The sequence below is a fragment of the Tachypleus tridentatus genome, chromosome 13, assembly GCF_004210375.1.
Source record: "Tachypleus tridentatus isolate NWPU-2018 chromosome 13, ASM421037v1, whole genome shotgun sequence".
Lineage (NCBI taxonomy): Eukaryota > Metazoa > Arthropoda > Merostomata > Xiphosura > Limulidae > Tachypleus > Tachypleus tridentatus.
The window spans coordinates 119,683,931-119,828,109 of record NC_134837.1 but is presented as its reverse complement, the minus strand read 5'-3'; the positions used below and the strand labels follow the sequence as shown (position 1 = coordinate 119,828,109).

Here is a 144,179-nt window from a genome sequence, read left to right as displayed (position 1 = left end):
TATGTGAATGAAAATGTGCAAATTTGCCTGTTTTTACACAGAAAATAGGTTAATTTTCAAATTTCATTATCCAGGTCACAAAAGCAAAGTTTGAGGGGAATAATGGCCATTTTCTGTACTTTTACAACATAAGCAATTAATAAATAACACACACTATCCACGAACAAAATTTATGTCACACAGTGATATCGCGTTTAAGTTAGTTTTAAACTATTATAAGATCTGGTATAGTAGTTTCACAAGGTATGACCGGTTAGTATTAGATTGTCCAGAAATAAATGTCGGAATTCTCACGATGACATTTAGAAGCTGAATATTGAGTAACGTATCGTTAGTTGGTTGATTGATCTAATCTTACGTTTGTCACTTACAACGTGCCTTAGTTGTCTGCTGTTTCAACTCTACTCAGAGTAAGTTTCGAAACTCCCAAGATAGTATGGACAAGAAGGACTTTCGTCTGATTTTCCTCTACCACTTCAAACTTGGCCGAAAAGCTACCGATAATACATGGAACATCAACCAGGCATTCGGCCATGTGTCTGTTACTGAACATATAGTTCAGTGTTGTTTCTAAGGGTTTCGACATGGAGCGGAAAGTCTTGAAGACCACGAAGGTTGAGACAGATCCTCACACAACAGTATATGAGCTAACAGAATAGCTAGACACAAGCAAATCAAACATTGTCAACTACCTGAGTGCGATTGAAAAGGCAAAAAAGTTGGAAAAGTGGGTTCCGCATGAGCTAACTGAAGATCAACAAAATCAGCATTATGAGACCTGTCAAGGGTGACGCCCCTGAAATCGAACGAATTTGGAATCGAGGTTCTGCCTCATCCACCTTATTCCCCGAACATTTTCCATACAGATTTTTATTTTTTCAACAATAAACGCTTTCAAAACCAGACAGCTGTGGAAGAAGCTTTCGGGGAGCTCATTGACCATAGAAACTCTGATTTCTACAGTAGGGGCATAAACAGCATCGTTACACGTTTGCAGAAGTGTATTGACGCAAATAGTGCTTACTTTGATTAAAGCACGTTTTACAACAATGGTTTATACAGGCTGTTTGGAAAGTCACTGTGCAGTTTTGTAATTAGCATTCATTCAGTCTATTTCAAGCCAGCAACTGATAGTGGTGTTTAGAAACAAAATAAGAAGAATTGAAGCCTGTATTGATGCCAACGGAGGTCACTTTCAACATTGTTTATAATTGTCATTCATATTTATCTCCTGTATTCTATATTGAAACATGTCTGTAAATAAATAGATAAGTGCACAATGACTTTCCGAACACCCTGTACTTTTCCAAACTTTGCAGTTCAAAAACGACATTTATTTCTGGACAACTTAATAACTAGCTTTGCCAGGAATAGTAAAACAGTGTAAAAATGCGTCACATAAAGTATAAATAAACTCTTTCATTTCCATTCTTTGTTGCTTAGCTTAAAGCTATACAAAATGCTGTCTGTTCTGTGTCAAACACAGGTATCGAAATCGACTTTTAACGTTATAATTCTTCACATTTGTACAGATCATTGTGGATGGTTCGTTGTTATAAAAACATCGAAAAAAACATTGTACATTCAAATGAAAATACAAATGTTTGTGAAAAATAATTGTCATTTACATTTACAGGAAAAATTGGACTATAAACTATGAAATAAAAAATAATGTTTATTTCAAACCCGTGATTATGTGTCTACAAAAAACATCAACAGGTACGAAATCAGGATAGAAGAAAAACGAGAATTATTTTATTTTTTGTACTGTCAGCGAACTCGGTAAATTATATATATAAAATAGGCAAATGTGTGTCACGTTATGTATCTCCTTTTCAGTTTATATATATTTCATATTCGTGTTACATATATAAATATATATATATATATACATTATTTTATTGTACCTTGTCAAATAAATTGATTTGATTTGGATATATCCTCTTTGGCAATTCTTATAAAAATTATAACTAATAAAAAGCGTTCACTTCGGTAGGAATCTTTCCTCGCGCTCACTAGAATGACAAGGAATGATGGCATCCAGCGTAAAAGATGCAGCTCAGCAAAGCTGAACGCTTTAATATGATGGATGTACCCATTGCATGGAAAAAGAAAAAGGTTTTGCCAACAATGCTTAGTAGTGTCTCATTTATTTGAAAACAAACGTAATGCAATTTTATTTATTGAAATATCACAATGAATGACAAAATGCGGTTGTAAACGTTCCACTAGATAATTACATTGAATGTACGTTGTGATCTGAGGAATTGGGTTGACTGCATACATTGTATTTATTGATCACTATTTTCAGGAAATTTGCTATTGAATCGTTTCAGTAAGCATCTGCTGGCACATTTATAGTTTACTGCAAAACCTTGGTTGCATGGTTTTGCCAACGCAAAAAGCCAAGTGTAGCTCATTAGTTAGTGTACCGGAATGAGCAGTTGATGATCCATGGTTCGCGTCCCTATGACATAAAATAACACTTTGAGGATGTTGTTGCGTTGTATGAATGACGATTAAATCTTCCTGTTAGATTACAGTTGCTCAAGAGTTGGCAGTGATTACTGTCGGTCAGCTACCTTCTCTCTAGTACGATTGTTCAACTTGAGGAACTGCTAACGTATATGGTCCCTAAATAAACAATCGTCGTCCCATGTGTGCATCAATATTTTAAATTGTTTCCTTAAACATGAGCTAATTAAATATCACACATATTATTTTGTTGATTTATTTTCTTGATAGTTATAAGAGACTACCAAACTCCAGGATTCGAATCCAAGATAACCCATTGTGTAGCTTTGTGATACAAACAAATCCTTTGGTTTTAAATCACCGTATATTAATATCTGGACGTGATATTTGGGTGAATTTCTTTTCATACTTATGCGTGTGGTTTGTTTTTCATTGTACGAGTTAGTGTGTATGAGAACGTTGGTTAAAACAGTTATTATTTTAAGGTTTTGACCAGTTAAAGCAGATAGACCACTTAACTAAACTCACTGACATCTTTATTTTCGACTCCTAAACACTGATGAATAATCAGCATTCACATCGGTATCTCTCTAGGCTTATAATGTTATAAGTTAAATTTCTGTATCCACGATGAGCAGAGCACAGATACCCTATAACGGTAAACAAAAAAAATAAACCGTGAAGGATTAAGATACTGGAATTTTTTCCGAAAGAAACCAGGTAGATTCAGCGGGTAATTGATTCGAACCATAAATCACCTGTATTTAAAGATGTGGGTTACCTTGAAAATTATAACCGAAGGTTATATATATTCTGTCTCTCCTTGACTGTTAGTTGAGTCAGTTCCAGGTCAAAGTATTTCTCTCGTACAGAGCACGAACAGTCTACTGTTATGAAAGCGTTATTAGCACGTTAAGTGTTCAAACCTGTTTACTGTGACATTAAACCCTACAGGAAAGTCAAACCAAAATCTATTCAATTCCAAACTGAATTCGACTAAGACACGTTTCAAACTGACCAAGAGGTCATACAGTAATGTGGTAAACCCACACTTGTTCTTATGTGGTAAACCCGTACATACTCTCATGTGGTGATAACTTGTTTGTTTTTTGGAATTTCGCACAAAGCTACTCGAGGGCTATCTGTGCTAGCCGTCCCTAATTTAGCAGTGTAAGACTAGAGGGAAGGCAGCTAGTCATCACCACCCACCGCCAACTCTTGGGCTACTCTTTTACCAACGAAAAGTGGGATTGACCGTCACATTATAACGCCCCCACGGCTGGGAGGGCGAGCATGTTTTGGCGCGACTCGGGCGCGAACCCGCGACCCTCAGATTACGAAGTGCACGCCTTAATGCGCTAGGCCATGCCAGGCCCAAAATAAACTCTTACCAAGGAAATAAAGTTATATTTTAATTACATACATATCGCATCTGTAAAGAACCTCTGAAAGAACTTCGTTCAAATTTGACCAGAATTTTTGAAAATCAGGAACGAATAGTTGAGTAATTAGTTAAAAGTCACCCCGAACTTATAGCCTAACGATGAGGGGTTAGTTAGAAATTCCCTTGAACCGTAGACCTAACGGTTGAGTGGTTATGTAACTCAGGACGGCTGGTATGGGTGATAACACTTTTACTGATAAAGCAGGCAACAACATATCGACCTTCCTAGGTCATCTTCAAGTTCACAAGGAGAGATTTTGCAACTGACCAATACCGGACACTTGTCTTTGGAACGAGAATGTAAATGGGTACGGGATTGTAGGGGGGCGTTGTAGTTAGATGTTAGGTTACTATTATTAACATTAATTGGTATACGTATAAAGGTGTTCCTTTATATTGAATTAATTTAGTTTTAGTTGTTGTATAAGTAAGTTCTTTGATTTTGCGTCAGTTTGTATTTGTTTCCTCAATTAGTATCTGGGTGGTTTCTATGGTTATGTTATGTTTATTTGATTTGCAGTGTTCAAAAGCGTGAGGTGTTTTGTTTTTTTTGTGCTTTTAATCTAGTTTCCATTTTTATGCTTGTTTCTCCAATATAGAATTCGTGGAAGTTGTTGCATTGTACTTTATAAATAATATTCGTGTTGTGTTTGTTAGTGTAGTTTTTATATACTATAGACTTTAGTTTTGTTTGTTTTGAATTTCGCACAAAGCTACTCGAGGGCTATCTGTGCTAGCCGTCCTTAATTTAGTAGTGTAAGACGAGAGGGAAGGCAGCTATTCATCACCACCCACCGTCAACTCTTGGGCTACTCTTTTACCAACGAATAGTGGGATTGACCGTTATATTATAATGCCCCCACGACTGAAAGGACGAGCATGCTTGGTGTAACGGGGATTCAAACCCGCGACCCTCGAATTACCAGTCGAGCGCCTTAACCACCTGGCCATGCCGGGCCCTTTAGTTTTTTATCTGCTTTTTAAAAATAATTTTGATGTTTACTGGAATGTTGTGTTTTAAGTTATTTTCGAAATGTTGGCTATTTTTTCGCTTATATCGGGGATATATGATATACAGCAGTGTAAGGTTTTGTAGTATCTTGGAATTTGTTGTCGTTTGTTTGTTGTTGATTGTACTGTTGCTCTAGGTGTGTGCGTAGCATCTTTTCAAGTTGAGTGATTAGTTAGAAGTCCCCTGAAACTGAAGGTCTAACAGTTGAGTGGGTACTTAAAAGTCCCCTAGAACTCAAGGCCTAACAGTTGAGTGTAACGGTTACTTGAAAGGCCTAACTTTACTTGTATCTCTTACAGATTCGCCAACCACAAAACAACACACTAAAATTTTCTAATATATCATGTGGTAAACGATATACAAATAGTAAATATTCACAGAAGATTTCTGTATGGTCACAGTTATAACTAAAGTGAAGACATGTGACTCAAAACGATTTATGCTATACAGGTTTGTTCATTATTTGTGTTACAAACGAACTTTTATGAAACGTGATTTTAAAATTGTATTCCGCTATTTTACAAAGGACTTGCGTATATTATAATTATTACTTGTTATATCTATACGAGAAGAAATCTAAATTAATTTATTTTTGCCTATTATTATTACTACCTTAGGCAAAAAATATCGTATATATATATATATATTGGTGTGAGGTATAAAAATTCAGCATATTCTGCAGCTTAAAGCAATTAAAAGTTTCTTTGTTGGTAAGCACAAAACTACATAATGGGTTATTGACTCTGTGCTCGCTACAAGCAACGAGCTTAATGCTGAGACACTGGAAGGTAGAAAGAAAAAGATAAGAAAAGAAGAAACGCTACCTACCATCCATTTTGTATACGTGTTTATAGTGGACAGTTTCAGACGTTACGTGATGGGGTTTGTTAAGTTTTGAATTTCGCGCAAAGATACTCGAGGGCTATCTGTGGTAGTCGTCCCTAATTTTGCAGTGTAAGACTAGAGGGAAGGCAGCTAGTCATCACCACTCACCGCCAACTCTTGGGCTACTCTTTTACCAATGAATAGTGGGATTGAGCGTCACATTATAATGCCCACACGACTAAAAGGACGAGCATGTTTGGTGTGACGTCAGTGTGTTGTTCATCTTTCTCATCTCACGATAGAGTTCCAGAAAGATACTTGGTTGTATAAGAGTAAACGTGTGGCACTTTAACTTGTCGAAACAAGCCTTACCAGGAGAAGTAGGTGAAATCTAGGGTTCCATCCATTTGTCGAATTTCACGTAAAGCCCCTCGATGGTTATCTACACTATCCATTCATAGTGATATACTAAAATGAAGTCAACTAAAGCAAACACCACCAGTTCTTGGACTACTTTTTTATCGATTGAAAGTTTTAGTGACGTCATACTGTCCCCGTGGTCGAGACTCAAACTCCCACCTTACGAATCGATAGCGTTAAACACTAGCCGAATGTAATTCATTTGATTGCTATTTAAACAAGGTCGCAGCTAGTTGTATTAGTGTATAGTGTTAATTTTTATATGCATAAACTTTTTGTGAAGTTTCACCATTCAGATTTGGGTATAGATTTAAAAGATAGTAGGAAAAACTGTAACTGTGTTATTGAAAGCTTGTTAGTAAAGAAGTTTGGTACAAAGAGTTTTAGTGATAAACAAAGCATCATCAGAAATGGTAGGCCGATGACAATTTTAAGCCTGACTAGAAGAACAAAGCAGTGCGTTCGAAAATTCATTATAAACCAGTATGACAGGACGTCTTGGTTGACTGCTTGTCCTAACTTGTAGAAGCTTTTCTGCTGGCCGTGCTGGCAGTGAATTTGGGACATGAAACTCAAGTGGATTTGATAATTTAACTAATATGAATAAGGTAATTAAAAGACATAAAAATCCCTCCAATCATATATTTTCAACTCTAGGTCTAGCTGGATTTGAAAAATTATGGATTAAATTCCAGCTAAACAGTAAACATAAAATAAGTGTTCAAATGCAAAAAAGGTGAAGAGGAATAGAGTTGTTTTAAAAAGAATAATTAACGTAGTATAAAGAAAAATGGAATTAACGTATTAACAAAACAAGTAACCAAACATGTCTTGTTTTTATCTTTAATTGGAAGTACATAATCTTAAATATGATTAACTGACTACAAGTAATTAATTTTATCTTTATTAGTCGTCCCGTACATATTTTATAATCCACCTTTTACACTTTTGCTTCCCTATCAGGACAAATCACCGCACGTCCCTGATCACTATGGTCTTCCCTATAGTTTTTCAATATGGTCTTCCCTCTAGTCAATCACTACAATCGTTCCTCTACTGTATCACTGTAGTCTTCTCTCTCGTCAATCACCATTATCTTCCTTCTAGTCAATCACTATAGTCGTTCTTCTAGTCTATCACTGTAGTCTTCCCATTAGTCAACCACCACAGTCGTCCCTCTAGTCTATCACTATAGTCTTCCTCTAGCCTAAGTAGCTTTCCGGGAAATTCAAGGAACACACCAACACATATAAAATAAGAATTAGCCAAAAATACGAACCTAATAACACAAACCATGTGAAAGACAGAATACGGAACATGGCTATACGGAAAGTCATGAAGTATATAAATGTGTTTCTAAATATATATACGATTAGTCTTCCTCTAGCCTAAGTAGCTTTCCGGGAAATTCAAGGAACACACCAACACATATAAAATAAGAATTAGCCAAAAATACGAACCTAATAACACAAACCATGTGAAAGACAGAATACGGAACATGGCTATACGGAAAGTCATGAAGTATATAAATGTGTTTCTAAAAATATATACGATTTACAGACGAATTAGGCTTAAGAATTTTTACGTACTTTTGTTTGTTGTTAAGCACAAGGCTACACAATGGGATATCTGTGTTATACCCAAGACCGGTTTCGAAACCCAACTTTACCATAATAAGTTTTTAGAGTTACCACTGAGCCACTGGAGGCTTTGAAAGATTCAGCGTCTCCCTGTTAAACACACCTAGTGATTAACTATTAAACTAAAGAATTATATATCTATATCTCTTGCATAAATTAATGTACTACATATCATAATTTAAAAACGTTATATATCTGTATATAAATTGCTATTAGTGAAGATATTATATGAATAATAAATATTTTCTAGGATATTAAAGAAAATTATATTTGTGTCTCCTTAAAACGCTCTACCCTCCTTTAAGGGCCCGGCATGGCCAAGCGTCTTAAGGCGTTCGACTCGTAATCCGAGGATCGGGGGTTCGAATCCCGGTCGCACCAAACATGCTTGTCCTTTCAGCCATGGGGGCGTTATAACGACACGGTCAATCCCACTATTCGTTGGTAAAAGAGTAGCCCAAGAGTTGGCGGTGGGTGGTGATGACTAGCTGCCTTTCCTCTAGTCTTACACTGCTAAATTAGGGACGGCTAGCACAGATAGCCCTCGAGTAGCATTGTGCGAAATTCAAAAACAAACAAACAATAACCTGAAGATGACCTAGGAAGATCGAAACGTTGTTATCTGCTTTATTAGTAAAAATGTTAATACCCATACCAGCCGTCGTGAGATACATTTTTACTTCAAGTAGATTTCTCGTTATCACGAATTACTTCACCACGGCGAATATACGAGAAGTGTAAGTCTGTAGTGTTTCTTTGTGTACTATGTTGTCTGTGTAAACTCCATTATGCTTGAATTTACCTACATTACGCCATTGTTAACCGTACACGCTCGTGCAATCCTAACGAAACTGTGAAACATAAATCATAAAATCATCCATAGAAGAAAATACTTTTATTTCATCCAACAGTGCAGAAAGGAAAAACTAATCCCTAATTTTGTGAACATAAAACTATCGAAGAATTTTAATCAGTGTACAAACATTATCCATAATTTACAGAATAAACCCAACTAAAAGCCGTGTTAAACACGAAATACAAAGAACTAAATAACTTGCAAAAAAAAAAAAGAGAATAAATCTAGACCATTAACTGGCCTGCTGCATCCAACCAGACATTTATGGACTCATACAAGTCAACATCAATCATATGAACAGTAAGGACAACAAGGAAAAGAAGATCCGCCACAATAAAAAACTAGATAAATTAAGGTGCCAACAACAAAAAAGACGCCACAACGACGGACTACCAACAAACCTTGTAATTAGCAGATCCGGCCGACAATGAAGCAATGAAGATATACATCTACTCAACAAAGGACTCAACTTCACAGTAACACCTAGAAATATTACATCCGTCGAAATGAAAGCCTGCCTGGAAGACCTAGCTAGAAGACTGGTGATCCATTTTACACAAATTGAAAACACCAACCAAACAACGGAAAACAGCCACCAGAAAGAAGACAACTTCGGCAACAATTCCACCGACAACCGACAACCTATCTTTCCAGGTAGAACTGAAAACAGGTATTTCCCGAAACACCTCAAAACGGTATCTTAGACAACTTTTTCAAAGAACTTTCACGCAAAACCATCAACATAGTTTCACAGAAAAGAAAACTAAAAACAATTTCACATGAAAATATATTAATTCTATAAACAACCTAAAACAAGACAACAACATCAAAATTCTGAAAGCAGATAAAGGTAATGCTACAGTTATAATGAATACAAATGAATACATTAAAAAAATGAACATCTTATTAGATACAAACAAATTGAAACTAATACATACAAGCTCAACAAAAACACATGAAAAGAAATTAAAGAAGGTACTACTGCAAATGAAAAAAAACAACAACACAATCTCAGAAAACCTTTATTCTTACCTACGAAAGAACGACTCACGCACACCACAACTATACAGCACCCTCAAACCTCACAAACTCGATTGTCCACTACGACCCATAATGTCGACCAATAAATCATTTAACTACAATCTCGGTAAATGCATAACTTGGGCATTTTCTAAATATGTAACATCAGCCGGCTCCTTTTTCAAAGATTCTTTTAACTTTAAATCTATTCTTAATTAACTAAATCATAAAGTCTTAATGGCCAGTTTTGATGTAATTTCCTTCACATAACTCACAACTACTGAAGCTTGCAAGACAGCTTTAGAACTTTATAACCAAGACCCAACCCATTAATACACATTCCCAGCAACCAATTTGCAATTCTTATAGAATTCACTACCATCAAAACTAATTTCATGCTCAATAACCAAACCTACCTACAAATAAATGGCCTAAGTATGGGGAATCCCTTGTCACCAGATCTAGCCAACATTTTTATGATACAGATTGAATCTCAAGCAATCAATACAGCCTTAACCCCACCACTATACTGGTACAGATATGTTGACGATACAATCGCTGAATTCACATCTACAGAAATTGATTTTTTTAAGTCACACTAATTCTATACAGCCCAATATTAAGTTCACCTGTGAACAGGAAAAACTGACGAAATAGCATTTCTCAACCTCAAGATCACAATAACCGATACATAATTCAAAACAGAAATCCACAGAAAAATCACCCATAGTGGTCTACTGGTAACACCATAACGGTTACATGACTCACTCCTACAGAGGTCTTACTAATAACATAATAGAGTAACTGTGGTCTACTGGTAACACCATAACGGTTAAATAACTCATCCCTACAGAGGTCTTACTAACAACAAAATAAAGTAACTGTGGTCTACTGGTAACACCATAACGGTTACATGACTCATCCCTACAGAGGTCTTACTAATAATAGAATAGAGTAACTTTGGTCTACTGGTAACACCATAACGGTTACATTACTCATTCCTACAGAGGTCTTACTAACAACAGAGTAACTGTGGTCTACTGGTAACACCATAACGGTTACATGACTCATTCCTACAGAAGTCTTACTAACAACAGAGTAACTGTGGTCTACTGGTAACACCATGATGGTTACATGACTCATTCCTACAGAGGTCTTAATAACAACAGAATAGAGTAACTGTGGTCTACTGGTAACACTATAACGGTTGCATGACTCATTCCTACAGAAGTCTTACTAACAACAGAGTAACTGTGGTCTACTGGTAACACCATGATGGTTAACTGTTGGAGTATCTTAGATAGTCTGTTTTCTTTACCTTTTTTGGACTCGTATAAAACAGTTGTTGTTCCTTGACCCCGTGTGAAATAAGGTTTTGAAGAATAATTGCTGATCAAATAGTTTCGAAGCGATGGTTAATGGGAACTAATATTAATCATTTGATGTGTTCTGTAAGTTAAAACATGAAGTTAACAGTAACTGTTGTAGGTCTGTTTTTAACAACATTTGATTACAAATTTTTTTATCATATGATTAAACTCACTTGTTCTGGGGTGGCCTTGTAGTTACTGTGAGCTAACTGAATAAAACAATCTATTACTGCATATTGCTATTATTTTGTCTTTCTCTGTTCGGGAAGCTTCACGTGTAATAGTTTGAACTTGCCAGTGAGTCAACTCTTCTCTTCTGGGTCACACTATGTAACGCAACTTTTCTTCCTGGACAGTATGTGTTATTTCTTAATTGCTTATGTTGTAAAAGTACAGAAAATGGCCATTATTCTCTTCAAACTTTGCTTTTGTGACCTGGATAATGAAATTTGGAAATTAACCTATTTTCTGTGTAAAAACGGACAAATTTGCACATTTTTATTTACATAAGGTCTGAATAATGAATCAAGATTTACATGTATTTATACAAAAATGAACAAAAATGTTTAGAAGTGAGTAGTTTTTTCGAGGTTTGCGAATGTAATGTAAATCACTTTCACGTATCAGCCCCCAAATACAGTCACCCATCATATTTTCGTTATACGTTCCTTGGTAGCAGCGTTCAAAGTCCAGTATATCTTGGTGGAAGCGATCGCCTTGCTCCTCTGAGTATGTTACCCGGGTTCTCCTTGAATTTATCAAGATGAGCGTCAAGGATATAGACTTTCAGGGGCATCCTGCAGCCCATTTTGCCGTAGTTCTTCATCAGAGCCTCAACCAGTTCACATAATTTTCGACTTTGTGATTGCCCAAGAATCCCCGAACCACTGCGACAAAGCTGCCCCGAGCTTTATTTTCCTTCCTACTGAGCTTCTTGGGGAATTCTGCGCACTCTGGGATCTTCTTTATTTGTGGTCCAACGAAGACACCAGCTTTGACCTTTGCCTCAGACAGCTTAGGGATGAAGTCTCGAAGGTACTTGAAAGCTGCAGACTCCTTATCAAGAGATCCGGATACATGATAGCAGACGCATTCTTGCCAGCCCGACGTTTGGAAGGGTCCACCATTTAGAAGTAACAATTGTTTGAGTGGTCAGTGGGTTCACGCCAAATTCTTGGAATAGCGAACTTCATGGCTCTCTTTTTTTCCCCCTCTGTACCATCCTGCAATAGAGCAAAATAAAATTGTTATGAAGAATAAATTTATTTCATCCACAACTAATGTGTAGGAGGTTCATGCAAAATATTTTATATGTGATATTTTCTTCTATACTATTGGAGGCCCGGCATGGCCAAGTGTGTTAAGGCTTACGACTTGTAATCCGAAGGTCGCGGGTTCGAATCCCGGTCGCACCAAACATGCTCGCACTTTCAGCCGTGGGGGCATTATAATAGTGGGATTGACCGTCACTACTCGTTGGTTAAAGAGTAGCCCAAGAGTTGGCGGTGGGTGGTGATTACTAGCTGCCTTCCCTCTATCCTAGGCACTGTGCCTAATAAATAATCCGGCCATGCTCTTTACAAAAAATCACCTTGACCATCGCACGATTTATACTAACTTTTGAGTACATACAGATCTAGTCTTACACTGCTAAATTAGTGACGGCTAGCGCGGTTAATCCTCGAGTAGCTTTGCACGAAATACGAAACAAACAAACAAACTATACTATTGGGAATTTAAAAAAAATAAAATATATTTAAATTAGAAAAGGTCTAAAATTTGTATAATATAAGATCTTACTATTCAAGCAAGCAAAAATTGTCCGTCTTACCTTCTAGAGTTCTTTTGCAGTGCTCGCATGTAAAATGAGGTGCCCAGAGTTTGTCTTGATGTCCGACAGGCATGCTGAAATATGTCTCGTAGGCTTCACACATTTTAGCAGATGCTGTCTCAGAGTACTTTTTCGCTCTTGTCTTGATAAATTGACCACGCACATAGCAGAATGCATTTAGAAAATGCTTGCAGCTTCTTGATGCTATCTCTGATAAAATCAGATAGGTCTATGTGTTCACTTAGGCAGCTAGAACTAAACTGAAGTGGTGAATGGTGAGCCCCCTGTATATATATTACTATGGAAAGTTCTAGAAAGTTCTAAAAGGTTCTTGAAAATTCTCGTAAGTTCTACAACCTTCTAGAAATTCTCTATCAGCTACTCAGCTACTGAATCTACCTGGAATGTTCTGGAAAATGGGTAAACTTGAAAAGTTCACTACCCAGATCACAAAAGCAAATTTTGAAGAGAAAAATGGTCTTTTCCATTTACTTTAGGCATAAGCAATTGGGAAATAACACTTTCTACTCAGAAACAGGAAAAAGTACAAGTTTTCTTACATAGTGTTATGCATGGCATAATAGTGAAATCTCGTATGAATCAGTTGTAAGGCCCGACATGGCCGAGCGCGTTAAGGCATGCGCTCGTAATCTGAGGGTCGCGGGTTCGCGTCCGCATCGCGCTAAACATGCCCGCCCTCCCAGCCGTGGGGGGCGTTATAATGTGACGGTCAATCCCACTATTCGTTGGTAAAAGAGTAGCCCAAGAGTTGGCGGTGGGTGGTGATGACAAGCTGCCTTCCCTCTAGTCTTACACTACTAAATTAGGGACGGCTAGCACAGATATCCCTCGAGTAGCTTTGTGTAAACTTCCAAAACAAACAAACAAAAATAAATCAGTTGTAAGTTCATATTATCATATTTAGCTGATATTTTAAATATTGACTTTTCTCAACACGTATTGGGGAAGCACTGCTTCCCTTGCTTCCATGGACCGCATGCTTTTGATCATGATAGACTAGAGGGAAGACTACAGTGACAGAGGAAAGATTACAATAACTGACTAGAGAGAAGAATACGGCGATAGAGGAAATACTACAGTGATTGACTAGAGAAAAGAATACAGTGGTACACTAGAGGGAAGAAAGTTAGTCAACATTGCACAGCGCCAGCTCATAGGCCACTCTTTATTAGCTAATAGAATAATAACACTCCTACAAATAGAAGGACTAGTGTGTTCTGTGAAGGAGTTTCGACCCAGACCCCCAGATTACACATCCAGTAGAAAACCTATACAACAATCACGTCTAACAGTAGTTCGTTTAACAAGTATAAATCGATTAAAATGAAACTTATTTGTACATTTTCTGTGATTAAATACGTTTTTTTGTTATTATTATTAATAAAATCAAATGAACGTATTCTGCAGATAATCAACACATCAGTACGGTGTTGTATTTTATCTGTCTAGGAGCTATTTCCACAGATATTTACCTTTAAAAAGTACATCATCTGTATCACGAAACACATCATCTGTTCTCTTCCTGACAAAACGTATAAAATTTGATATATATGTTTTGTGTTTATGTTATTGGGTTAACTTATTTTATTGAGATTCGAGCACATTTTAATTGTTGTGATAAACAGTTTTAACTCTCTTTATATATATTTACATATATGTACACCAATATTAATGTTCTTCAGAAGAAAATATGATTTTTCTTTTTCTTATGCACAATATGGGCATACTCGTATTACGACCAACAGTAAACAACACTTGTGAAACTAGCTCATGAAAGGACGGACGAAACATGTTGTACCTAACCCCCCCTTCCTTCCGGCTTATCTCTGAGTTAAAACGAACAGTGTGGAATATTTATATATTTATATGTGGTTGGCCACATCTTCAACATGGCAGGTGCAAGGCTTTGTAAGCTGAATTACAGGAATTATAATTTTCATATTTTATCGTAGAACCTATTATAGCTATACTGAAACGCTTTCTGTAACATCGGTTTCGATATCCCAATGCGGGTATGGCACAATAGCCCATTGTGTAGGTTTGTGCTTAATAATAAACAAACAAACAATGCTTAATGCTTTCTGGGCGACATTCTGTCAGAAATGAAACTCCACGATTTTGACATAAGAAAGAACAATTAACCTTCACTTCTCACAGACATACACAAGATAAAAAGTTAATTCTTGTCATCTTCTCCGAGTGATGGCGCAAGTTTCCCTCATGCATTCTATTCACATCCTGTCTTGGTAGGCTGAATCTCAAGCCAACCTCTTTTTTTCCCAAGGTGATCATAGTTTTGTTGTTACTTGAGTTTCAAAGGTGACTGAGTTATCGTGATACATAGATATATAGTTAACAAATGTTCTTTGCTGGATTTCATCACCTATACGACCTCCACAACAGCTAGCTTCAAGAAACAAGCTTAAATAGACGAGTTTTATACGTAGAATATTTGTAACTGCTTAGTTAAGATCGCTTTTCCTGCTCCAAAGTTGAAATGTTTCCTATTAAAATTACATAATATTAAAATTATTGGATTCCGCTGCCCATTCATAAAGTACGTTATTTGTTAGAAGCTGTTTTCGAAGTTTCATGTAAAAGAGACATGCTTAAACGAAGCTACATTAGGTTGAGGTGTTGCTGTAAACGCCAGTAGACAGACAAGGAAAATAGGATCTAATCAAAGATGTAGAAAAAAAAAGAATCGAATATTTATAATACCACTTAGAAACAGATAAAGAGGCCGTTTTCCTTATCTACTTTTACGTTGAATTTATACCGAGTTGTTTATCTTATCACACGAGATCTCACTATGTCAAAAAAACCTATAGGTTCAATATATCTGGACCAATATGATAAAAACCTTTCGAAAGCACTCGGGTTATAGGGTTTTTATGATTTGGTACCTGAGATATTTGTCTGTGTTTGTTCCATTGCAATGACATAGTAAAATACTTCATAATTTTTATACAAGTTAGGCTATTAAAAGAAATTGTTGAGAGACTGTGTCACTACACAGATATGATACTGAAACAGGTTGGGAATCAGTGCGTGACCACGTGCTGATACTTGACACACGTGGATATTTAATTCTCCTTCATATTAAATCTGAAATGTTTTGTGTCGAGAAGCAAAGTTTTAAGAAAACTGTTATTAGTAGGGAGTGTGCGACGTTGTTCAAATACCAATCAAATGAATTCCATTCGGCTAGTGTTTAAAGCTGTCGATTCGTAAGGTGGGAGTTTGAGTCTCAACCACGGGGGCAATATGACGTCACTAAAACTTTCAATCGATAAAAAAGTAGTCCAAGAATTGGCGATGTTTACTTTAGTTGATGTCATTCTAGTATATCACTATGAATAGATAGTGTAGATAACCATCGATGGGCTTTACGTGAAATTCGACAAATGGATGGAACCCTAGATTTCACCTGCTACTCCTGGTAAGGCTTGTTTCGACAAGTTAAAGTGCCACACATTTACTCTTATAATGCCAAATATTTTTCTCCAGCTCTATCGTGAGTTAAAAAATTTGAACAACAGTTTATCTTTGTGGTAAATTATTATTTTACATACCTGACCCAGAATAGAACCCGGATCCTCTCAGAAGAGTTGACTTACTGGCAAGTTCAAACTATTATACATGAAGCTTCCTGGGTAGGGAAAGACAAAATAATAGCAATATGCAGTAACAGATTGTTTTATTAAGTTAGTCCACAGTAACTACAAGGCCACTCCAGAACAAGTGAGTTTAATCATATGATAAAAAAATTGTAATCAAATGTTGTTAAAAACAAACCTACAACAGTTACTGTTAACTTCATGTTTTAACTTATAGAACACATCAAATGATTAATATTAGTTCCCATTAACCATCGCTTCAAAACTATTTGATCAGCAATTATTCTTCAAAACCTTATTTCACACGGGGTCAAGGAACAACAACTGTTTTATACGAGTCCAAAAAAGGTAAAGAAAACAGACTATCTAAGATACTCCAACAGTTAACCATCATGGTGTTACCAGTACACCACAGTTACTCCGTTGTTAGTAAGACTTCTGTAGGAATGAGTCATGTAACCGTTATAGTGTTACCAGTAGACCACAGTTACTCTATTCTGTTGTTATTAAGACCTCTGTAGGGATGAGTCATGTAACCGTACTGGTGTTACCAGTAGACCAGAGTTACTCTGTTGTTAGTAAGACCTCTGTAGGAATGAGTCATGTAACCGTTATGGTGTTACCAGTAGACCACAGTTACTCTATTTTGTTGTTAGTAAGACCTCTATGGTGACAAGTCAGAGATACACACACATATTTATTATACGTACATATATACAGTATATTAACCACAGACCAGAACTGAATCCATCTCTTTTTTGGAAAATACTATTTGAGTGAGAACCTTGAAGATCCTTGTCAAGATATCTGATTTTGTATTTGTAAAAGCGTTGAACGAAATAATGTAACCTCACAAAAGCTGAGCCTTGAAGACCCCTTCCCTGTCATATGTAAGGATGATGACATTTGCCTCGAATGTGTATACAGCCCATAATACCCCGTCATCTAATAATTTGCAAACATATATCTGGAGTAGGACGTAGAGATATCAGAATCGGAACGCGTTCCTCACCAATAAACACTTGTACCCCAGGACTTAAAAACTGGTTAAACAGGACTTAAATGTCTTCCTGTCTACTCACCTGTGAATGTTTGTTTACTTCAGAAAATTCCCAACTACTGACTTCGTTATCAGTTTTTGTTCCCTAAATATACCATATACACTTGTAAGTGGGACGTATTGTATCGTTCCAGAGTGAATCAAATCAAAATAAAGTGTCCTACAAATTGGTGTACTACTACCGACAGTCCGTGGATGGTAGGGTACTGTATTTCGAATGTGCAAGCTCTGTCTCTGTTGTACTGATCTAATTCATATGGAAAATAAACGGACACACACTAATTGCACATGCAAATGTAGCTGGTTTTATGTGCTGTATCTATAACAAAATGATTATTTGTACATATCTTGACAAGTGATGCGATTAGTGAGAATGTTTTCGCAAATGATAAAATGAAACAGACATTTTTAGTTATATCTACGATGATGTTCAAGTAAGTATTGCGAAATAAATGTTGCTACTAATATATGTTTACGTGCGTGCTACACAGAAGAATAAACTTCTATTTATGTGAAACTTCACCTTGAAATCATGCCTACGATGCCACTGAAAGCCACGTGAGAAGTGCATATTAACGTCTTAGTTATTATTTCTCAACTTGTTAACATAGATTTTCGAAATCAGCACCATGTTGCCAACGTTTACTCTATAATGTATTTAACAGTAGTAATAAGATATTTTTATCAGATATAAAATATTTTTAAACAAATCCCTATATAGTACAAGACAAACGTGTAGGTGACAACTGAGGTTACTGTTTATTTGGCCAGGAACCAATTTTCCCTTTAATGTTTTTCACATCTATTGTTTGTATTATATATTTTTCTAGTTGCACCAATCAAACACCTGGTGTCATGCCATAATTGTATGCCATCGTTTAATTTTATATCACATCTTACTACTTGAGAGTGCAGAGGTGTCGAAACAAATGACCCCAATCGGTTTGTAATAAGCGGAATTAAACTCGTGTTAAATCGCTTTAATGTTTTTGAGATGCGCGGGTTGCGATTTTCTGGGTTTGTTTTATTCCGAGGTCACTTATTTGGGCTTTTCTTTATATTAAAAACTGTCTTCAACACCCAGTAAAATGTTTGAAGAAGTGGGTTTGTTGACTGACTGGGACAATTAATAGCGTATACGTATTCAAGTATCGTTATAATTTTAAAATCCTCTTATCTTCACAGCTGTTCAATTAACCTCCCTAAAACTATGAAATTTCTGGCCGTCCACTTGACATATTATGTTTTAATTAAACCACACAAATCAACATTTTGAGAGGAAGTCAAAAAAGCCATTTTAAATATGTCATTTATTCTTTTCGCAAGACCTGACAATACTGATCGGAATAGATGGACTGGCAAAAGTAGACCTGAATTGAGTTTTTGGTCCAAAATAATGCCATTTAAACTGATACAAATTTTCAAATACGTCTGTTTGCTGTAGATAAAGACGTCGAAAGACAAAGTTTAAGGTGAAAAGCCCCAAGTAGGCCCCAATTACTGTTGCGTGTGTGAAAACTTTCCAGAGTAACATGTCTAGAAATCAAGTTTAACTCACTTCCAACTTTCTCCTTAGCATACATTTTACTTTTAGACCTGAGTTATTGTGCCGATAGTCATGATGACGGATTTGTTAGTCTTATAATTAGGCTTAGTTAAAGAGAACGAAATGAAGTTTCTTTTTGTTGTAAGCGTCTCTCAGCCTATGGAAGTTCTTAATAGATTATCTTCTAAAACGACTTGTGGCGTTTTACTTATCATTGCTTACCAGGGCTACCGAGAGCCATTATGGGCCTAGTAATAACTTCCCTAGCATATCTGTACTTTTGGTGGGTCTGGTGATGGCCTATTGACACTAATTTCGTAATAAAAGATAAAAACTAAACTCCGGGTGATTTCAATAAATAAACCTACCTAGAATAAGGAATGTTTTTCTTTTTTCCTGACCCGCTTTATAATATAAAATTTACTTCGTAACAATAACTGTAGTAATTGTAACCATGACAGTTGTTCCAAAACGCTGGTATTTCTTTTCTATTCCTCACTACCAACAGATTTGATTTGAATTTCGTGCGAAGCGTATGTGTTTTCTTATAGCAAAGTTACATCGGGCTATCTGCTGAGTCCACTGAAAGGAACCGAACCCTCGTGCGAAGCTACTAGAGAGCTATCTGAACTAGCCGTCCCTAGCTTAGAAGGCAAAAATTCGACACTACCCACCGCCATTTCTCTGGTTACTCCTTAACAAAGAAAAGCTGAATTGACCATCATATTATAAGAATGCCTTAGTAGATTTTTCATCAATACAAATCTTAAGGTTGAGATAGGAAATGTTTCTGGTTAACATCAACAACAAGCAATTAATGAGTTAAGCAGTATTTATGTATCAAGTTCTTATTTTTCCTTGTGACTTAATGCCAGCTGAAAGAGTAAGTTTTCCAATGTGGTAGGGGAGTTTCACAGTTTCGTAAGATAACTGTCCATTATTTAGATGCTGTAACCAAGGGCATCAGTAGGTAGGGGTACTCAAAGAAAGGATTTCTAATTACATTACAACTAAAAAGCCTAAAGTAATCTCCTAGCATCTAAGCCTACTAGAGTTATTCGAGTGTCATTTATTATAAAGACACGTTTCCTCTTATTTCGCAGGCTTTAAGCACACATACAAAAAATTATTTAGCCTAACTCGTGGCAGTATTTTATGAACGTGCATTATGTCTATGGCAACGTAAACAGATTTTTAATTTGCAAAAATTGTTTTAGTTTTCTAATCTCTAAGTTGCACACAGAGCTCGTGCACTGCAGTCTATGGGTGGATTAGTGGGTGGTATCAAGATCCTTAACGTAAAAGAAGAAAAACAAAACCCACCAGTTTGTTGGCATCTGTTCTTTTGGTTTTTAACTAAATAAAGTGAAATAATTTCACTTTGAAACAATAAAAATTTTCTGAAAAACATATTGCACTCCGTGTAATACACGTCCGAGATTAATATATTACCATTACAGTGTAGAACCAGGCGTGCACTAATGGTTAATGTGATTGGTTGCAGATCGAAAGCCTAAGGTTCAAGTTGTGATATACTCCTGAACAGGCTTTGCAGTTTCGGCTGTGGGTGTGTTATAATTGTGCCAGTTAATCTCACTACTAGGTGATTGCCCACCATGTGGAAAACAGCTCAAAATTAGGAATGGCCAGTGGTTTAGCCAGAATTGTAAATTGGGTAGAGGGGGACAATAATTTAAAAACTGAAATAAAATTGTCATTAAAACAAATCAGATGTAATTCATTCTGTAGAAGTTTTATTTTTTAAATAAACTGATGCAAAAAGAATTTATTTTATATAAAAACATAAAAATAGTATTTATAATACTGCTTCGCTTTTTCAAGGGGTCATGCTCCCCCCGGCTATGCCTCTGTTAATCAGGTTTACTTCACGCTTTTCAACCTACCTCCTCAATTTCACCTTTCTTCCATTACTCCATAAGAAGATAAAATATTCAACATATTTACGATAGTAACGGGAAACGATTTAAATAGCATCCAAAACACTTGTGGTAAATGATTGAAAATACGGTGGTTTTAATACCTTCGGGCGTCAAGATTATATTGGTCAGTTATCTACGGAAAATTCAAATTCTGAAAGATTTAGTGTGACCTAGTGGTAAGCTTGTCTGAGTTCGCGGTTTGCACACAGTGACCACAACGAAACGTGGGAGTTCTATAAGAGGGACAGTGAAGACTCACTGTTTTGATTAGGTAATAATAGACCAGAAGTTGACGGAGGGTGCTGCTAAGTGGATTCCTTTCATCAGACTATAGAACGACTATGCGTAGGTAACTCCAGTGCTGTTTTGTGTGAAAACTCTGTACACAACATAAAATTATATAACAAAGAAAACAAAGTAGATATTACTTCATGATGTTCTATCTTCTGTAGTTTGAATTCACATATTGAGTAGAGATTACTTTATGATATTTTATCTTCTGTAGTGTGGATTCAGATATTGATAGAGATTACTTCGTGGTGTTCTATCTTCTGTAGTTTGGATTCACATACTTAGTAGAGATTACTTCATGATGTTCTACTTCTTACCGTCAGACAAACTAATGTCAGTCCTCCCACCTTTCCCAGCGTCTCAGAGGTAAGTCTGCAGACTTGGAAGCTAAAATCGGTTTTCGATATCCGTGGTGATAACACAAAGATAGTACACCAGTACACCCTGTGGCTTTCTGCTTAATTACAATCAAAGAAATGCTAATATTTATTAAAAGACTTGCTGCCCTGGGAACAAAAATAATAATGGATCTCTTGTAGAAAGTGATAAACAAATATACATTTTAATGAAAGAGTAATATTTTTAAATAGACCACAATTAACTAAACTTATTTTCATTATAATCTCTCTGTTTCGGCTGTAAGTGCCTTATAAAACGAGCATGCGACTTTTTATTGGCTAAAGTGCTATGGATAAAGAGCATTATATATTATCAAAACAACGTTATCGGGAATCTAGCGCATGTTTGTGTGTCACATTTGGTACTCTTATTTTAGCTAAAAATGTTTGTTATTTATAGCGGTTTATTCTACATTGTATAACATTGACTTAAGAATGATGTAATAGTGCTGTTTCTCAACACTCTATTCAGCCTCTAATGATTTGGATGAATTATAAAATCCGTATATTATGTCACACATTGAAGGTTGTTTTTATGGAACTCAACTGTTTGATCTTGAATATTTTCTTTCTTTTTGCATCACATAAGGAAAATATCTACAAAATAACATAGCTTTAAATGTTAGTTTAAAAAGATCCAAAACATTTCCTTTTATTGTAAGAATATACCTGGAACCTGAAGTGTTTAAGAAATAAATTTAAAATAAAAAAAGAAAAAGGAAACCTTACTTTCCGTTTTGTAGACGTCTCACAGCCACAACTGGCTGGCCAGATGGTCAGTTACCACAATATTTTCTAAATTTTAACTTTTTTTTTTCTTTTCTACAACTGTTACATAAAAGTTAACCTTAGTCAAATTATACGTTGGTTTGTTCTGAATGTTAGTCGATTGGAGCTCGATGTGCGGGTCCGGCATGACCAGGTGCTTGGAGCGCTCGCCTCGTAATATGAAGGTCGCGGTTTCGAATCCCCGTCAAATCGAATATTTTCGTCCTTTCAGCCGTGGGGGCGTTATAATGTGATAGTCAATCCCACTATTCGTTGGTAAAAGAGTAGCCCAAGAGTTGGCGGTGGGTGGTGATGACTAGCCTCCTTCCCTCTAGTCTTACACTACTAAATTAGGGACGGCTAGAGCAGGCAGTCTTCGTGTAGTTTTGTGCGAAATTCATTAACAAACAAACAAGCGAGATGATAGATGTAGTGTTATTCATGCCTAATTCTTTACCCTCTTACTACATCTGAGTTGTCCACTACACTAATACACCCAAAAGTGTTTTGTTTTAAAATAAATAAAACTAATAGTAACAAACATTTTTGTATCTTGAATTTCAAGTTCGTATCTCTATGTTGAGTTGTAGCCTACAGAATGTATAATGGTTCTCGCGATTCCTTGCATGCGCACGCATTACAGTACAAATCGCAACGTTAAATGTCCCTTATGTGACGTCATTTTAGAGTCTAATGACTGAAAGAACATTACTGTGAAGAGGTGCGACTGATTAAAACAGGTGGCTCCTCAAGCGGCTTTTATCCGTTTTGTGAAATAAATAAACCTTATCTTATGCTCCCTTATATTTAATGCTTCTAGACATTAATACCTTAAATAAATATATAATGGTTTGTACACCGTTTAATTACAGAGTAGGAAAATAGGACGGAGCGCACAGTACAGTAAAGCTACTGCGCCTATAGGCAAAAATAATATGTAATAGTTGTAGTTGTTTGTATGTAGATTCACTGGTACAAAAATATACATACATACTTCTGTGATACTTTTAGTTGTACCGTTGTCTGTACGTAGATTAACCGATATAAAGATATATGGACAGGTCGTACATAAGTGATACGTTTAGTCGTACAGCTGTTTGTATGTAGATTAACGGGTATAAAGATATATGGACAAATCGTACATGTATTTGTTTCTTTTGAATTTCGCGCAAAGCTCCACGAGGGCTATCTGCACTAGCCGTACCTAATTTAACAGTATAAGACTAGAGAGAAGGCAGATAGTCATCGCCAACTCTTGGGTTACTCTTTTACTAATAAATAGTGGGATTGACCGTCACATTATAACGCTTCCACGACTAAAAAGGCAAGCATGTGTAGGTAAACTGGGATTCGAACCCGCGACCCTCGAATTACGAGTCGAGTGCCTTAACCACCTGGCCATCCCAGGCTTCGCTCTTGTGATACTTTTAGTTGTACAGTTGTTTGTATGTTGATTAACTGGTATAAAGATATATGGACAGATCGTACATGTGTAATACCTTTTGTTGTAGAGTTATACCATTCATTAGTAATATAATACGAGGAACTAATATTTTGCAATGTGTGAATTTTTAAAATATAAACAATTTTATAAACTAATTAATTACATGTGAATGTCAGTTTCTGTGTAAATCTAAAAAGCTAATCCTGCAACTCTCCCCCACCAAAAAAAAACAACAACAAAACAACAACAGCCCTTAACCCTCATTTTGTGTTTCAAATATAAACATCACGAGAGTACTGCTGATTCTGATTGATCGGTTACATGTCCATGAATGTACATCCTCTCACTGAATCCTAAGATCCATGTGAGGATATATTTTTGACTGTCAAAACTACTTATTACTATTTGGACACCTTAGTTGCTAGCAGGTAGTCAGTGAGTCTTAGGTAGATAGATTTAACTGGTGTTCCGATGTCTTCTCCAGCCTCTAAAAATTCTCAGATTGTTAATATACTCTTTAGAAAAAAAAAATTTTTGTCTGTAACCTGTGGATACGTGTTGTTTATTTATTTTCTCTGCTATTATACATCTATATAACATGAAGAATTGATTACTGGCTAATAACATCTTATTGTCACCTGCCCAGTGTGTTGGTTCTCATAGTGAGTGCAAAGCATATTCACACCAGTAGTATATTTGAAGGATACATATAAGCTTTCACCTTTCTTCCTAAAGTGAAAGAACTGTAAATAGAGTTGAAAAAAATCAAATTTAACATGGGTTATCATGTTAGTTTTGTGTTTTGTGCAAGAAAAAAAACACAAGAATATAAAAAGACCTCATATTTTTGGTCCACATTTATCTTGAACCTTAAACAGTTTAAGAAATTATGTAAGTCTGTATGTAAAAACAAACAATTTAAAATATTGTCTTATAGTCTGACAGGAAACAATTAGTATTGATGATTATAGTATTATCTTAGAACCATTGGTAAGTTTTAGTTATTAAATGTACTGCCTATCACGTATACATGCTACACCATAGGGACATCTGGTCAGCATTCATATTAGCTCAAGAACAGTCACCATGGTGCTGCTATCAGCCTGCAACCAAACTTATGCAACAATACTTTACTCTTTATCATACAGCCATTATTGACAGATAAATCTAACAACACTCATTATGAAACAGCCATTATTGACACATAAATCAAACAATACACTTTACGATACAGCCATTATTGACAGATAAATCCAACAATACTCTTTACGATACAGCCATTATTGACAGATAAATCTGACAACACTCTCTTTGATACAGTCATTATTGACAGATAAATCCAACAATACTCTTTATAAGACAGCCATTATTGACAGATAAATATAACAACACTCTTTATGATACAGTCATTATTGACAGATAAATTTAAAAACACTCTTTATGATACAGCCATTATTGACAGATAAATCTAAGAGTAGTCTTTATGATGTAGCCATTATTGACAGATAAATCTAACAATACTCTTTACGATACAGCCATTATTGACAGATAAATATAACAACACTCTTTATGATACAGCCATTATTGACTGATAAATCTAACACTACTCTTTATGATACAGTCATTATTGACAGATAAATTTAAAAACACTCTTTATGATACAGCCATTATTGACAGATAAATCCAAAATACTCTTTATGATACAGCCATTATTGACAGATAAATCTAACAGTAATCTTTATGATATCGCCATTATTGACAGATAAACGTAACAACACTCTTTATGGTGCAGCTATTATTGAAAGATAAATTTAACAATAATTTTGCTCTTTCTGATACATCCATTATTGTTAGATAAATCTAACAGTACTCAACTATTTCAGATACTTCCGTTATTTCAAATACAGCTAAATACACTGCTGGCCAAAATCTTAAGGCCAATGAACATAAAGAAAAAATATGCATTTTGCGTTGTTAGACTCAACCACTTATTTGAGTAGAGCTTCGAAATATGAAAATAAGAAAAGGGAAAATAAAAATAATAAAACATTTTTAGCATTGAATAGGGCAAATGTGAACACTATGAAATTAGCCTAAATACTAGCTGGTCAAAAGTTTAAGACCATACTGAAACGAAACTTTAATCGGTAAACACGTAATAAAATTTAGTCATTTGTGTTCAAGCATTAGCGTTGTCAACATCTCCCACTGTCATCTCCTGTGTTACATTGGGTAAAAACATGGCAAAGGCAAAAGTTGACAGAGTTTGAACGTGGCAGAATTGTCGAGCTGCAAAAGCACGGTCTCTCTCAACGTGCCAGCGCTGGTGAGATTGGGCGTAGTAAAACTGCTGTTGCAAATTTCTTAAAAGACCCTGAGGGATACGGAACGAGAATTTCAAGTAATAGGCCCAAGAAAATTTTGCCGGCATTGAGCAGGAGGATTCGACGGGTTGTCCGGCAAGACACCAGCTGATCATTGAACCAGATTAAAGCCCTTATGGATGCAGAATTCAGCTCAAGAACAATAAGACGGCACCTACGAGAGAAAGGCTTTAAAAACCGTAAACGTCTTCAAAGGCTACGAAACAGTTAGGTTAAACTTTGCTGAGAAGCACCAAACATGGGGCTTAGAAAAATTGAAGGAGGTTTTGTTTTCTGATGAGAAAAATTTAACCTGGATGGTCCAGATGGTCTCCAAGGGAAAATAAAATTAAAAAAACTTTTTTCGCATTTAATAGGGAAAATGTGAACATTATGAAATTAGCCTAAATACTAGCTGGTCAAAAACTTGGCATGTTGGAGAGAGTATTCTTACTGACTGAAGGCTCTCGCTTGTGTGGAAATGACAATCTTTCAGCAGGACAACGCTGCAATCCACAGTACCCGCAGGACAAAGGACTTTTTCATGGCTAATAACGTGATTCTTTTCGACCATCCAGCGTGTTCATCTGAACTGAACCCCATTGAAAATGTTTGGGGGTGGATGGCAAGGGAAGTCTATAGAAATAGACGTCAATTCGAAACAGTGCACACCAAAGGGTTTGTTTGTTTGTTTTTGAACTTCGCACAAAGCTACTCGAGAGCTATTTGTGCTAGCCGTCCCTAATTTAGCAGTGTAAGACAAGAGGGAAGGCAGCTAGTCATCACCACCCACCGCCAACTCTTGGGCTACTCTTTTATCAACGAATAGTGGGATTGACCATCACATTATAACGCCCCCACGGCTGAATGGGCGAGCATGTTTGGCGCGACGGGGATGCGAACCCGCGACCCTCAGATTACGAGACGCACGCCTTAACACGCTTGGCCATGCCGGGGCACGCCAAAGCGAATGTTTGAAGTTATTCGCAATGACGGCTGTGCAACTCACTACTGAAACATCTTGTTGGACATTTCCTAGCCTGTTTAGGACTTCTTTTTGGTATGGTCTTAAACTTGTGACTAGTTAGTATTTAGGCTAATTTTATAGTGTTCACATTTTCCCTATTAAATGCTAATAAGTTTTTATTTTTATTTTCCCTTTTCTTATTTTCATCTTTCGAAGCTCTACTCAAATAGATGGTTGAGTCTAACAAAGCAAAATGCATATTTTTTTGTTTATGTTCATTGGCCTTAAGATTTTGGTCAGCAGTGTATATTTCTATTTTAATAAAAAAACACTTTGCACAGATGACTTTTGCTTTATGACATTTCATTTCTGAGTAAATGGTTATAATACTCCTTGTGTTTAAAATAATTTATAATGGAGGTAATAGAATTTCTCTTCATGCCTCAAACACATAAACATATGAGCATTGTCAAAATGTTAACATAAAATATACTCAACAACAACAACATGTATTTTATAAATTAGAAATTATAATGATGGATATCTAAGTCCTATACATTAACAAGGTTTGTTATCATAAATCGTAATGTTGAGAAACCAGTGACTCTTAAGAACACTAACCAGATTAACTGGCTACCATCCAACAGTTGTACACTTGGTTTTGTTAGTAAAGAATGTACATGAATAAACATCGTAATTTCTGGAGTTTTCTCAACTTATGCAAATGAAGCATTTTTTATGGCTGTATAACCTGTTATCAAATCATACAACACACGAACTGTAACACATTTTAGCCCAGTGATAAAAAAACTGTAAAATAAACTCTTACTACCAGACTGAAATAAAAACACCAGAAACAAAAATTAATAAACAAAAAGAGATTGAGTTGTTCACTATCATATAAAACTGCCTGTGGCCAACTTTGTATCAGTAACATTTTGTCATGTGTCTTGTATCTACCCTGAGACAGTTTCAGTGACACCACAGTCTAACAAATCGCCATGGTTATGTTTTTACGTCTTAGTTTTAGTCTATCAACTAGTGTATCTTGTATCTACTCTGAGACAGTTTCAGTGACACCACAGTCTAACGAATCACCATGTTTATGTTTTTATGTCTTAGTTTTAGTCTATTTTAGTTATCTGTATATATATTTACAGCATAATCAACCTTAAGATCTTTGTTTTTTTTTGTATTATAAAACTCGGGTTTTTCGTTCTGTTTGCTGAATCTTTCATACAAATTGTACTTTTTTGACATTCTTGGACAATAGTCGTAACTGAGCCTTCTAGTTCTACATTTATGATAACTGAGATGTGACAGGTTAAGTTCTGCTAGCAGATGAGTATTTGGCACATGAAACTAAACAACGTGCAATAATAAAACTTTTGTAACAGATGCAATAAAAGTTGGCTCATTTTTATGGTATTAACAGTCAGGACTGTGAGACCAGTATGCAAGCAGTGGGATAATTTATTGAATTTTGACTTCTAATTTGTCTTAATTTATATCATATATGTATGTTTGGTTGGTAATACAAAGTTTTATGTTTTAATGGTGACTGTTAGTGGCTTAGACTAATTAACAAAGATGTTATAATACAACTAATATAATAAATTAAAAATCGAACGAAAATATCTATAGGCCTGCAAATCGTTGACTTTCAGTATTATGCTATATCATTTACTTATAAAAAATACTTATTTAATTTAAAAACTAGTAAGTGTTAGTTGGAATAATAAAACCCAAAAGTACTAACCATTGTCTGAATTGACACTTCTCTGGTGACGTATACATGACTGAAACAGTTGTAAACAAACTTCTTGAAGGACGTCAAAATTTAAATTACAGAACGGTAATTAATGATTACCGATTAAGTCAGCACTTTAGGATTGTAGACCTATTAAATATGAAATAAAATTCACCAGTTGTTTGTTTGACTAGAAGTCTAGAAATGGCCTTTCCACACACTACATCAGTGTCCCAACTAAGTTAGTAACGAATCAAAATCAATGTTTACTAATTTACATACAGTAATGTGCAACTTAATATACTTTCATGAATTTATGGAACTTTATTGCAAACATATGTATTTGAAAAACTTAAATCATAATATTAATAATAATCCCAATCAGAGTTATATGCCGATAATAATATTATTACCATTACTATTAATAACAGTATTAAATACCGCTGTGGGTCTAACGCTAGTAACAAGCTTACACATCTTCAGTTAGTCCCCCTAATCTGAATCGATATGTTATTTTTACTTAGACTCAGAGTCTAAGAGGTAATATTACTTTCCGATATTAAACTGAATATTCAACTTTATAGACCATTACTGGCATTAAACGTTAAACTAATTAAAAAAAAAAGTCCAGATGAAATAGCCTTACCAATCTTGGGAATAAGGAAGAGAACAATAGATGTATCGAAGATGATTTATTAAAGAATATAATAGAACTTTAAATAATGGGTATATCTCATTATAGATTAAATCGATCAAAGATTGTAAATGTGAAACTCACTTCCTCAGTTACATATCAATATCAAATTTTTCTTTTACACATCGTCTGTTACAATAGTAGTTTGAGCGTATCTTTACTAAGGGAACTGATATCGGCCATACTGGTAGAGTTAAGTAAAGCTGATAGATTTTTTATGTATTCATGAAAAACGAACCTACTTATTTTATTTAATTTCTTGACAGAAAGTGTAAACACGAGGAAAAGAATACCACAAAACAATGGAAAATAATTTATATCTCAATTTTGTCAATCCAGCATCAGAATTAGAACTTACAGAAATTATTGGGAAATTTGGCAATGTGTACAATTTCTTATCTCAGTTTTTGTGATGGGAATGCCTGTTTCTGGTAAAGTGTGATTATCGTTTTAATATAATTTCTTAGTTCTTTTTTAAACATTTTCAATACTGTAAACTTTAAAAAAATAACAAAAAGCTTATACTCTTGACAGGTTTTTTCTCGATGCATCAAACGTCTACCAACAAAACTCCAAAACTAACAAGAACTACAACACAGATTGGTTTCTTACATCAGTGTAAATGTCATCAACTGATACCCTCTGATACAACTCAGCTGATACGTTTTCTGGATTGCTTTATTAACAAATGCAATTATTTTTGTAACAAAAACATATTTTAAATACCATTTTTGTGATGCCATTGGTGCTCTGTACACTAAGAAATCTAAACACGTAAGACAAATTATCAACTCATGTCAAGATGTTTTGGAGGAATGTCTTTGTCTGTAAGAAATTTCGATGACTACTGAATCGGATGGAAGGAATGGAGGTTTGGTTTGTTTTGAATTTCGCGCAAAGCTACTCGAGGGCTCTAGACTAGAAGGAGGGCAGCTAGTCATCGCAACCTACCGCAAGCTATTGGGCTACTCTGTTACCAACGAATAGTGGGATTGACCGTCACATTACAACGCCCTCACGGCTGAAATGGCTAGAATGTTTAATGTGACGGGGATTCGAACCCGCGACCCTCAGATTATGATTCGAACACCTTAATCCACCTGGCCATGCCGGGCCCTTCATTTCCTTAAACCCATATCGGCTTGAGCATGCCTTACTATGATACTGAGAAATTTGCTGACAGGAATTTAAATAGCTTTGAGAAGAATCATGTAAAATTAAAGTTTTCAATAAACGCATTGTTATATATTGAAAACTTACAAAAATGACTGGAATTTAAAGGTTTTATTTAAAGTACATTTTGAGGATATGTATAATCATAAATCGCTTAAAAAGAGACTATACAAAATATGAAACAAGTGACAAAGACATTTTGATGAACTTTAAAAGTAAAACAACTGTATCTATGGGACTCCTAGACAATCTCATGCAACACCCCTGAGCTGTATGGATTAACCAAAGTTCGTAAATCTGACACATCTGTAAGACCCACAATCTCCATATGTAGCTCTCTGTTAATGTCTGTATTTTGACTGTTTGTAAAGCTACCTTATCACCTCCTTAACAAACTCTCTTTATGCCTAAATAGCACCAATAACTGTGTACCGTTCTATCCGCATAGAAGAAACTATAGGCTTACTTATAAATTTTATTATATTGACTACCATATCTGTTATCAATAATATCCTCTATATAAGTCATCAAAACTTCTCTCAACAACAGTTACTTTGAATTCACTTCAGTTCTCTATAAACAAATGAAAGGTATTGTTGGGGCAGAAATATTACTGTCGTTTTGGCCTCTATTTTTATCCATTTATATGAATCATCTGTTTTTTCAATAGACTTTTGAATCTAATTTTGAACCAGATATATGGTACAGATACAATAAAGATGTTTTCTGCATATAGAATTATATACCTTTTATGTCATGATTACAATTGAAAACAGCAAATTTATTACCACCGTATATTCCAAAACATGTGTTAAAGTTATATCATACACTACAACTCACACCATGTACGAAATGGGATGTCATTATTTGATAACCTAATAAAATTGAAAACGTCTGCAGTAACATGAATAGCACAATATAAGCCAGGATCAAACTTGAAAAGTTTCATTTGTTCAATGGCTGTCCTTATAGTTACATCAGTAAGACATTGCGAAATTTTGACTCACAAGATTTGAACAAATAACAACAAGAACGAAGAAGAAAACACCACATCAAACCCTTGTTTCATGGTTTGTGTCATTTGTGGATGAACCTTTAATAGCTTGTCTTCAACATCTGGTGAGAAACTGAAAGATATACTTACTATTTCAACCTTCAGTAATAATAACACTATGTAACACAAATTTTGTTTCTGGATTGTATGTGTTATTTCTTAATAGCTTACGTTGTAAAAGTACAGAAAATGGCCATTATTCTCTTCAAACTTTGCTTTTGTGACGTGGAAAATAAAATTTGGAAATTAACCTATTTTCTATGTAAAAACGGGCAAGTTTGTACATTTTCATTTACATAAGGTCTGAATAAAACAATATGAGTCAAGATTTAGATGTATTTATACTAAAGTTATCCAAAAATGTTTAGGAGTGAGTAGTTTTTCGAGATTTGCGACTGTAATGTTTGTTTGTTTTTGAATTTCGCGAAAGGCTACTCGAGGGCTATTTGCGCTAGCCGTCTCTAATTTAGCAGTGTAAGACAAGAGGAAAGGCAGCTGGTCATTACCACCCACCGCCAACTCTTGAGCTACTCTTTTACCAACGAATAGTGGGATTGACCGTCACATTGTAACGTTCTCACGGCTGAAAGGGCGAGCATATTTGGTGTGACCGGGATTCGAACCCGCAACCTTCAGATTACGAGTCGAACGCCTTAACCCACCTGGCCATGCCGGGCCTCCATTGTACTGTATTACCGTATTGTGTTACTATAGTTTAAGTTCGGTTTTGTAACATGTAAGGATTAAAAACTCTTTAAAGTTGGTTATAAACTAAAACATCAGATATGATAAAAAACACGTTTATCTGAAATCTTTCGTCATCTCTATTGAAAATGATTTTAGCTCAATTCTACAATTGATTATTCATTTTTTGTTGCTTAAAGAATGAGTTGAGTTGAGCGGCCTATAGATGGCAACACTTTACTAAAAGTATCACAGCTGTTAATGGCTTTTGAAACGGACGCAGCCTTTCTTACACTACCAGTATGTGTAACGTTGAAATGTGTTACGTGGTAATATTTATATAAGATGATGGGTGTTTTATGTTACATAAATATATGCACATCACGACAAAAAATAAACAATCATTAATGATGTTTGAATCAACACTAAAGGGACATATGAATATAAATCAATGGTTCGATATGAGAATTAAAGCATTTTAAAGGACTTTTTGATTAAGCTGTAATTACTGACCTCTGACGCCATTACTTGGAACTAGTGTAAATAACATTTTAATAATGCTAGTAAGAGAATATTTTCAGTTTTAACACTGAAATATTTACCAGATAGTAAATCTGTATTTAACAGATAATTGTAGTGAGTGATGAGATGATAATAGTTTGAAAGTAAACAAAGTTTGACATCGTGTCTTTGTTAATAGTAATGAAAGATATCTGTGAATGGATTGAATCCAAATATTTATGAATGTGTGAAATTGTCTGTAGAATGTGAGATCAATAAACAGGAGTTTTGGATCATACTGGTGTACCCAGTGATTTACATTCTCATGATGTAATAAACAGGAGTTTTGGATCATACTGGTGTACCCAGTGATTTACATTCTTATGATGTAATAAACAGGAGTTTGGGATCATACTGGTGTATCCAGTGAGCGATTTACATTCTTATGATGTAATAAACAGGAGTTTTGGATCATACTGGTGTATCCAGTGAGTGGTTTACATTCTTATGATGTAATAAACAGGAGTTTTGGATCATACTGGTGTACCCAGTGATTTACATTCTTATGATGAAATAAACAGGAGTTTTGGATCATACTGGTGTATCCAGTGAGCGATTTACATTCTTATGATGTAATAAACAGGAGTTTTGGATCATACTGGTGTATCCAGTGAGTGGTTTACATTCTTATGATGTAATAAACAGGAGTTTTGGATCATACTGGTGTACCCAGTGATTTACATTCTTACGATGTAATAAACAGGAGTTTTGGATCATACTGGTGTACCCAGTGATTTACATTCTTACGATGTAATAAACAGGAGTTTTGGATCATACTGGTGTACCCAGTGATTTACATTCTTACGATGTAATAAACAGGAGTTTTGGATCATACTGGTGTACCCAGTGATTTACATTCTTACGATGTAATAAACAGGAATTTTAGATCATACTGGTCTACCCAGTGATTTACATTCTTATGATGTAATAAACAGGAGTTTTTCATTATACTGGTGTACCCAGTGATTTACATTCTTATGATGTAATAAACAGGAATTTTAGATCATACTGGTCTACCCAGTGATTTACATTCTTATGATGTAATAAACAGGAGTTTTTCATTATACTGGTGTACCCAGTGATTTATATTCTTATGATGTAATAAACAGGAGTTTTTCATTATTCTGGTGTACCCAGTGATTTACATTATTATGATGTAATAAACAAGAGTTTTGGATCATACTAGTGTAGTTCGTGATTTACATTATTATGATGAAATCTTTTCAGCTATGAAGATTGAAATATTTTATACAGTTGAAGTTTGCCATTTTTTTTCTGAAAAACGAGGTGTAGTTTCATTAATGTTTAAACAATGACTGTATGACTAGAGGAAAAAAGTAGTTCCTGTGTAATTGTGCTTTGAAAATGTCCCTGACTTGTACTAAAGTTGAATCTGTGATAAAAGATTTTTACAACCAGTAGTGGATGTAATGGCAACAGGTTACAAGCAGCAGTATTAGTTGGTGTCATTTGAAAGCCAGAAAAGGATAGTATTGTTGTAGGTTTCTCAAATCTGATGCCTAGTAGAGCTGTATGTACATAGATGTAAGGAGTTGTCCAAAGATAACGTACATATGAATACACATAAATCTGTAAACCTTCATCATTTGACCAGAGAAATAGTTGTGACTTTGTTATTACAGTAGTCAACTATTGTAATATGTTATTTGAATTTTTGACAAATCATAGCTCATATATCAACACATCATCAAAGTTAAATTTTTTGTTATATATGATCAAATTCTTGACCATTTTGGCTAGCTTGTACCAGAAAGGAATCGCCAGACATTTCTCACCTATTAATTATGTTGCTTGACCATCTACATTATTACATGCAAAATTACATGTTGTTTGTACATAGAATCTGAAAGGTAATTAAATTAACCTTAGAATACAACATTAGCATAATTAAAGGGATGGACGAACATCATAATCTTAACTTATTTCATCCTGAGAGAAGAAGAGTAAGAGATGATCTTATTGAAGTTGACAAGATTATGTGAGGGTGTAACTGATAAGATGAATGTATTTGATTTCTTTGTGACATATACTAACGAAAGAGCAGTAGTTTAAGATTTGGGAAAGATGAACCAAGCTCCAGTTTCTTTCTTTTAATCTTACACACTGCTAAATTAGGATGGGCCAGCGCAAATAGTCCTCGTGTAGCTTTGCTCGAAATTCAAACCAAACCAAACCAATACGTTAACATAATGGTGTGCCCACCGAAGGTGTCTGTTTTTAGCATTAAAAGCCTTTGAATTATTGTTGAGACATTGAGGTGAGATAGGAACGTTAATATAAATTAAAATTACGTTTTTGAGTGTAGTGTGTGTTTTTTACATAAATAACTGTTAACAAACGAGAGTACTACAGTTTTAATTTTCTTTGTAAATTCTTAGTCAGTCTTAGTGAATATACACACATACAATTGTTTTCACACGTAGTTGCCTTCACGGATTTTAAAATTAGACGGTTTGATATGGATACATCAATAACAGTTGCACAGTAATTTTTCACATACTGCATACCGGCTAAACAAGAATGCGTCAAATGCATCGGCTAATTGCTCGGTATTCCATTTGGACAGCCAACGTTGTAGGGCTCAAATGTTCAGTAAACCCTACAGAAGTAGCAGTACTTGTAGTGCGACAGAAGCTTATCGAAGTCAAACGCTTCCGCTTTGTAATGTACAACTCATTGCAAAGTATCGAAAGCCAGTTTCGTAGCTTTGTACTTTATTGCAAACACAAAAAAAATTATAGTTGAAATAAATACTCAAATTAAAAAGGGTTAAATCTATATTACTTTTATAACCCAGCAAATAGTCCGATGTGGCTTTGCTATAAGAAAACACACACATACACACTTTTACAACCACAATATTGTCTCAGGCTATATTTATATTAATTAAATTAAACAATAATTAAATGTAGTTATTTAAGCGTTTAATTTATAGCAACTTTTAATCATTTATAATTATTGAGATCAAAGGATTTTGTTTGAAATTTGAATTATGTCGAAATGATTCGTGGAATCCATGATTGCCCATTTTTTACTCTAAACGTCATAGCAGGATTTCCATTTGCTGAAAGTGGGCGTGTGCACGACTATATCTTCCGCTTCACAAGCTGTAATTACGTCAGATCCGGAAAGTGAGAAATAAATGCACTGAACACAATTCATACCACCTTTCGTATATTCATCACGTAAGTGTATTTTAAATTATTTTAATCCAATTATTAAGTATTAATACATAGTTTAAGTATGCATATATAGTTACATATTGCATAACGTTTATAATTAAATAATAGATAATGTGTGTATTAATAGAAGTAACTGTTTAAGAAGCTATGTAAATTGTGATTACAATGTATAACTTAAGATTTCTGTACAACTGGAAATTGTAGAAAAACTACATGATTAATTAACTAACAGTAACAAGCTTTAAAATGCTACTACTGCCACTTTGTACCAGTACCACTAGGTAAGCAATAACTTTTTTTTTTTTAAACTAATAAGTAATTGTTTTGTAGGCCTACTATTTTTGGTACACAATTATACCAGTAAGGTTACGAATATTTTTGCAGTCAAGTTACACGGGTAAAAAGCAAAATTTTCAATTGATGAAAACTTCGTTAAGCTGGTACGGTAGTTATTGAAATTTTTTGAAGAAGTTATAAAGTCGCTGATAACAAGGATCATCTGCTTCTCTGTGTACGCTTACAATCCCGTAAACAGTCTAAATCTTTTTTTTTTTTTTGTAAGATTTCCCATTAATTTGATCACCCCTTTCTGGTGGTTTTCACTTCCTACATTCACAAATTTGATATTCTTAAGTTCAGTGGGATGTTATTCATATCTTGCACATAAAGTCACTCCTTTCCTCCGTTTTTACTTTTGTTATGCTCTTTTTTTACTAAAGAACCTGTAACCTGCTGTTTCACAAAGGTCATCAGAATTGTCAACCCTTTCCCAAGTTTATTAGTTCTCAATCATAATATTGCAGTCTTGTTTAGCTAGTGCTATGTTTAAGGTTATCTCTCTCATTTCTTATAGTTTAGCATCACATGGGTAATAACTTAGCTTCTTTAATCTCTGTTGTCCACACTTAGTATAGCTTTTAAGTTCTTCTTTAACCTGTAAACTCTATCCATTCCATGTCTTCCTTACATGTCAGTTTCATATCAAACATTCTCCTTGGACCTGCCACACGTACACCACAGTTAACCATTATATCCAGTGAATGTATAACCAATGTTGTAAGTATGAGTAACCTCCTGAAAATATTACTGTTGCCTTCTAAATAAATGTTAACTATCTTTATCTTCACAAGAATTAATCAGTGGCTGAACCAGTAAATTTTAAAATATTATGATTCCACAGTAATATGGAATGATTTAGGAACACTTAGTTTTTGGTGAACAAATTATAGGTTAAAATGTGCATGTGTGTGGGGAACTTTGGTAACAGTTGTGTTGTTGTTGAAGAAATGGGGGTTTCAGAGTAATATTTTATAAGTTTCATATCTCTCCTAGTGTTTGGGTGGTTACAAGAAAGCTAATGGGTTGTAGGAGTTGTGTGATGATCACTTAATTTAACAAGATTTTGATTTATTTGAAAAAGACTTGGAAATTTTCTAAAATATGGTGTTTATTTCTTGTATTCTAGCTGTTAGTGATTCCTGAAACTCGTGATTCGAAGTTAGACATCAAAACTGATATATCTTTGAAATTTGAGTGAATGGAAAGAATGTCATTTAGGTGTATAGAGTGAAGAGAACTGGATGGTTAGAACAAACTATTTAATTTTGTTTTATTATCTTTTTGAAGGCCTAAATCATGACCTCATGAAATGTAACTTATTGTTCAACAATTTTAGGAACTTAGTTTGAGTTGAATGGTACAACTGATCCTATAATTTAGCTAACAAATAGTGATTGATTGTTTATTGATTAATGAAAAGTGTGAAATTTCTAATAATTGAGGTGAAGGAAATGGCAATTTTTAACCCAATGTGAAAATTTGGTAAAGTAAGGAATAGTGAAATAAACATAACAGTTACAAGTGTATTAACATACACTTTTCTGTTTATCTTAAACAGCTTTGATGTACATTCTCACACAATCACACAATAGTAATACAGAAACAAAGAATATATTCTGAACTGTATTCCTACACAGTTTCTTTCTTTAAACTAAGAAATTGTGCAAATTTGTTATTTATCTTTCTTGCCGAAATTTGGGGCTGAAAGAACATTTTGTAATGATTTATCTCTTGGTTTATTTTGAAATGTTTTAAGTCAAACATTTACCTTTTGACTTATCCCCATCATGGAGAAACAGGTTTTTGCTAGTAGGAAGTAGTTTGTATGAGGTCTCTGACATCAGGAATACCTGTAATTACCTGTTATGTAGCTTCAGGCCACGTGACCTTCACTTCTGAGGCTAGTGACTTCTATACCATAGAGGGCTGGCTCTTTTTTGTTTCATTGTGATGTGTTTTAGAAGAGAGAAAGTGAGCAAGTAAGTTTTGGTTGGTGTTTCTTTACTAGAAATTTTGTTTACATAAATACCTAACTATTAAAATATAATTAAATATTAATATAATTAACTTGTTTTTAAAGGGAACATGCCTTTGCCAAGCTTGGAAATACACAAAAAATGAGGAACTTTTGGCCATTCATGGGTTTTCCTGTAAACCCACTCTTTTTTTTTTTTTTATTTCAGGAGCTTAAAACTACTTTGAATGTGTAGCATGTGGTTTATTTGTTGTTATATTTGTTTATTTGTTGAATGGTAGTAAGCCTAATTATTTGGTCTATTCTTATAAGAATCTGGAAGTGAAACTACGTCATTCATACTATATCTACCATATCCAGTGCCAGAGAGGCTTTTCTCACAATATCAGGGATCAGTTGGCTGGTTGGAATATGAGATGTACTAGTAGTTGATGTATTATTTATACTATTCTTATTTGAACAAGAACCATTTTGATATGAACTAGATTAAATTAGTGACCAGTAATATTTATAAACTGTGTTTATCTCATTAAATGTTGAAATTAGGTTTCTGATTTTTATTAACACCAAATGGTTTGTTTTAGTTTTGAAATAATTTTGCTTATTTTTTGTATAAACAAAAAAAACACAAACATAAACTGGTAACCCAGTTAGCCAATATTTTGTCTGTTTTGTTATTGACAGTTTCATTTTAAGATGATAATGAATGTGAGCTGTTCTTGGAACAGTATTGCATGTTATTCTTGGATACATTTATTTAGTAACCACTTTAAGGTTTGACATGTATTGTGGAGTCTATGTGAACTTTCCCTTGTCTAAACATAAGGGGATTTGGCAACAGTGGTTTACAGGACTTTGTGTTTAGAACATGTTTGTTCAGCTTGTGTGCACAAATGGTTAAATGGTTGGTCTCTTAGCTATGAATTGGAGAGAAACCTATGGTTAATTGAAATCTGGTCAAGGGTGTGAGAATGAATTTGTGTAAATTGAGTTAACTTTCACATGTTTGGTGTATTTGTTATTCACATTATCTAGCCACTCTTGTTAAGAAAGAGTCTTTTTATTTCAGGGCGGCTTACTAATAAAATGGAAGATGACCTTCTTAGGTGATCTTCAGGTCAAAACACCGTTCTCTGTTTTATTAGTAAGTGTTCACACCCGTACCAGCTGTCCTGAGACCCATTTGTATTTGAAGTGGGTTTCTTATCATCATGAAAGACAGTCTCTGGTATTTTTCTACTCTGAAATAACTGATGTGACTAGAAAGCTCATTTGAATAAACTTAAATTCTCTGGTGACACCAACCATGAGAAAAACTAAATACCAAAGAAAGATATTAGTGCAGGTCAAAAGCAGCTTTTCAGTTGTACACTTTTTTAAACATTTGTCAATAAGTATAAATATGCAAAATTTTTGAAGAAAATCTCGACTTTCATAAACTATTAGAGAAAGTAACACTTCGCATAATGAAATCACATGAGACTTGGATCTTTAGGATGGTAAGTGGTGTTCTAGAGTTAAATGATTAGACAGATTATGTGCAAGACCTTTGATTTTTAATGATATAAAGTTATTAGTGTAACTATTAAAGGATTGAATAAATTTTGCAATAGGATGTTTGTTGTGTTTTGTATATTTTTACTGTTTGCAAATGACTTAAGGACAACACAGGACCTGTTTGTCCATTTAAACCATCCATCCCATCATCTAAACTTTAAAATAAAGCACTGAAAATCAGTAATTATCATTGAAATGCTTATTAAGCCTTATCTTAAACTCCTTTAACTGTGCTTACTACATCTGAAGCTAACCCAATATTAAACACCTCTTAACTCATTTATTCAAAAGAAAACCATTTTGGTGAATTCTTTCTTTTCATATCTTTGTAGCCTTTCTGTCAGTCTACTGTCTTTAAGATAAGAAGCCCAAGACTGAACTGGTAGATGGCACATTAATTTGATGTATAGTTTGGTTAGCATATGTGATGTGAAGTTAATGATAGTTTTTTCTTTCTCAATTTCTTTTATAGGTAAATAGCTTATAATGCCAAGTTTCAAACAAAGAGAACACCATACGTGGCCAGATGATGTTGGAATAATTGATATTGAGGTGTATTTCCCGTCTTTGTACGTTGACCAAGCAGAATTAGAAGAGCATGATGGAGTCTCTTCTGGAAAATATACTATTGGGCTTGGTCAATCACAGATGGGCTTTTGCTCAGACAGAGAGGACATTAACTCTCTTTGTTTGACCGTAGTCCAGCGACTCATGGATCGTACAAAAGTTGGTTATGAGCACATTGGTCGCCTTGAGGTTGGCACAGAAACAATTATTGACAAATCCAAAAGTGTGAAATCTGTACTGATGCAACTGTTTGAAGATTTTGGAAACACAGACGTTGAAGGAATTGACACCACAAATGCCTGTTATGGAGGAACAGCTGCTCTTTTTAACTCTTTGTCCTGGGTGGAATCTAGTGCATGGGATGGTGAGTTGGGCTCTTTACCTCCACATCAAATGTATTTTAAGATACTAGAAAACAATGTAAAACATAAGACAGTTTTTAAGGATAAAAACAATTTTGTCACACAAAACACTTAACCTTAAATGTTTCTGGAGGCCATGTTTTTGTTTGTTTCATTTGCTATTGATAAAGAAAACAATTATCTGAAAACTGTTTTCTGTAGGTGAAAAAATTCAGTTGAGTTTGTTGTTTGAACACTGAATGTGTAAGACTGTTTGTTATCCTGTACACTTCTATAAATTTAAAAACTATAATGTATTTTGAAAATTAAAATAAAAACCTTTTTTTTTTTTTTAATGCATAGAATGTCTCTTGGTTACATTATTCTACCTCATTTTCTTCTGATGGTTTTAGAATTTTTTGTTTTTCAAACTCATCTTTAAGCAGCAGTGTATGGTCTTTCAGTATCCCACATGACAAAAATGGATAATGCTCATATAACTGAACAGAGGTACTATCTGTATGCCCTGTTTGTGTTGGTTGTGAGCTTATGTTTTGTGACTTGGATAGTTTCTGATTTTATCAATTTTTGGTACAACTTTTTAAATTGCCTGTTTCATAAGTTTTGGCCTGGTATTCATAAAAGCCCCATTTTTGTTTTTACTGTTAAATATGCAGTTGTATTAGTAACAAGACAAGGCTTAGTTTCCATCCACAACTAATACTTCTCCTCTGTGGTGTATTTGTAGAGTTTTTTTTGTTTTGTTATTTTTGTGCAATGCAGAAATCAGTGTAGTCCCATTTCTGTTTTAAGGCTTTCTGAAGTCCATCGTGTAATCCCACTTTTCATGATGACTAGAAACCCACTTGAAGTATAAATATATCTCAAGATGGCTGGTATGGGTATTAAAACTTTTTTAAATTAAATATAGAACAACATTTTTATATTCGTAGGTCATCTTCAGGTTAAGTCTGCAACTGTCCCACTTCTATTGTCAAGCCCATCTATCTATCATGTTCAAACAATCGAAAGCTACAAGAGTGAACTGCAGTTGCTTTTCGTGAGTTAACTCTTGTGTCTGTAACAAATTTTATAAATTTCATTTGCTGAACTGTAATATGTAATTGAATGTTTTGTCTTCATCAGTCTGTGCAAGGATGATACTTCATGATACATTGTTACCGATACCTTGACCTGATACCATGTAGAATTACTGTAGGTATGTAGATGTAACCTTCAACCACTTGTAAGATCCTTGAAAAACTTGCATAGCATGATCTGTACCATTTTTGATTTATTGTACCATTGGCTAGACTTTGCTAAACAACTTTAAGTAGATGTACTCTTTGTCTAGGTACTACTTGTACAGCTTTACAGGTGATGTTCTGTTTCATTTCATGTTTTGGAAGAAGCTTGTCAATATGGTTCTCATGTTAGTTTTTTTTTTTTTAAAGACCTTTATCTGTATAAATTCACTTATTTGCAGTTATAAAGAAGGTTCTTATTGTAGCTGTAATAGGTTGATACATATTTGTGTAATTTCTGGCAATATCCATCATGACAAGAAACTCAAAGTAAAAATTCATCTCAGGATGGCTGGTATGGATATTAAAACACTTGCTAATAAAGCATTTCTGTCAATATGTTCAGTGTTTTAACACCACCTCTGGTGTGTGAATGATAACCATTTATTGGGTAGCCAATTTTTTTTCAGTTAAATTACATCTTCCCTTTCTTATTTAACATTACAGATATATTTTTAAAAATTAAAATGCTAAAGTTCTGTGCCTTATGCTTTTATAATCATGGAATAGGAAAACTTTGCATCCAAAAGTTGTATGATGTAACCATCCCTAAAGGAGTCTGTTTTATGCTCCATCTGCACTTACAAATTGTTATACTTTACTTGAATTGCAACAAAATGGTTGGGGCTCTTAACCTGTACAGTCATAAGAATGATGGCAAGGACCAAGGTAACTGAATATGTAGATTGTCCAGAACAACTTACTGCATCTTAGATTGTTGAGGTATTTTGTCTGAGAGTTCACTGTTTTTTAGAAAAACTTATTACATTCTATGTCAATTCTTTATTTAGTGTATTTATGAGTGTTTATGAATTAAGTATGACCATTAGAAGTGTTTGACGAATGAGTTAACCTTCTTTATTTTCAGGCCGTTACGCTCTTGTCGTGGCTGCTGATATTGCTGTTTATGCAAGTGGTAATGCTCGTCCAACGGGAGGCGCTGGAGCTATTGCAATGCTGGTGGGACCAGGTGCTACTCTAATTGTTGAACGAGGTACAAGTCTGAAGTAACGAGTGTGATCCTTTAAATCTTTTATGCAGCTGTTAAATATGTACCAGAACATATATAATACAACTTACCACATATTAAATTCATTACTACTAGGACTTGCTACTTTGTTTTACCATCTTGTCTTTGTTATAACCAGAAAAAAAATGGTAGTCACTTCATGGCTCTGTTCTTCTAGATTCACTACTTGTTTAGAAAAACATGTACATCCAGTAGAATGTCTACATTTACTTAGATAGTGGATGCATGAGAAGTTCCCCTACGATTATCTATATTGTTAGAGGTATAAAATATATGTACAATTAAATGCCCATTCTCATGAAGATACATGCTTGTAGTGTATGCTTTACTCATGATAATGTTGGTTTTTAGCTAGACATTGTGTATTTTGTCTTGTAAGATTGGCCAATTCATACTTACAACCACTTTATCTTAATATTTTAAGCTGCATTATGTTTTTAAGCAATTATGTGTATTTCCTGGTAACTTGATGTAGTATGTAACCTACAACATATTTTCCTGAATTTTTAAACTAATTTTACTGTGCAATTTGCATTTCTAAAACTTGTGAAGTTAATTTCCTATGATTTTAACTTTTCATGACATGACCAGATTTATTTCTTTATTTTTTAGGATTGCGAGCTACACACATGGCACATGTATATGACTTTTACAAGCCAGATTTACTCTCAGAATATCCTAGAGTTGATGGGAAGTTGTCCATCCAATGTTACTTTCAAGCTCTGGACCAATGTTATCAATTATTTTGCAGAAAGGCTATTCTTAAGAAAGGTAACAAAACAAAACTGTTTCTTATTAACACAATACGTACCTCTGGGGTACAAATCTGTTATCAGTCCCACAGGGCTGTTTATACTGGAATTAAAAATAACCAGCTAAAGTGTTTTGCATTAATTCTATCATAATGTGATGGAACTAAACCCTGGGGTCTTCCTAAACCTACTCAATTATACCATATTCTGTAAGAAAGATGTCTGATAGAGGCAAACTCATTGATTAACCAAATAAAATGGGGGGGGAAGAGGCAAGCAGCTGAAGGAAGGGGTTTCATTATGGATTCTGTACTTGTTTAAAGGTCAACATAAGTATTCATGTTAATGTAAGTTATTTCATGAACATAAGTATATCTGACACTGGATAGCTGCTATGAACATATAGTGGAGAATGTGGACCTTATTTTTATATTTTTAATGCAAAAATTGATGAAATAAGAAAAACAAATGTCTTATGTTAAGTAAAGTTGTTATTAATGTCAAATGCATTCCTTGTTTGTAATTCTTTACAATATCTACTGGTCATATTCTGCAGTTTCTAAAATTTTCATCAGCAACCATGCTGTTATAGCAAACAAACATTGTGTGGGATTTCTCTATTTGTACTTCACCTTTATGAAACTGACCAGAGATAACAACTTGGTTGCACTACACTTGGCAATTAGTGATTGAATCACAGTGTTTTCCGTAAATGATTCACATTATTTATTCTATTTTCCACTTAAATCCCACAAAATGAATGCCATGTGAAATGTTTACTTTTGCTAGTTTTATGAACATTGTTAATCTCGGCATGTATACAATTTTTTTTTTCCCCTCTTCCAGGTAGTAACTTAGATTTGTTTTCTTTTATGTCCTTGAATGAAACCAAAATGTTTCATTTGTTTTTCTAGTTCTCTATTTTCTTAATGTAGAAAGTAGTGCTACTAGAATTATTTGAATATAGGAAAAATGGGGACTATTTATAGGTTTATTTCTTTTGGACAGTAAAGAATTAAATTTATTTAATTAAAAAAAGAGGCAATTTTCTTATCTGTTTTTTTTGTTTTTGTATTTTCTTCATGTGATTTTGTTTTAGTAGTAAGTGAAGTTTTAATACAATGACCCCTCCTCATCTTAGAAATAAACATACTTGGATTCCTACATTTACATAACTAATGAAAGCTCACTATTGTCACATTTCATGTCTATCAAAATTCTTATTGTCTACTATTTTCAGGAGTCCAAAAAGAGTTCACACTTGATGACCTTGACATTGTTCTCTTCCATGCTCCTTATTGCAAACTGGTTCAAAAGTCCCTTGCAAGACTTGTTCTTAATGATTGTTTAAGACGAGTTGATGTTGAAAAGTACAAATCTATGGAAGCATTCAGGTATTTTTGGGTACATCAGTAAAATATAGTTTCAAATATTCAATCCCTTTAAGTCTTTAATATTTGTCAATGTTTAGGTTTCAAGGTTATTTAGTACTATTCAATTTTATGACAAGATTGTGTTTGTTTCTTATCCAGTCACCTGAAGCTAGAAGAGACATATTTTGATAAAGATGTGGAAAAGGCATTTGTAGAATTTAGTAAACCATTGTTTGAAAAAAAGACTAAACCAGGGCTCCAGCTTGCAAATCGTGTAGGGAACATGTACACACCATGCCTTTACGGATGCCTTGTTTCATACATAGCAAGGTTTGTCTCGTAACACATGTTATGTTTTTTAGTAAATTTATGTTTGGATGAAATAAGGACATTTTAATTTTTGCTGTAAAGAAAAACAAATTAGCTATATTTTAACCCTTACTCTAAATAAATAAATAAATAAATAAATAAATAACTGTAATTTTAGACAGTTTTTTACAACTAACATTTTCTGTATATATCTTAAAATATTTTACCAAATAATTATACATGATACTAGTAAACCTTTTTATTTACTGATATCATTATAAGGTTAATAAAGATAATTCATTCAGCTAACCAGTTCCTACAGGATATATTTTTTTCATTTTTCATGTATGTACCTAAAATAAATATCCTGTAGGAATATTATGACTGGTAAAACAGTATTTTTAATAATACTAGAAAAATTTGTTTTTTTATATATTTGAATATTTTTATAAAAACACTTTTTCATTGTTTTTAAATTCTAATTTTTTACTTAGTTACCCATTTATTACAGTTGTTATTTTAACAATAAGCATTAAAAAAGCCAAAGAAGAAAATATTTTAAATTTTACAAATGAAATTGCTAGGGAGTTGATTTTTAACATGTAACGTGGATGGTGATGTAGTTCAGGCATTGGAGAAATTCTGTACACTTACTAATAATGTGTGTTGAAGGTTTAATTGTGAAGTTGTTTTTTATTCATGTAATAGTAAAACTAAATTCTTTTGCTCGTTAACTCTGACATGTTTTGTACAACCTTTTTGTAATTTTATTATAAAAAAAAATCTAGAATTCGTTTTTAAAATACTAGCTTGTAATTAAACCTGTTTAGCTTCATTAACTATCTTTCTACAAAACTATTTTTTAAAGCAACCTGAGAATATTTGTTACTATTTGCTCAGCTCCTTGCCTGCCGATGTTCTTGGAAAACGAATTGGAATGTTCTCGTACGGGTCAGGATTAGCTTCTAGCATGTTTTCCCTCCAGGTAACCACAGATGCTGACATGGTAGACAACTTGCACATGTCTTTAAAAGAACAACTGTCCCATCTGGAACTAAGGAAGAGAGTGAGTCCTGCTGAATTCACTTCTATTTTAAAGATTAGAGAAGACACTCATCATCAAGGTATGTACAATAGTTTGTATTTGACATTCTATAACTTGTGCTTTGTATGGTAGATGGAGTTGTGTGTAATGTTGACTAGCTGTCCTCTGTTCTATTGCATAAATTATAGATGGCTAGTACAGATAGCCCCTGTGTAGTTTTGCCCAAAATTGGATAAATAAACAATTCTTTTTAACTGAAATTTAGTGTTACTCTTAAAATAACTTAATTTTGTATTAGATGTATTTCAGAATTTAATTGTTCTGATTTACTGTTATTATAATTGAATTTCATTAAGTCTATAGCACAATGGATCTTCACCAGGTTTGGCCTGAAGGTTTTGTTGTGTCCATGTGGAGATGCATGAAAATTTGCAGTTTCACATTTTGTTTTGTAGTTTTTAGTTGTTGTTTTTTTTAACTATGTTGTAAATGAAGCAAGTTTTTATGTTGTAAGAACTTTTTTATTAATTATGAATTTACATAACATTCATCCATGACTCCAGCTAGTTTATTATAAAGTAACTTTGTCTAGGTTGTTTGCACTTAAATATAATTATTCTGACTTGTTATGTATGTGTATTTGCTACAGCCTATTATCACTAGATGCATGTATGTTTGTGAGTATTTGTTGTAGCTTATGACTTTTTCATTTTGTCTTAGCTCCATATACTCCTACTGGTAAAGTGGAAGACCTGTTTCCAAATACTTGGTTTCTAGTACATGTTGATAGCATGCATCGTCGACAGTACGAACATAGACGGCCAGTCTCAGTTTCTGATCAAATCAGACAACAAAAACGTTCAGTTCCAAAGGTAGAAACCCAACAAGAAACAAAACTTTTACCATTAGAGTTCTGAACTAATTACATATTTTAATTTTACAGACACAGATTTCACAATTTTGTTAGGATTTAGTTTAAATTATTTTTTATAAGGTTATTTCCTTAAATAAATCCTTTTTCAGTGCACTCTCCAAAACAATATTGGAAAATCCCTGTCACCCTACATGTAGATTTGAGTGAAACTTTGATGGTTAAACCTCAAGCTCTTATATTCATTACTTTCAACAAGTCAGTTATCCTCATATCAGGCTTAATTTGAATGATTAATAATTGGAAATAGAACTTCAATCAGTTCATTATTTTTGTAACTCCAACTGAACAACTTTGAATTTATCAAAAATAATGAAGACAAAATTCAATTACTTTGACACTTGAAATAATGAAAAACTGTAATAACTGAAAATATTATTTTTGTAGCTGATTTATTTTTATGCCATTAATTAATTATGATACTAATGAATGCTTCAGGTTCAGCAGATTAAGCTGACCTTTTGATCCCAAATTGACTGTTAGGCTTTTACTTCCTGTATTGAGAGGGTTAATTACTTGTGATATTATTATAGAGATATACTTTTTTTAATATAATAACAAAACTTTCTAAAGCTTACTCACTCAGAACTGTCTATTGGATGTTATTGGACATTTAATTAATTAGAATGTCAAGTTTGTGCGATTTTAAGCATGGGACACTTGTTTTCTGTAATCTGTTTACACTGCAGGGTGTGGACAAAAAAAGTGGCTCTCTAGAAAATGTTTGTTAATAAAGATATCAAATCTTTTTATTACATAACTGTAAAATGTGTCAAAATTGTTTCTGGAACTCTCTGTATGAAATCTATCCAAATATGATTTCAAATCATAATTTTAACTCACTCTGGCTTTCATAAATATCTGAACTCTTTTCATAATTTTAGTTTGTTATATTCTGTAATGCATGCATTAACACCATGTGATTAGGGGGCTTGATTCATAATCTGAGGGTTACAGGTTCCAACCTCTGTCACTCCAGACATGAAGACCCTTTCAACAGTGAGAGCATTATAATGTGATGGTTAATCCCACTATTTATTGGTAAAAGAGTAGTCCAAGAGTTCTTGGTGGGTGGTGATGACTAGCTGCCTTCCCTCTAGTCTTTTACTGTTAAATTAGGGATGGCGAGCACAGATAGCCCTTGTGTATTTGTATGACATTCAGAATAAACAGCTAAAAAAAAATCATTTAACTATATAAATCACAAATCAAACCACAGTAGAAATGGAATTATTTCAACATCTATCCAACTTGTATAATTTTACTTGTTTGTTTAATTTTTATTGCAGCAACAATCATTTTCTGTTAATATTTGACTTTTTCTTATTTATTTTATAAGAATAATAGTCAGTCAGTGTTGTTGACTACCTGCCTTTCATCTAGTCTGTCAGCTCAAAGCTGGGTATAACTGTTCACAATTTTCCCTATATAACACATTCTTTAACAAATTCCCAAACTAACAAAACGTTTCAAGAGTCTTAAAGCATTTACATTTAATATCTTTTAACTAAATAGTTGAGTAATAAAACTTCAACTAAATTACAAACTTGTTTCTTCAGATGTTAGTTATTAAAGTACTGCTAAGTTTTGTTATAAAACATAAACCTATAAGCACTCTACCAACTGAGCTAACTGATTAATCCACCAATAAATTCCTCTTAAGGCAGTCTATAGAAACAAGCACCTACAAGGTCAGTTTGAAAGTATTTGTTTGGTGTGTAAATTTTTGTTTCAATCAGAGATCAGAATCATTTGTACAGTGATTTTTTTGTGACTTCCTTTCACAGCATGCTACAGTAAAAGGAATTATTTTGTGAACTAAATGAAAGCACAGTTTCAGGAATCCTTCCATAAGGGTTAGGTTTAAACTGCTGATTTCTTCTAATGCTTTTACTTAAGCAGTTTTATGATGGATGTTAAGAGTGGTTAGTATTAAGAAATGTGTATTTAATTTCTACACATTTGTAAACTAAGTTTCCACTTTTCCTAATTATTTCATTCTAAACTCAGTTATTTTTTTTGGTGTGGATTGTATACAACACAAAATCATGGGTAATTTACAGTGAATACAATGCACCTTCATTTAAGTTCAGAAAATGAAACTTAAAACCTAAAAACAAGTGTTGATTATTTTGAATATTCTTTGAAACCTCTTATTTTATGTTGATAAAGATTGTATTTTCTTATTTTTATTGGAGAACTGTGTGAAACAGAGTTGATCTTGTTTTTAATTTTCTATTGTAGTTTATGAAATTTTATTTTCAATACTAATAACATTATTGATACATTTGTTTCAGGAAAGTCTTATTGAACCAGCAGGGTGTAACTTTCTTGGGTGTGGAGAAAATGGATCTAGCCACTCTGTCAAGGGAAAAACTACCCCACCAAAACCTGTTGTTGTAACTGCCAACCTCAGTCCTCACTGATAACAGATGTTAAGAGGTTATAATACCTATCTTCTATTGTATCAGTGGATTTGTATTAGAAATCAGATTTTCTCTAGTGGTTTATGATCCCTTGAGAAATTTCTGAGACAGAATTACCAACTAGTTGAGACTACTGGATGAGCAGACTCCACCAATCATGTTTGAATACTTTCTTCTTATTATTATTTATACATAACTGTTTTTGTTATAGATATCAACTTAATAGGTTATTATTTTCTTTGAACATACAAATGGAAAAGTTGTAATATATCTTAATGCTTTGTTTTCAATATTGCATTTTAATTTCTTGTTCTTCTCTCCTTAAAATATATCAAAGGATTTGAATGTTAAGTATTACCTAGTTTAACCAAAGTGTATCAGTTTATGTTCAGGAAAAAACATCCTGTCTTTGGTATTGTTATGTGATGTTTGTCACTTACTTTACAACAAAGATCCATATATCAAAAGTTTGTTTACCTTTGCCTTAACTGTACATTTGTAATGCATCCTTGGAACTAGGCACAGAAAAGACCTGAATTACATTTGCTCAAATTTCAAAGAATTATGGGATCTTGGTTCATATTGCTTATGTCATAATAAAATTAGCACTTGCATTTAAGTGAGTAGTAATGCCACCTGTGCTTTCATGTTGAAAATGAAGTGCTTTAGTCAATACTCAATTGTCATTTTTCCTTATGGCTGATTAGCTTGTATGAAGAAAAGTGATGGTTTATAAAAACTTGTATTTTGTGTTAAACTTGTAAATACACGTACAGTATTTAGAAGGTATAGCATTTGTGTTGTTAATGAGTTAGTGAAACTGACAAGTTTGTTTTTTGTATTAACTTATTTTTAGTATCACTTGCATAGATTCAGTTTTGTGAAACTTGTAATGCATTGTGGTAAATCACCACATTTGAGTAGCGAGTTAGTTTTACCCTTTAAGAATAGTGTTTTTACAGAACGTGTTTAGATAATTTTGATTTATGTTTTAATGAAAAATCAATTTATAATCATTCAAGTTCTTCTATTTCCATGTATCCACATTTATCTTTGTACTTATTTCTAAGTTATTAAAATATATTTAGATAAAAAGAAATCTGTATATTTCATTTCTTGTCCAAAGATACTTTTCATTTCAACTCTACTCAAAGTTAGATGTATGTTCAGTTCATGCTTTCAAAATCTTGTGACTAAACAATCGTACATTGTTTATCATCCAATGAGTTGGGTAACTTAGAGTATTTTGCACTCTTAAATCAAGCAAATTTTAGAAATGTTTGATATGAACTTGTATTTTAGGATGCTGTTCTGTTTCATTTTAATACGTTTTATAGCCTTTTCTAGCTGGACTGTGGTAAGGGTGTTCAACTTAGTGTGTGTTTGGGTTGAGAGATGATAAAAACGGTATTGAACAAGCTTGCCTCTTCAGCTACAGAGGAGTTATAAGGTGGTCAATTCTAATTTTTTGGTGAAAGTGCCCAAAAGTTGGTGTTGTGTAATGTTGACTAACTGCTTTTTCTCTGGCCAGTCATATTGAAATCAGTGATGGGCAATGGAAAGATAGCCTTCAAATAGCTTTGTGCATATGTTCAACAAACAATAATCAAGGGCATTAGAATATAGAAGTACAGATGAAAATTAATTCAAATTTAAAAGTAAGTAGATGTTCCACTCAAACGTGAAAAATATGCCACATGCATGGGTCTAGGTCAAACTACAAGTATACCACTGTATTATAGAGTATTTGTTATAAATTAGTTATTGTACTCTGAATGCTTAACTTAGTGAGAGTTTGTGGTAAAAGAATAAATACCAGACTGTACTAGAATGGTAAACAAAGCCTGTAAATGTGCACTTGGAATGTTCTAAACGCTATGGAACATGCAAGCTGTACAATGAATGGAAGCCATTTTATTCTTGAACGTTGCACTGCCATAGGAGTAGCTGGGTTTAGAAAGTCGTTGGTTTACAGACATTTTGAATACAAAACTTTCAGTAACATAAATGATTTTCTTGTATAGAATAAACTTGTACATTTTATTGAAAGCTCTTTTCATCAGCACAAAATAAATTCTAAATGTATATTTCTCAAAATTAAATTTGAACCATTGGACTGTACACATTTGATTTACTGAACCATAATAGGCTCATTGTGAAATGTATATAGACACGATGTTTTAATATTTGATGCAAAAATAACAGTTGAGGTAATATTCTCTAATGACATACTGCTTTACACAAAAAACAAAGTGTAAATTTGAATTAATCATTTTAAATCTTTACATAAATATTTAGCATCTCCAAACAAACAAATTTTAATAAAAATAGATTTTTAAAATAGAAATTTCTTTTTGTGATTGAAATTGATTTGGTTTTTACTTTTGTACTTCTAGTGTAACTTGTTGCAAAGATACAAATTCATTACTTACAACCTATGGTGAAATCATAAAACAAGTACAGGAAGAAACAAATATTACTATAAACGTGTTATAGTAATTAAAAACTAACATTTAGAACGCTCATTAGTTGCACATAAGAGTGGGATTGGTAATGTAATGTCAAAAACAAAAAGATAAACGTAAAATAGTCTTATGACGAATATATTGAATTAATTTGTTTGTTGTAACATACAGAAAAAAAGATTTCCTTAGGAAATTAGACCCTTTTGAAATTATAAAGTGCTGGTCTTTAATATTGATCTAAATCTCTGTTGAAAATAATTCGATGAAGGAAAAAAGAAATAGAAACGCGCAAACTCGATTATTTGAGTTAGTTATTATGTTATTTTGTTTACTTTAAATATTTTTACTTTCATGTGAATGACATTAATTTTGTAGTTTTAAGTAAAATCATCATTTTTTAACTTCACATAAGTATAAGGAAAATATTTATTGAAAATGTTGAATGTCGTTTGAACTCGTTTCTTGACCAAAACAAAAAATTAGGTCTTGTATATAAAAAGAGTTCTTGAGAGTGTTAGCTCTCTAACAATATTACTCTGCCTTCTCTTTCTTGTATATGAAAATATTTGAATCAATTTATAACAATTTTCCTGTCGCCGCTACGACAGCAGTAGGTGTACGGGTTTATAACGCTAAAAGCAGGCGTTCGATTCCACTAAGTGGATACAGCAGATAGCCCAAGGGGTGCTTTGCTGTAAGAAAACACACGTACACAAATATTTTCTAGAAAAATGTACTACAATTTGTCACGATGAAATGTTTTATTTAAAATACTTGTAAACCAGTGTTTAACCCACAACAAACACAAGTATTTAGTCGTAACAATTCCTGTGAAACCTAGCTATTTCGAATGAAACTTTCATATTTATATTTTAAAAATAAAAAGGTTTTATTTCACGTTGGTTATTATGGATTTCAAGTAAATGTCGTTATTCGGATATTTGAGCTTGTAATTTTATTCCGTTGTTCTTCCTTGACCACCTCAACAAACGGCTATATAGACCTATAACTCTACAAATTAATTTAGATACGAGTGCTTGACAATAAATAGCCCATTATGTAGCTTTGTGCTTATCTACAAATAAAATTCTGAGAAAGATACTTTTAAACCTTTTGTGCTCGTGTTTGTGCATGCGTTGCCACTATACTGCAGAGAAACAAATCGTTACTCGCAATAGACGACATAAATCCATTATTTCTTTTATTTTGTATAAACATTATAACTTGATGAGAAGCATGCGTAACATACGTAAATTATTGACTCGTATGTATAATCACGGAGGTTCTGCACAAATTTGTGGGAGTTCTATGCTTATAATAATATAAACATAGGTGGCTATCAGTAAGCAATTAACAGAAGTATTGCCAAAAAATCAGGACAAAAACTGAGGGTTAAAGAAAAATAACATATTTTTTAGCATGACACCACCACCAACAAAAGAAAAGAAGTCTTCATGTCAGAGTTAATTCAGATTGCAGTAATTGTGATAAAGTAAAGAGGGCGTTGTGCTTACAAATATTTAGCGCTAAATAAGACACATTTCATGGGCGGGCTCGTCATTTATTTTTAAGCTTTAAGTTAATTTTGTGTTTGTGGTAGTTTGGGTACGTTGAAAATTATGTTTTAACATATTTGAACAACATTTTTTAAAAAATACAATGATGGAGAATATCGGAGATAAGTTTGAGCATATCAGGGTTGTAGGGAGAGGAGCGTTTGGGTAAGTTGCACGGTTGTTTTTAGATTTTTAATTCAAAACGTAATAGTAGATCAGTTAATATTATTATTAAGTTTACAGTTATTAATTTAGTAAGTACCAGATCTTCGTCTTTAATAGACTACACTTTGTATAATGGGACAACGTTTCGATTAAAAATCATATAGTGAGGCATTATTCGACACGAAGAAGGCACTGTTACTGCTGCGGCACTCGACTTCAAATAGGCATGAAGAACCCATTTAAATTTTCTACCGTGTGCATACTCTAAAATACTAGTGAAAACATTTGTGATTTTTGTTTAAATCTTAAATAGTAAAATTTATGTACTTTAGTTATAGAATACGCTTACAACTTGTAATGTCACAATAACAATTATTTGTGTGTTGAGTTACTTTGTGATTAATGTTCTTGCCTTTATCTTTATCTAGACAGCAATGGACTGTTTACTCTTTTTATATTTAAAGCTGTCATTGTAAGCTCACCCTTGGGAAAAGTAAAAACTTAATATCACCAACTTAGTTATCAGAAAATTGCAAATTTGGTTTTTAAACTAATCTAAAATGTCCCTAGTTTTAGTGGTGGAGCCATTTCTATATAACTAAGTCTCAATGCCTTTCAAATACCAGATAATTGTGACAGTATGGTGTGATATGATACCATGGTAGTAGTAGGTGGGGTTGTTGTAGGAGGTTAGAAATTAGAAGGTAAGAGTGTAAAGGATGGGTGTGGTTGATATGGATTTTTTTTTTTTTTTGGGGGGTCTAATTATATCTTATTCCTTGGTGTTAGACACTGTGCCATTGACTAGTTGTGGGTCATTCCTTGCCAACTCAGTCCCAGTTCATGTCACAGATTTTCATGAAAAACTTGAGCAAAAACTTCATTTTCATTTATTCGTCATGCAGTACAGCTTTCAGATTTTATATGGTATATATGGGATTTTACATTCTACCACAAGTAGACCCTATAAGGATCCATATGCAACTGCATGGGTTATACTCTAAATCTAGCACTGACTGCCATTGATAGTAACTCATTCCATAAGCCATTTATGTTATCAAAAAGATAAAACTGTATGAATGAGAATATGATCTGTCTTTTAGGTTTTCATCTTATGTTCTCTCATCCTGTTGTCTTCAACAAAGAAACCACAAGCATTCATTCTTTTATCCCCTACATAATATTACAAACTTCTATAAAATCTACTTACTCATATATTCTCTTGAACCAAGGGCTGTCATTGGTGTAATGGTTAGTGTTCTAGGCTGTGAATCCAAGGGTCTACAGATTGTGTTCTATTTCTTCAAAATTTCATTACACTTTGAAGCTTCATTACAAGAATGAATGTAAAGTCACAAAGTTCTATTATGGTAGTCCAAGAGTTAGCTGTGTGTGTTATTGGTTTAACTTCCCTCCTTTTAATATCTTAGTTCCAAATTATGGGTGGTTAGCCCAGACAAGTACTGTGTACAGAAATGGATGATTAGTGAAAGCTGTTAATCATGAAGCTGGTTAACTGATTACATTCAACTAATCTGTGGTTCTCACAGGAGACTTGGAATAATTGAAACTTCTAATTTTAAGGAGTTGATTAGTTTTTGAGTCATGACACTTTAAACTAAATAACCTTGAATTAATTGAAAATAATAATAGAAATCATGATAGCAATATTTTATTAGTTGGATGGTTTGAATATTTCAAAATCTAGTAACTGGAAACACCAATTTTGATTAATTTGTGACACGAATCATTACTAACAGGTAATTGGGTTAATTGTCCAGCTCTACTAGTGTAGCTTTATGCAAACATTTGAAACAAACAAAACTTAACCTTGTCATCACTGGAATTGTTCTAGTGCTTCTGAATTCTTTCCATTAAGTTAATTTCGTTTCTTAGATACAGAGATCAAACTGTGCATAGAACTCTTTAAATGAAGCTGAACTAATGATAATACTAGTGCTTTGTGTAAAAAGATAATTACTTTTGAACTTGTCTTGGGATGTTGCTTTTGGCTTCTTGAGAATTACTTTACTTGACCTGATATTATTAATGCAAAACATTTGTCACTGCAGTGTCAGAAACTTGGGCTAACTTGAAAATTAGATTGACCATAAACTGGGAGTGGTGTAACCTGGTTCTTAGGGCATTCTGCTTGCAATCTTTCGGTCATAAGGTTGAATCCTGTTACCAAACATGTTTTCCCCTTCAGCTGTGGGGGTATTATAATGTGACTGTTTGTTGGTAAAGAGTTGATGGTGGATAGATTCACTAGCTGCTTTCACTGTTTACATTCAATCATATTATTTTACTTCTGGTTCTTTCTTTTTCTTTTTTTAAACAAATAACAGATAATCTCACTTTTGTTCTTACTGCTTTAATTACATGGATGTGTAAGATTCTTTCTCCAGGGGTCTGAAGTAAACCTCAGGCTACACTGCTGTGGAAGCCTCCTCCTTTTTCTATTTTCTTTTCCCTTAGGCCCTGATATTTTTTCTTTCAGTTTTATACCCAACCTCAGCTACATTGTCTCTCCAGATCTCCAAAATATTATTATGTGGCATTTGGTTGTTATTTGTCTTTCTTTAAGCTTCAATCTCTAAAATCTCTTCTTTTGGTTTGTCTGTTTTTCTTTGTTGCCATTATTGTCCCCATCCTTTTATTGCTTATCTTCATTGCTGTTTGTGTATGTTGCATTCTGATCCTGATGCCAGTCTGTTCTCCACCTTGGCCTAAGTTTCTTTTGCAGTGACCCTATTAACTTTGGTTTTTGTTTCTGGAGTTTACTTGGTCACGATGCCTTATTGGATTTGTTTTCTTATTTTAGATATTTTGTTACTGTTCTTGTGTGATGAGGGCCTAGAGGGAGTCTCTTGTACATTTGTAAACAAAAGTATCTCTTCAGCACTCATCTATTCTCACTTTGGTTTCCTGCTTCTTGATTTAGAGGGCAAGATATATTTGTCTGTTTGCCAGTGCCTTTCTGTTTCTATACCAGTAGATTTTTCTGCTTGTTAGTGACTTCCTCTCTCTGCCAATAGGTTTATCTGTTTGTGAGTGGCCTTATGTCTCTTCCCCAGTAGGTTTTTCTGTGACTTCAGACTAAACTATTAACTTGAACTTAGTTTAAACATTTGGTTTTGATTATTAACTTTACTTGACAAGGCACTTTTTCAGGGCAGGAATCACAGGATCCAATGAATCAATGCTAATAATCTTGTATGGGGAAATGGGAGTATTCCAAGAAAGCCCATGGTGTGGTTTCTTATTTCTTCCTAAGAACTGAACTTAAAAACTAACAAAACTATTTTCAGGGCAGGAATCACAGGATCCAATGAATCAATGCTAATAATCTTGTATGGGGAAATGGGAGTATTCCAAGAAAGCCCATGGTGTGGTTTCTTATTTCTTTCTAAGAACTGAACTTAAAAACTAACAAAACTATTTTCTGTAACTGAGGTACTTAAAGTTATTTTAACAGGATTAGAGTAAATTAAGCTGAGACTTTTTTCTCCCCATTTTATTGGCTATATTTTTGTACAGCAGCAATACTAGATGTATGGTGCATGTATACCTGATTCCCTTTTATTACTCTCAGGATCTCTACCAGCCTACTTTCAAATTGAAATTATTTTAGGCAGGGCTAGAATAATTCTACAAGTAAACTGATGTAATATCAAACAAATGTAGGTAGAATTTTCATAAATATATCAGTCAAAAGGGTTTGAACTGTAATTAGATCTCAACTTGGTCAAGGTGTGATAGTGCCACAAGTTAAAAGATTATTCTTTAAAAACTCAAAAGCATTGTATGAGCCTTTATGTTGCACCTAAAAAGGCACTTAAGTGTCTGCAAACTACATTTATCAATTTTCATAACTTTCTACATCTGTTTTTCTTCCCAGAAGAGAATTACATAACATGGTTAGTTCTTAATTTTGAACTCTTGTGTTGCTAGACTTACTTGTCCTTTTTATGTGGTCTTTATCATTTTCAGCTCGGTTCACTTATGTCAACGGCTTTCAGACAGAAAGCAAGTGATTATCAAAGAGATACCTGTTGAACAGATGACCAGAGAAGAGAAACAACAGTCCCTGTCTGAAGCAAAGGTACATTCTAAACTTGACCACCCAAACATCATTGCATACTATGATCACTTCCTCGGAGAGAAGTCGATTGTTATTGTCATGGAATATGCTGCTGGTAAGTGTTAAGTAAGCTGATGTAATATCAAACAAGTGTAGGTAGATTTTTCACAAATTCTTTGTTGTATTTTTTGGTATTTTTAACATGAAAAAGTAAAATTCCTACGTTTGGTGTATTGTACTGTGTGAACAGACATTTTAGAAGATTGACAGTATTTATTTCTTGACAACGCCTTGGGGACTAGATTAAGAATGTAGTTTTAAAAATATAATAGGCCTAAACATAATGTCTTATAACAAGTATAATTAATTATAATCATACTTAACTAGTTTGTAAAGGGCATTCACACCAAAATTGTTCTCACAAATGACTTATGTAAATAGTGTTTAACTACAGCTGTGTCCATTTCATTTGAGCCAGCCTTAAGAGCTCTGTATTAAGTGAAGTGATAATGAATGTGACAAATAGTGTGGTAGGAATACTGTTTTTATATATTCTTCTACTTCTGGAAAAACCTTTAGGAACTAAATTAAGAATGTAGTTCTAAAAATATAATAGGCCTAAACATAATGTTTGTATAACTAACTGCAAGAGAAGAAACCAAACTTATCATCTATATAATCTTCAGAAAGATCTTGTAACAGAAATAGTGAAACAACTAAGTGTTACCTCACACATTTATGGCTTTTTAAGTTTTAAAAACTATCCTTTCTGGCCCATTTATGGCTTATCTAAAGTTCACAAACTAGTTTTCTTCACTAACATGCTGACAACAAGATGAAATGGCTCCAGCAATGTCCAGAATGAAAGAATTTGCAACCTACTTCTAATCTTGAAGACAACTAGCAACAAGAAGACCTTATGAAGGACTTTTATTGCTAGCACTCAGTAACCTCCAAATGGTCCTTCTACATAACAACTGCTCTGTTTCCAAGATTTGTTGATGATGCTTTCTTTTTCCTGATGTGATGGATAACCCACCCATAACTCTATTTAATATATTCTAAAAAAAAACCATGGTATAAATAAACACTCCCTCTATAAATCAAACCATCCCAACAGTGTGAAGACAAGGGTCATGGGATGCTTAGTTGAAACAAAAGTGTAATTCCAAAGAACATCATTCCAAGTTTCCTTAACATTGGATACCTGTAATATTTGGTAAAGAAGGAAATTACAGGCTTACATCTATATCAAAGGTCTTTCTTAAAAAACATCAAGAAAATATGTAAACTACAAAGATAGAAACAAAAGGTTAAAGTATTGAATACAGTTAGTAAAAGCTCAGAAGCAACATATCAGAACAGTATTGAAAATCCATAACATGATATAATCACACTTAATACATACCAAACCATCAAACCATCCAGTAGATTCCAGTATATTGGAGATACAAAAATACCAACAAAAGTTAGAATTTAATAGACACACAAAACCTGGTAATACTGATCTATCTGGAATAATACAAAAATAGCAGAATGTGAGGAAAATAACTGATGACTCAACCAGTCCAGTAAAGAAATCAGTAGAAAACTTTGTAATTAATGGGACTTGCTTATTGATTACATTCAACCACCTGATTATTCTCACTTGGATAGCTGGAATAATAAAATACAATATGTAGAAATAGTAATTTTGTTCAGTTGATTATTTTTGTTAATTGTGAAGCTGATTGATTAAGTTTATTTATCTTACATTTATCAAACTTAATACTGAGAAATTCTTATGACAGTATTTTGATTACTTGGATAGCTGGAATAAGCTGATACAGAAACACTAACTTCAATTAATTGATTGCTTTCATGATGAACTGATTTATTTGTAATTTTGATTAAGTGATTAGTTTACATTAAACTAACTAATCTAATTTGTATTCTTAGGTAATAGATTATGTTAATAACAAAGTCATTGGCAAAAGCTTTATTCAGCTTGTCTATCTCATGAAGAATGTATCCTGTGATATTGTATGTCGTTGTTGGACAGTTTGAGTTCTTTACCTCAACCATTTCTATTATTAACAGTTAATTTTATGTAACATTTTCAGAGTCACTGCTACAGAAACATGAATTTCTGTTAATTTTATTTAAATATTAGCATAAAATATACCCATAATTTTATACAACAATATTCTGAAATATAGCAGTTGTATTGACAAAACAATAGTACCTTATCCTAAAAATACATTTAATAGAGTAACCTTGGTCTAGTTTTTAGTACAAACTAGAATGTTGATTGTAGATAATTATATGTATAAATTTTTATTTATTGTAAAATAAACCTGTTTCTGTAGACCAGTTTTTCTGTTATTTAAGTAACATAAACATTGCCCTCTATCTGTACATCTTAACCTTCTATATACATTTAACATTCATGATAAAAACACATTATACTGTACATTTACTTTTTAATTTGTCCATCATGAATTTCCAATCACAGATGTATAAAAATAGCATATCAGTCTTTAGTCTCTCACAAGTTCCCAATGTTAAACTAAAAGAAATCATCAATCTCAATCTATTTTTATCACAGATTCCATTATTTCATGAAATTTCAGCATTAAAATCTATCATTTTCAACATGCACTTATTAAAAATGTGTTGCCTTTGTAATATTTTCAAGTGTTATTAAATTTTACAAATTGTTACAAATGGTGAAGTTTCTTTAATACTTTAGTTTGTTTTTTGACAGGTGGCACCCTCTATGATTATTTGCAACAAAGACATGGAGCATTTCTACAAGAAGAGGTAAGGAACATAAATATAATTTACTAGTTTATAACCTACTAGGGATGTGTAGCCCATCACAGTAGTTAATATGTTACATAACCTATATCTAGATACAAAAGTTTTACCAACAGTTTGTTACAGAGTTTGTCAGTCCTGTGTGTAATTTATTATTTGTACTACTAATATTGTCTTACTTAAGTGCTTCACACTATACAGTGTCTTTTTTAAATTCTCAGGTTTGATCAACTAAACAGCAGCTGGAAGGTGCAGTAAATTAATGTTAATAGTTAATATATGTCTCTCTCCTTTCTTATTGTTAATTATGTTACTTTACATGTAATGTTTTTGATAAAATAAATAGACATGTAGTACTCAATACCCATCTTCTTTTATTGAATCATTAATTTTTAGCAAAAAAAATACTTTTAATAGAAATTCTGATTTTCTCTGTACAAAACACTTGTAATGTTTACTGAAAGTTTGCTAGATTTTGTGAAATACTTGTGTTGTATCAGATGATGTATCTATACAGTCGTATCACATCTTCATGATACAATACTCGTATTGTATTTCTGTATTGCCACACCTTTATAACTTATGCATATCTGGAAAATGAAAATGTGGGTTAAGTGTTTATAAAAGGAACTTAATCTTATTTCAGAGTTTTAATTTGCCTTTTTGTTTTTTTGGTGTTATTCGTTGGTCTGTCCATAATTTGAAAACTAATCAACAAAGAGCTGTAATATGTAATAAATAAACAAATGATATGATTGGAAACATGACCACAATGCCAAAAAAAAATTGCACATGAAATTTGCATGTCAAACTTGTAATCAGTTTTAAAGCTGATTTCTGTTTATTCAAACCATTGAGGTAGATCAACAGCCAAATATTACCAGTGGTAAGATATAGACATACACTGTGCTGGTTATGTGTATTTTACCAAGTCCCTGAAAATGTGTCCATGTAATGTTGGGTGGAGCCTTATATTGTAAGAATATTAACACTTTTTGTTCAAATTTGTTTTCACCTTTCCATAAACCTTGTTGCTGAATGGGCCCCTTCTTTCTTCACTTTTCACTTTGCTGTTTTCTTAATGTTAAACTATTAATATTATTATGATTGTAGTAATACTTTACAAAATACAACTCATGGTGGAAATGAAGGAAAAGGTTTGTTTTTGGTGCATCTTGGAGTTTTCTGTTTCAAGAAACACTGACAACTGCCATGGGTCATTTCTAATAGCAGAAATAAAGTGTGACATGTTTGATACTGTTTCAGTAGAGTCACCAGCATGCAACTTGTACCTTAGCACCTGCTGGTGCAATTTATTTGGTGCACTGGAATTGCCTTTCTCATTATCTCGTATATTAAATTTTCGTGATCTTAGATGAACAGTTTTTGAGCTACAGAAAGTAAGATAGGTCTATTAGCTTTATAATAATAGGTTGTATAACATTTTGTCTGACAGAAAAATGCACCACCAGCAAAGAAATGGATATAAACAGTTTGTGATTAATACTGGGTGTACAAGCTTTAGCCAATGTTACAAAACTAATGCCTACCTTGTTACAAGTAATCAAGTATTAATTATTATTTTTGAAGTTGTTTTAAATATTATTCTTATTTTCTTTCTACATTTTACACTTCAGGTTTCACTTCTGTTGTTAACTTCTGTCACTCCTGAATCCACACATACTAAGTCTCGTGAACAGTATTTTTGTGATTGTGACTGAAAATGTTGTTAACACTTAAGAGACCCATAGGATAATTTAATCCCTTCTAATCATTAGATGTTGTAGATTTTTTATGTATTAACATGGTAATTTCTTTGGCATGGGGTTGAATGTGAGATCTTTTGCATGCTAAGTTGAGTGCTATTGCAACTCAAAAACTCTCACGTTCTTTCCCTCTCACAAGTAAAGCCATATCATAGGGTTGGACATGGTTGGGTACACTGTGGTAATCTCATTTTTTTATTTACTCAGCTCATTGTTAAACTTGAAGTGTCTCTTGCTCCATGTCAAAAAAGTAGTTCACATGATTGTGACTACTTGGATCACATATTTGCACCTAATTAGTTCTCCTGACAATAAAAATAGTTTTTAAATGCATGTTTTAATAAATTGATAGTGATTGGAATCCAAACGTGTCAGTTCTTACTTGGGCTTGAAACAGTTGGTATAAACAAACAAACAAAATATTTTACACAAACAAGCAGTGCTAATTATAGTAACGCCAAAATTCCTCCTACTTGTGTAATGCTTGACATTCTTGGGACTGCTGAAAAGGAGAAATCTAAATAATTGCTGATACAACAAATGTTATGGCTCAAGTTTAAAGATGACAGTGTTTTGTACATTGCTTGAACAAAAGACTATTTACTTACAAGTTTATGATTTGATTCAGCAGCCTCGAAAGGTAAGATATAAATAAATTAATGCTGTTGAAAGAAAAGATCTAGGCCAACTGATAATGATTTCAATAGAAGCTCTGGATTTTAATTATAGTTTTCTTTTTGTTGCTTCTGCATATTTCTTTTAAGATGGAATTAGGCTTAATGATTATTTTGTTTTTTGGTAGATATAATTACATTGCCAATAACAGCCACCATTTTTCCCTTAAGAACCAGAGTTCACAGTGTTAAGGGGTTTTATATAGTCTAATAATTTTAATCCTGTTTTAGCCTTTCAGTTTGTTTGAAGAACCCTCTCTCAGAAAAGCATTTTAACCATTAAAAAAAAAATAGAGAAATGATCCCCTATTTGACTTCCTCCCCCACTTTAGTTACTTATGGGTATAGTTACCATCTTTGGAAGAATAGGCTATGGAAATACCACTAGCTGTAACAGTTTTACTCAGATGGACCTTTCCAAAGACCGAGTTCAAATGGATAAGAAATCTTAAAGTTGCTGATAAATGAAAGTAATTACCTTGTGAATGACACACATTTTGTCTCTCCATCCCTTCTGAAGCCAAGAAAATAAATACCAGACAGAGAATTATAAAACAGAACCATTTATATTCATAATTCAAACTTTTGTCTGTTATCTTTGTGGTTGTATATGGTCTATTACATTAAGTACAGTTTATGTGCCTTTGGTTGCTAATTTGAGTTATAGTCTTGAAAATATAACCTTTTTTTTGGAAAAAGAATTAGTTGCATTGGACTTAAGTTCCTCACAGTAATGCTGTTTGTCATAAAGAGCTTGAAATGTTGAACGACGTCTAACAAAAGCTTCTTGGAAATGGATAACATCTTACTTCACAACTGAAAACTTTTTAAATGGAACAATGTACTTTTATTTGAATGAAGAAGAAAAGCTCACATGTCTGTTCTGGGCTTAGTTTGATCAAATGCAATGTGAAATAATCTAAATATAAATAATATAATCTAAGCGTAAAATATATTTGTTAAAAGAAAAGGTACTGTATTTAATGTAAGCATACATAACTTTGTATATTTAACTATACACAATTTTACAAAAATAATTACAGACAGCACAAACATAAAAACTAAAAATTGAGAAGTATCTGTTTTGCTTCTTTTTTATTTATAGGAAACTCATTTTAGTTCTAGTTCTGATCTTCTTTCAGAAGTTATTGATACTTTTCATAACTTTTTGTTTTCAAAAACTTTCTAAATTCTTTTCCTTTTTCTCTCTAGGAGGTTCTTAATTTTTTCATACAAATTGTGATGGCATTGGACCATGTGCATTCTCGTAAAGTTCTTCATAGGGACCTGAAAAGTCAGAATATTTTGTTGAATGAAAGGAAGGACACACTGAAAATTGGAGACTTTGGTATTTCTAAAGTTTTGGACAGCAAAACAAAGGCTTCAAGTGTGAGTGTTTTTATGAGTAAATGAATTTTTGGAAAACACAGTTCTGATAAATAAACAAACTAACACAAATCTAATGAAAACTTTTTATTGTATTATTTCAAATGGGTGCTCTTTATTGGGCATGTATATTGTGTTACAAAGAAGTTAGGCCTAACTTTTCTGTAACAGTTAATATCATCTTATAGAGCATTTGCCTGAAATGTTGCAAAAAATGAAGTATTTATTTAAATTGTTTGTGCTAAGTTCTATATTTATCTGAATTTAATGTTTCTTTGCTGATAGTATGATTAGAAGAATGAAAAAAATGTGTTTATTTACGTGCTCTGAATTTAAATGTCCCTGTAAAAAAGTTACCATGACCTAATATGCTGCTTAACACTAACTTTATAAGAAACCTGTAAAATAATGTTAAACAGCAAGTGAAAATGCTATTAAAGTTATTTTCTTTATTGTAACACAGGGTTCGAAATTTTCTATTTAAAGCTGGACATGTCCGTTAAAAAATCAAGTTTCACTGGCACTTTCCCATCTATCACTGGACATTGGGACTGGTGGTCATATTCCTAACATATCGGACACAAATACATTGTCCTCTCAAAAATAAGTGAGGCAAAAGCTGTGTATGTACAGCCCAAAGATTTTGCTTAAAAGTATATTTTATAACGAGTGGAAAATAATTTGCAAAATTTAAGAATTAATTTAAGACAAGAAAAGCAAATTTCAAAAAAACGGTCATGAACACTCACAAAATGTGCTTTTTAGGTAGCCTTTTCCGTACTGTCCCGGATAGTCACATGACTGCCAAACATTCTTGACAATCTAACCATGACATCTGATAGTAATAAAACGAGAAAGTCTCACGATCTATTTCAGTTTGGCTTCACGAGCAAGTCTAATGAATCAGAAGACAATACTATGGAACCCAAGTGAATAAACTCAAGCTTGATGACCCAAGCCCAAGTGTTAAAGCAAAGACTGTTACTGCTAGTACTAGCACTAAGCCTACTTGTCATTTCCAGGATGAATGGAATAGAGGCCGACCATGGCTGGGGTATAATAATGCTACCAGACTGATGTTTTGCTCAATTTGTCAGGAATATGACCAAAGTACTGGAAGGCAGAAGAACACCTTCATAACAGGATCTTCCAACTTGAGAGCAAGTGCTGTTAAGGAGCATGAAAACAGTTGTGCCCACAGTCTAAGTTGTCAAGCTAATACAGCAAAAGAAACACCTGATTTAACTCCCATGATGAAAGAATTGAGCAAACTTAACCAGACTGAGAAAGATCGTTTGCTTGTGCTGTTCAGGACTGCCCTTTATATGGCTTTGAATGCCAAACCATTCAGCAATTTTCAAGAGCTTCTGTTGCTGCAGGAGCACAACTTTGGTATGAACTTAACAGAACATTATGCCAATGACAAACAAGCAGTTATCTTTATGAAGTATAGTGCAGAAACAATTAGAATTAATGTCAGATCTCATCTGCACACCTCATTATTCTTTGGCATTATGACTGACAGCTCAACAGACACTGCCAACATTGAGCAGGAGATAGTCTATGTAAGATACTTGGACAGTGACTATTACCCAATAACAAACTTCCTGTGTCTGCAGTCAGTTGAGAAAGGCTGATTCTGAACACTTGCTACAGGCACTTAGTTCAGGTAAAGGTTTCTTAATTACCTGGGATGAGAATTTTCTGGGGATTTATCCTGAATTCCTAATTAAGAAAAATTAAAATGGACAATATTTCATGTACATTTGTTTTAATTCATGTTTACATAGTCATTCCATTATTAATATACATCAGTGAAAACTCGAGCATTTTTCAATTGATTTAAACCAAGAAGAACCATGTATTTACCACTGACAGAATTGGAGCTTAACCTAACACAACTAGCGTAATAGATAATGGAGCAATTGAATTTTCCAAAGTACAAATTTCCTTTTTTTTCACAGAAAGTAACTAATATTGGGTACTAATTTTTTTGTACTTGCAGCATTGTCCATATATGGCAAGTTTCCCAACTGGCTTGAATCAATTGTATGCCTAACAGCTGATGGGGCAGCTGTCAATTTTGGCACAAGTAAAGGACTTGTCAACAGATTGAAGGTGCAAAAACCTTATTTGATAGGGATCCACTGTGTTAGTCACAGATTGGAACTTGCAATTAAGAAGACCATCAAGGACATCTTTTACCTTGATAGTATCAAAACCTTTTTGGAAAACCTATGGAAATTTTATGACAATTTGCCACAGAACTGGTCTGGCCTTAAAGAAGCTGGTAAAGCCAACAAAAGGGACAGGAACCTGGTGGGTGGCCTACAAAGAGCGTGCTCTGGAATCGGTTTTTCATAACTGGCCAGCTTTAGCGGGAGCATTTGTATCAAATAAAGCTGCATGACAAAGGGGAACATGAACAGAAAGCTGCAGGATTATACAGTACTTTGACAAGCCTTAAATTCATCCTGTACATGGACATACTCTTGGCAGTTTTGCCTGTTTTGACATCTCTTAGTCTTAAAATGCAAGACAATTCTGCCTCTGTGAACATTGTTTCTGACAAACTCGCTGTTTGCAAAGAGAAGCTGGGCAATCTGAATTAAAGAGCTCACAACATATTAACAAACTGGCAAGTGGTTACTTAGAGGAAAGGTGATTGCTATTAGTGGTCAGACAAGGACCAGAGGCTCAAAAAGTGCCAAAAAGAGACAGTTGCTCATTCCGTGGCTGAAGAAACTACCATCTTCAAAGGTAAAATTGTCACATAACTGAATGAGAGATTTGAAGAATTTAATAAGGACTTTATTGGTGCCTTTCAAATTTTTGAACCAAGCAACTGACCTAAAAGCAAGGAAGCATTGTCATCTTATGGCCATAATGAACTCCAAACACTATTGGACCACTTTGGTGCTCTGCTGGAAGCTAAGGGTTTCAACATTGCAGCTGATATTTGCTAAGCTGACTTACACGAGACACTGCTCAAAGCCACAAGACTTGCCAAGTCAGATGAGTCCCTGGCAAGTGCAAGTGGATTTGTGGGCCCACATGTTAAGTCAAATTACTGTTGAGGATGGTAAACATTTCCCTGGATCAAGAGTGCTGGCCTTATTATGCCTCATGCAGTTGATTTCCATGCCATCTGCTGAACCAGAATGTGGATTTTCCCAGATGGCAATTATTAAGGATGTCTGGCAGTCAAAAGTCAAAACTAATAAATGATTGTTTTAATGACTTGATGACAATAAAATTAGCTAAGAATAAGACCTGTGATCTTGCAAGCACAGAATTACTGTGCAAGTCTGTAGAATCCTAGTGGAAGGACAGTAAAAAAACAGACGATTTGTGAGTCCACATGGAACTCACACACATGTGTCCTGCTGAAAATTTAGGATATTTCTACCTCTGTAACAAATTGCCTGTGGAAAGGCAGATAAACGTGTAAAAATCAACTTGGTTTAGGTATAGTTTATTAATTCCTTTGTTGAGATTCAGAAAATAAACTGTTGGATAGTGAGTGAAGTTCTTTAAAACATTATCTGGTGGTAAAAAGGTTAAATGTTTATGTTTACTCCTAATTTTAAGACTTTTGTTACTTAGCACAGTAATGTTGTACTTAAAACTTTATGTTTTTACATTTTTTTTTAACTGCTACGTTAGGCTACGGAAAATTTTAAGATTAGAGTAGGTGTTTGTATCATAAGTATTGCAATGGTAATTTTCAAGTATTTTTAAATGTTAAAAGGCGCAGCCTTCAAATAACAGAAGTTTCACATAGTTTTGAGTTTGAACATTGTAATTAAAATACAGATATATCCATGTATCATGTAAAGTGCATTGTTCAACTACATTTACTGAATGTACAGTGTTACAGTGACGAATACATTTGACATTATTGAGGCTGCAAATGGAGGTAACAAGGACCACAGACAACAACAATTTGGAAATAATACTTTTAGTTTTCATGTAGTTTAGCATCTGTTTTCATGATACACCAGTTGTGTCCCCTTACACCCCATAATGTCAGCAACTGTGTCTATGTTTGTTTACAACTAACAAAGATATTCAGAGTTAAAAGCTAGACATTAAAGGACTTTTGTATTATTCCTACTGTGTTTTTATATTTAAAATAAAACTGTTATATTAGTCTTAGTCTGTTAAGTTGTGTAACATTCAGTGCAAATTAAAGTAGTCTGTTTTGATTTGGCTTTTCTCTCTCTTTGGTAGGTTGTTGGAACACCTTGCTACATCTCTCCAGAGCTTTGTGAAGGCAAACAGTATCCTTTTCATAAAGTGTGATGAATAGTAGTAAACTATAAGAAGAATTTTTATTTTAGCATAAAAATCACTTTTTACTCAAACTGTCATAGTAAGGATTTTGTAAATTCACAAAATTACTTGAACGAAATATCTGAGTTTCTGTGTGCAACAAAGGTCTAATGCTTCTAAAATTTTGTCAAATTTCTTGAATATTCATGTGTTAAATTCACATCATGATTTTTGGTAAAATAATTGATCCATAAAGAGAGGATCATTGGTTATCCTTAAATAATAACCCCAAACATTTTAATAGTTCTATTCTCTGTCTTTTCCAACAGCTCAATGTCATTTGTAAGATAAGGGCACTAAAACTACACAAAACTCCAAATAAGGCCTATATATAAAAAAAACTGTGTACTACAGTGTACAGAATTTAAAAAAATATCTTCAGTCATTTGAGTAAGAAATATTTATTATTAAGTAAAGATGATATTCATGTACATATCAATGTTCTGTAAATTTGATAAACTTAATCTAGTATGTTTGTCTATTGTAAACTTTAAATGGAAATCTCTGGAAGCATTATTATTTAATTGTCTTTCACCAAGTGACATATTGTTTACTTGTGAATTTTATTCATTAAAATTTAATATTTGAAAATTAAAATAATAGATACACAAATCCTTCAGACATGGCACATGATAGCCATTGAATATTTTTAATCCTAAACTTTTGTTTTGTAAATTTATATAAATTAAAATAAAACCATGACATTACACAGCTGTGTACTATGTCATTATACAATTTCTCCATAACTCTTTTCATGATATTAATGTTACAATATTATACAACTAAACAATTTAAAATAAATAGTATTATTTATCGCTGTATCTCATAAGTTTGTACTACAGTTTCGAAATGATCCCTACTAATCTTAAACAGGTTTCACTGTAAGACTTGTTAGTTTCAAATTATAGAGAAAGTAAACAACCAAGAGAATTGTATCTCAGGATGGTTAGTACGGGTATTAACATTTTTACTAATAAAGCAGAGAACAACATTTCGACCTTCTTAGGTCATCTTCAGGCCAAAATGTTGTTCTCTGCTTTATTAGTAAAAGTGTTAATACTCATACCAGCCATCCTGAGATACATTTTTACTTCAAGTGAGTCTCTCGTCATCATGAACCAAGAGTATTAATACAATTAATTGATTACTTCTACGTTGCAAACAAAAATATTTAATTATGATATAGTTGGAGTATCTGATGATTTGTTATGGTGAGAAGTATCTGATTTAATAAATGAAAGTTTCACAATTTACATAAGGAAAAAAGGTGATAAATAGGCTATGAAAAAAAATCTCAAATAACCTTTTAGGCTTTCAGTGTGAGTACTCGTATCTTCATGAACTAATTTAACACATTTTAATCTTTTGTTTAGTTTTTAATACATAAGCTTTCAGCTAAATTACTAGAGCCACCTACATGTAACTTGATGGGAGATCAAAGAAAAAATTAATTTTTAAAAATTTAGTAATATCATTTTGACCACAAAACAAATATCGCAAAGTCCACATTTTCAGCTGTTTTTTTATTTCGACATATTTTTATTGACATGGGTTGGAGTTCAAATATTTCTGTTCCTGAGATAACGAATTACAAGGGGGGTATAAGCAAGAAATCTAATTTAGGTGTGGTAGTTGTTTTTTTTAAATTACTTTTTGAAAACAAATTTCAATAAAATATTCATCAACACAAATTTTAAATCTGAACATTTCAGTTTTTTTTTTCATAGGCAATTTGATAAAACAGAAGTTTTAAAATGTAGTAAATTAATTTCCATAAAAGTCCTGAGATAGTGGCTAGAAAATGTTAAATTTGATGCAGAGAAACTTCAGATATAACATATTTCCAAACTACATAGGATATACTTGAAATGTTTAAGTGTGAAAGAAATGTATGGTTCCTGATGTTAAGAGTAATATTTTAATAAGATTGAACAAATGAATTATATACATACATATATATTTATATATATATTTTTTTTCTTTTCTTTTTTTAGGTTTAGCACACACTTTTATTGTTTTATTTGTTAAACTCAAATACTATGGATATTGAAATTTGATTTTCAGTTGTGATGATATAGAAGGTTGATATAAACTACTTTACATAATGAAATTGACAAAAAATAAAAGAGAATTGTATATGCCATTAAACTGTATAGTCACTTGTCTTTTAATAATGAAGTTTCATATAGATTCATTGGAAAATGTCAAGGTTATATCTGTATGATGCATTTTAAGGTGAAGAAGCCTTGTGACAGTTCTTTTTAAAAGATCTTTTCATTAAATATTCATCTTATGTAATCAAGTTACTCAAAAACTACCATATTTGGTAAGGTTTTGATTGAAAGATACTAATATTTTAAAATTGCTAAATGTTTTGAAAGATGAATCCTCATAGTTTTTGTCTTCATTATCATTATGCTCTGAGCCTAAGATTGCTGCTACCAGAATTAATCCTGTTTTTTTTTTATTGTCTTTAGTGAATCTTTCATTAAATAATAAATATAAATAAATATATATTTTTAATTGAATGTGTTCTTTGTGGGTTTTATTCAAGTGAGAATTTTGAGATTTGCCACCTTAACAACATTTTAGCTATAACCAGAAAAGTGATATTTGGGCCCTGGGATGTGTTTTGTATGAACTGTTAACTTTGAAAAGGCCATTTGAAGCCACAGTGAGTAGATGGAGATGACAAAAGGAATTTGGGAAGATATTTAATACAGTAGTTTAGGCTTAATTAAAGATGAAACAAATACATTTGTAAAAATTTAAAAATGACAAAAGATTTTTGTTGTTACTGTAAGAGAAGAAGGTTCTATGTGTTCACTGTTGCATACTAGTTACATTTAGGTAAAATATTCACCATATTTTTTCTCCCTTTAAAGCAGTCGTGTGTATTTTCAGATATAATTAATTTTCATTATAATACCAGGGCTTGAAAAAAGATGTTTAATATGCTGGGCTTGAACACACAATACAATTTCTGCTGTGTTGGTGTTATAATCTTGATCATAAATCATGCTGTCTGGTTAACAGTAACTGTACAAGGTAGGTTTTGATAATTTTGCCCTCTCTTTGATCAATAGTTCTCAATTAGGAACCTTCAGATCTTTAACTTGATTGTTTATCCTATGCGAATGTTAGATTGAAAATAACATATACCTTCCAAATTATGTTACCTAACAAGTCTGCCTTTTCAGTTTTAGACTTGATAAACACAGATGTTGTTTTTCTTTTAACAGATAGGAAAGATAGAAATACTGATTAATCTTCGTAAGCTGTTCCTAAGTGCAGTCTTTAATCGAGTGAAAGCAGAAAAACCAAAAACATTGTAGTGTGAGGTAAAGATGTCCATCCATAAAAAACAATGTAGTGTCGGGTAATGACGTCCATTCAATGAGAGGCTGAAAGTAGAAATGTTTCTCAATGCTGAGTAAAGTAGAATAAGTTATCACAAAATGCTCGAAGTGAAATATTTCTCAACATTGGGTAACGTAATAAATTTGCATTAAAAAGTTAGAAGTAGAAATAATTTCACACTATGAGGTAACCTTTATGTTTCAATGAAATTTTGAAAAATAAAAACATTTCTTACCACTGAGCAGAAGATAAGAGTAGATTTTGAAGAAAAGACTAAAATTAGAAATGTTTCCCACTTATTTTGTTCTTGTTGGTTAGAAATGACAGGAACAAATATTAGCTTTTAATGTGTATCTGTTGATAATATTGATACATCAACATTTTTCATACTTAAAAGGAATAATTATAGAACTGTGGCACACAAACAGATTTAGGCAAGGTAGAAGCTGTCTTCAGTTAAGACAATTTTTGTTTTTCATATAGGGTGGTTGGCCTGTGGAACTGGTTGCCTTATGAAGGCAGTAAATTCAAGTCAGTTTAAAAGAAAACTTGATAGATCTATCAATGATAAGGGCTAACTTTAATTTTTTAAAAATAGTTTTAGTTAGAGGATGGGACAGCCAAGATGGGTCAACATGTCCCTTGTTGCTATTAAACATTATACATTTATTACCAAGTACTTCTGTTTGTCTTGTAAAAGACTGCAGTTAATGGAAGCTAACTTTAGTATTGGTGTATCAGAGGACTTAACCTAAATAAAACATCAGATTTAAAAGTAAAAACAAAATGGTAAGAAGAGGTAGTTTTCTTTTGTACTTTACGAGTATTTTCATCTGAATTGCCAAAATTGCACTGTTGTTTTACTTGTTGTGTTAAGTTCACGAGTCTTTCATTTTCTCAATATTCACCAGTAATTTGTTTTAAAATAGTCATGTTTAAATATTAACTATTTTCTGTTTGTCTTCTACATCTGAGTTATTTTTACAGAATTTACCTGCACTTGTTTTGAAGATAATGCATGGTTCATTTGCACCAATAGCTGATCATTACAGTAGTGAACTTCGACAAATGTTACTGAGCATGCTCCATCGTGACCCACAGAAACGCCCCACCATCCGACAAATTATAGTTCAGCCAATCATATTTGGCTTGATGTATTGTCTCTACACTGACATTGGAACCATTCCATGTATATCAAGGTACACAAGGTTTAAGCTGTATCTTGAAAGAGGAGTAACTACAACCAACTAATCATGTTTAAAAAATTTTTGAAGTGAGGTTGACTTCAAGGTGTATAAACTTTAGTAGCTAAACTGTGGTAAAGTAGTGGTTGTTGTGTTCTAATTGTTTTTTTAAAGGCTAAACTAATGTATAAATACAGGTTACTAAACTAGGGTGTTTATTGTATTTGTTTCTTTCAAAGGTTCAAATAATGTTTAAATACGGGTTACTAGACTAGGATGCTTGTTATGTCTCTGCTGTTTTTTGTAAAAGATTAAAACATTTTATAAACAGGAGTATCTAAGTTGTGGTATAAAAGTGATTTTTTTTTAAAGGTTAAACTAATGTATAAATACGGATTACTAAACTGGGGGTGTTTATTTCTTTTAAAGGTTAAAATAATGTTAATACGGGTTACTAGACTTGGATGCTTGTTATTTGCTATTTTTTTGTAAAAGGTTAAAACATTTTATAAACAGGGGTAGCTAGGTTGTGGTATGAAAGGGATTATTATTTTATTTGTGAAAGGGTAAATCAAATGTGTACTTTTAATCTAGGTCCTCCCAACGCCCCTCCTTTTCTTCTCCTGTTCAATTACAAGGGTTTGTTGCTGAACATCCTGACAGTGCATTACCTGGTGAATGATTTGTCTTAGTAACGTAGTGAATAATGTTGCATATAATGGTAGAGTTTTATTAAAGTTATTGATAAACCAATCTTTTTTTTTTACTATTTTGTCATAATTTCATTATATACTATAAAAAAATTGAATGCATTTTTAATATGATTTTCAGTTTTATAAATTTTATCATGAAAATCGGTGTATGAGAAGCTATCAGCTCTGTGCAAGCAGATCTTAGTACACTATATAAGTGATTTTTTGTAACTACAGAAGGCAATCATCTGCATGTCTTCCAATTGTTTAAATATAAACTTAAGTAAAAATAAAGTTGTAACTGTTCTTCAGAAAAATCTTCAGAATTTGTGTGTGATCATTAGTTAACATTTATTTATTCAAGAAAAGTGATCAAAATGTTTCAGGTTTCAATAACTGAGCATTAATTGATTTTTCTTTTTAGAATTTTTTGTTCTAAAAATATGGTTATTATTTGCTAAATAACTATCTTGTCAGTATAACAATCTAGGACTTATTTTTGCTGCAATTTTTTTTTCTCTATCAGTGGTCTGAGAAGCTAAGACAACTTTTGTAGAAGAGATTGTAATCTGTCTTATTCATTTTAATAAAAATATAGTGATTATAGTACTGATTTGTGACTTATTGACATATTAACTACTTGTAGCTCCCATAAGCAATATATACATACATTTATTGTTGTTAGACTACTTACAGAATTCTAAGCTATGCCAGATGTGGTTTTTAAACAGTCTGGTTTGCCTTGACATATTTGTTGTGGTTGTCATATGACTTATTCATTTACATATTCAAAATTATTTTGGTATAAGGTAATCAACCCTCTGTACTTGTTAGTCCATAATTTTGTTAGTTGCAGTGGCCTTAATTTTATGAGTCATATATGCAAATAAAACTACTATAAATATTGCAGTTTATTTCACTAGTTACCACTGAATGGTATATGCTTTGAGTAAAAAATAACATGTCATAAACACCAAGTGTTGTAACAGGAGGTCAAAAATAAAATGGCTCAATATGATGCAGTAGGTTGACCTCAACATTAATAAATAGTATGAATAAAAACAATCCAGTAATATGAGGATTAAAGGTTCTTGCAATTCATGTTTTCAGTTAGTTATATTAACATATTAAAAGCATTTCCCATGTTGATTTTGATTTGTTTAAAGATACTGTGTTTTAGTCAGGTATTTTAAATTGTTAAATATTTCTTGCTGACAAGAAACCTACTTGAAATAAAAATGTATCTTGGAACGGCTGGTATGGGTATTAACACTTTTATTGATAAGCAGAGAACAACGTTTCAACCTTACTAGGTCATCTTCAGGTTAACAAACAGAGAGTTTGCAACTGATTGTTGCCGGGTATAAGTCTTAGGGATGAAAGTATAAGTGGGTACAGGACTGTAGGGGGCATTGCAGTTGTGGAAAAATTAAATGCTCACACCCAGACCAACAACAAAAACAAACAATAAATTCCAAGATACAACCAACTACAAAACTTTACACTGCTGTATACCATATGTTCCTGATATCAGGGAAAAAGTAACAAATATTTGGAAAAACCTTGTAACAAAACACAACATTCCAGTAAACACCAAGTCTTTTTAAAAACCAGGTACAAAACTAAAATCCATACTATCTGAAAACTGCACTAACAAACACAACACCAACATAATTTATAAAATACAATGCAACAACTGCCACAACTTCTATATTGGAGAAACAAGCAGAAAAATTTAAACTAGATTCAAAGAACATAAAAAAATACTTTCACACATTTTTGAACACTGCAAGCCAAATAAACACAACATAACCATAGAAATTGCCCAGATACTAAGTTGGGAAACACATGCAAAAACACAGATGCCTTACTTATCATCTTCTGATTTCTCTTTCTCTAAACTAAACCCCTGCCACGTTAGTTTGCGTTTGCGAGTTGTAACTCTTTTATATGTTACCTTTTTAAGTACCAGTTAATATTAAAAATACATTTGGTCATAGTTTCATGGTAACACATTTATTTTGGTATTTTCTTACTTAGTTCAAAAAGACTGTTCTGAGAAAGATGTGGAGTGCAAAATGGAGCCAGCTGTCTCATGCTCTGCTGTGTACTACTGGGGTGGAAGCTACTCCACTCCCCATCACCTCCCACTGCCCTGTAGTGACACAGAGATAGTTAGCATTTCACTAGGAAGAACCCAAATGGCTGGACTAACCAGGGATGGCAGAGTTATTTTATGGAAGGTAGGAGAGGTATATCCATGTTTCCTCAACTGGTATTTGTTCATGAAATGAGGTATTTGTCTTTGTATAACTTTCTCTCCTCAGGTATCCTTTACTCAGCAATGACACAAACTTTTAGTCTCTTACCTTCAAAAGTTAATTTACCTACTTTTTGTTTATGTTATACCAATTAGTATAGCATAAAGTCTTAGCTAATAATCCATATTTGAATAGAATACAAGTTTTAAGTTTTTGATTCTATGAAGCAATATTTTAAAAAATCCTGAATTTCCCATGAGTGATACGTGACACATTTTCTCTAGGCATCTTGTCTTTTCCACTTTATATACCACCCTTTCAAAAAGTATAAAATAAAATGTAAATTATTCACTATAAAATCGTTATTGTTTAGATAAATCATAATTTTCATAGCCTTCAGTTTTATTTTGTTAGAGTGCTATCAAATAGAAAATCTGACCCCTCTTGCCACATTCACCTGTCACATCATATCTTTTAGGATTTTTTGATAGTTCTATCTTATATTAGTAAATGTTACCTATCACCAGAAGAAAGTCAAGGTTTTTGTCTATCAAATGGTATAATATTGTGTTCTAAACAAGTAACAGTCTATTTTACTTATAATACTACTGTGGTTCCTACATATTATTATTCTATATTTTTATTTAGTGTATTATTTAATTAAATAAAAGTTTAGTGTATTATTAATATTAGTATGAAAAGTAGACTTGAGTTTTGCTGACAATTAACAGAAAGAAAACAGTTTGGGTAAGTACTTTATTTCCTGTTTTTCTTTATATATTATTATTAAAGTAACTGAAAAGAAAAACAGAGAGAACTTTTTATGTTATTTAAGATTAGATAAAATAAATAATATAATAAAAATGTGTCGCGAGGCATGCACATGAGCAGCTTTTGGTAGCTTGTAGGGAATGTAATTCAATAGCATAATGTGAGTTGCACATGCTTTAGTTGATTCACAAACTTATAATGGCATAGATATGACTTAAGGACAACAACAAAAATAAATAGATGTAGATTATTATGAGCTTAAAGTTGCATTGGACAAATGAATGCTACAATTTGAAGTCATTTTAGGAGGAAAATAATGGGTAATGTAGGTTTATTTTGGTTCTTTCCTGTGATTTCAAATGTGGCCAAATTGTTTGATCAAACCTGTTTTGAGATAGAGTAGAGAAAAGGACATTTTTGAGATGAGGAAAAATCTGGACATGAAAATTATTTTGCACATAGACTATTCAAAACACATAATTGATATACTTGTGGAAACATATTTTAGTTTATTGAAAGCATTTCACTAAAAAACTACGACTTTTTTGTGAAGATGTACACACTATTGAAAGTTAGAAGCTTTCAGTCCATAAAGACTAAATGAATATAAGTGGGTTACATGGATGGTCAACTTGACCATGTTGAGAGAGTTAATCTACAATTTTATCAGTAGTAAGAGAAGATAATGTATTTAAGCATTTTTATTGGATACTTAAACTAGTTTTATATAACAGCAGTATACATTATTAAAGAAGAAATTTCTGCATTAAAACCAGTTACTAATGAACAGTAAAATTCACCCTATGGTCTACAACAATGATAGCTGATGATTATTAAAATGTTCATTGATTCGAAGAGAGGGATGTTATGTATGATAATGACCAAAATAAAAAAACAGTAGTAAATTTTTGTTTTCCGTTTTTATTACCTCATAGTTGTGGCTCCAAAAATTATTTCAGTGCTAACGTATTGACTCCATTTTAGACATCTGGAATCTGTGTGATTCAGAAAATTTATTCCAAGTAGCATGTTAGGCACTTATATTTTTGCTACATGTGATTTGTTTTTTCCAGCCAAAGCTTTGGAAACCACTACTTTTATAGCAGAAGTGGAGTTTTTCCTTTTTCCTTGTTCTGTCGTAGGTATATTAATGGCCAAAATCTTCAGAGTATTATTTTTCAAATTAGAAAAAAATGCTCAGATGGTTTCTGTATAAGTTGAGGGTCATGAAGATTACATGAAGAAAACCATTTACAATTTGTATGATTGATTCAATGTACTGAAGACCACACTGATGTTGCACTACATAATTCTTATGCCTTTTTAGTGATGTTTTTGTAAGATCAGGCTTCTAGGGAAAATCTAGGTATCATTGTTTCCTTTTCCTGTTCATCTGCAGCTGTCCGTAAACTGGCTGACATCTTTGATCTACTTTTTTCCAACACCTCCACAAGCAGACTAAAAGCATAAAAGTCCGTTAGAGTCACAAATTTGACATATATATGAATGTACTAAATTGCTGTGGTTCCAGTTTTTATGGGCATCTGTTTCATAAATTTTTTGTATCAGAGTCTTTGTCAATTTCAGATCATTTTTAATGTTATCTTGTTCACAATGCTAGGAAGTATGCACAGAATCATTGTAATGTGTTACCTTGTTCACAGTGCTAGGAAGTATGCACAGAATCATTGTAATGTGTTACCTTGTTCACAGTGCTAGGAAGTATGCACAGAATCATTGTAATGTGTTACCTTGTTCACAGTGCTAGGAAGTATGCACAGAATCATTGTAATGTGTTTCCTTGCTCACAGTGCAAGAAGGTATGCACAGAATCATTCTGATGTGTTTTGGATCAGTTGCATCTATTTTGTCACTATAGTTTTAGTTTAAGATTAGGATGTTGGTGCAGATTGGCTTGAGATCTGGGTTTCAGAACCTTACTTTGCCCTAAATACTGTGCTATGTGAATGGATTCCTTTGTTTCTATGAATAACATTAAAATTCTGAGATCTAATTAATTCTAAATGTTTATGCAGTTTTTAAGGAGACTGTCATTAAAGTGTGTAACCAGTGTTAGGTTTAATGTTAGGCTAAATGTATTAATGTAGTTTGAACCATATTCAACACACTCATATCCTCCTAATGCTGTTTCTGTATTCATTTTTTTTCCTAAAATATTAAACATCATATCTTTTGAAATTTATGTGGACAGTTCACATTTATGTAGTTTTATCCATTTGTTTATTTCTGCATAAACATAATTACTCCTTTGCAAAATATTTTATATTGCAACTGGTTGAGGGCCTTGTATTCACCTGATTTTGATATGTTCTTGATTTACTAAAAGTATTCTTCTATAAACCTAAACATAGACAAAGGAAAAGGAAGATACTACAAGAACCACACAGGCCAAAATTCCAAGCTCTGACTCTTCAGTGTTTTACCCAGTTTTTTTGGAAGAGAAAGCTGGAGTCCACATAGTACAGATTGTGTGTGGGAACCTCTTTACTCTGCTATTGACAGGTAATGTATTTATATATATATATATATATATGGGTGGGAGTCAGAGTATGCTTGCTATGACCTTTTACAGAATGTCATTTAACATTATATTATGCATTTCTTCCAAGAGTTACCATGTAGTAATTTGACCCTGCAATACTGATTTGTTGGAAGTTTACTGTAGAGGAGAGGAAATACCAGAGTTTGTACACAGCTACAAGAAAGCTGTAGATATTTATTCCAAAGATTCTATGGGTAGTCCTAATGTACAATGGACAAAAGTGTTTTTATTTTTCATCTAACACATCTAACTTGTATACAAGAGACAAATATTTTATTAAGAGCTTGCCATGTTTTATGTAGACACACAGTAAATTACTAATTATAGTCATTATTCCATTCTATAATGGGCTGACTTTGTACACAATTATCCTGCTGGTGTTACAATTCCAAAGTTTTCCTAATCTGGTTACAGGTTTGATAAAGACTTCATATTGAATATGTTTAGCCATTAATGAAACACATAGGTTTAATCTTTTTCTCTGACATATCTTAATATAATTTTTCTTTCCTCATTGAGTTTATGGTTATCACATGCATTCCACTGTGAAAGTTTTGTTACAGAAAAGGTATTACCAATATTATAACTGTTCATTTATTAGTACCACAATTTTCACTTGTGTTTCCAATAGGGATTAGTTTCTTACAGAAAGTGTAATTCAATATTTGCTAGTTGTGTAGATTACATTCCTGAGCTAAAGCTGTGTGAATAAATACACATCGGTGAATGAGGACCAGGTCTTCATGAGTTGTATCTGTTAAAAAGAGAGTTGGATAAAGGAGTGTAAGGGGTAAAAAAATTAGTGTGAAGATGTCAATCTCTACAAAGAACAGAAATTGTAATAACTTAGTAATACTTACAATCATTGATGGAGAAATTTCTCTGAATGTATCGGTAAACAACAAATACTCATAAATAAAATTTGAATCCTCAGCTTGGACAGAGGCAACTCAGTCTTGTAGACATGTTGCAGAAGATTAATGGAACTTTCTGTCATAAGATACCAAGTTTAAGAATGCCTTCATTTTGTTATACTACAAACAGAACTGTCTTTCAGTTGATATCGAATGTTATGAAAAATAAAGCTATGTGGTAGTGATATACATTTTAATTAAATGGTTCATAAGATATTAAACAGGTATTTCGTAAATCATGAATAATTTACAACACAACATTTCTGTCTTTCTGTCCATGGCTTTTTATTTAAGCTCATAAACTGACTAATAGTGCAGGTTAAAAATCTGATGAATATAATTTTTTGAGTATTCAAATACTTTATAATATTTGTATCATTAAATAAATAAAATGTCTCAGTGGTATGTCTGAAGGCTTATAGTGCTAACATTTGTGTTTTGATACCTGTTGTGGACACAGCACAGACAATCCATTCTTTAGCATTATGCTTAACAAGAAACAAACAAACCAAATAAAAAAACAAATTTCAAAGAAAACTAATACAGTCTTTACACAATACTTTTGAAAGTGCTTTAAGAAAGATAAATAATGAAATTAGTGAGTGTAACACAAATGTTATTCAATTTTCCAGATCGAGGCATACTCTTAAGTTTTGGAAGTGGCTCCAATGGATGTCTTGGACATGGTGATTACAATGATGTTTCTCAGGTAAGTTGGTCCTAACAGTTAGTGTGCCTAACTGTATACTATACTGTACATAGCTTTACATGAACATTTGAAATGCATGTACAAACAAGAGTTTATTTTTAAGCTTCCATCAGCATCTTACTTTAAATTTTTATCACTGTTATATACACTGCTGGCCAAAATCTTAAGGCCAATGAACATAAAGAAAAAATATGCATTTTGCATTGTTAGACTCAACCACTTATTTGAGTAGAGCTTTGAGAGATGAAAATAAGAAAAGGGAAAATAAAAATACTTTTTTAGCATTTAATAGGGAAAATGTGAATGCTATGAAATTAGCCTAAATACCAGCTGGCCAAAAGTTTAAGACCATACCAAAAAGAAGTCCTAAACAGGGTAGGAAATGCCCAACAAGAGGTCTCAGTAGTGAGTTGCATGGCCATCATTGCGAATAACTGCAAACATTTGCTTTGGCATGGTCGATATAAGTGTTTGCAGAAGCCTGGCTGGAATGTCATTCCAAGTGGTGAAGATGGCTTCATGAAGATCATGCACTGTTTGGAATAGACTTCCCTTGCCATCCACCCCCAAACATTTTCAATTGGGTTCAATTTGGGCGAACGTACTGGATGGTCTAAAAGAACCACGTTATTTGCCATGAAAAAGTCCTTTGTCCTGCAGGCATTGTGAATTGCAGCGTTGTCCTGCTGAAAGATCCAGCCATTTCCACACAAGCGAGGGCCTTCAGTCAATAAGGATGCTCTCTCCAACATGCCAATGTAGCCAGCTGCTGTTTGACCCCCCTGTATAACCTGAAGCTCCATTGTTCCATGGAAGAAGAAAGCACCCCAGATCATGATGGAACCTCCTCCACTGTGTCTTGTAGAAAATGTCTTTGGTGGGATATCCTTATTGTGCCAGTAACGTTGGAAGCCATCTGGACCATCCAGGTTAAATTTTTTTCTCATCAAAGAACAAAATTTTCATCCACTTTTTTACGTCCCATGTTTGGTGCTTCTCAGTAAAGTTTAACCAAGCTGTTTAGTGGTGTGGAAGGAGGCGTGGCCTTTGAAGATGTTTACGGTTTTTAAAGCCTTTCTCTCGTAGATGCCGTCTTATTGTTCTTGAGCTGTATTCTGCATCCATAAGGGCTTTAATCTGGTTCAATGATCAGCTGGTGTCTTGCCGGACAACCCGTTGAATCCTTCTGCTTAGTGCTAGCGAAATTTTCTTGGCCTACCACTTCAAATACTCATTCTGTATCCCTCAGGGTCTTTTAAGAAATTTGCAACAGTAGTTTTACTATGCCCAATCTCACCAGCAGTGGCATATTGAGGGAGACCTTGCTTTTGCAGCTCGACAATTCTGCCACATTCAAACTCTGTCAACTTTTTAGCCTTTACCTTGTTTTTAACCAGTGTAACACAGGAGATGTCAGTGGGAGATGTTGATAACGATAATGCTTGAACACAAATGACTAAATTTTATTATGTGTTTACCGATTAACGTTTCATTTCAGTATGGTCTTAAACTTTTGACCAGCTAGTATTTAGGCTAATTTCATAGTGTTCACATTTGCCCAATTCAATGCTAAAAAGGTTTTTTATTTTTATTTTCCCTTTTCTTATTTTCATCTTTCGAAGCTCTACTCAAATAAGTGGTTGAGTCTAACAACGCAAAATGCATATTTTTTCTTTATGTTCATTGGTGAAAAATAGACGACTTCCAGCCAAGAACCAATGATACAAGGGGATTTAAACAACTTTTTAATCATAAGTAAAGGAATTTGTTAATCAAATCTACTTATGAAGAAGTAGTTGACTAGAGAACTGGGTTTATTTTTTTACTGGTTATACTGAATATGATTTTAAAAGCTACAAAAGTAATTGTGTACAACAGTGATTTAGATAGCTATATAGGGAGTTAATAAGTACATTGACCCTTACATCTATGTAATGATGGTTAGTCACAGGTTGCTGTTGATTGCAAAGTAGTATTTTTTTTGTTACTGAATTCTTTCAGTGAGAAAAAAGGAAAGAGAGAGAGAGGTTTTGAAAACAGAACTATGAAGGTTAATAAAGGATTATAAAACAATTTAAACCTAAATAAATTATATTTTTCTATTTTGTTAGTTTTTTTTCTCTTGGTTAGGCAGTTTGTTATGTGTGTGGTTCCATAAATCTTTTTATGGTGTTATTAAAATAAAACCAATTAGGAATGTTTTATTTAAACGATGAAACAATTGGATACATTTGAGATTTTAAGCTAATAATGTAAAAGATATGAACAATCTAAGACAAAAGGAAGTGTTGTTATATTTTACAGTGAACTTTAATAAAATTCTGAATATTTTCCTATTTTACTTATATATTACATATTTTTAAGAAGTTTAAGTTAGTTATTGTCCTGTTGCATTATACAGTTTGTATAATTAAAATGATTCAGTTCTGTCAGGTCAACTGATCAGTTATTTAGAGGGTTAAATGGCTTTATCTTTTGAAGGGAGCAGTAGGTCTTAACCTTTGTCATGCTGGTAAAAATAGTTTAAACAGGAATATAGAGACCATGGAAAAAGGTTACTGTATTCATGTGAAACTAGTTAAATAAGTTTCCTGTTGTTCTGTTTCAGCCCAAGATAGTGGAGGAACTTCTGGGAGTAGATGTCAAAACAGTGGCTTGTGGATCATCTCATGTGGTTGTTCTGACAAGGGAACATTCAATGTACACTTGGGGAAGAGGGCAGAATGGTGAATAGAATATGACTATATTGAAATGGGGTTTACAAATCTAAAATGTATGCTATTAAAATTAGGTTTAAAAATTAAAATGTATGCTATTAAAATGAGGTTTAAAAATTTAAAATGTATGCTGTTAAAATGGGGTTTAAAATTGATAATATACACTGTTGAAGTGGGGTTTAAAAATTGATAATGTATGCTATTAAAGTGGGGTTCAAAAATTGATAATGTACGCTATTAAAGTGGGGTTTAAAAATTGATAATGTACACTATTGAAGTGGGGTTTAAAAATTGATTATGTATGCAATTAAAGTGGGGTTTAAAAATTGATTATGCATGCTGTTAAAATGTGGTTTAAAATTAATTATGTATGCTGTTAAAGTGGGGTTAAAAACTTCTTACTCTAGTACTAATTTGTTAGTTACTTGTGTAAAACTTATACAAAAAATAACTTAAACCTCACCAAGTTAGTCCAGTTAACACATTGAAGCAGTTCTTCAAGCAATATTTGATAATAATAATAATAGTATCTCAGCCACTACTGTACCATTAAATACTGCTAAAATAAAGAAAAAAGGAGAATCTTTATAATATGAAACTTTTTGAAAGTTCTCAAGTTGTAGGGTTTTTTATTGTTGTCACTACTATGTTATTCCAGCTTGCCTTATGAGGCCTCTTAAGTACTGGGTATACGAGATATGGTGGGGTTAACATATTACTTTATTGGAAGTTGTTATTAATAATTTTAAGTTTAATAATTTAAAATGAAAACTTATAATTTAGTTAATAACAACAAGGATATTAAAAAGGTTTAGGAACATACATAGTAGTGCATATATTTCCATTTGGTAACAATGGTATCATGCATGACATGGAGCTAGCTAAGCCCACAATGATACATTTCTTCAAGCCATCTGGTGACATACTCTATTTTGTGTATACAGATTTTGTGACACACACTTGTTACAATGTTAAGCTAGAAGCACAGTGCTGATAATCCATTGTATAGCTTTGTGCTTACCAACAAACAAACAGTTCATTAAAAGTATTGTAACAGTTAAAAAACTGAGTGAATAGAAATATTTTTCAGTAAAGATATATTTCTCTTATTATTTGAAGGCAGATTAGGCCTCGGGAAGTCTGATTCTTATGTGTTACCTCAAAAAGTCCCTCTTCTGGCAGCTTGTGAACCTGAGCAAATTTTTTGTGGACATGACTGTACCTTCTTACTCACCTCGACAAAAGAGATTTATGCTTGTGGAAATAATAGGTAGGTTTATGCCTGGAAGAGCTTTCACTTAATACCAGATATATGTTTGTGCTGTTTATACATTGGGTTTAAAAGGTATCAGTTACTGAATTTTCAGATTTGTATTTTATATGTAGGGGAAAGCTACCATGAAGCTATCTGCTGACATCCATAATTTTGAACCACTGATTAGAGAGAAGGTATACACTGTATGTTATCACCTCCCATTCTTACTAAAAGATTGACTGTCACTCTTGTATGCATCTGCACTTAAAAATGTGAGGAATATTTTGGTGATTAGGGCTCACGATTTTCGGTCTGTGGGTTGCAGGATCGAAAACCCATTGTCAAATGTACACACATTTTCAACTATGAGGTATTAGAACATAACATCAAGAGCTGGTGGTATTGACTAGCTGCTTTCCCTCTTTAGAATTAGGGCTAGCAAGGAGAAATAATTCTATCACAGAGCCAACCTACATTTTATTAATATAAACTTTTGTACTATTGGATAGGTTTTATGTTCAGCTCGTGTATCCTTGAAGATTTGTGAATGTTCTTATGTTGCTATAGTAGCACTTTTCCTCTTAAGTAGTAGTTATATAAGGCTTCATTGAATGATGCTCAAGGGATATGAAATGGAAAAAAAGAATTATGTGTAACACAAGCAGCTTGTCTGATAGGGTGTGCTGCGTACAAACTATTATGACATGTTTTGTTTGTTTTCCAGTTCTGTTCTATAAGGTGAAGTTTTTAGGGTGACAGTAAATATGTCACATTATCCTTGGGAATTTGTCCAATACTGGATTGAACAACACAAATCATTAGAAAAATAACACTATTAACTCTCATGTTACAGTGTTCATGTTAAACTAGTTTTCACCTATAAAAAATGCATTGATGGATTTATTTAGAATTTTTCTGCATACCTCAAGCATAGGATTCTGTTTACTCTGAAAATACAGTATTTTTAAGATTATAGTTTAACAACTCTTTGGTTTTATAATGATAATTGTTCTGTGTATTAAGATTCAGGTGAACATGCAATCAATTTTTAATATATCGTGAAGTCACAAAGTAACTGATTTGGTTGTCTGGATATCATTGGTGTTCAAAGTTTTGTGCTGATGACAGGTTTGTATTTGTATCTTATGTATCTACATGAACAGTACAATTTCTTATTGTGTATCATTGTTGATTAAATTTAAAATACTTTTATTGATTTTTAAACATGTTTAAAAGTGTTTTGAAGGTCTTGATATCCTGAGCTTAGGACATTTAATCCCATGTTCTATTTTAATTTTCTGGTTTGCATGGGAAGAATATTTTCATCAATGTCTGCAGCAGTGGCACATTTTTTTACTTTCTGTTTGGCTGTTCTGTACTTGTAGGTGCATGTTTGGTTGTAGTTAAAGTTTCTAAAATTGTATTGAAACTTGTTCTTTTTTTATGTTCAGCACATGCTGGGTGTACCACTCACCACTTTTGTGCTTGATTAAATAGAGTTGATTGGGTTTGTGAAGACATGGATATAAAGTACCATGTCAAGAAACTTTAAAGCTACATATAAGTAAGAACTAACTGTATCATTGTGTAGTAGGTACTTGTGTGATTCTAAACGTTAGGTGTAAGTCACTTGTGTCATACTTTCCTGAACATGTTTTTTTTTTTTGTAATTACGAACTGATTGAAGGAGAAATTGTTTGTACTTGTTAAGACAAGAACTTTAGTGATAAGTTTAGAATTGCTTCTGGCCAACTGTTTGTTTTTATTTATCTATGACAGGCACAACAAGTTAGCTGTAGACACACCAAGCCATCCTCACAAGGAGGAAGCCTATATGTTTGTTCCTGTTAAAACTTTTCCAGATATCCAAGTCAAGTCTGTTGGTGCTGGTGCATCTCACACTGCCTTTCTCAGTGGTCAGTGAGTGAATGATATAAATCAATATTGATGTTTCTCACCTCAACTTTTCTTACTAACTGATAATGTTCTGTATGATGAAACCTGTTGCTTAGTAGAAGTTGTACAAAGATAAGGTCTCTACAGTTAAAAAGTTATATGTACAACCTGTGGTAGGATATTGATTTCAAAGTTTTACATGTATCTGTCACAGAATTTATTTAGACTGTGTATCATAGTTTATAACAGCTGTTCTTGTAATAAATAGAGAATACATATAATTATCTTAATCGTTTGAACAGTAAAACAATAGTAAAAGTGCATGTTGGATTTTGATTTAATCATTGCTGACTGTAAGTTTCACATTTGGAAAAGTGTATTCAAGATGTAGTTAACTATTACAGTACTAGGTGCCTTAACAGCACCACCCTTCACGTGATAAACACACATTACATAAAATAAATAGAAATGTATTATTATTTTCATTTTTCAGAACAAGGTGAAGTGTATACTGTGGGATCTAACCAAGATGGTCGACTTGGCACTGAAACTACAGAAATCATTCCCAACAGAATCATAAAAGTGGAAGGATTTGGGACATCGAAGGTTTCCCAGATAGCTTGCGGAGATTCATTCACAGTTGCTCTTACAGAAAGTTAGTGGAATTTTTTTCAGTTTAACGGAAGTTAACTATCATCAAATCTAAAGTATAACTTCTGGACATTATACACATTGATCATGTTGAACTCTGTTTCAAATCTTCATGTTGGTCACATTTTAATATTACTGATAACTTTGGTTATGTATTGTCTAATGACTACTGGTTATCACATGAGAACTTAATACATTGTAGGTAACAAATCTGATATGTGTAAGTGTTACTTTCTACATAAGATACAAAACATGTACCTTTGGGTTTCCAATAAATTATGTTGTAAAATTATATGTTGTTTCCAAACCCCTTCTTTGTTGAGCTTATGTTTTTACTAATGGCCCTTGTTTGGTTGGTAAACTTAAACAGTCAGAAGGAATGCTGTATCATTAAATGTATTATAGGAACTTAGAAAGGGAGGGATTGCTGCTTGGAGCTGTATTGCACATCTGGCAGTACAAATGCAGTGAAATAAAGTGCACTCCTACATTTTGGATGTGCAGTTAACCAAATGTGAACCTTATGGACAACCACATATGTTTGTATCATAATTTTGTGCAAGACATCTGCTAAGTTTAAGTTTCATTTATTTATTTCCTCACAAATCTGAACAGTGAGCTATCCATAGTATGTCTACTGGGGAATTGAACCCTCGATCTTTAGAGTCGTATGTCTGAAAATTTATTGCTGATTTACCAGAGGGTTTTTAAGTTTACAGTGTGAAGGTTCATTTTTAAATAATAAAAAAAAGTTGTCTTGATCTTTGACCTATTATGCTGAAAATTTTAAATTTACAAAAATTATAACTAATATGTACACCTGTTTTGAGTGGTTGTGACTTGAAATGTTATAATGAAAATAAATGCCTTGTAATTGGCATGTCTGGAAGTAATAAAGTTCACATAATTAGATTAATAGTGTTGCTTTTAATCTATAAAAAATATGTATGCACAGACATTGTGTTATTCAGTGGTGAGTGTATCATTTAATCACTTTAACTACAAAAAAATGGTTTGATGTTGGATTTCTCTTTTTAAAATTACTGAAAGGAGGAGATGGTCCATTGTAAGTCTTTTATTTCTGCTTTCATATTTAATGTCTGAATTGTTTCAGAACTCATGTTGAAACCTGTTTGTACAGGTTTCTGGTACTTTTTACAATGTAACTTGTGTTTAATCTACTATAGATGGAGATGTGTACACGTGGGGGAACAGTGGTGGAGGTAGACTAGGAGATCCAAGCATTGCTGGTTCCAGACCCTCTAAGATCTCAATGTTACCATGTGGAGATGGTAAGAGTATTGCTACTGCTGTGTCCTGTAGTGGAGCACACACTCTACTGGCTACCAGGGTAAGTACTTCTCAGTGATACAGTGTCTGATGGTAAAAGGTATTAAAAGTAGTTATTGTGTATGAAATATTTTGATTTTTGTTCATCACATTTTGAATACTGTAAAGTTAATGTTGTTAAATGTTTTAGAATTATTTCTGATCTTAACATGCCAAAGTTACATAATTTAGCTATTCTACAAGACTTTTGTAGCTCAGGATTATGGTTTGCCAAGAATCTGTTGTTGTCATCTTCTAGTATGCTGAAGATAAAAAGTTAATTTTTTTTTGTTTTACTGTTTTTATGCAGTTTTACAAATGGGTCATTTTGTAGTAAGAAAACAAAAGATCTCCAGAGCTCAGTCATCCACCTATGTTTGTTTATTAACATAAACCTACAGTAGTAGTTAGGCCTACAGTAGTCATGTTTTGTAGGGGATCCCAACTGTTTTAAATGTTTCTTGTAATGAAAGTTATAGTTGATTTATTACAAGGATATGGAAGGTTAAATTTGATGAGTTTACTTTCTCTTTTAAAAAGAAAAACAATTGAAGATGGCTTGAAAAGTTTATTGCAGAATTATCACTTTTTGATAAACCCATGTCATCCTCCAGTTAAGACATAAGCTTGTGAAACTTTTGTACATTTGTAATGTCTTTCATAACCTATTCAAGCTATTTATGTGAAGAGTTATTTGAAGGGAGAACCCTGATTATCCTATAAAGTTTCTGCAAGTGAGGTGAACAAACTGAACTATGTATTCGTGAAGTGAAATATTTTCTTACTACTTACGTTAGATAACAGGAGTTAATATCACATATACATACAGTTGGATGAACATCAAAAAAAACTTTGTTGAAGTAATTTTTACCTTATAATTTTAGATTTTTATATCAATGTTTTAAAACATAATGGATCTGGTAAGGTGTGTTATCATATTAAATATAATCTGACAAATAAGAATGGTTAGAAGAGTATAAGAAGCTTCATTTTTGGTTCTTCTCTTCAATGTTGGTAATAAATATTATTTTACATTTCAGTGTATGAAGAGACCTGATTGAACTAGCCTTGAACTGTAATGTCCTGTTTTACATGTTTACTAATGACAAGTATCAAAGCAGCTAGAGAAGATAATAAAAAACATTCTGGTCTTACTAAAGGCATTGTACAGGTACAATTTTTACAGTATAAGATTCTAGAGTAGGATTCCTGTATTTAAATCAGGGATAGTTTTATCAGTAGGAAAATATAATGTTTAGAGATACTGAAGTCCTCATGTAGGGGTGCCATCCTTATTTTGTTTGGCTTTTATACCAGTTTTAATTTTTGGGTATCAGTGACCCAAACAGAGCACATCCAACCACAGCCCACAAGAATAGAGGACATGCCATACAAACAGTGAAGAATTTAAGGGCATTATAAATCAAAGGATATGTTAAATAATGTATAATTTATTTTACTGACATTTCATGAGTGTATGGAAACTACAACATAGCATAATGTGTAAGCCACAGGAAAAAAAACAAAAAAAAAACAGGTGCTGACACTAATTAGGTTGGCTTGTGGTTACTATTAACATAAAAATGGTGTGTAAAACACGAACTGGGGAGGGGAGCAAATGTATGACTTATTATTATGAAGATTATGTGTAAACTATATTCCATGGGCAACAAAACGTGGGGCAACTTCCCATGAAGGTAACATTAATCAAGCTTAGAAAATATATAAATAACTTTCATTTGATATCCAAAAAATTATTAAAATCAATTTTAAAACATGATTTATTTTTTAACATTTTTCTTCAATAATTTTGTATTTAAATGTTTTTAGCAGATAGTTTAAGACTACAAACAGTAGTTCTATTTGTTCCTGTTGTTTGGACAAGTTAAGGAAAAGAAAATCATCTTAAGTCTATGGGTGAGAAGAGATAAAATAGAAGGAACATGAACACCAACATATCTTAATTTATACTTAGGTAGTTACTAAAGGTTCTGTTCAAAATATTATTTTCCAAGTAGCAATAGTGGTAGAACATACCTTACTTTGTGTGTTATCTTTTTTACAGATTTATTTATGAAATTATATACACGATAAAATAGTTTTAAGTAGGGGAAAAAAGCAATATAATTTAACATCTTTCAAACATGAAACATTATTTTATGGATTTTATATGGCAGATGTTTATAGACTTGCACCATCTAGCAATAAATGCAACCAATGCATGTTTTTATTAATTTTGCATTTCCAGCACGCATCCCTTTCTCTAACATATATGCAACTAGTTTGTCTTCTCTGATTCCCCGTCTTTCTAATTAAGAATTTTGATTTGATTTCCAACCCTCCCTCTGCTGTTTTCTTAGAGTTGCAAGAGATGCACAAAAATATATTAAGATTTGAAATCTCTAATAACATGTTTCTTCAGTTTCAATACTCCATATTAGATGAACCATAATTTTATATCCTTGCGTTACTTATCAGTTAGTTTATCACTGATTCTACCTGCTTTATTTTGTTTTAATACAACAGGCAGAAAATGAAGAAACAATGTAAGCATTGTAAATTTAATTCCATGAATGAGCAAGTGATGGTTTTAATATGAAATGTGGTTAGCACTGAAATTGCAACATGTTGATCCCAGTGTCAGTAAATTATTAGGCCTACAGCGTTATGGGATATGAAACTGTGCACTGGTGTTCTAGTCAAGCTGTGGTAAACAGATATCCATTTGACCTATGTCTTACTTCATAAAGTGAATTGGTTACAAATGATCTAGTCGGAACCAATGACATACTATTCAAGCAAACCATAAATCCACTAAATGTTAAATAATTAGCACTATATATATATACATATTCTTAATATTTCATTAATTTTGAGCTAGATCTGTGTTTTATATATGTGTATATTAAAAATGCTGGCCTGGATTGTGCTAAAGTTTTTATTTTTTACTACTGTTTTTGTATTCATGTGTATCAAAAGGTTAATAAATACCAGGTTATGTTTCTGTGTTGTTTTTCTGGAGTATCAGTATACCTTAATTTGATAAAAATGTAATTTGAATTGGTATCTTTTCATCTTTCAACAGTAGAAATGTAAACCCATGAGCAGCTGAACCAGTTTTAAACTTAACATCACAATGGAAGATGGGTGTTTTACCCATCCAATTATTAAAAAAAAAGTTTTATTCAGTACAAAGGTTATACAATATATTGCACCAATTAACATTAGAAAAAAATTCAAAACCTTCTTTGTTTGTTACAAAATCTCTAAATAAAATTCTAATCATTCTCAGATCCAGCAAGACAGGTTTCATGTTTTACACAGTTTGATGTTTCCACACCTCGTGTTTAGCTGATCTCATCCATGGTAGATACTTCTTGTACAGATCAGCAGACAATTTAACTGAGTCCCCTGTATAGAACAGTCATATGGATACTTTAAAAAAAAAACATGTCAATAAATACTCAATTCAGGGATGTTATCATTGTTTGACTTGAGAATCATACAACAATGTATCATTAAGATGGGATGTGTGTTCTTTTAGTGAGCAACATCTAACCAAGTTGAATATTTCTAACTCAAAAACTCAGTCTGCCTTCATTTGTTTATATTTTAGCATATGTAACGTTGGATGGTTGTTTATGACAGCTAATCCCATTACACTAGCAGCACCTTCCTCCTAATGCTTTACTACTGAACAGGAAGGTCAAATGTTTATGACCCACAGTACCCTACCTATGAGGTTAAGAGAAGAGACTTTACTGCAGTAGCAACATCTGATGAGCTACACTAAATTTACTATTCTTGATGATGAGTCAGACTTGTAATTAAATGTAGTGATTTTTAAAATCTGATCTGGTCTTCCTTTCATTCTTACCTGTTATTGAAGTTGGATACACCCTGGTACTATATGTGAAGGGTTCTTCTACTAACTGAAACACTTTGGATCTGAAATCAAGAGTTTTGAATGGTATCTTCTCTTGTAAGCTAATTTGTAAGATTGTAAAAAACAGTTTCCATCGTGGCAGGTAGTAGCTGAGAAAAAGAGGACTGTCATGATGAAATGAAACCTATATTTCACTTTTATCCTTAATTTATTTGATATCATAAAATCTCTAATATTTGGATCAATGTGGATTTATTTTTTAAAAGAATACTCATCGTATTTAAGCCTTTTCTCCAAACTTCACTTCTTAAAATACCTTTATGAAAATGTTTTAAGATAATGTACATATGCCTCCAGTTGGTTGATAAATTGCAGGTCATTTTCACAATAAAATACAAACACTTTAACTCAAGGGGATGTTTTTTCTATGCATGTCCTGAGGTTTTAGTTACATTCAAAATTAACTGAACCACTTTTTTTTTCAAGGTATTCCAATAACTACAGTATAAAAATGAAGCTAATAATACATATTTTAATTGTATACATGATTTAAGTTCTTACTTGCAATATAAAAAAAAACACTAGAATTTCTCCTGGTGTGAGAATCATGACATCTCTCTACACACCTTCTCTTAATTTATTCACCACCACTCCAAGAAGGGAAAAATTTAATATAAATTAATTATAATATCATATTTCAGGCAAAGTATAATTTTCATAGCCTTTAATCTTACTCAGTTACAAAACTATGAACAGACCAACTTGCCACATTGTGTCATTTAGAAACTGCCAATAATTCTGTTTTTCAATATTATATTATTTATAACAAAGAAAAGCCAAGGTTTTCATCTACTGAATGATACATTACATTACATCCTTTTCTGTTAAGAGAACTGTAAATTTTGCTTACAGTTCAAGCTTGATTCCCATTAGAAACACACGGACTAGCTTAGATGAAACTTAAATGGCTTGTCACACAGTTAGTTGTGCGACATTGTCTACTTTTTATGTGTTATCTTGCGTTTCTTGGTGCATTGTCCAATTAAATAAACTATTATAAACATTACTACCATTACTATAGAAATTAGTGTTGTTATCACAGCTGACGAAAAAAAATAAAAGACCCAGGTAAGTATTATATTTTTATTTATTATTATAAAAATTATTAAAACGTTAGATTAGGTGAAATAATTTTTTCAGAAGTACACTTACAAGTAACTCGTGTAACATGGACTGTGTATTTGCCAAGTGACTTGTAATGGTGCAAAAGGCAATAAAACCATATTATTTAAGTATAAGTAGAACAATACTGTTAAGAGTTTAAGGTTATTTAGGATAAAGAAGTGTAGTTTCATAATACAATACGAAATTATTCTAAAAGTGAAAAAAAAAGTAATTCAGATTTATTTCAAATTTTTTGGAGGTTACATGTCGGTCAAATTGACCAACCCTGTACAAAGTTAAGGTAAAGAAAACGACAAATATAAAGTTTTATTGAGAAAAAAAATGTTTGAAATTTATTGAGAAAGTTTTGTAAATTAAGTAAGTAAAGCTAGAGATTTTGAGGTGAAGAAAAGCATTATTAATCTTAACAAGGAAATCGCTTTGCACTGAAACTGGTACAGAGAAACACTACATACTGAGGGTCAAATCTTTTGTAAAAATACTCTTTAAAAAATTTAATTTTGTGTGTATAAAAGACTTGCAATACCTGCTAAAATTTGTGAAGAATGTGTAGTATAGAAACTATAAGGAGTACAAGAGTGGTAATAAAGTCAGTTGATTCAATTTACTTCATCATGAGAAAGGTAACAGTTTCAGTTGGAGGCTTATCTAATAGAAAGATATCTACTTAAATGATGTAGTATGGTGGGTTGGTTGGTTGATTTAGTGTTTTATGGCACAAAGCTGATAGGTTATCTGTGCCAAACATCTGGTAAAAAGTTAAAAGGAAATTAAGGTAAAACAAAACAGTTTAAAAAACAAATAGCATAAACCAACATTTACACCTAATCAACAACGTTAAGAGAAAAACTACAGTAATTCAAGATATAAAGGACTTTCTGTAGTGTAACTGTAATAAATCATAACTCGCCAGGAAGACTAACAGTATGTACAAAAACCATTGTCAGTCACCTACAGTTGGCCTTTCCAGTCCTGGTTCCGAGTTATTTGACATTATGGTCATTTTCAAAAAGGAAAGTAATAAAAAGGTTTTGAAAGACATGGAGCAAAATTATAATAATAACTCACTAGGATGACTAACGCGTAGTTTAAACAGCAGTGTTAGTTACCGGAAGTTGGCCTTTCTAGTCCTGGTTTCAAGTTATTTAATGTTATGACCAGTTTCTAATTTCAAATCAAACTAGATGAAATATTTTTAAAAGGGAGCCACATTAAAAAGGTGTAAAGTATATATTAAAAAGATTAATGGTCTTTAAAAACTAAAAACATTTCTAAGATGGACAGTGTCACATTATGGACAAACCATGGGACAGAATATGGTGAAAATGCCATCAATGAGAGTAAGAATGTAAAATGTGGCTTATTGTGATCTGAGTGTTACACAGACTATACACTAGTGCATCAGTTTCAGATAAAATAAAATAAGTTAAACAACTGACCAATGCGTAGTCTAGTCAGAACAACTTCCTCTTTCTGATCCTTATGGAAGCAAGATGGCCAAAGTCCAATATAGAGTTTTATTTGGAAAAGCTTGTTTTTGCATTGCTCACTCCAAGTCGACTGCCAGCTGGCACAGAGCCACAGTGGCCTTGAAAACAGGACCATACTCCACGTATGAAACAGGCACAGCGGTGATAGTGCCAGAGCAGATAGACTTAGGTTTTAGGAATACATTGAGCAGCTGTTTGTATAATACAGTCAGTTACAGATGCCACACAGTCGTCTATTAATGGCTTACAGACGATGGCAGGATCAAGTACTGCGAGAGCAGTGGAAGAGGGCCAGTTTGCCTGATCCAACTTCTACCGGGGCACATGGGTCAGTTGGCATCGACCACGGCCAATCTCTCTCAGAATTATAGGAAAGTGATCACTGCCTCTTGGATTATTGTCAACCCTCCATGAATAATGGGAGAATAATGAAGGGAGCAAACTGAGAGATCAATAGCAGTAAATGACTGACTAGATGCATGAAAATGAGTAGAAAAACCAGTATTGAAAACAGAAAGGTTGTGATCAGAGAGCATACGCTCTACAGAGTGACCCCTCCTATCAATATCAACACTTCCCCAAAAGGGATGATGTCCATTAAAGTCCCCCAGGATTAAAAAGAGAAACGGCAACTGTTCAATGAGAGCATCAACATTTGATTGGTCACATGTCTCTCCAGGTGACAGGTAGAGAGATCAAACAGTGATGGTATGACCCAAGGAAACACGGCTATGGCCTCCAAGGATGTGTTGAGTGGCAAAGACAGGATGGGCACATGCTGATCAACCAACAGTGCCACTCAACAATCACACAGCTCGTCATTTCTGTACAAAGAAAATCACCAAAAGGTGACTGTATTGGCAGGTTTCAAAAATGTTTCCTGTAAGGAAAGACATAAAGGATGGTAGGAAACAATCAGTATTTTGATGTCATCCAGATTAGAACGTAAACCTCGACAGTTCCATTGTATCAGGGTTGCCATGTTTATACACATGTAGCCAAATTGGGCGGAGAATCCTTCTGTTTACGACCACATCTTTTTTCCTTACTCTTCTTATTCGAGAGAGGTTTGTTGACCTCCATGGATCCTGCCCGGGGTCAATTGCGCAGGTCTTTGCTGTTGGAAGGGGTTCCAGTGACTGAGGACGTGAATGAATGATTGTTTTGCATCTTGGGGTGGGAGAAGATGTATCTGAGTAAATGCCTCTACTTGGGACCAAAGGATGTGGAGCTTTGGGTTTGTTGGAATGTATGTAAAGGACAGAGATGGGTGTTGAAGTTGATTCATCAATTTTAACCATGGAGGTCAAAAGACTTTTCATTTGTTTGGAGAAAAATTCTTTTGGAGACACAGAGAGATCTGTCTACACTCCCACTGTAGTTGTGGAACGAAGTGCAGCAGCATTCGTCCGAGATGAAGTGGTGGACAGCAACTTTAGAGCCTCAGGATAAGTAATGTTATGAATCGTTTTCAAACACTACACCTCTTTTTCTTCCAACCATTCATGGCAAAAATGAAAGTAGGATGGATGAGAGCCATTGCAATTAATGCAATGAGGGTCCGTTTCACACTCGTAGCTATCATGGTCATTGCCACCACAAGCACACGTCAAGGAACCACGGCATGACATCTTAGAGTGACCAAACCACTGACACTAGAAACATTGGAGAGGGTTTGGAATGTATGGCCATGCTCTGCAATTAAGATAACCTGCCTTGATAGTGGCAGGCAAACGTGGTGACATCAATGTGAGAATGAGGACATTGGTCGGCACCATAATTCCATCGTTGCGAGTGGATGTACTCCTCACTGCAGAAACTTCTTGGGTGGAGAAACCAGCAAGAAACTCCGACTCTGGGATGTTTTTCAAATCCCTCTGAACAATAACTCCTCGTGATGAATTCAAAGTAGCATGAGGTGTAACCTCAATGGGTGTATCACCAATGGCCTTTGAATGCAAGAGGAGCTCACTGTGTTTAGAAGTGGATGTTTCCACCCATGTCATCAGAACGAAGCTTTTTGACTAACTTAGAAGAGCCAGCAAGTCTCTCTAGTTCCTTCTGAATAAAATAGGGAAACATTTGCCCGAAAGATTTGTCTGACAACGAATATAATATCAAAAATGAGGTACAGCTGTTGAAGATTGCTGTTCAGAATCTTCATGATGTGGTTGTTTTCTAATGGTCTGTTTATTCACTATTTTTTCATGAATTTGATTAGGGAAATCCATAATAAAGAACAAATGTTTTAGTGACTTCTGATCTCATTCACCATGGAGCCCTACGAGGGGATGCACTACAGTGCTAAACAAGGACACTGCAGCAATGTCAGGGTTTTGCGAGCACTATACCCAAACAATAGCATCAGGTACAATGTCCACAACACCCATTCAGAACATCCAACACTGGTGCTTGATGACCCTAGCCCAAGAGGACAAGCCAACTGACCCTAGGTGGGGCCACTCATTTAAAGGAATTCAAGGTCAAAGTGGTGTATTAGGGTTGAACCTCTCAACCATCAGGATCCTCTTCTCCCCTTCACGGGTTGCCATGCATGCCAAACACGTGGGTGAATGTTTAGATCCCAGAGGAGGTAAACTGAAAGAAGAGAACCTTCCCTGGGAGGTTCCCTCACCACGTACAGGAATCCACACCAAGGGGATGTAGTAGGGTCATTGTAGCACTGAAAGGCATCAAATACAAGAAAAACAGATTTACTATGTTCATTACTGTGATGGTTTAGATATACATAGGTAGTTCACTCTTTCCTGTTATGATAGAGTGTAAGTAACTCTCCATCCTCAGAATCACTTTCAACTTGTACTGACAACAAGCATGTGAAGAACAGCAGTCGCATGCTCCAATCTTCAATTCAAGGTAGCTATATGCCTTCCACCCCTCAAACTGTTACATCCAACATTCAAGTTTTTCAGACTTGTACTTGTTAAGAGTATGACACATTGTTTAATGTAACTTTGGATTTTAATCTGGTTATAAAAGTTCTTAAAAACTTCACAATGTCCCACTCCAGGAGGAAACAATTTTTAAAATAAATACACTGCAATATAAAGGCAAACATTACATTGTATTTACAAAAGAGGTTTATATGAATTAGGTAATTATCACCAGATTAAATAAGTGACTAAACTATATCAATAAATGATTTGTCTTACTTAGTTCACAGATTTAAACACATAACAGAGAGAGGGGAAACTTCATCTCACTTTTACCCAACTTCAAACCATTTTGTAATTGCAAAGAAACAATTAAAACATGGAACAAGAGTTTTTCAAAGAAGGATCATTATAAATCTGAAATGAAAGACAAACATTTAAAAAACGTTTGTATTGGATCGTAATCCTCACAAGATTTTATGATATATACGTACAACTTCTACTTACTCTTGTATCAATCCAGCCCACTGCTTATTTGCATAGTCCAAAATCTAACAGTAAAGTGAAATATTACTAAACAATGCTCACTACTCTACACTTACAGAAAACTCAGTATTATTTCAATTATTTATTAATTATTTCAATACTTAATAATGTGTAAAATTAAGACATAAACCTAGCTCTAACATAAAAGGAGCTTGGGGAAACAGAATGACCAAAATTATTTAAGTTGATATGACACAAACATACAGTAACTGTAGAGAAACAAAAAAAAAAAGTTAAGAAAAGAAGCAGAGTTCACATTTTTCTTTGATTATTGCATCTTTTAATATATTTTTTTATACTTCACTTATAAGCTAGTTTAGAATATTTATCTTTTTAGATATACATAATATAACATTTTATAAACAATACAAATTTTAGGTACACTGGAAAAAGCATTCTTTATACAATGTAATGTTACATTAAACAGGAAAATAATTCTATGGTATAACTGCTACACAAGAACAATCAGTTCCTTGTCAGAGAATGCAACCCAATAAAGGATGGTTGATATGTTTTTTGTGAATGATAAACCATCCTCTATGGTATATGAATACACCATGCATTTCTATGTACCTATGATATTTATTCTGTACATACCACTGAAAAAGCCATTACAATGAATTTGTTCTAGCTGGCATTGCTACTTTGTTATTTCTAAGTGGATAATACCTGGTCTGCCCATTGGAGAACATTGCTTCAGTACTGGATCTTTTGCAATAAAAGTTTCATTCTGAGAAAGTTCTGGAAGATTTGAGAACTTTTTGGAAGCAGTTTGAAAGACTGTTAGTGAACGAGCAACCTTGGTTGTCACTGTTCATTGTCTAGTCAAGCAGATTCTACTGTACACCTTGTTCCAAAGTTGAGTAGAATTACATGTACATCATTATCCATGGGTTGGGAGAAAATAATGTAACTTATGAGGAAGAAAGCAGTGGATCAGAAAATTACAGTAAACTCTCATTGTTTCGAAGTCGCTAGAACCGAATATATCACTTGTATCGAAGTTGTTGACTGGTCCGGCCAATTGTCCATATAAATACATAGTAACAAAAGCCCCTTGAACCAAACTGCATGTATCGAAGTGTCGGCTTTAACGATGTATAATTATATTCCCTAGGGTGTGAAAAGCATCAATATTACATCCTTTGTATCGAACCAGGTACGAAGATATTTATTTTTCTCTTCTTCCCTAAATTAATTGTCACCGCTGCTGACCACCCGCTATGCCGCAAGTGCAATTATTCAGTCTCCACGCAAAAATGTGTGTGCCACCATCAAAATCTTACACTTGAGAAATAGCAGACTGCAGATGGGGTAGTAGATTAGCCTAGCAATGTTTTTACAACAATTATGGTCAATAACACTTTACACCCCTGCCCGCCCCAACTCACCCGCCCTCCCAGCAAAATTAGCTTAGATATAAAATTTTCAGATTATGGCTTGATCATGCTGTGGCCTATAAAGGCTAATCACAGTCAAATTAAACAGATCATTAATCATTGATCATGATATCCATAGAAACTAAAATTGCAGCAATAGAAGAAGTTAAAAAAAGTTAAAACAAAAACAGAAATAGCAAAAGCATTTGATGTGCCTCTGAACACTTTGTCAACATGGTTGAAAAATAAAGAGACCATATTGTCTTCTCGAGACAACTTTTGTCCCAATAGAAAACGCATGCGAACTACAAAACATTCTGACCTAGAAGCGGCATTGCTTCTGTGGTTCAAAAATGCTAGATCAGAGAATGTTCCTATCTCTGGGCCTGTTATGCAAGCAAAGGCAAAAAACTTGCTGATCAAATGGGAATCACTGACTTTTGCATGAGTGATGGGTGGTTAACCTGATTCAAAAAAAGACATGACATTCAATTTCGTACGATCTGTGGTGAGTCTGGTAGAGTAGAACCAGATCAAACAAACCAGTGGACATCAACAACACTGCCACGCCTGCTAGAAAACTACAGCCCATGGGATGTCTTCAACGCAGATGAGTCTGGCTTATTCTTTAAACTTCTGCCAGACAAGTCTCTTGTTATCAAGGGAGACTCCTGTCACGGGCGGGAAGCGAAGAAGGAGGCGGCTGTCTGTTTTGGTATCGCCAATATGGACGGCACCGAAGCTTCCTTTACTTGTCATAGGTGAGTGTCAAAAGCAGGTAAAATATTTTCCTGTGTTTTCTATAGAAGTTGTTATTTTATGATTTTCTTCAGATTATTGACATGTAAATGTTTCATTTTTAATTTCAAGACATTAACCATGTACATTTTCTTTCTTTTTTTTTTAGGAAAGGCAGCAAAACCGCGTTGCTTCAAAGATGTCAAAACCCTGCCAACACCATACAAAGCCAACAAGCGAGCTTGGATGACATCAGATCTATTCACCGAGTGGCTGAGAGAACTTGACCGAAAGTTTGTGCTGCAGAAAAGAAAGGTCCTTATGATAATTGACAACTGCCCCGCCCACTCCAACCCCACTGGACTTAAGGCCATCAAGCTGGTGTTCCTGCCTCCCAATACCACAAGCAAGACACAGCCCATGGACCAAGGCATCATCGCCAATCTAAAACATCATTACCGCACCCTACTGCTACAGCGTCTTATTGATTCAATCGACAATAAGTGTTTTCACTGTGACTGTGCTTGAAGCCATGTGACTGCTACGCTCTGCCTGGTCATTGGTAAAGCAATCAACCATAGCCAATTGCTTCAGAACTTGTGGCTTCTCCTCTCCAGAGCCAGCAGAAAACAGTGAGGACCCCGAGGATGACATACCATTGGCCCAGCTTTTGACACGGCTGAATGACACTGGGTTTACGGTGGATGGCACAGCAGAGGATTATGAGACTGCTGATAATGATCTGATCACTAGCACGCCCCTGACAGACAGTGATATTGTGGCCATGGTGCAAAATAAACAGACACCAGAAAATGACAGTGAAAGTGAAGATGACGACAATGAGGAACCCCCCATCCCAACACATTCTGCAGCTCGTGAGATGTGCCTGCAACTTCAGAGATATCTTGAACACCAGGCTAACGCAGGACAGTTTATCTCTCAATTAAACATGATGGAGCGTTTTGCGACCAAGTGCCAGAGGGACAGCAGTTCGCAAAAAAGCATTGTGCAATATTTCAAGTGACTCCAGTTAGACGTTCTTGCTGGTGTTTGTATCCTGTACATTATAATTACATATGTCTTATATTATGAATGTTATTTTTTTTTACGTTTTTTTTTACAAGTGCTGTTAGTTGTCCTTTTGAATTTCATTAAATGTGTTTTAAGTGTTTACACACGTGTGACTTCTGAGTCTTTAATCCAATTACCGGTACTGCAACAGCCGTCAGTTATAGGGTCTACCATTACCAGACTTGGCTAGTGAATGAAAAAAAAAATCCTTTTTAACGAACTTCTTTTGTAATGAACAATTCTCTTTGGTCCCTACGACTTCATTACAATGAGAGTTTACTGTACTTTGATAATCTCAAAGAAATGGAAACTATTTGAGCCAGAATCTGAAAATGAATCATTGCCACGGAAATGGTAAAGCCGATCACGATACAGCTTCAATTTCACAACTTCTGTAATAAAATATTTTAACAAAAATTGATTTTTTTTGTGTGTACCAAAAGGATATTTTGTTGTTAAGTGTCTAAATATTCAACTGGTTCAATGGCATAATACTGCTTTTCAACTGTTGTGAAAAATAAAAACAGTAAAAACAGATTTCTCTTTACACTCTCCTTTTTAAGACGTGCCTGGCAACGGGCAGTTGCAAACTCTGTTAACTTGAAGATGATAAAGGAGGTCAAAACATTGCTCTGTACTTTATTTTAATTAAAGTTTTAATATCCATACCAGCCATCTTTAGAATACAAAACAGATTTTTGTACCTTTTATATTTCAGATCCCTTTTTTATGTTTTAAATATCTAAAATATTGCAAAAAGACAAACTTACTTCTCCATTTGGTCCCCAAAGAGTAATCTGATTTCGGGCATTGTATTCATACAGTTTTTTTTCCTGCAAGAGATAATTCAAAACATAACCGAGGCTCGTGAGGTCAAACACATTCACACTGTTACTGAAATATAACATAAACATGCTCTGCTCAGGTTATCTTCCTACCAATAGCTTGTAAAAAGATTTATAACTTCTCATACAATTTTGTTAATTTGCAGCACTCTAGTTTCATATACTATAATAATTTTTCTCCTAAAAAAAACAATGAAAAAACAGAGCAATGACACAGGGAACACCAATCGTAAACTCATAATATCATAGTTTTGTACACTATAACCTACTTTATGCTAAAAAAACTGTAACAAAAATGCCAACAATATTAAAGTAGCATGACTTAGTTTGTTAAAAAAAAATTAAATATTTCAAATTCCTTTTGGATGAACAACTTAATATCTAAAGTTAGTTCTGGTTTTGATTTGTCATTATCCACTTGAATCCACATAATTCTAGTGGAAGAAATAAGTATTAAAAAATACTTTGACAAACTTTCATAAAGGTTTAAAATGGTAATATCTGAATCTAGACCCATTTAAGTACCTACAAAGTTACTGTAATTACTTAATAAAACTGTAATAATTATACTAACTAAATGCAAGTGTAGTAATATCCCTTTCGCTGCATTGTGCCACAGGGCCAAATGCTATTTATGTATGCAGTTTATCATACAATCTATATAAATGCTACTTCACTAGGCCTCCATATAAGTGTACTTGTCTGGAGTACAATGCATCCCAGGAAACCCCAAATGTTCTGTTAGTTAAATCATATAACTACTTCATACTATCTATCATTGAAATAACATTTTTATTTAAAGCAGTTCTAAGATAAATTTGAGTTCTTCAACATTCATTGCTTTACTTCGGCAGCTGTGTTTAACATGATAACCTTGAAAACAAATTAACAGAAAATCCAAAATTTATCCCCAATACTGAATGTACCTATCTTATAATGAATGGATTGTGTAACTTCGAGCAGTAGGACTAAAAATGTCAAACAATTACTATTTGAATCATATCTTATTACGAATGGATTGTGTAACTTCAAGCAGTAGGACTAAAAATGTCAAGCAATTACTATTTGAATCATACTAAAAGATAATTGAACATTACATCACAAAGTAAAGGATTCTACTATGAAATCCTAAACAACCTAAGGCTTCAAAGCTACATAGCATCATTATAACAAAAAACAAATTAAATCTATAAGGTCTATCCCTCTTAAACATATACATCTTACTTTCTATAAAAGCATGACAAATAATACTTTTCTTACAGTTTTATTATGGTATTAAATGTTTGTATATGGATGCATAAAATATTAATAATTTTAGCTTATACCACAACCTCTCACTATATAAATAGTTACACTTTCTTTTCTTCAGTAAGATTAACTAGAACACTAAAAAGACTATGGAAGTGTCAAGAGAACTGTGTATCACAGGAAGATGGCTACAGTGAATCACAGCCTCTTGTGAGAATGGTACTGCTCTGACATCATCTCGGGATAAATCCATTTTCATGTATTTTACCCAAATGACTTACAAAGTACAGCAAACCTTTTGTATAAAGTATTTCTTAATTATCATTATTTTGACGTCTTGTTTTGAGATGAACAGAAACAAGCAAGTTATCTTATTGCGTGCATAACGCAAGAGTAAAAACCAAAAGCTACATGTTGTATTCTACCCTAAAGCAGTACTGGTCATAGTTGAAATGTTCAATATTTATGTATTTATTTGGATTGTTTTTTTATATTTTATTAATAGGATTATTTTGCATTGTTAACTTAGTAAATACATTTGTGATTAATCCTAATTGTCTTACAATAAGCTGAACCTTGTAAGATATTACTAAATATTGTAACATTTGGGATACCAAGCTAATGATCATTATAATTAGAGATAAAAATATTTATTACTGGATACGTTTATGGATTTGATCTGCTTGCTCCATTCACAAGTTAATTACAGTGACAGTACTTTTGAATCAGGATCTGTCATCATAAGGGTTTAATGTATACCAAAACTCTCCTCAGTACCCTAACTATGAAAAATAAATAGTTCTGGCAACACTGCTGTAATATGAGTTACAATAATAAAAAACATGATAGTTGGGGAGAAACATTTTCTGAAATATAATGTTATGTATAATAGCCCAAGATAAACTCTAGTAAATAAACTTTTAAATATATAGTAGTAACACACTGTTATCCATCTTAGAGTTTACCTTAACATTTGTTCCTAAAGACTTAGCACTTTCTATCCAGTTTCCGAGAAGAAAATGTTTGTCTGAAGCAAGAACTTTGTCAAAATCTTCAAGAAGATCCAACACAGTTATGGATATATTTCTGAATATAATTAAAGAAAAAAAACGAGAAAAAATGTTGAAAACTTTTTTTTCTCACAAAACTGTTTCAGTTGACTAGTGTTTTACTATCTAAAAAACTGAATGCACTATTTTAAATACATAAACAGTATTAGGTATGCATATAGGAATTTCAAAATCAAAACTAGAAACACGTAATAGTATGTGGAAAAAAGTCCATTTAAATGATATGTTTACCTAATATAACTTGGGTGGAACATGTCCATACCTGAGATCTCTAATATTTCTTCTCCTGTAAGCACCAACAGCAGCTTGGTACAGTTCTCCACCCAATAACTGCAGAGCTTCTCTTGTTACATCTACAAGATCATACCTGAAGAAATTTCAGACCACATGTATTCCATCCTAAAACATGTTTCATAATGAGCTTGCTTTTATAACTGGCAAAGGAAGAGGGGTCTTATGGCTGTCACATGAGAATTATTTTACTTGGGAAAAAAAAGGGGGGAGGCTTATGGCTGACACTTGTCACACTAGGGTTAGTTTACTGGCAAAGGAAGGGGGAAGTCTTGTAGCTGTCACACAAGGTTTAATTTATTACCAATGAAATGGAGGCTTACGGTTCATGGCCCCAGAGTTTCTGTACTATGAAATTTACCATGTTTGGTACATGGTCAAGAAAAATTGGGAAGCTTTCAGTAAACAATAAAAAATCTTTTGTACACAAAAAACAATTGTTTTTACTAAATACTTGTCCATGAATGCATTGAGTCAATGTGTTGACTGCTCTGAAAACACAATTATTTTCATATTAAGATCATAAATACTTTTCTTTATCTGGAAATTGTGAAACTTAAATTGAATAATCTCCAAAACCTTCTAAGTAAACATCAATCGTTTTGTCTTTATTAAAACTATATATTCTCTTACTCTGTGCACCCTACTTATTTGCTCAATTTGACCAACCTTGTTACCACCATAAATACAAGATAAATTTAATAATTGCTAACTGTAACAGGAAACTAGTTTTTTTTTTACCCTAAATAGACTAAAACTTGTTACTAGAGTTGTTTATCCCAAATAGCCCAAAGCTAGTTAGCAAAACTTTGTTTTGAATTTTGTGTGAAGGTACACGAGGACTATCTGCACTAGCCATCCCTAATTTAGCAGTGTAAGACTAGAGGGAAGGCAGCTAGTCATCACCACCCACCACCAACTTTTAGGATACTCTTTTACCAACAAATAGGGGGATTGACCATCACATTATAAAACCCCCATGACTGAAAGAGTGAGCATGTTTGGTGTGATGGGGATTCGAACCAATGGCCCTCAAATTATGAGTTGAGTGCCTTAACCACCTGGCCATGCTGGGCCTTACCAAAAATTAAAAGAGAACATTTTCCTACACTGAAAATGTATTTCTGATACACTCACAGAGACTACTACCAAATCAAGAACAGCTATTATGTGAGAGGGGGTAAGGTACTGTATCAGAACAACGAACTTACAAACTTCATTCATTGACATAAACTAATTACATGTCACAGTAGTTACACAAACTATTAACAAATTGAAAAACAAAATAAAAACATTTAATAAAGAAACCCAAAACATTCTCTACAAGATGAAGAAAACCTAATCACTCTAACCCATAGACAGAAAATGTTATATACCTATCAACTAGATATAACTTTAATATAACTAGAAAATTTTCACAACTGGAACAGAGATTAAAAACATCATATAATGAACACATCCTGCAAGGAAACACCAAATACAAGGTGTATGAAACAGGATGAAATTTAAACACTAAGTTAAAAATACACAAAAAATTCCTTCCCATTTATGAGCAAAAACAACAGATTTCTTGAATATAATGTTGCCATCATAAAGTATGAATCTAACATTAACAGGAAACAACTCTGAGAAGCCTTAATCATGAAATCAAATGATTCAACAAGCACTTGGGAACAACTCATATCTTCTTGATTGTTAAGTACCCCAACACATTTCTCTTCTTACCCAATTATTTACACAAGTTTTTCCTCAATTTCTTGTCATATATAAATAAATGAACTGTAAAGTCACGTGTATTGATGTGTACATACACAAGTAACTGTTATCAACTAATTTAAATCATTGAATGTTAATTTAAGTACAAAACAATTTCTTTATTATTAACACCTGTGTGTGCTTGAGAATTATTGCATCAGAAATAAAATTGTAATACTGATACACGTAAAAAATCTTCCTTACTGTAAACTTTAACTCAGTAGTGTTGTTACTAGTACAAATAACAACAGTAGCACAAAGAATTTTATCACTTGGTTTTATAAGTGTATTATAAAACAATGATATTTTAAAACTGTCTTACAGGTTACAGGCATCAGGGTTAATGGACAGTTAACCCTAATTTATCAACTATAGAACAACTGGAGAGTAGATCTATTGTGTACATGGCTAATCAAGTAATGACACTGACTGGCACAATTAAAATGTTCCCACAGATGAAAGTGTGGAGAGAGCTTGGCAGCATGTTATGACTCAAGCCTTGAATTTTTCAATCTGTTGACTAACACGAAAGGTTCGAAGCTGAACCAAGCATGCTATGTTATTTACAACTCAAACACAGAAGAAAAGAAATATAATTTTATTTTCAAAAAGTGAGAAAAATGTTCTTTCATTTTTACCTGAAATTCTCCTGCTGTGACAAATATTTATTCTTGCTAGCCAAAACAAACAACTGCCAAGCAGTAAATACATCCTCAGGACTAAACCATACCTATCAGAAAAACATAAAACTAATTACTTTCTCTACTTTACCATCACAAACATAATGCTGACATTTTTTAACAAATTAGAACCATTATATGCCTCACTCAAGACACTGTCCAATGAGCTTTTTATTTTCAATACCAGAACTAATCACTTGGGTGAGACAATAAGAGAAATAGAGCATATGAAATGGTATCTATACATGTAGTATAATACTTTAAACATTATGGGTTTAAATACTGAAAGCCTTTATGACCAAAAGTATATAAGAAAAATCAATAGGCCTAAAATTTCTATAAAAACAAGTTAACTACAATTTTGTTTTCCACATTCCTTTTAACATCTCTAATTATGAGTCACAATGGCAAAATTAGAGAAATGTAAGAATCAAAATCATCTGTTTGTAATTTGTTTTTATAAAAAAACTTCAGGACTGTTATTCTGTTTAGTACCTCACCAGAGAAATTACTTTTAATATTTAAACAATAACTTTTGCACAAAATTTCAACTGAAGATTATTAATTAAAGACTTATAAATCAATTAAACTAAATGTTTTCTTGTTCTGTATGAAAATAAACTTCATACCCACCCTGGCCATATTTGAAATTTAACAGAAAATGCCAAGTACAAACTGAAACCAAACTTTCTATAGTGACTGTTAACATATTTTCACTGTTATAATACACAAAACCATGTGCAAAATTATTTAGAAAAATCTCACGAAAACTGTTTCAAATTAAAGAGTTGACTTTAGAAAAACAAACTGAACATTCTACTTACGAAAGGCTTATTATGCAGTGAAGGCCTTTGAACAATAACATATCTTCCATGATCTTTTAGTGACAATGTGCAGTTGAAGACACTACGCTGGAAGAAAAATATCAAACAGAAACTTCTATTTTACAATCAGAATAAAAAAAAAAAGAGAATTTTTCATTGTTTTATATTATTTAAGTGTCCATGTAACACCTACAGATTGATGCCAACTAATCTTATATTATCTCCTTTCAGTTGATCTGGAGAAAGTTCAAAATTACTGTAAAATAAAACAAAAGTTTACTATTTAATTAAATAATTTGCCCCTAATTTTAATGTCATTATATCAAGCACACCTAATCAAGTGCCGAGACTACCAAATAAGTTGTAAAGTTAATAGTAAACTGAAAAATAACTTAACATAATGAACTGGTTTGATTTTGGTGGAACATACTGCATGATTGGCCTAACATTTGTTACAAATGCAGTATGCACCTCCAAAAGTAAATCAGTTCATTATGCTTATTAATTGTTTTTCAATTTTCTACTATACTAGTATAATGAGATTCCATACACAAATTTTTAAAGTTTTACAAAAATTTAGAGTTACACAAATCACTTTGGAATTGCTCAGAAACTCCGAAAGTTCACTGCTAAGAAAAACCAGGAACTAATAATTACAAGATAAAAATCAAGGACAAATATTTGGCAACAATGGTGAATATTTGTTTCAGAAACAATTATTTGTTGTTTTGTCCCATACTGAAAGTTCATCTTCTTCTCGATCAGTCATTAAGGTAATGTACATACCCTTTCATCTGGATCATTTATTAAGATAACGTACACACCCTTTTATCTGGATCAGTCATTAAGGTAACGTACGTACCCTTTTATCTGGATCAGTCATTAAGGTAACGTACGTACCCTTCAATTTTATCTGGATCAGTCATTAAGGTAACGTACGTACCCTTTTATCTGGATCAATCATTTAGGTAACGTACGTACCCTTTTATCTGGATCAGTCATTACGGTAACGTACGTACCCTTTTATCTGGATCAATCATTTAGGTAACGTACCCTTTTATCTGGATCAGTCATTAAGGTAATGTACATACCCTTTTATCTGAATCAGTCATTAAGGTAATGTACATACCATTTTATCTGGATCATTCATTAATGTAATGTACATACCTTTTATCTGGATCATTCATTAAGGTAATGTACATACCTTTTTATCCTGATCATTCATTAAGGTAATGCACATACCCTTTTATCCTGATCATTCATTAAAGTAATGTATGTACCCTTTTACTATAATACCAGAATATTTACAAATGTTTGTTGCAAAATATAATGCAATTGTATTTTCAGAAAATACTGATTAGTTTAACAACACAGGGTAAGGATGGGGATCAAATATTAAATGATTCATACAAAACACAAAACTGAGTTTTTTGCATAAATCAAAGTTTGTATTTTCAAGAGTGATGTTAAATCACCATGAAATTAGCAGCATGTCAAAGTTATTAGTCATTGTCTCTGTCAAGCCTGGATATGGGTTGGTTTCTTAACATCTGTAATCAGTTACAAAACTCTCATTTAATTGCCATCCATTCCTAGTTAGAATTACCAAAATATAACAAAAAATCTACAAAGGAACTGACACAAGGTAGACTTGTTGAAATATAACTCTATGAAGAGATTGACCCTACCTTTAACAGCTTCCACGCTTTAGACACTTGCACTGAAACCTTTCCATACCTTCTGTAAGCATACATTGACACCCTAATAGACAGACTTATAATAAGTAATGGTCATATATATATATATATCAGGTCATCCCATAAGTAATGTCTGAAAATTTAACTCAGAAAGGGCATCATCATTTCTCTCTTTATAGAAGTCTTTAATTACTAAAATATGTAGTAGGAAGTGTATAAAAATGTTCAGACAAATAAATGAAACTAACCCAACTCCACTTTTTCAAATCATTAATCAAATAAATCCTTATGAAGATGGATGTGTCTGAGTACTTCATTAGGCATGTAATGCTTTATGAATTTAAAAAAGGCAACAGTGCAAGAGAAACTACACAAAACATTCAAGGTGTTTGTGGTGTGGAGTCTCTCAATGAAATAAAATGTCAAAGGTGATTTCAGAAATTCAGATCAGGTGACTACAGCTTAAGTGTCATCCTGTTGAGTTTAACAGACTTGCTGCTGGCTGCACTTGAAGAAGATTGTGCTGTAACAGTTGAAGAACTAGCAAAGATGCTTAATTCAACCCATTCAACAGTTCACTGTCATCTGCAACAGCTTGGAAAGGTGTCAAAACCTGAAATCCAACCTCAGAGCAAGAGTGGACATTTGCACTTCTCTGCACTCTTGTGAATGTAACTCACCTTTTTTGGACAGGTTAGTGACTGGAGATGAATAATGGATATTTTATAAAAATGTTATGTGCCACAAACAATGACTCAGTACAGGTAAACTGGCTAAAGCACAGCCCATAATTTACCTCCACCCTAGGAATGTCTTGTTAAGGGTTTGGTGGGATATCATTGGTGTGATCCACGTTGAGTTGCTGCCACTCAATGTAATGATTACATCAGACTTCCGTTGTCAACAGTTAGACTGCTTTAATGTTGCACTAAAAGAAAAGAGGCCTGCTTTGATCAATTGTAAAGGTGTTGTGTTACACCAGAATAATGCATGGCTCCATACATGAAGGATCACATATGCAAAGATTGAGGAGCTTTACTGGGAAAAACTTCCACATCCTCCTTATTCTCCAGACCTTGCCTAATATGATTATTATCTATTCCAAAATTTGCAGAACTATCTTGATGAAAAAGAGCTTGGAACACATGAATATGTCAAAACTACCCTCTCTGCAATCTTTTTCTCAAAACCCCAAGAATTTTACAAAAGTGGCATTCAGAAGCTTGTGAATCATTGACAGGAAGTAATTAATAATAATGGAACATACATTATTGATTAAATAGCATTAAAAGCATTTGAAATCCTTTCTCTTTTTCTGAACCTAAAATCGGACATTACTTAATGGATGACCTGATATATGTTTACTCAACAACAAGCATGACAAATAAACAATGAATTGTTAATATTCTGGATCAAGAAAAGGTAGCAACTGTTTAAAGTGTTTACTTGTCTATTATCTTATGAACAAATTTACCAAAACACACTCACCTTACTGTCACTTTTACTGTTTCATAATGTATTTACTGGTCTATTATCTTATTATAAAAGTTAAGAAGACAGTATTTCTGGTTAATTCTCTCTATAACTTTATCAAAATGGCAAATTAATTGAACCTCATTGAATTTTTATTATATTATTAAGAACCATCATTTTTAAATTGTAGAGTATAAAAATTAACTGAAGTCTAGCACAATAACTGTCATGTTGATTGCAGAAAACTATGAAACTCTACTACAACAAACATTTATTTTGAGCTTCATTTACAGAGGTTGGTAATCCTACTTCTTATTAAAAAAAGATACCAAGTTAACTTTACTATTAGTTTTTGTGTTTTTAGTCCAAACTTTCCCATAAAATATAGCATGAACTTTACCATTTTTTCAAATTCACTGGTCTCTTTCTCCAAGACATTTCATTCATGAGTTCATACATCACTTCATTTTGTTCTATTCCCTCTGGTACAATACCAGTTCCTATCATTGTACTGTTTAGAAATGATCGTCCAAGGAAAGGTCCCTAAAAGAAAATCATAGGTTTAATTGATTTAGTGCTGCAGGGGTCATGTGAAAGTATTTTAAAGAAACACAAGCTTATATCATATACTTAACCCATCAACCTTTACCTTATCTCCCTCAAGTTCAGGAATTGGTCTATTTTATTTCAATAAATTAAAATATTTTAATTTGAACAGAGATTTCTACACACTTATCCTATTGAAAAGAAAGCTGCATTGAACTATTTTCGGGTTTGAAATAACTTACACAAAAGTGACAAAAAAGTCAAACCAACAACTATAAAAATATGGTTTAACAATGCAGGAAGAGCAGATAATATGTTACAAACATCAAATGTGAGGGGCAATAATCCCTCACCCCCTAGATTTCACAAATCAGGCAGTGAAAAATGAGTTTTATGCTCTTGTTATATCCATTATAGAATCCTATGTGAGGTTATACGTTATTGTATATTCACTTTATACAAATCCACAAGCTTCCATGGGCCTAAGCAACTCCTACATTATGATAACCCACATGGCCTTTTGAGAATGCCTTTCAGTTTGACATCAAATATGCAATACCAGAGTTATCAATTATTCCTTTCACTCTATACTTTTTCATAATAAATATCAGATACATTGCACAGGGTTACTGAAAAATACTAGATACACTGCACAGGGTTATAAAAAATATCATACACAGGGCTACTGAAAGATACTAGATACACTGTACAGGGTTACTGAAAGATACTAGATACATTGTACAGGGTTATTTAAAAATGCCAGATACATTATACAGTGTTACTTAAAAATACCAGATACAGTGCACAGGGATAATAAATAAACTGTAAATATGTATTTTCAAGGATCAAGAGTTATTCAAAGTCAAAATTCAAATTTATGATGCACAAAAGTTGTTTTACTTATTACATGGACATTGTAATAGTTTGTGTCAGACTGATATAATCAGTTCTCATGTTTCATAAGAAAAATTACTTTTGTAATACATCTGATTTCTTGTGTACAAATGACACATACATTTTACTAAAAGTTTGTAATGTTTCATTTAGACATGTAGTAAATTTGGAACTACAGTCAATATTCCTTTTCTTATAAGGGGTCAGTTTAACATCTCTTCAAATAAAAGTATCTACAGTGGTTCAGTTGAATCAAGATATTAAAAAGCTCACATTTTAAAGAAACTTCACATTTGCTTCATATGTATTTGAAGATTTCTGTACTACTGTAGCAGATGGAAGAATCAACTTATTTACATACTATCATAAACCCACAACAACCCTTCAAAACTGTAAAAAATGAATCATAAGTAAAATTATTACTTCATTTATGGATTATACGTTACAATACAGACCCAAATCCCATCCAAAGTTGTGAAGCATTCATCAGAATTACCTTGTTTACTGATTCCATGTCACCATAGAGACCCAAAACCCCTCCAAAGTTGTGAAGCATGCACCAGATGAATGGCTGTCCATAATACGATTCCAAACGTTGGAATTGAGGAGTAACCTCAGACTGAAGGTCAAGTACAATCATTCTACCCTAAAAATAAACAAATTTGATTGCATCAAAGTTCCACATGCAAAAATATTTTATAGTTTCTCTTACAATTTATAATTTATGAACCCTCTGTAAAAGTTGTGTATCCAAAATTTGAAGGTTTATGTTAGTTTAATACTAATACCTATTTAGGACTGCCAGAAATCTTCTTTAGCTTCCAAATCTCATGAGATATTCCTGAGATTACGGAAAAAAATGTCTTTTATAGTGAAAGTAGTCAACTGACTGAACAATAAGTTCTGATATGCATAAGAAGAAATGTACCTTTAGTTAACTAAGCAAATTACCAAGTTCATGCTAAGTTCTGATTAGAAGTTAATATCATTTAAACAGTTTTACTTGTTTGTATATTAACATTATGTACCACTAACAAGTTAAAGTCTGATTTCTCTCTACAATAAAAAAAATCCATAAAAACAGTTTACAGGTGAAAGTGCAAAGGTAGAGAGATACTGTTTACTTCGAGTATCAGACAGAATGTTTTGAGATAATCCTTCTAGTGTTAAAGAATGGAGAACAATCTTTTCAATTAGTAACTGTCTTTTAAACCTTGGCTAAGCTAACATATGACATATATACAAAATAAATATACTAAAAAAAAAGTCATTAAATATATCTATCAGCATAATTTATGCAATACTGAAACTTTGTTCTGATCAAATTTAGTTTTTTCTTTTAATCTATTTTATATTTGTTTTAGAGCAAACCCACATTAAGGAATCCAATAGAAAACAATATTCCAGATTCTAATGCTGCAAGTCTTTAAACTTATTTTCCCATCAGGAGACCTTTATTATAATCAAAGGACACAGCATCTTTGTGTGTGTAAATGATTAGTAACACAGATAATGCAGGAAAATAATTAATTATAATGCGATTATTAATTCTAATTTAATTATCATACCAATGTTTACCAAATAATTAATTCTAATTTAATTATCATACCAATGTTTACCAAATAATTAATTCTAATTTAATTATCATACCAATATTTACCAAATAGTTAATTCTAATTTAATTATATCAATATTTACCAATGGAACTGATGTTAGAAGAGCTTTTGAACGATCTCTAGTCCAGAAATCTTGACTATGACTAAACATCCAACCTTGCATGATCCTATTCAATAAAAATAAAATACAATATTATAAATCTAATTTCCCTAAAAAAACCATTGCTACATTACTAACAACATATTTAACACACATTAAAACCTTTGAATATAGCTACCATCAGAGATTGACTGCTACTGTTATAATGTATCAGTAAGAAATATTTCATGGTATTGCCAATTCCAAAATTCAGAGCTCTGTAATACACAGGGACAACCAGTATCCTGTGACATAGATATAACACAAATACTTTCACAACCTTTACTGTTGAGGAAAACAAATTCAGATTTTAAATCTAAAAAACTTTTAAGCCTATGTGATTAGTACAAATATGTAATTATCAAATTCACTTTCTCTTACCACAGTGTTTCTACTCAAATGTTTTCAGAGGACTCCATAGAAAATTTTTATAACTTTCTAATGTATATACATACTGTTTTACTTCGAATTTAAGATGCACCCTACTTTTAAAAATGGATTTTCAGGAAAAAATTTGGATGATAATCAGCAAGAGTAAATATGTTTTAAAACAGTTTATTAATGAATCAAAAATGTTAATAATGTATTTAAAGTGAAATATGATAAAAATATATACATGAAAATAAAAATTTTCATTGCAATAGTGTTCCTTCCTGCTCACTGTTGTATTCTGAAGTTGAAGTATCTTCATCACTTGATTAAGTATTGTCCCAAAAAAATGTCATTAGTTCCATCTTCAGCATCTTCAAAATCTGATGGCAATTTTTGACTAATTGTTGTCCTTTGTCATAATAATAAACCTTTTCTTCATAAACTCTCACATCAGAGAAGCCTTGAAAGGAATACTATTATTTCTTGCACATTAAGACTTCTCTCATTACAGGCAGTTCTTTATTTTGTAACTTTTTGAAACGGCAACATCTGCCTTCCTTTTCTTGGACCAGAAAATGAGTTTGTTTGTTTCTTACAAGAAAACAACTTGGTTTTTATATCATGCCAACAATGTATATTTGCTTCACTCACTGCATACTTTTTAGTGACTGCACGATTCCCAATCTGTTCATCGCACAAATAACTTCTCTTTTAAATTCAGCATCATATGTGAAGCATTTTTCCATGGGTTAAAAAATGCAATAAAACTAAAAAAAACACAATAACATAGCATCTGAACAATAGGAAAGTCACACAGACTGAGAATGGTGATATCCAATTGCACCACTAGAGGCACTGACATCAGCAAATTTGACATTTTGTACTTTTTTTTGTCTTTCTAAGCTAAGTTCTTTTTAAAATATAATACAATCTATTTGTCAATGCAGGATTTTTTCAAGTTTGTTGTTTGAGGAAAATTATGTTTTTGAGACTTTAGAAGAGTCTAAAATAATACCACAAATTTAAGATGCATCCTAATTTTCAGTTTGGAACAATGTAAAGAAAGGTGAGTCTTAAATTCCAAGTAATGCAGTATACATGGTTATTGATTCTCCACTTTTGATTTATCATAAATATATTATCAGTGAAAATGTAATTTCAAATGTTAAAGAGGGGGGTAAAAGCCATTTTTATATTTGAACACTAATGTAGTTTATAAATTATTTTATGAAGGATTTAACAGATGCAACCATTTACACTAAACATAATTTGTATTTGACCTCTATTGGCAATATATATATATATATATATATATATATATGTGTGTGTGTGTGTGTGTGAGTATATATATGAGAATACAAGGAAATCCATCACCTTAACCTTTAAGAAGATATTTTGGCTTTTTTTTTTTTGTTACTGTCATTTTATCTATCTTTCACTGAAAAACCTCAGTAAGTACAATAACTGTTTGATTGTTTAAATGCAACATCATAAAATTGGCTATTCATGAGTTCATCATAACTATAATTAATTGGCTATTCGTGAGTTTATCATACCTATAATGAATCGGCTATTCAAGAGTTATCGTAGCTATAACAAAATGGCTATTCATGAAGTCATCACGGAAACCAAACACTGAACATTAACATTGCAAGTCTGTAACCTTATCACTGGTCTTGTTATCAGGTGGTTAAAAGTAAGGTATGAATATTTCATGTGAAAAAAAACAAACAAAAGTACTAAAACTGCAGCTAAAAAAATAAAACTGAAACTGGCATTTACCATATGGCTTTCTGGTCAGCATCAAGCATGGACTGGAACACTGCTTTCCCACTAGCTTTGATATAGTCCAGGTCACTGCAAGTACAGAGTATCTCATTATAGATTTATGTTCATGCCATTACTAGTACAAAGTCTTTCATTATAGTTTTTCTGTCACAGACAAGAATCAGAAGATAAATCCAGGTATCAAAAAAACTTAAAAAACATGAACTCATACAAGTCTAACAATATTTTATCAGTTACAAATTTTAACAAACACAATAACAAGACATTATGTAATTGTTGCCCTATGCATATAAAAAGTTTGTAACATGAAGTATAATCATTACTGGCTGGTAGTGTAGATGTAATTATTTATGCTAGTATTCAGTGTGCTCAAAGTACTAAGCCTTACCAAACTCCAGGAATGATTTTATTGGGCCTACACTCTCAATATCAAAGTTCAAATATTGATGGTAACTCGTATTTCTCCTCTCACAAATAAATTTAATGGTAAGCTTCATCCAACAAATCACTTACACACAAACGTATGGCCCCCTATAGGTAAAAGAATTGAAACATCCTGATCCAAAGAACAAACTAATAAATTTCGTGATGGTTTAAAAGTGTTGTGGTTCTTCAACTTGTACAGTGGTACAAATGAACACTTTCTTTTTTTTATGTAATTATTAATTCATGGACTTGGTAAGTAAAACAGATGTAACAAAAGATTAAACAAAAATTATAGCTTTAAGATCAAAGGTTATCAATGTACTGTATAATACATATAGTTTTGATAATGCTTGTTCACATATGCCAAAAAACATAAACAAATGCAATAGTTATCTTTGAAGTTTCTGTTTTTCAGTTTTGCTTGTGGCAATATACTGTCATTAGGATGGAAAAAGCTATAGTACAGAGGGGGGTAAAACTTGAGTAGACACAACATTCAACAACGTGTATAAAATATTAAGTTACTTAACGAGAATATCCCAGGCAATGCTTAAACTTAGTTTCATATTACAAAATTTTTTTTAGTGGTATATAACTTGCATAGAGATAACTGCTTTAGGAAACACTGTCTCGATAAAAGAGGTATGCAAACATCTGTAAAACTGCAATTTATGAAAAAGAAATACAATATTTTGAAGTTATTTACCCTACGTCTTACTCAGTTGTCTCAGGTGGATTTTGTATTTCACACATTATTCATTTTTAGAATAGAAAATTATCTTATGAGTACAACAACCTTTGTAAAAAAGAAACTAATTTTCAATACATAGAAGTTTATTAAAACACAGGTTTGGCTCATGCTCCTCAGTCTTAGGGGAAGTGGATATTTTATGGGGTGGGGTCTACCATACTGAGAACTGAATTTACAGGAAATGTAACAAAGCAAACACATATGCCCAAATCTCTTCTTCTTAGTGATGAAAAAATACATTTTTTTTAATTATTAGGAAAAGAAAAAATTAACTTGGGCAGGTCAGAGTGAAATCTGTGGGGCATTGCTTGCCTCAGTAACTTCCCCCAGCACCAACTCCATTCAAATCTGTCTTTATACAAAAGAATAAATTGAGGCATACAATAAAAAATCCTTAATACTTACCCAGAAGGGGGGTTCATCTCATTAAAGAGGTCTGTGTTGTAAACATGATCAGTTCCAAATTCTGCAATATACTGTAGAGAACATGATTCAGTTATAACGTTACTTCATCCAAATATTTATGAACTCTTTCTTTAAACCTCCCTAAATTAACTGCAAAAAAAATCCATGTCACAAGCTAACCACTCTGTCAGAAAAATAAAGCTTTCTTAGCTGAATATGACTCCTACCCTGCTCAAATCTGTGTTTCCTAATCTTACTATTAAATATAAACAATGATGAGAAATCAACATTATCATTATTAAACACTTCAATCAGAACCTAACTCTTCTGTTATTAAGAGAAATATTAAACTGTCTTGTTAGGAAAAATAGCTGTAAAAAAACTGGAAGTAAATTTTCTATAAACATACTTTAAAAACAAGATATACATACATATATTACCAAAATTAGACTCTTTTTATACCTAGTGAAAGTTTTATTTCTTTTGACCAACACTTTCAAAGAATTTCCAATTTTCCTTGATGCACTGGTAATTTAAGTGTGTTACGTAAAAGAAATTTATGATGTCAATATTTAGAAGTAACACTACTAAAAACACTTTTTAAGGGCTGGTTATTCTGTATGAAGTTCATAAAAAAACTAAGTATTTGGTAGTTGATTAGAATTGTTCTGTAATGACCTGGGAAAACAAATATTGATACTTAGTTTGGTCATTCTAACTGATCTTGCAACCACCAGATTACCATGAAAGTGTACTATCACCAGGTTACCATGAAAGTGTACAACCACCAGGTTACCATGAAGGTATACTATACCTTTTATTGTAGTAACTTCATGTCCATGAATCTAGCAACCTTTTAGAAATTATTATACATTTTTATACATAAAAAATTGTTTTGATTAATTAATTATTTTTTTATTAAATATTTGTCATGAAATAGATGAAATGAGTGTAACTGAGACTATTAAATGTTTTAAATGAAAGGTGGTTTTTGTGTTAAGATTAAAGATACCTTTTCACTTCACAGTTTAAGTTTCACTTGTATAACATTTATAACTTCCTAAACAAACACCAAACACTTCTGTCAGTAAATTTTTATATTTTATTTTCTTTAACCCAACACCATATGCACTTGGTTGATTTGACCAACTTTGTAACCACCACAAAATTTTTCTTTTCTTTCTAGATTGACTGCAGATTGGTACAGATATAATTATTCATCCTTAAGGCTCATAACAGCTTAGTTATTTAACTGTTTTGTATTGTTGCTCTTTGAACTGTGCCTAACTAATAATTCTATGATACAAACTGTAAACCATGTGGACAACTCACGTTAAAGTACTAAATGATATTACACATTAGATACTTATGAGCATGCCTCGTGGAGGGATTTTTAGTACTACTTTTTCATTGCATAAGAAATAAAAAATACATGTAATAAAACAAGAAATTTAATTTCTTGTTTGTTTGCTGTTGACCCATTTATGAAATTTAACCCTAATTCTTTGTAATGGTATAAGTAAGTAGCAATAAAAAGTTTTACTCATGTGAAATGTGCATCTAAGAACACAAAATAATAATACATAAAAAAAAAACAATTTTGTATAACTATTATAATTTAATTGGCTTTATAACTAAGGCCTTATTATAATTCTGTTGGATGGGTGATCTGAACTAAGTGATAGCAACTTTTAATATATAGATGAAATAAAAATATCTAATAAGGAACATTATATGTGATTCGGTAGATTGAAACTTCTTTTTCTATTGACTATAAATGATGTAATATAAATCATCACAAAGAACCACTGGTAATTTGTGGAAGACAAGATGTGATGGGGGGCATGAAAAGTGGGTTTCACTTTCTAGTTTATACTCCATGAACAAAAATTGAAAATTATAAAAATTAGACTATGTCTGAGAAATGTTTATACAATAATGAGTTGATGGAAAAAGAAAATAAGATCAAATATCATCAAGTTACACAGTCAAGCACAGATTGAGAATATATTTATATATTTCCTTTTGAAAGTAAAAACTAAAACTTAAATAATATTAAAATTTCATTTAGTGACTATATTTTGATGCCAAGTTTATTGATATCTTGATAATAAAGCAGTTGAATTAAATTTTGAATGAAACTCCATAAAATGTATTGTTGTACACACTCATCTACCTGTAGGTATATCAGTAAAGGAAACATTTGATATAAAAACAGGAATTTTTTTCATTGATCCCCAACATTAAAGTTTCATCAGACTAGGACTAAAAGCTAACAAAGCTTACTTATTATTTTAGATATTACAATATGTTTACTTCAATACTCTTATTCTAAAGTGGATGATGCACTATAAATATTCATTATAACAATGCTAGCCATACAAGTAACTATACAATGTAAACTTTTATCAAATGAAACACACACACAATATGAAATGTATCAAATAACATCAGTTATAAATTCTGTTCTATACACAGATGAAATCTCCAAATCCAAGCTAATCCAGTTCTAGACAGCTAGGCTGAGTCAGTAATATGAAATTTCTTCTAACAGAGATTTATCTTTATACAAAATTATAACTTACATAACTGTATTTATTTATTGACTGGATTTATGATATAATTTTGTTATTTACCTCTTGTAGAAACATTGCTCCAAACTTTCTAAATAATGGATCACTTGGTTCCAAAAAAGTGGTACTAGAAACAAAAAAGGTACACATTATACACACCTGTACTACCAGAAAACCTTTCAAACAGTGGTACATGATACATATACCAGAAATATTGTGATATTGAAATGGGCAATGCACTAGAATGGATGTTGTTCTTACGAATTAATTTGACCTTTGACTAACTTTGTATTAATTATTATGTTGTAACAATATGTAACTTTGAGACGTTTTTTGTACAGATGTTTTGTAAGCTAATTCATTAACAACAGTATACTTTTCTACTGAAGTTTATTATCAAATGTTGTCAGTTCTGAAGATGTCAACATGTCAGTAATTAAAAATTATATTTTTTCTGTTGTTTTCTTATCTTTTTTCATTTTTCATGTTTTTCAGAACAAAAATATCAAATACAGTTCTTTCAAAAGTGAAATCTCACCCTTAAACACTAAACATTTAATAGATTAAAGTGGCAGATTAATGCAATGATTTAAGTTTCATTTATGGAAGAGTGCCTTCTTCTATAATGTTGGTAATAGGTTTTGTGATTAATTTTGTTATTATTTTAATTTGTATTTTAGTAAGTGTTAATTTATTAACTTTAATAGAGCATATGACTATGTTACATTCAAATTTGTAAGTAACGAGTACACTATGTGTATATGGGTGAATAAAGTGAACCAGTAACTGAAGCACACATTTTGTATACACATAGTTAGAGAAATGAGTATTTGGTGTATTCTAGCTGAGCAGAATCTTGTCAGATACTTTGGATAAATATCCAGGTCAAATACACTAAGGTTCAGGACAAAGTTTTCTGAAAGTCTACCAGGCACTTGCAATCTAGACAGCTATTCGAAAATGAATTATTTTATCAACTCATACAGTTATAACCTTCAAAAGTTGAAAGTTAGAAGTGTGTTCAGTGACATAACAAGGTTCAAACCCTTGAAGTTCTGACCACTGGGCTACACTTGGTCAAACAGCAGTAGTAAATAAAACTATCGTAACAAACACAAAATACAGTGTATGGTAAATTAGTTAACTAAACTAAAGCACTGCCTTATTATTGTGTCTGTTTATTTCTGTGAAGCTACTAAGGAGCTACCTGCTCTAGCCATTCCTGGTTTCAAACTTTTAGATTGGAAGGAAGGCAACTAGTCAACATTACTCACAGCCAATTCTTGGACTAGTCTTGTCAAACCAAATAGTTAGATTTGACCATCAACTAATCTATTGCTGTTATCATAATTCTTGGCCTAGTTTCCTCTGACCAAATAGTTGGATTTGACCATCAGCGAATATATTGCTCTCACCACCAGTTCATGGCCTAGTTTTGTCTGATCAAATAGTGGGATTTGAATGTCACTATTGTAACTCTCACATTACCTTTTTTCTTTTTACAAACAAGAATTGAATGTTGGATCTACAGATCAATAGTCTGATATGCTAACCACTAGGCCACACCTGACTTGGTATTAAGCTTCAGATTGTAAAAAACACAACAGAAACTTTCAACATTAATACTCTCAGTTGAAACAACATTTTAACTTTAACCCTTTCCAGCTTTGCATTTAATTGTTTGATGAAACCATGCAACGACATAAAGTTTAAAAACCAATATTCTACCTCGGCTATCTACTTTCCTGTCCCACTTCTCATGTCACCCACAAAATAAAACTACAAAATGTCTAGACTGAGAAAGCCATTTCAGTGCAAAAATTGCTAACATTTCTTTTGGATAAAGTAATTTTAAAAAAATGCCAACTGTTAACCCTAACTTAGATGATACTTTACTAACATCTGTTTTGGACAAAGTAATTTAAAAAACCCCAAAAAAACTAACTGTTAACCCTGTTTCATATACAAAGAGTTCATTAGTTTTATAAATGACCATTATATTGTCCTAGTAGATGTGTTTATAGTTTCACTATTTTCAATCTTAATGGAATGATCCTAAATGTAACTTACCAGGAGTAAGGTGGACTAAAGTGACTCCAAGCAGGTAATACTGACACTACAGCAGAAGGAAATAACCTAGAAATGAAAGAAAGGAGGACTGAATGTAACTACACAACAGACTATCTGTGTCATGCCCGCCACAAATATTGAAATCCAGATTTTAGTGCTGTATGTTTTCAAACTTACCAACGAACCACGAGGAAGAGGTAAAAAATATCAACAAAACAAATGGTATGGCTTCATATAAAAATCACTGTGAACAAATTCTAAGGAGATTAACATATCTATGTGAAAACAAGCCAACAGGTTTGACCAACTACAGGTAGGCTTGAATACTAATATTATTGTGTCCTTATATTGAAAAAACTAAGATAGCTGCAAAGTGCTCTATTAAAAGTATCATGAAATTTATCTGTTTGTGTCAGAACAAAGCCACACTACGCTTCCTACTGTGTGTACTACAATTAATCAGACATTGAATTTTTATGGTGTAAGTCTGTAGGCTTAGCACTGTCCTATTAGGGGACAGAGTCTGTTATAATTTTATATTCTGAATTTTTAGCTAATGTTCAGCAGTTACTGTAAAACTTTGATTTGGTACAATATGACAAAAAACTATCTATTCTGTTTTATACAGTTGTCTAGGAGAAGTCGTGAATGCTAGTTATAAATTTTCTTTCAAAATGTAAAAATAAGAAGAAAGATTTCTAATAGGACTGGAAGAAATTATGTTAAATAATAATTATCTATTTCTTTATACAGTTTAACATAATAAATATTAATTACACAGCATAAATAATAAACACTTTATCAAACCTATTAAAACTCAAGTTAATGCCATGTTTTTATACTGTCCACCACCAGAGTGGTCCACGTTTTACATTATACTGAATAATCTCAAGTCTTTTGCCTGTTTAAAAAAAAATTACTCATTTTTTTTTGGTATAATATACAGAAAACCATGAAGGAATTAATTATATTAAATGTATTAGAGATGACATTTTTGGTTATGTTTTTGTGTGAGTGATATATTTCACGAGCTCTTGGACCCTCATGCAATTTGATTCACAAATAATTTGTATGTTTTTAAATTCAGACATTACCCATCACCTCCATCAATAAAACTGCTATAATTATTTATTATTATTTTTTTTACTTTTTAATTGTGGGTGGGACATGACCAGAAAAGGCTGGCAAGACTGGAAACATCCCAAACTCTCTCATTCGATTCAAGATTTGATGTTGGAGAGTACGCTGTTGTTCATGCCAACTTGATGGTAAAGGTCCACCGAACTGTTGAACATTTCCCATTCTGTTCCTGAAAATTAATTACCACATTAAAATGTGTACAATTGCTTTATGGACATCTAAGAATCACATTAAAATGTGTACTATGACTAAGAACACTTGAGGATCATATTATGATACAGTGTATATTATCATTTTAATAACATTTAAAAATAACATTACAGTGTGTACTACCACTTTATGGATGCCTAAAAACCACATTACAATGTGTAGTATCATTTTAATAACATCTAAGAATCAAATTATGATACATGTGTTATCTATTATCACTTTAATAACATCTAAAAGTAATATTATAGTGTGTACAATTACTTTATGGACACCTGAAAACCACATTATAATGTGTAGTATCACTTTAATAACATCTGGAGTTTAAACTATGAATGACTAAACATTCACTGATAACAGATAGAGACCATCATCTCAACAAGGTAACCAACATAAACTGACATCTTAGTCTTTGGTTTCTTCTTCAAACATGAGTGGCTGTTTACGTCGTACTAAAGAATCATAGTATTGAACGTATATAGCAACAAAACTTAAAAATAATATGCACACAAAAAAAAAAATCGTTTCTCACCATGCCAAAAATGCTGGTCCAGTTATATACTCATCAATAGTTTTTTCTTCAAATCCTAACTTTAGAAAGAGCTAGTAAGAAAAATAAATTGATAACACAGTTACTGACATATCTGATAGATGAAAACCATTGTTATATCAAATTTTTGTGACAGTAAATCACATGGTAAGATTCAATATACTAAGTATTTTTTATTGTGGCTGACCTAAACCTTTATGAGTGTGACCATATTCTTATAAAGGGTATGTAACACTTGACCAGGAAGAAAACTACTCCAGAAATTCTTGAGCCTTTTCCAGAATGGAATTATTTATTTTTTGTAACCCCAGAAACCTCTTAATGTTACTGTCTCATTCACAATAGTACAGTTTTTCACTCAATTCTCTGTAACTATTAAAAGAGAGTTATATGACAAATATAAGAGTTTATATAATGCATACTCAGAATCAATCAAACCAAGATATTATTCCAATATGTATACTGTAATATGTGAAATGTATTAAAAACTAGTTCTATAATTAAAAATTTCATTAGAAGCTTGGCTACCCATCTGCAGAATTTCTGTACTCATTAGGTTCTTTGTATGCGTGAAATCTATGTGATATTTGTTGGGTTTTGCTAAGTAACAAATGTATATGTCAAAAAACATTAAAACTTACTACAAAGTATAGGGTGTCTATAAATTATTCACCCCATTATAGACCTTTATAAATTCTTTATTATAGGAGCTATCTTAAAACGGTTTGCGGTAATTAATATCACAACCTCAAGAAATGTTTTTCTTTATTTTGCAGAACATCCTCTGGGGACTCTATGGCAACAGTGAAGGAGAAAGCGATATGCATGCTGTGGGAAACCAAATTACCTAGATATGCTTGAAGCATATGCTGCACCTCAGCTTGAGGATATGCAGCCCCATGTGTTCTTTCAGCAAGATGGGGTACAACCACACTGGGGATTAGATGTGCACAGGTTCCTCAATGAAAAGTTCCCTTCTCGTTAGAACAGGTGAGGTGGACCTATTCCATGACCACCTCGTTCTCCAGATATCACATCTCTGAATTTATTTGTGTGGAGCTACATAAAGGACAGAGTATGTGCAAAGAAGATTAATAACATCATAAGAATTAAGACATCAGATTGAAAAGACATTGACTTCCATCATGCAAGATATGCTTCTTAATGTTTGGAACAATGTTATCTACTGCCTTGATGTTCTGTGTGCTACCAATGGGGCTCACATAAAAGTTTACTGAATTATTGACTGAACTGTGGTAGTTTACTTAAAATTAAACTTTCTTGAGTTGTGTAATTAATTGCCATGAATTGTTTTAAGATAACTCATATAATAGAGAATTTATAAAAGCTTATAATGGGGTGAATAATTTATGGACATTGTATAATTGTTAACACTTCATAACTTATGAGCTTACACATTACAAAAGGCTTAACTTGATTTTTGAATTGTTATGTACAAAAACATAATATGCAGGTGAAACTGTGAAAGATTAGGAAGACTGATCTCTCACTGGTCCATTGCACTGTTAAAGCTACTTATATCTAGCATGCAAGTTAATGGTGTAATTAAAGCTTATCTAACCAGCATATCTATAGACCCACAAACAACATGGAGCATATATAGTCTAAAAACAAGGTTGTAAAAGTTGACTACTAAACAGGTTCAAAGAACACCACATTATAACTACTTGCCTTTGTCAAGTCTCTAGAGATGAAAAGAATGTCTGTCTTGGAAATACTTCTGTGTTTTATTAAACTATGATGAACAGCTGGGTGACCAGCATGATAAACAATCAGTGCCATGCAATACAATTAATCAAATCACTTGATGTTGTGAAAATATTCAGATGACCAAAATTAGTTTTTTTTATTGTTTCAACTAACTAAGTAACTGAAAAATAGTAATTACGATATCTTATTATTTTTTGATTAATACAAGGTTTTCAATGTTAATCAGTGTTACAACTCACACACAACTGTCTGTTAAAAATTAGTGTTTTTGGTTGGTACTATTGTTTATTATTCTAGCTATCCAAGCCTCACCAGAAAATAACTGGTTAATAAGTCCAGCAATTAAAAAATTCCACTCATTAGAAAGCTCAATTAACATGTTTATCAAGTAATAACCATGACATTCAAAGTTAAATATCAACTTCTAACTTATAAGACCTTATTTTGTACATCACATTTTTCTAAGGAGATATTTGACAAATCTACTTGTATTTATAATATTTATTTTATCCCCAAAACAAAGCATCGTGTATAATATACAAAAGTTCCAAGTATATCTTCAATGTAATAATTACAAGATTTCACACATTAAATTTAGAAACTTTAAACAATGTTTGCCATGAAAAATCTTTGAGTATAATAGTCAAGCATATGTGATATAAAGAGTTGATTCTTTTCTTCATGTAGTATATTTACTTCTTATCAACCAAGCCATGTGAGAAGACCCATTTAATGACTTCAGCTGACTGTACTTAGAGAATTTTGAAATTATTAAAATCAAGCCAAAATTATGGTTGTTCTTAATACCTTTCACACAAACTGATTAAAAGGATGGTAAGAGAACATATAAAAAATTGTTAAGAATAATAATAACAAAAGGTTTTAAATTTTTGATAGACTCTTGTCAAGGTTTGTTCCAAATGGTTTCAACCAAATTTACAGCTACTGCTCAAGAAAGATAACCAGGTTTTTCCAAACTCAAAATGGGCTTCAGTATATTTGTTTTTAAGAAAGAATCACACAGGGTCCATCTTAGTTAAGGATTAAATAAAATTACTTAAGATATTCAATGACAACAATATAGGAGCTCGTGTATTAAAACCAAGACCCACTGAGTCACATTGCTTGCTGTTACACATATGTGAGTGTACATCATACATAATTAACAAATATTAAAAACCACTGTTTAAGTTAGGAAAAGTTCAGATTAGATCAGATAATGGAAAAGTACAGGAATAAGTTTTACTTCAATGTAACCTGTCAGAGATTCTAAAATTAGATGTTACAATCACCAAAATGTTTTGTTAGAAAGAAAGTAAAGCCAGTATAATCCAGACTTAATGAATTTTTCACCATATATATGGAATGAAGAATTCCAAAACTATGGAATTAAAAATAAATACAAATTAATTCTGTTTGAATTCCTCTTATATAATTTATATAATTTCTTTTCCATTCTTTAATAAAGAAGTAAACGTCACACAGTACTAACCCGTTTCCAAACAATTTCCTGACCAACAAATGCCAATGGTAGATTAATTCTGTTTAGGGCCATCCAATCAAGTTCCTTTTCCCATCTTGTCCAGTTCCACCATACAGTAGAATAACTTAAAGTGCACACATTCATGTAGTATGTAAACCTAACAGAAAATAGCATAACAAAAACACAGAAAACTAACTACCAATACTAAATCCAAAGTTTTCTATGTGTACACAGCATATAAGCCTAATAGACAATAGCACATAAAAACACAAAAAAACTAACTGTCAATATTAAATCCAAAGTTCTCTAAGAGTATAAAGGATTGTGCAGTACATAATTGTTTCCATACTAGTCTTGAAAGTTTACAAAATCAAGGTATAACTTGTGATAATAATTTTCCTTAGAAATATTTTAGCATACATAATTCCTTTCTTTTTTAGCATCACATCAACCACAATGACTGAATTTTTGACACACTGATCTGAAAGATGCATTTTATATATTCAATCATTTTCAACTGTAATTGGTATTTATATTAACATACTTTTGATTATTCTTTATTCTTCCAATTACAAAAGCCCCCAGTTTTGATTTTAAACTGTACAAAATATTGCAAAAACTAAAATATCACAAAAACAATATATAACTCAAAGAGTTATCAGAGCCCCCTGGCCCTTGCCTTACAAAATATAATCCTTACATTCCTTAGGCCTAACTAACAACATGTGTGTTCACAGTTCTTGTGATAAAGATTATTTATTTTATACAAATATAGCTTCTTTTCAATAAAATGTAAGTTAATTTACTTGTGTTTGCATAAGTTGTGTAACCTAGTGGGCAAACTGAGCAATTACCTGGGACCCCATGCTATACCTTTTAATCTACTTGTGAGTTTTCTTATCATCATGGGGTCCCATTTACTGAACTCTGCCCAGAACAAATAAGATCATATAATAAATATGGATTCAAGTAACCAGAACATTTTGCTACCATTTATTGTTCTTACTAAACCTAACTAAACTTACTTTATATTTTCTCAAAAGTTCTAGCTTAAAAACAGATAATTTAACATGCACACATCTTCACAAATTAACAGAACATTTAAATAAAACAAAAAATTATTATCTATGTGTTTTATTCCTTAGTCTTCAAACTTTCATATTGAATGCCTTTAACTAGCAAAATCAGTTGAAAATGCTTACCAAATTATGATGTGAAAAGTTTAAATTTTGCTGTATTCAATCATATCTAATTTTTTTTTGTAGTTTTCAGAACTAGTGTTTTATTAATAAATGATGAAACAACTTGATCTTATGTTACAGAATATGCTTACTGTATACAAAACTGACAGAAATAATGTATTCTTAAGAGGTGATAGTATCTTAATAAACTGAAACCTTAACTTTGGGATGGGCAAACATAGGTAATACAAAAACACCAATAAATTATATGGAGCTGATCAGAAACAAAACTGTCAAAACAAAACTTTTATCTCTAAATAATTATACTAAATAAATGTTAAAAAATAAAAAAATAATAAAAATTTTAAAATACTTCCAAGTTATAATTTGTTGAAACAGAGTTACAATTACAATTTGTATGTGAAACTTGAAATGAATGTTGTGTTTGGATTAAAATTTGCAATATAACTGAACTAAGGTTAAACATTACAGTAATGATACTTATCACACAAGAAACATTTATTTTAGTTTATAAAACTCATTTAATACATTTCCACTTTAAAGTCTAAACATCTATCTTACTTATCATTAGAAGTGATCACCACGGGAGTCTCAGGTTTGGGAAGAAGTTCTGGAAGATTGAGCTGGACTCAGACCATGACACTTGACATCCACAGTAAGACTTCAAGTAGTAGTGAAAACCCCAAGCTACTGCAACACCACTACTTCCAATTATTTGGATACTTCTGTTAACTGCTTTAAGCTAAATTAAACAAACAAGGAGCTTATATAACTTCAGTCCAATTTACTGGAGTGAAAAGAACTATTCAGTTATTCCATTGTACTATTAGATCACAGTATGAGACTATTACTGTTTAGATTGGCCCTTTAGTGTAAACAGTTTATATTGTTACTGACTTACAATTTGAGCTATAAAACTAAATCAAGACTTTTCACAAGTTATGTCAGTTTTTTCACATGAATTTTAATGAAAGATTTGTATATCTCCAGATAAACTACTTATTTGCTTATCTTTAACACTACACCAAAAACTATTGCATTTCATTTAAAATTATGCATTAGCTGTTAATAAGTTATCCAATTAACTTACAGTTAAGGACCATATTTTAGCTCTCACATTAGTGAATTTGCATATTGCATTATACTGACTTTAAATGTTGCCTTTTACAATGCATAGTGTAAAGAACTAACTAAAGAGCTCAGTTACTAGGTATACCTTACATAGGAACCCACCAATAATTAGAAGGACTGAATGAATTATTCACAATATTTATATATTGTGTGGTTTTATGTCATTAGAAACATTGTAGCCAACAACAATTTGATACATAAATTGTTTAAACAGACAAAAACCTGTTTACAAATATCAATGGGATCATATTGGTAATTCTAGGATTAAGAGTTGAATTTGGAAGGTTACCAACACAAGATGAACATAAAATAGATTATGGGTAACCAAGCAGGCTTCAAGAATGAGTTGAAAGTAATGAGGTGACCACAAATATGAAAATAGTTCAAAACTGGTTCAAAAGAATTAATGTATAATGTTGTTTTACAGGACTATTTTTTGAAAAGTGTTATAAAAGTTAACCAAGGTAAAGACTAAATATATTAATACACTAACAAATGAATAAAACCTTTCCATTTTTTAGCTTGTTGAATTGAAATGCATAAAGTGAAAACAGTCATGAGAAAATTATGCCAAAAATATTTAAGCACATGATAAAAATACTGAAAAGTAAGAAATCACTTAGATAAACTGATAGAAGTATTCACTCAAAACCTTTCAATAAAGTGCAGAAAATGTTGATCAAAGTAAATTATTTCTCCCAATTTGAGTATATATATATACAAACGTGAAGCTTCAGTCAGTATAGTAGTGTGTGTGTGTGTGTGTGTGTGTGTGTGTGTGTGTGTGGCTGGAGTCAGTATAGAAGTATATATGTGTATGTGTGTGGCTTGAGCAGTATATATATATGTAGTCAGTGAAGTATATATGTGTGTATATGTGAGTGTACAGAAGTATATATATATGTGTGTAATGGCTTGAGTCAGTACAGAGGTATATATATATATATGTGTGTAATGGCTTGAGTCAGTACAGAAGTATATATATATATATATGTGTGTAATGGCTTGAGTCAGTACAGAAGTATATATATATATATGTGTGTAATGGCTTGAGTCAGTACAGAAGTATATATATGTGTGTATATGGCTTGAGTCAGTACAAGCTAGTATATATATGTGTATATATGGCTTGAGTCAGTACAGAAGTATATATATGTGTGTGTAATAGTCAGTATAGAAGTATATATATATGTGTGTAATGGCTTGAGTCAGTACAGAAGTATATATATATATATATATATATATGTGTGTAATGACTTGAGTCAGTACAGAAGTATATATATGTGTGTATATGGCTTGAGTCAGTACAGAAGTATATATATGTGTACATATGGCTTGAGTCAGTACAGAAGTATATATATATGTGTGTAATGGCTTGAGTCAGTATAGAAGTATATATATATGTGTGTAATGGCTTGAGTCAGTACAGAAGTATATATATATGTGTGGCTTGAGTTAGTATAGAAGTATATATATGTGTCTGTGGCTTGAGTCAGTATAGAAGTATATATATGTGTCTGTGGCTTGAGTCAGTATAGAAGTATATATATGTGTCTGTGGCTTGAGTCAGTATAGAAGTATATATATGTGTCTGTGGCTTGAGTCAGTATAGAAGCCACAACCTAAAACTATTACACAGAGAAATGTTGAAAGAGGAAACCAAAAATTCAGTTTTTAATAATAATAATTAAAAACGTTTGTTATGCTTCACAATAAAAATAAGGCAATTTTCTTTAAGTGTTATAAAACAAAATATAAATGGATCACAGAAAAAAGTCATTTTCTGAAGATATTCTCTGACATGAAGTTAATGTTATAAATGAAAATTAGAAAATATTTCTAAATTAGTAATGAAAAAGAATCACAAATCAAACCTTGCAAAAACTAGTAAGAATAGCACTTTTTTTTTCTGTATTTTAAACAGAAAGTTACATAATGAGCTATTTGTGCTTTGCCCACTGTAGATACCAAAACCCAATTTTTACATGAGACTGCATCAGGTATGGTTTCAAACACTTCACCCACATACTGTGAATTGTCTTAACTACCAGGCCACATCGGGTCTTCTTTCAAATTTACCTTCTTCAAATGATGGCTAAACTAAGTGACATCAAACGAAAGTTGGGTCCCAACTAAATGTCAAATAGTGCCCCACACATAAATATATACCCTTACTTTTTAAGCCTGCAACTATTAAGTACATGTGCCAGTAATTAGCAATTAAACAAAGAAAATAAGATGTCTCATTGCCAAAAGAAAGAAAACTGTCAAAAACACAAAGAATTCATCATCACTAGAAAAGGACAAAAGAAATTGCAATAATAATCAAAATAAAAATAACTTACAAGTTTCTTAAGTAAATAAATAAAATCATTTAATAAACTAGAATTAAAAGGAGACAACACCTTCCTTAAGGTAGGTAAACATTGTTATTTAATTCAACACATCAAAAGAGATGGCTTGTGTTGATTCAAAAGCTAGCAAATTTTAATCTGTTTTTGATGTTCACACTTTTTGGAGTCAAAAATAAAGTTTAAAGTCTATAATTTTTAAGTAAAATTCCATCAAATACATAATACAATACTGTTAATTAACATCTATAATATATATGCTCGATTACTTCAAATGAATCCTGATCTTTTGGACCCAGATTGAAATCCACTTTAACTTTGAAACTTTCTGAATGAAATGGAAGAAGGCGTCTAATCAGGTTCCTAACAGCATTCTCTTGAACTTTTGGGGAGGATGATGTTTGGACATCTGGAATTACAGTGGAAGCTGAAATAGTTTTTTGAAAGATGAAAATATGAAAAAATATTGTTTCATAAAATGAACACAACTATGTAACAGAAGGTTAATCAATAAAAGTAACTAACTGAAAAGTACTTAGTAAATAAATAAATATTTATAAATAAATAATTCAGATTTGCTTTTATGGATACACTTATCTGACTACTCACCCATGAAGGTATGGGCAAAGTATATCCTTCTAAGATTATTAAAAAAGAATAGTTTAGTTTCAGCAACTAAAAATCCTAGGTTTACATTTTCACTTGAATGAAAGTAAATTAGTGTATTGTCCTTTCATGTGTGTTTTGAGCATCATACATAATGTTCATATCAAGCTCTCTTTTTAAACTCACACACTAAATCAAAACAATTCCTATCATCACGTTAATGAGCATCAGTTGCACATCAAATAAATGTCACTGTGTATCACCTATGATACTAAGGCACTTAAGCAGTATGTCCTGTGAATTACACATAACGCAGAAGACAGGGATAAGGTTAAGAAAAAGCTACGTAATATCTATCGTTTCTTTTGTTCACAAAATCTGCATTAATTTTACACAAAATATTTTCACTTAGGCCTAGCTGTGCACGACAAACCACTTTTGAATGGAATGTACCACAAGGAAGATCCTCATTTAAAATAAAGATACCACTAGGAAGGTCCTTATTTAAAATAAAGATAGAGTAAGGAAGGTCCTCATTTAAAATAAAGATACCACAAGAAATGGCCTCATCTAAAATCTTGAGCTCATAATTATGTTTTTCATCTTAAAATCATTTATTTATTTACAAATAAAACAGGAATAAAGGAATAAAAAAGGCTTCTTCTGTCAGGCTGTAGATGAAATGTAAGCCTACTTTTTTGTAATGATAGTTCAAGTCCATAAATAATTATTTATTTATTCCAAGTGTACACTATAAAAAACAAAATAATAACATGTCTAAAGCACACAATGTTCTATAACTAGTATAATTTAACTGGCCTTAAAATATTTTCAGCAGATACTTGATTTGAACTTCAAGAGAGCAACTTTCAACTGGTAGCAAATTTACTAAAAATCTCTAATGAAAATAACATTACATTATTTATCATTCTGTAAATTAAAACTTTATCTTTCTGTTGCTCACAAATGATGTAATAGAAAAGGTATGAAGTATTGGCAATTTGTGAAAGGGAGGACTTGATATGTGGATGTAACAAGCAGATCTGATGTTCTAATTTATGTCCACTAGTTATGCCTTAGTAATATCCAGATTATAATGAGTAATTTAAACTCAGGACATCAGAGAGGAGTGATAAAAATATACAGGCAAATGTGAAAAATTTCACAATATATGTACAAAAAAAGATTGAAAAAGAATTAATTTAAATTTTCTTTTCAAAATTAAAACTTAACTTATTAAGTATTTTTTATGTTTACACACATACATTGATAATAAAGTAGCTTATTTATAATTTTAATGTAACTCTGTAAAAGGCATGACATGTGCTTCAGTCTAGCTATTATTCAAGCCAGGATTGGATAGAACTAGTTTATTGTATGGTTTAATTAGTGATCTAGATCTAAAACAAATACTGATATCTGCTTGTAATATATGGATGATTTCAAGAGAAATATAGGGTACTAATGGAATTTAAAGTCTGAGGAGTACAGGGTACACAGAAATATTACGGGGTCTCTCATAAGACGGTCCAAATAAAGTAAAACAATGCTAACTTTAAGAGTGCTGAATGAAAAATTAGGTACATTTATTAAGTTAATTCACCTCAGTAGTATCAGAAACTGTTGAAGAGAGAAGATAAAAGAACTTAGAACCTTAAAGAAGAAATTCTTGAAAAAGAAAACCATCAGTTATTCAGTTAACTAATAACAAACATGTGACCAGATATGTGTGTAAAAACAAGAAAAACAATTCACAAACTGCTTGATTTAAAAATAGTTTTCTTTCATTTTGTTGAGAAACACATTACAATGCAAATGTCCTTACTTTTTATAAAGTATTTTCACATGAAAATATGAAGACTCCTCCAAGTTATACAGCAAACTAAACTATGTAACATGTATGTCTAATACAGCAAACTAAACTATGTTAACATATGTCTAAATAAACAGTCTTACATAAAACTGGAAGAATTATTAGTTATCACATCTGTGTCATGACAACAGTATCAACCATGTTGTATTTTTCTACACTGTTATTTTCTGTTGATGTCCCTCAGTTTTTCAACGAAGAAGAAGGTATAACAGAATTTCAACCACATTACACACCTACATCCACTTCTGCATATCCATCTGTATCATGACAACCAATCAAAATTGCAACATTTTTATGACAACAGTGTAAGATTAAATTCATTAAAGAAATCACAGTAATAAATAAAAAACAGTGTCTTGTCTTAAAAGTTTTTTGTGCGATAGAACATTAATATTTGACAACAAATGCTGTATATCTACATGCTACTTTTCTGTTTTTGAAACAAGTAAGAATGATGAACAAGACAAAGTAATGAATGACAGCAATAATTATTTTTTGACTGAAAGTAATAAAGTATGATAAGTAGAGTTATTGTTGGCTGTCAGTAAAAATGGAACCTTCTAGTTAAAACAACCTGAGTTATCCAACCTGTAATACTGTAGATCCGGGTATTAGTTACTAAAACTGTTCCGATATGTTGGTTTTACATCCAATGTGTAAAACTATAGTTTGTGGTGTTACTTACCTGCTTTGGTCATGCAAACTTCAGAAAGGAAGGATAAACAAACACATAGCAGCAACTGTAAGATATCATACAGGAAGCACATCATCACCACCAATAAATAATTTCATTAATACTAATCTGAATTAAAATAGTAACATTTTAGAGAAAACTCCGAGTTCTCTGTAGATCAAAAGCAAATGTTTGTACAGCATACACATTTACAACCATAATTTTACAAATTTAAGCCAACATGTGTATGTTCTGCATCATTCTGATTTTTGAAAGTTTGGGACATTACCAAATAAATTTTTAGACTTGCAATGGCATTAATTTGCATAATTTACTAACAACATACATCCACTAGTTTGTATTTGATTGAAAACCTTAGTATATTACAAGTAATCCATATATACGAATAAAATATTTAAAGATAGATTTTCACAGATTAGTAATCATATTTTATAATGTAAACAAAAGTACATTAAATAATTTATACTTCTTGTAATATACCAAAACACCTGCTTTACAGGGGCAACAGAGTGAAAAGAATTAACCTGAGTTGGCTTAGGTAAAACAGCTTTAACAGTGACAGCTAACTTGTAATACATTAGAGATATTGCAATAGCATTATATGTAAACATAGCCTGTATTTATCATCTTTTGGTGTTTCAGTTTCCTAACTAACAAATACATAGACTTGTGTATATTTATACGTTAAATTCATATAGACTTGTCTATATACCAGTAGCTACATAAAATCAGGGCTGACACGACAAAATATATTTACAATATTTATTTACCTTCACAACTGAAATAGAGGCCAAAGAATTATTGTTTATAACTAAGAGAACATATTCTCAAGTTACCTTTCTTAATGTTTTCATTTCTTTGCAACAAGTACTTTACAAGCCAGACATCTTCAACCATGAGACCTATCAGAAATTAAAGTTACACGATAATGACAGCTGTATAGCTCTTCAATATACAAGATAGTTTTTTTTTTCCGAAATAAAAGCTACAAACTTTAATTTACTATAACAGTAACCACTTCCTTTTCTAACAAGATTATACTCGTCATAAGCAGTGTACTCAGAACATTTGTTTGGGGATACAAGAAAAAAACAAACAATAAATCTATATTACTTCTTTTACAATGTATTCTAGTGACGCATACACACAGTAAATATAATTTATCTATGCCAAAAGCAAGGAATGTACGTGAAACAATTAACAAAGAAATCTTAGATTTTGTATGAAGGGGAAGTGATTGATCCCCATCATGAAACAATTAACAAATACAAAAACATCTTAGATCCTAGATGTACAGGGAAGGACTAGTCCCCCATCTTGAAACAATTAACAAACAAAACATTTTAGATTCTGGATGTACAGAGAAGGACTAGTCCTCAACTTCAAACAATTAACAAAAAATCTTAACATTTGGATGAAGGGGGAAGGATTAGTCCTCCTCATTACTAACTCAAGGTCTTCACTGAATTTACTGAAACAGAATTGATAGGACTTGTAGAAGAGCATGTAATTCCATAACTTTAGTAATAACAACTCAGGGGAACAAGAGTATCAGCTGATCAATTTTTAATGTTTTGCAAGTTAGTGATCTTAAGTTATATTAAAAGCTATCTGAACTATTGATAATCATTTCAAATGTTACTAATAAGGGCTAGTACAACAAACATTCCTCACATTTCAAGTTACACAAATAAACTAGAAACAGAGTACAACTATAATGATTTGAACAGTAACCAACTTAAATCTATTATATACAATAATACTATTTTCTAAAGTGTAGTTATATATTCCAAGATAATGTTTCTATCTTAATTTGTTCATGAGTTTTGACCATCTTGGAAACTCACTACTTCCTATAACTAAGAAGAATGTGACTGATCAACAGGGGTAATCACGTTTTACACATAGCTACAGATGGATCACACTGCTAAACACATAGATTTAATGTTTTCACTGTGAAACACAAAGTCTAATGTTTTCATTGTTAAACACATAGATCTAATAGATCCATATCCTTCTCCTCTCCAAAAAAAACATGTTTAGAGATTTTAGTCTCTCCTCATAGGACAATTTCACCATCCCAGGTATTATCCTAGTGGCTTTTCTCTAAATCTTCTCCAACAATTCAATGTCCTTCTTAGGAAGAGAGCTCAAAACTTTTCACAGTACCATAAATGAGGCCTCACAAGTGATCTATACAGTGAAACAGTAATACCCATTGTCTTGTATTCACTGGTTCTATAGATGCTACCCAAAATCCTGTTAGCCCTATGGCTAGCTACAATACACTGTTTAGATAAGTAATGTGATTTATTGATCACAACATTGAGATATTTTTCTTTAACCACATTATTTAACATATTCCAATTTAAAATGTCATAATATCTTGAACTGTAAAAATCCACACATAACCTTACATTTTGTATAGTTATGTATTGACCCAATACCTCAAATGATCCAAATCTCCCTGTAAATCTGCAGCATCTTTGAAACAGTTAACCACCACAAAAATCTTAATGTCATCTGCAAACATAAATATTTTGTTGGTCATTACAGTGTCAATATCATTAATATAAATCACAAACAGCAGAGGACCCAGCACAGAGCCCTGAGTCACATCACTTATACTGTAATCCAGTTGGATATAACTTCATTTATTACTAATTTCTGTTTCCTACTCTCCAGGCAGTTGTCTAACCAATTTAATAACATTTCCCCCAACATGCACAGATTTATTTTTGTGACAAGTCTTTTGTGAGGCACCTTATGTTAAACCATGGTAAACCAAATCTACAGCATTTCCTTCATCAACTCTTGCAGTAACATCCTCACATTTCTGTTACATCATTCATTCTATTAAAAAAGCTGGATAGATTTCTAGAAAACTACAAAACCATCTAAACATTTTGAGCTATAAAATATGTAGTTAATCCATATAAATATATAACCCATACACTACAGTTGTACTGAAAATTGAATTTCAGTTTAAAATTTCCCATATGACTTGGTAAAGAACATATATGACCATTGAGGCACTCTATAATAACCATTGTTACCAAGCAATCAGTCAGTCTTTGTTGAAAGACTCACAAAGTCAACAAAATTCCATATACAGCACAGCTGCAGCATACAGAAGTAAAAAGTTCCATCTGTTTATGACAGCTGCAGTTAATGGGTTAAAAAATATATTTCTCAATCTTAAACCATATATAGACAAACATACATAACTAATTCATAAATTCCCAGTTACACATGATAACATAAATAACTTAATACAAAATATTATTACAGAAGTCCAGTACAGTTAACTGGTACCTTTGGTAAGTTTATATAACAGAATAACCATTACAAAAACTTCAAATAATTCTATATATTAATCACCATTTAGTTTGTGGACACATCAATGTAAATTGTTTCTTTATCACTGCAATAATTAAGGTAATTATATGTTGTGCTTTAAAATCTTAATGAATTGTTTAACAGTAACAACATAAAATACATTACTAAAAATAAATAATGAACACCTCAAATACAAAATCCTGTATACTATATATAATTCAAAACAGTGTTGAGCTGCTAATGATAACGTACTTGATGTTTTGTTTTTTTTCCGTAATTAAACTTAGAATCAAAATCCTAGGGGTTACATTTTTCCTTCATGTGTAAGTTTCTTATTAATGTCAATAGGAAAAGTGGAGTTTAAATTATGTTTGTTAGACGACAATTCTACATTCTGTCAGTTATTTTAACTTTACATACAAAATAAAAATCAAAAACGAAAATGACTGGTTTTAATATCTCATTAAAAAGGTTGGGAAGTCAGAAAACACATACCTTTTCCTTATAACGGTACAGAATTTTAGCCTTACGTGTAATTAAACATACTTACCAAGGTTAAAATAAAGATTATTTTACGTACTAAATAATAATATAGCAATATGTATGCCCATATGATCAATAAGAATAAATAGATAAATTTTTAAACCTTTTCTTCTACCGTGCTCTGTTTGTTTTAATTAAAAGCAATTTCAAACATTTTCCAAACCTATCCTACATTATTTTTAAAATGACCATAACAACTCATGGAATATATTGTAAGTCTGGTCTCACCGACCCAAATATAACTTCCTTAAAATGAGAAAACAACATTCAACTTACCACCTAGTGATCTTTTCACATATTGTTCTCAAAGATGTTTTACGTTTGCCCTCTTGCGCTGATTGAAATGTCACACATATTAAAATAACATATAACAAATACGGTGATTTTTAACAATTTCTCTTTTATTGTCAGACATATTTAATATTATTATTTTAAGTATTTATAAAACCAATAAATCAAACAATACCAGAACAATATGATGGCTTGAAATTATATTGTAAAATATTATATACACAATTTAAAGTGAAAAAACAAAACAAAATGAAAAACTAGACTTAACTATGATAGTTTATTAGTTTGTTTTCCGATTGTCTTTACCTAGTGGGCCTGGCATGGCCAAGCGTGTTAAGGCGTTCGACTTGTAATCCGAGGTCGCAGGTTCGAATCCCGGTCGCACAAAACATGCCCGCCCTTTCAGCCGTGGGGGTGTTATAATGTTTCGGTCAATCCCACTATTCGTTGGTAAAAGAGTAGCCCACGAGTTGGCGGTGGGTGATGATGACTAGCTGCCTTCCCTGTAGCCATACACTGCTAAATTAGGGACAGCTAGCGCAAATAGTCCTCGAGTAGCTTTGCGCAAAATTCAAAAAACAAAACAAACTCTACCTAGTGATTTTTTTTCATATTTGTATTCTGCAAATTGTAGGAGATAAGGTACCAAGAAACATGGACTTTTCTTACACAGGCATTTATACATACAGAAATGGGTTACAAATGAATCTAAAAAGATTTATCGCTACTTTTTCTAAACGTGGCCAAAACTATGCTTAATCGACCTTCGGATTGTAAATCCATAAAATTATTCGCAGTCCTAAACTACACAAAAGCTTTTTTGAATTGTTTGTTTTCCAAATTTCACGCAAAGCTACGCGAGAACTCTCTGCGCTAACAGTCCATAATTTAGCAGTGTAAAACTAGGAAAAATACAATTAGTCATCACCACCCACCGCAAACTCTTCGACTACTCTTTTACCAACGAATAGTAAGATTGACAGTGACATTATAACGCCCAACTGCTAAAAGAGCGAGCATGTTTGGTGTGACAGGGATTCGTATACGCGACCTTCAAATTTACTGTAATTACTTGTTTTTATTGACATTCTAAGACACTGAAATCCTTCTGGTTTAATCCAAGAATTGTAAATTACTTTTTCCGGATGAAAATTATCTGAGTAAACAAGAATCTTCCGAGAAGTGAATCGGTCCTATTTTGTTCTTTGTCATAAATTTGTAGACTTGCAACGTTCAAAAGAGAGATTTTTTTTTTTTTTTCTGTTTGAAGATCCCAGGTGATATATCGATCTAACACCAGAATAATATACGTGTACACATAAAGTCACCATTTTTAATGCCAGCCTTGCCGCTGGGCAACACGAAATAAAAATATTCTTTAATTAAGTTTCAAAAAAGGTATAACTTTAACCATATACTTACTCTGGTAGTTAGAAAATAGTGCAGGCTAGGGTTTAATATTTTTGTTCTATGATTCGTGATATCGTTAAACTTTTTCAAACAAACGTTAAAGAAATAGAAGATAATTAAAAAGTCTTTGGAACGTAAATGATATAAGGTTATATAATTTTCAAAATTTATTTCTTATGTTAAAGATACTTTACATATTCCTTACCGCCCGCACTTTTCAAGATAAAAATTGATACAGTGATAAATGTAATGGTGTATATACGTAAGGTGGATATTTCTAAAATATTCCCATGAATTTAAACACTAAAATGATACAACCACTAAAGAACATTTTAGTTTTCCATTATTATATATTACTATATGATATTTTAAATAATTTTACACAACGCCATCTGCAGAAAGAAAATTCTGTTTATTACGAAGCAGAGTACAACACATTACATTTAAATTCTTCTGCAGACTAACAACGCTAGAACCGAGTTTCGATACCCGTGGTGAGAAGAGCACAGATAGCCCATTAGTGTAACTTCAAACAAACAAATATATTTATGTAATGTAAATAATTTACGGTCAAAATATTTGAATCCAATACAGATATTTCAGCTTTCTCTGAAAATGTCGGATCAAAATAAGAGCCACATAGATTCAGTATAGTTTATTTATATGTTTGTATGAAGTTCACAGACGGTCCGGCATGGCTAGGTGGGTTAAGGCGTTCGACTCGTAATCAGAGGGTCGCGGATTCAAATCCCGGTCGCACCAAACACGCTCGCCTTTTCAGCCGTGGGGGGCGTTATAATGTTACTGTCAATCTCACTATTTGTTGATAAAAGAGTAGCCCAAAATGATGACTATCTGCCTTCCCTCTAGTCTTACACTGCAAAATTAGGGACGGCTAGCGTAGGTAGCCCTCGAGTAGCTTTGCGCGAGGCCAGGCATGGCCAAGCGTGTTAAGGCGTTCGACTCGTAATCCGAGGGTCGCGGATTCGAATCCCTGTCGCACCAAACATTCTCGCCCTTTCAGCCGTGGGGGCGTTATAATGTTACGGTCAATACAACTATTCT

At 32.6% G+C, this 144,179-nt stretch overlaps 3 protein-coding genes across 5 annotated transcripts; 2 read left to right on the top strand and 1 right to left on the bottom strand.

Annotated features, from left to right (window-relative positions):
- Window positions 1–36,291: 36,291 nt before the first annotated feature.
- On the top strand, window positions 36,292–51,478 carry LOC143236888 (hydroxymethylglutaryl-CoA synthase 1-like). Its single transcript, XM_076475544.1, has 10 exons — window positions 36,292–36,433; window positions 40,774–41,232; window positions 43,382–43,507; window positions 44,156–44,425; window positions 44,982–44,996; window positions 45,539–45,689; window positions 45,828–45,998; window positions 46,878–47,101; window positions 47,743–47,894; window positions 50,251–51,478. The coding sequence occupies exons 2-10, from the start codon at window positions 40,788–40,790 to the stop codon at window positions 50,377–50,379; spliced, it is 1,683 nt and encodes a 560-aa protein (XP_076331659.1). The 5' UTR covers window positions 36,292–36,433; window positions 40,774–40,787; the 3' UTR covers window positions 50,380–51,478.
- Window positions 51,479–54,343: 2,865 nt separating this feature from the next.
- Window positions 54,344–92,911, top strand: LOC143236887 (serine/threonine-protein kinase Nek8-like). Of its 3 annotated transcripts, none has more exons than XR_013019785.1 (17): window positions 54,344–54,565; window positions 58,559–58,764; window positions 61,396–61,451; window positions 65,101–65,277; window positions 69,508–69,557; window positions 72,202–72,283; window positions 73,957–74,168; window positions 74,748–74,827; window positions 76,886–77,088; window positions 80,250–80,400; window positions 81,987–82,063; window positions 84,672–84,789; window positions 85,900–86,050; window positions 87,815–87,955; window positions 88,425–88,586; window positions 89,770–89,933; window positions 90,952–92,911. XR_013019785.1 is itself a non-coding variant. In XM_076475542.1 (17 exons), exons 1-17 carry the CDS (start codon window positions 54,504–54,506, stop codon window positions 90,970–90,972), a joined length of 2,109 nt encoding a protein of 702 aa, XP_076331657.1. In that variant the 5' UTR covers window positions 54,344–54,503; the 3' UTR covers window positions 90,973–92,911. The 3 variants fall into 3 exon arrangements, 2 of the variants coding, with proteins under 2 accessions (XP_076331657.1, XP_076331658.1); XM_076475542.1 differs by having other exon boundaries at window positions 87,815–87,951; XM_076475543.1 differs by lacking the exon at window positions 65,101–65,277 and having other exon boundaries at window positions 87,815–87,951.
- A 164-nt stretch (window positions 92,912–93,075) lies between these two features.
- Naglu (N-acetyl-alpha-glucosaminidase) lies at window positions 93,076–141,694 on the bottom strand. The gene is given in 25 exon segments (XM_076475541.1): window positions 93,076–93,322; window positions 93,789–93,946; window positions 99,874–99,917; window positions 103,871–103,933; window positions 106,159–106,279; window positions 106,526–106,630; window positions 108,948–109,039; window positions 109,814–109,900; window positions 111,502–111,574; window positions 113,384–113,526; window positions 114,920–115,069; window positions 116,122–116,206; window positions 118,333–118,407; window positions 119,921–119,991; window positions 122,557–122,620; window positions 124,564–124,629; window positions 125,711–125,872; window positions 126,443–126,513; window positions 129,684–129,831; window positions 131,438–131,507; window positions 131,510–131,618; window positions 134,628–134,785; window positions 137,523–137,577; window positions 138,368–138,433; window positions 141,517–141,694. Coding segments are annotated over 24 exon segments (2,283 nt in total). The 5' UTR covers window positions 138,386–138,433; window positions 141,517–141,694; the 3' UTR covers window positions 93,076–93,227.
- Window positions 141,695–144,179: the final 2,485 nt, after the last annotated feature.

What these genes read in the sequence shown, in the direction of transcription:
- LOC143236888 (XM_076475544.1), top strand. Translation starts at nt 40,788, where the DNA reads ATGCCAAGTTTCAAACAAAGAGAACACCATACGTGGCCAGATGATGTT. An exon ending in CTTGTTTCATACATAGCAAG is followed by an intron (nt 45,999 to 46,877) that starts GTTTGTCTCGTA and finishes CTATTTGCTCAG; the next exon opens with CTCCTTGCCTGCCGATGTTC. An exon ending in AGAAGACACTCATCATCAAG is followed by an intron (nt 47,102 to 47,742) that starts GTATGTACAATA and finishes ATTTTGTCTTAG; the next exon opens with CTCCATATACTCCTACTGGT.
- LOC143236887 (XM_076475542.1), top strand. Translation starts at nt 54,504, where the DNA reads ATGATGGAGAATATCGGAGATAAGTTTGAGCATATCAGGGTTGTAGGG. An exon ending in GCAAAACAAAGGCTTCAAGT is followed by an intron (nt 65,278 to 69,507) that starts GTGAGTGTTTTT and finishes TCTCTTTGGTAG; the next exon opens with GTTGTTGGAACACCTTGCTA. An exon ending in AAAGGCCATTTGAAGCCACA is followed by an intron (nt 72,284 to 73,956) that starts GTGAGTAGATGG and finishes TTATTTTTACAG; the next exon opens with AATTTACCTGCACTTGTTTT.